The 144,179-nt window shown below is 38.2% G+C and overlaps 1 protein-coding gene and 1 non-coding gene across 2 annotated transcripts; both read left to right on the forward strand.

The window, feature by feature from the left end:
* The first annotated feature begins 54,640 nt into the window (after positions 1–54,640).
* Positions 54,641–112,020, forward strand: LNPEP (leucyl and cystinyl aminopeptidase). The gene is made up of 17 exons (XM_065874044.1): positions 54,641–55,458; positions 59,942–60,080; positions 61,408–61,539; positions 71,219–71,339; positions 72,027–72,181; positions 73,819–73,932; positions 75,761–75,895; positions 87,574–87,705; positions 89,928–90,088; positions 90,320–90,408; positions 99,889–100,072; positions 101,291–101,444; positions 106,728–106,912; positions 108,417–108,578; positions 110,347–110,487; positions 111,161–111,242; positions 111,895–112,020. The coding sequence occupies exons 1-17, from the start codon at positions 54,641–54,643 to the stop codon at positions 112,018–112,020; spliced, it is 3,030 nt and encodes a 1,009-aa protein (XP_065730116.1).
* LOC136121779 (small nucleolar RNA SNORA18) lies at positions 97,054–97,190 on the forward strand. The gene has a single exon (XR_010655790.1). It is a non-coding gene; the product is annotated as a small nucleolar RNA SNORA18 (small nucleolar RNA).
* Positions 112,021–144,179: the final 32,159 nt, after the last annotated feature.

Genomic DNA, 144,179 nt, shown 5'->3' on the forward strand with positions numbered 1-144,179 from the left:
TGGATTAAATTATGGTTTAATGTAACTATTTAAATGTATAATTATATTTTCTAACCCAGTTTTGGCATTTCTTCATATTTTAAGGGAAACTCTTGATCTCTAAAATGCTTTTCTAGATGCTTCCCTTAATTGTTTGACTAAGGTATTAGGAATAAATAAAGAAAACACCACTCTAAATACAGGCAGTAAATTTAATAAAGTAATGATCCACATATAAACTATAAATAAGTTCTAGAAAGATTTGAATCAATACACAGATGATTGGCTTATCTGGGTTATGGAAGGAGGCTGGGATTATCTGGGTGGGAGTGGGGTGGCAGGGTGTTTTCCAATCCATTTTAAAGTGATATCATGAAGGTCTATAGCCCTTTCTCTGTTGCCATAGAGTCAGGATACAGTTTGGATGGACCATGGGCATGACTCAATACATGTTTAGTTAAGTTTGTTTTAAAATCATTTCTTGGAGTCTTTGAAGCACCTTTGACTCTAGATTTGACCTGTTCATGGCCCTACCAAGGTTTGTATAACACCTAAATGATATCACTCTAGAATTATATGTACTGTAGCATAAGGAAACTGAAAGAGTAAAGAATACTATTTTTCCACCAAGATAGTATGTAAATTAAGCAGTAAATATGTATGAGTTTCAGTAGAATTGTGCCATCAACATTTCCATGAATAAGAAAAGTACCTTCTCTTGTGTAGTAATTTATCTACCATAAATTTCCAAGTTTTTAATTCTCTTCCTTTTAGTTCTTTATTTAAATACATTTTTAATCTCTCAGATTAAGAATTGAGTACAGAAAGTGGAAATTTTATTATTTGATGAGAATGAACATGAGAAGTACTGTGCCAATAATGTTTTAATGAATAAAGAGTTTTTTTAAAAGAAATGTATTGTACTTATTAGTGTGGTATTTCTAAACCTTTATGGTGGATGCCAGACCCCCAAGACAAACTAGCATTTGGCTAAAGTTAGTTTTACTTTCTTTTACCTTGAATGAATAAACAAGTTGTAAAAACGTTATATACAATATCATGAATAATGATGGAATGTGAGTTGATACAACTTCTCCATGCTTCCCTGATTCCCCACAGAGGCACAGGGAAAATTTTGTGGTTTCCAGAGCCCACTTAGAAGGAGAAACCTTCCAGATCAGGGGAGCCCAGAGCAATGACTTGCTCCCTTTTTAGGGTTTGTGTCAGGGAGACTAGGCCCTTCAGCCCTCAAGAGTCCAACTTACTACCGTGACAGGAATTTCTTGTGCTACTTCATGTTCATACTTCTGCATTTCATTCTTTGCTATGTCATTGGGTCTTTTTGAGGTTCCAGAGAAGCAAGCCTGGCCAGGACCTACTAGGAGAGATCCTAATTTTCTGAGGGAAGATCCTAGGGTTTTTCTTGGTTTTGTTTTTCGGAAATTTTTTTGGGGGGGAGGAGGGGTTTATTCCATTCCAAAATGCAAGGAAGGCCTCCAAATAGTCACGGGATCTAGTTTTCTACTTAAACATTAATGTCTGCCAAACACAAGGTTGTTTATAATGGCCACATTTTTACTCTGCAACAAATACCTCTTTACCTAAATTCACTATGACCTTATTTCCATTCAACTATGTCACTATTTTTCATTCAACACATAATTATATTTTCAGACTTTAAATCAACAATTTATTATATTGTCTGCTTCCTAAAACCTTAATCTCATTAAAGTCATGTTTCCAAATCATAAGGAAGAAAGGGTGAAAAGGATTATGAAAGAAGTGGATTTCCTGGGTTGAAGCGTATGTGTATTTTACATAATCTAATATTTTAATAGTTAGTGCCAGATTATTTTTCTGAAAAGCGGTGTTAATTCACTTTCTTCTTACCCCTGTATTCTTACTTGTCAGTATCAAATATTAATCTCTTGTACCTAGTAACCCTTTTTCATAGTAAGGTACAATTTCTCCAGATACTTACAAAGCTATGTCACTGCTTTCTTTTGATTCAGTATTTGCTTGGTACATCTTTTTGTACCCTGTTACTTTGAATTTTTCTGTATCCTTTAGTTTCATATGAGTCGTTTATAAACAGACTATACCTGAATTTTGTTTTCTATTATGTTCCCCACCTCAGGCAGGCCCAGACTTTGTCCTCTGTCCCCTCTGCTCTCAAAGGCTTAAAAACTGAAGCTTCAGATGCCGTCAAGGAGAACATTGACTTCAGCCTTCTGCTGACCCCTCAGGTTTCCTGCTTTCACTTAGTTTTTTATCCATGACTATTCCTTACTAACTTTTCAGGTCACGAATGCATTAAAATAATTTAAAAATATATTTCATTCTACATTTTTAGTTATTTTTAGCAAGAAGGTTAGTCAGGGTACCTACTCTAGCATATTCCCAGAAACCATAGTAATTTATTTTCCAATATGCAAATGCAGAACACTTTTACATAGAGGCTCCTTAGGATGGAAACTGGTTGGTGGTATTGACTGTGTAGTATTGATTTCTCAGAAATAAAGTTATGGGTGCCTAATACTGTATCATACTTAAGAAGTTAGCAGTATAAACAGACCATTTGTTCAGGATTTAAATCAGGAAAATTTTTCCAATATTCATAAAGAGAAATGGTTAGAAAGTCTGAGAAATGCAGACTTAACAAGATAGAAAAACCTTTCTATATCTCAATCACTTCTTCAAACTTAACTTCAACCATAACTTCAAGATCTTTTGCTAATTTGTTCTCCTTTCCCCCGAAGCCCTCAGCTTCTACCATACTCCCAGATAAGGTCGAGTAACCAGTTTTCTATTCTCAGTCTATGACTCATTAATTCTCATCTTGAGGTATTTACACACATGATTTCCCACACTTCAAAGTTCATGCCTTCCGCTGTTGAATTATACCATATTTCTTTCTTTCAATACAATATTTCAGGTTCCTGCCTCTGTAAGGAGTTCCCATGTTAATACCACCCAGCATGTTCCTCTAGTCATCCAAACAATACCTCTGTTATAATTACAAACCTCATTTTAAAGTAGGCAGAGCAAATTGTCTGTGAAAAGACTTAAAAGATACAAAGAACATTATTTTTCAGTTTTAGAACTGTACTCGCCTTTAAAAACTGTTTTCTAATAAACTAGTAAGTTTGGAAATCCTAACTCACTTCTAATATTTTGAGTTGGAGTTGGAATAAGGATAAATAGAACATTCTAAAAACTTAAATATGGAAAGAGGTGGGGAAGGGGATGGGGGAACTTTTTCTAAAAGAGAAACAGTTGTCTCCATGGTATAAGGCTGCTGATAGGTAATTTTATTTTCTTGCTTTTATTTTTTTTTAATTTTATTTATTTGTTTATTTATTTACATTTTGGTTGCATTGGGTCTTCGTTACTGAGCGTGGGCTTTCTGTAGTGGCCCCAAGCGGGGGCTACTCTTCTTTTGCGGTGCACGGGTTTCTCATTGCAGTGGTTTCTCTTGCTGAGGAGCTCGGGCTCTAGGTGCGCGGGCTTCTGAGTTGTGGCACGTGGGCTCAGTAGTTGTAGCTCGTGAGCTCTAGAGCGCAGGCTCAGTAGTTGTGGGCATGAGCTTAGTTGCTGCGCAGCACATGGAATCTTCCCGGACCAGGGCTCAAACCCGTGTCCCCTGCATTGGTAGGTGGATTCTTAACCACTGCACCACCAGGGAAGCCCTTATTTTCTTTCTATTCATACCTCCAGATGTAGAATCAAAGAGTAGTAGCAGAAATCTTAGAAGGACAGAGTATTTTAGCTGGTGAGGGGGTAAACAGGTAGAGATATGTCAGCTGATAAGGATTAAAGAAAAGATCTGTCTGAAATAAGTATGCACAACCTATGTGATCCAGACAGAATCCACAGGAGTCAGACCCTATGTCCTGAGTGAGTTAATTTAACTCACACTCGGGGGGCTGAATTAGGTCACTTAAGAAACAATGAATAGGACTTCCTTGGTGGCACAGTGGCTAAGAATCCTCCTGCCACTTCAGGGGACATGGGTTCGAGCCCTAGTCCAGAAAGATCCCACATGCCACGGAGCAACTAAGCCCGTGCACCACAGCTACTGAGCCAGTGCTCTAGAGCCCACGAGCCACAACTACTGAAGCCCACATGCCTAGAGCCCATGCTCTGCAACAAGAGAAGCCACGACAATGAGAAGCCCGCACAACGCGCCCAAGAGTAGACCCCGCTCCCCGCCACTAGAGAAAGCGTGCGTGCAGCAACGAAGACCCAATGCAGTCAAAAATAAATAAAATGAAAAATAAAAAAGAAACAATAAGTTGTTGGTTAATGAGAGAGGCTGGGTAGCATTTACAGTTTTGTATTTTTTAATTCTAAGTTGTGCCTTATTTATAGATAATAGTTTTGACACTACTGATCAAAGCACTGTTTTAAAAATAATGTTCTGGGCTTCCCTGGTGGTGCAGTGGTTAAGAATCCACCTGCCAATGCAGGGGACACGGGTTCGAGCCCTGGTCCAGGAAGATCCCACATGCAATGGAGCAACTAAGCCTGCGTACCACAACTACTGAGCCTGCGCTCTAGAGCTCACGAGCCACAACTACTGAAACCCATGCGCCTAGAGCTCGGGCTCTGCAACAAGAGAAGCCACCACAATGAGAAGCCCTCACACTGCTATGAAGACCCAACACAGCCAAAAATAAATAAATAAAATAAATAAATTTATAAAAATAATGTTCTGGGCTTCCCTGGTGGCGCAGTGGTTGAGAGTCTGCCTGCCAATGCAGGGGACACAGGTTCGTGCCCCAGTCCGGTAAGATCCCACATGCCGCAGAGCGGCTGGGCCTGTGAGCCATGGCCGCTGAGCCTGCACGTCCAGAGCCTGTGCTCCACAACGGGAGAGGCCACAACAGTGAGAGGCCCGCGTACCGCAAAAAAAAAAATAGATAAATAATAATAATGTTCTATATTGTAGAAATGTCATTACCAGGTAGGAAAAGCTTATTATTCTCCTACTTTCAGTTAACTATTTCTTTGGGAAGCCTAGGTGTTTAGAGTTGAAGTCCAAGGGAGTATACCAACTGTGGGCTACCAGGTCTCACTGAGAATCCAGAAAGAAATAACACCTGCACTGTTGGCCTTGCAAAGCCAAATCTAAAAAGTGCTGCCTAAAAAAGGAAATTCATGGATTTTTTCCCAAAATACATCTCCCTTATCCAGCAGCCTTTTCGTCTGTAATTCCACCATTACAGATTCATTCCTTTGGGTTAATAAAAGTTAAAATATTAAGCTTTAACTCATGCTTTAGTGTGACTTTTTTTTTCTTTTTTTTTTTTTTTTGCGGTACGCAGGCCTCTCACTGTCGTGGCCTCTCCCGTTGCGGAGCATAGGCTCCGGACGCGCAGGTTCAGCGGCCATGGCCCACAGGCCCAGCCTCTCCACGGCATGTGGAATCTTCCCAGACAGGGGCACGAACCCGTGTCCCCTGCATCCGCAGGTGGACTCCCAACCACTGCGCCACCAGGGAAGACCGACTTTGTTTTTTTTAATTAATATTTCTTTATAGCTAGCTGACAAAAGGGCCTTAAGGAGAGAAGACCCTGAAGCTGGAAGAGAGGACTGGGGGAGTGGATTCTGGAATGAAGGCAATACCCCAGAAAGGACTGGTTGGGTAGGAGGCTCTGTAGGGCAGTATCTCTTATTTATGGGTATTGTATACAGATGGCATTTGATAAATATGTATTGACTGTGTGAAGCAGCACCTTGAAGTGAGGAAGGAAAATAGAAAATGGGACATCGGAGAACTCAGAGACAAGCCTACTTGGCAATTTTGCATCAGATGGTCCTGCTAGACCATGATTGTATAGTTCGGCGTCATGTATTATGCATTATGTATATATCCTGTGTGCTGGTCTTAACTGGCCCTGTGTATTGTAAAGCCTTAAAAGCAAAACTTTAGTTCCTGTTTTGTTTTCAGTTCTCTTTGGTCTCTGGGTACCATGGGCACTCCACAACCGTTGCTGACTGACTGACAGCCTGTGCTGGCAGCTATCAGCCAGAGGGAGGAAGAAAGCATCTGAGCCAGACTAGAGTCAGTCAAGAATTACAGTCAAGTGTAATTTTCTGCATAAACATTACAGGACCTTCTCATGCTCAAAAACAAACAAAAATCTGAAGGACACATTTTATAGGAATGAAGCTTAACCACGCTCTATTTCAGCATAGCTGTAAGAAATAAAGGAAAATGAAAACTGAATCAGTATCTTCAGGAGTGTAAACATCTCCCTAGAAAGAATAAGTCAATCAAAAATTCCAGCTAGAGATCATTTCCAAAAATAGTTTTTATATCCTCTGACTTTTATTAAAGAGGGTCTGTGGTTGGTTTTCACAGCTGGATCAGGGCCGACCACCCCTGCCATTTGCTGGCCTAGCGAGGCCCCTTCTGATGCAGGACTTAGATATAAACTCGATACCAAAAACTTGGTTTCCTCAGGACCCCATTATTTTAAATTATCAGGTTAAAATAAGTCAGCATTATACAAATTTGTTTGCTCTCTCATTATACTTTGTGTGTCTAATCTTTTTTTGCATGCAATCTACATGGAATTAAAGGTTTACAATTCACATTTAATAGTAATAGCAAATACCTCTTTAGTGCTTATTTTGTGCCAGTCTCTGCTGAAATCATTTTTGGTGTGTTAGTTCATCTTATCCTCACAATAATCTTAAGAGGGAGGTAGCTGTCCTTAGTTTGCAAAGGAGAAAAGGAAACCCAGGGAGGTTAAGCAACTTGCCCCAGTCAGAGACAATGGTTTTTAGTATATTTACAAAGCTGTGCACCTATCAACATGGTCAATTTTAGAACATTTTCATCTCCTCACAAGGAATCTGTACCCATTAGCAATCACTTCCCATTCCTCCCTCCCTTCATTCTTAGGCAACCACTAATCTACTTTCTGTTTCTATAGATTTGCCTAGTCTGGACATTTCGAAAATATCAAATAATACAATATATGATCTTCTGTAACTGACTTCTTTGTTGAACATTTGGATTGTTTATATTTTTTGGCTATTTTGAATAATGCTCCTATGACCATTCATGTACCAGTTTTTGTGTGAACATAAATTTTCAATTCTTTTGGGTACACACCTAGAAGTGAAATTGGTGGAATCATATGGCAACTCTATATTTAATCTTTGGAGGAAATGCCAGACTATTTTTCAACACAGCTGCCTCATCTCCACCAGCAGTGTGTGAAGGTTCCAATTTCTCTACATCTTTGTCAACATTTATTATTATCTGGCTCTTTGATTCTAGCCATACTATGCCTATGTCTAGCCAGACCATGAAGTGGTCTCTTAACTGTGGTTTTGATTTGCATTTGTTTCATGGCTAGTAATATTGAATATATTTTCATGTGTTTATTGGCCACTTGTATATCTTCTTTGGAGAAATGTTTATTCATATCTTTTGCCCATTTTTAATTGAATTATTTGTCTTTTATTACTGAGTCGTAAGAGTTGTTTATATATTCTAGATACAAGTCCCTTGTGAGGTATATGATTTGCAAATATTTTCTCCCATTCTTTGGGTTGTCTTTTCACTTCTTGATGCTGTCCTTGGAAACCAAAGTTTTCTTCAACTTTGTCTTCTTTGTTTCCATTATATAGATGCTGTTATGATGAGCTGAATTGTGTCCCCTCAAAATTCATATGTTGAAATCATAACCCCCAGTACCTCAGAATGTGATGTTATTTGGAAATACAGTTGGAAATGTAATTAGTTAAGATGAGGTCATATTGGAGCAGGATGGACCCCTGCTTCAATCTGACTAGTATCCTTATTAAAAGGGGAAATATGGACACAGACATGCACACAGGGAGAATGCCTTGTGAAGACTGGAGTTATGCTGTCACAAGTCAAGGAACAACCAGAAACTAGAAGAGAGGGCTGCCTGGAACATATCTTTCCCTGGTGCCTTCAGAGGGAACATGACCCCACTGACACCTTGATCTTGGGCTTCCAACTTCCAGAACTATGAGACAACAGCTTTCTATTTTTTAAGTCACTCAGATTATGGTATTTTTTTATAGTAACCCTAGCAAACTAATACAAATGCCTAAGATATTTTTTCCATTTTGGTAGTTACTTTCAGTTCAAAATTCAAGGTTGAATAATATATCATTTCTAGGTGTGTAATCCTAGTTATATTGATCAATCATATGAAAAATTACATTGAATTGGGCTCTGTCTTTACATTTCCTGTACAGGTGTCTTAGGGTTTTGAAAAAATTATCAAAATATTATTAAAATATATCAGTATTCATAACATTAAGTGGACCTACCTAACATTTTGGTTACTTAACCCCTTTTCCTTTCTGAATAATAAAAATGATTTTGTCCAAGTGCTCCCTTGTTCACCCAGATGAAATAAGGGAAGTGATCCTAGACTCTGCTTTGTCTAAGACACCAATCACAGGAACCCCATTTTCATTTCCAGGGACTGGCTTACAGTTTTGGCCAGTGAAACCTAAGAAGAGTTCTAGTAGGGTGTTTCTGAGAAAAGTTTCCTTGCTCTTAAGAAAGAGACATCAAAGAAAATGTTCTTTCTTCTTCCCTGACACAGCCACCTTGTTTACTACATGGTCCTCAGACTTTCAGAAAACTGCTCAGAGAGAACACAGAGGGAGAAGCTGGATTTTTATGAGGTTGGGGAGCTCTGACTGGGGACGGCCTTACCTCTGCACTTGTTATGTGAGATGGTAAATTTGCATATTGTTCCAACTAGTTTAATTCAGCATTTTGGTTTTGTAGTCCAAAGCATCTGAGCTAGTATATAACTGCTGCTTCCTGATAACCTTTCACTTCATTTGGCTGAATCTTTTTGCTAAAGTCTAAGCTATACCAGAACTCTGTTGGAGAATTATTCTGCTTTCTCCTGTGCTCTAAGCATTTCTTAATTTGATACAATTTCAAGCATCATAATTGATGCAGAGCATGTGTGCTGCAAATAATATTACAGGAGTGATGAGATACTGACCCCTCCAGTCCTTGAAGTGGCTGGAAACCCCATGGTGGTCATCTGTGTCCTGGCAGCAAGCTGCATCCACCATTTATTCAAGAGTGTTGAACAAATATCATTTTCAAACGTGTACACCGAATCAATGTATTTTTAATTATTTATTTCAAAATAATTAGAAAGCATATTTAATAATGCTACACCTAAATGTGACATGGAACTCAGTAAATTATATTGGAATATCAATTGAACGATGAAATAGCAGTCCAGTAGCCTGAAGTTAGCTATATTTCTCTATTTCATATCCCTCCCATGGATTATTGTCATTGACCTTAATTTCCCTGTGGGAATAGGGAAGAAACAGGAAACTCCAGAGCTCTGGTTTAGAACACAGACCACCTGAGTTCTAGTTTGTCTGCCACTGGACTGTGAGTAAATCTTCTAACCTCTTAGACTTCTATTCCCTTCTCTGTTAAATGAAGTCTGGGTTAGCTGATCCATAGTATAGGAAGTGCTTTATTTTGATGAAAAAAAAGTTCCTGTTTTCACTGATTAGCATGTTTGTTGCTCCTTTATAAATAAATGCTGTTCGTTATTCAAGGAGCTCATATCTTCCTTTCATGCTATTTATTATATATGATAATTAGCCCTCCAAATTTTTGGTTTTCAAATGGTAAATGGTAGACATCAAAGATTCTGAAAATAGTAAATGAATATAGTAGATAATGTCACACTATCTCCTCTGATAGTAAATAGTTATTTCATAATAATTTAAAGTATTATGCCCTTAACTAAAAAGGAAGTTCTGTGTGGGAGGGTAGGAGGAGGTTAAAGACTGAAACATAATGGGTTTCGGTAGTGAATTCGTGAAATTGTGTTCCCTCAAAAAGGCTTTATGAAGTGAAATGTAAAATGGTATCCAAAAATAAAAACCCAGAATCAAACAAAACAAAATTCACTTTCACTCTTTTGAGGGTAGGTAGGATTCTGAAACATTTTGATTTTCTTTCCTCTTTTTACCCCCAGTACCAACCCACAAGCCTTTAAATGGTCCTTAATGTATTTGTGTGTGTGTGTGTGTGTGTGTGTGTGTGTGTGTGTGTAGAGGAACAGGAGGGATGGGAGGCAAGAGGTGGGCAAAGGGAGGATAAAGAAGTTATTTGTCTCTATGCCATAGAAATCTCAAAAGACATGATGATCCACCTATATACGCTAGTGCAATGGTGAAGCCTTTTTACAAGTCTCTGTAGAACTGAAGTATTTAAGACCAAACACAAGGTAACGTGTTTCACACTTAAAAGGATGATAGACTATAGCTTACAGGTGAGGTGAGGTGAGGTGAGGGAATTTAACAAGCTGTGGAGTTTTAAATATCTCTGATACTAAGTGCTTTGATTGCAAAAATAACTCCAAAGGAACATGACATGACCTAAAATATAGGTAAGAGCCTCTTATCTAAGCAATACAATGTGTGGGGTCCTTTTAACAAAATCCAGCACTGCATATACTATATAATATTTGAACACTTATGTACCAGCCCCTGTGGTTCACTTCCTATTTTTGGTTCTGAAGTTGGGAGGGGGGCATTGAGGAGGCAGCCTAAAGGCTCTGATTATCTTTAACACAATGGGAAGAGAGCAGCTTTGAGGTATCATATGATATAGACACCTTCTCTGTACTGATCACAAACACACCACTCAATACAGAAATGTTCTCTGGAAGGGTTTTCAACGTTGCACGTCAACTGGAACTTAAAATACCATTGCATCCATTCACAAATTATTTATTGCATACTTATCTAGGGATTAGGATACAGCCCTTTATGAAGATAATGACCCTGACTTCCTGGAGCTTGCATTCTTGAGAGGGAGATTGATAATAATGAAAGAACAAACAAAAACATTATTTTAGACAGCGATGACTGTTGTGAAGGTATTAAAGCAGGGCTCAGTCTTTTTAGAGTAGACCATGTGTGGACCTATTTTTGATTGTGTGGTCAGGGAAGAGCTCTCTGCAGAGATGACATTTGAGTTGAGACCTTAAAGACAAGAAGGAACTGGCAGGTAAGGTACCAGGCAGAAGGAACAGTTCTTGCACGAGGAACATGCAACAGGAATGATTGGATGTAACTTGGTGACTAACAGCCAGAAGGCCTCTGTAGACAAAGTATCGTGAGCACGTGTAGGAGATAAGGTCCCAGAGTTAAGTTTCGCTTTTATTCTAAGTGATCGGTATCCACTGGAGGTTTTAAAGCGGAAGTGGGTGACTTAATACAATCGACACTTAAAAATACAACATTGCAAAATACAATATTACACTTCGATTTTACTTCTTTGAAACCTAATTTCTAATTCCCACGCGGGTCAAACAGCACCGCGGGCATCCCTGTTTGCCTGGGCAGTTTGCGCTCGCCTCCACGTGTTTGCACCCGACGCCCTGCCGTTGACAGCCTCGGAGGAGCGCCTGACAGTTGGCAGGCGCAGTGAGGCATCGCGGGAGCCAAGTTGCTGCTGGGGCCAGGGTTGTGCTAGGGGAGGAGGGAAGAGGGACATTTGGCGGTGGCAGCACTCTGGGAGGGCTGCGAACTCCGCAGCGTGGCGGCGATGCGCACGCTGAGCAAGGGATGAAGAAGCGGGGCCCCGACGAGCCTCCCGGGACTCACGGGGCCCCTGGTTATTTCATCCCGAAGGTTCGCTGTGCCTGCCCGGGTTTGCCACTATAAACAATTGGGGCTGGGGGCTGGAAGCTAGAGCGCGAGTGCTGTGCGGCGGGGGCGACCAAGAGAGTTTCCGCTTCTCCGGTCTAGCTCTGCCTGGCCTGGCCGCGGGCCGCTGCGGCGGCACCCCGGGGAGCCGCAGGTGTTGATTTAAGGCTCGGCTGGGCTGCCTTCTGCCCACATCCTGCGGCGCCCGCGGCCCCGGCGGATCCAGTGCCGGGTTTTGTGATCCGCCTGCACGTAGAGGCCGCGCCCCGAACTGCTAGCCCGAGGACAGGACCGCGGGTGCCCTCTGTTCCGCTGGGGTCCCCGCCTCCCTTCAGTCTCCAGGCCACCGAACGCTTGGGACCACTGTGCTGTGAGCGCGCAGCCCTACAGACACGACCCACAGTATCTGCTCCCTCGAGCCTTGGCGGAGTGAGCTTCCCGGAGTCGGACTCCCCAGGGAAAGCGAAGCTTCGCTGTCAGGGGAGCGACCTTCGCCCGCAGCCTCCTACTCTGCCTTCAGATCTCGGCTACAGTGGCACCTCCCAGCCAGGCTTCTCCTCACCAAGACATCCGAATTAGCGACCCACTCGTTCTCCATCACATCACCCTAATTTAATGCTCAACGCGGCATTTATTTCAGCCTCGTGTGTCTTGTGTTAGTTTATTGTTTGTCTCTGGAATGTCTGCTCCACGGGGCGTTGACTGTGTTTTACCGGCGCGGTGCCGGGTTCCTGGCGTCTAGGGCCCGGCCCGGCCGGACGCAACTGGCCATCACGTTTGTTTGATGACTGACCGCTGTTCTGAGCACTGGACGAGACAGAGCCACCGGCCTTTCTGCCAGGGGCGAGGCTTGCTCCGGCCACGCCCATGGACCCGCCCCCAGATCTAACCCGCTCCTCCAGCTCCTCTCCCAGGAGTCAGCCAAGGCCTGTGTGGTGCTTTTTCCTCTAGTTTCCCTCGCTCTTTCTGCAGCTGTAGCGAAAACCCGGAGCGGCGGATCTCAGAGTGGGCGGAGCGGCGCCGCCCCTCGCGGCACCTCCCCGACAGCCCTCGGCGCCGCGCTGGGCATGCTCAGTCGGCAGGGCCGCTTCAGCTCTTGGAGTAGGAAGCTTGGGCTCTCCGGCTGAAAGGAGCCGCGGCGGGGGGAAAATGGATCCCTTCACGGATGGTGAGTGGGCGGCCAGAGGAGCCAGGGCCGGGACCGGTGCTCTCTGGGGCCCAGAGGGTCGTGGGCAGTCGTGACACGCGAGGTCGAGCTGCAGTCGCCCCCGCCGCGGTTTTCCCGCGAGCGTTTGGGGGCGGTGGAAGGGGACCGCAGGAGGCAGTTCGAGGCTCGGGGGAGGGGGCGGGCGGCAGCGGTCGCTGGCTGGGGGCTGGCGTGAAGGTCAGCGCCGCCGCCTGCCCGGGGTGGGGGCGGTGTCGGGTGCGGCCAGACCCCACGCTCCGCTGCGCGCCCAGGTGGACGAACAGCAAAGTTTGGGCTGCTGTGCGCAGAGGAGGGGGCAGCGGGAAAGTTGGCAGCCTGGGTTTGCCCCGGGTGAAGGGGGTATCGGCCATGGCTCTGGGGCAGGAAGGGTTAAACCGCGACCAAACCCAACTTCTGTGGCGCGCTGGGAGCTGTGCCCCCCGTCCTTCAGCGAGTTGCTGGTGTGACTTTTCCTAATAGGACGGGGTGGGGGCTTGGCAGGTTAATTTAGTGGAAGGAAGAGAAACTTGTGGAAAGACTTGATCACCCCTGCTGAGTGCCGAGGATGTTTCTGCCGGCATTGCCACCCTCCCGTCTCTTTCGGACGCACTCCGCAGGGTGTTCAAGCCTCGTTTCCCTGGCTCCCGAGAATGTCAGTTTTTCAGTCGAAGACTCATTAAATATCAAGGGTCCGTCACGGTGATTGCACAGTGTGACTTGAGGCAAGTGTCAAAGCAGGAGCCTGCAGGATGTTCTGCTAACAGCCACAGCCCTTTACTGAATGGAGCGAACAAATCCCACCCTACTTAAAAAGATGGCTTTTGTTTGGACCAGAAGTGCCAGAGTCACAGTGTTGGGGTGAGATGTCTTACAGTTTGCGGCGTTGAGTATATGGATTCCCTTTTGGGATAGAAAGTAGGAAAAGTGCCAGTAAGGGAGAATTCACACTCAAATGAGAGTCATCTTTCTAGTTGACATGTGTTTTCCTGCGGGTGGTTGGTTACTTAAGATAGATATCAGTAGTTTGTCGCATTAATAGAAGACAAAATCTATCCCTGTTTGGGTGGGTCCGTTGCCACCCAGGAGACAGAAACGTTGTCCAGTATGTCCTAAACCCTAGCCAGACTTTGTTGTATGCGGTGTTTCATTCATGGGACTGCGAACTACTCGTAATTCTCCCTGTCCCTAATTCAGAATGCTTTATTCTACTGCCATCTTCCTGCCTGTTTAATTAGGCTTAATGATGACAACTTTAATTCTGAATTTTCTTTCTCATTCAGGTTCTATTTGTAATTACTAAGGCTCTAAGGATAGTCTGGTAAAGTTACTAAGAAAAATAAGGAAGATTTGAGCTGAAAGGAAGCATAGAGACCATCTAGTACTTTGGTATAGAATATGTTTAATACAAATCCTTAAATCCCTTCCAATGAGTATTCCAAGGCTTTTTCTTTGTTCTAGGTATAAAGCTTGGAGATTCCATGTTTGTGGGGTTTTAAACGAGAAGTTTCCAATAAATTAAAATTAAAAAAACCTCACAGCAAGGCTGAGTCACCCAGTTGGTCAAGATTTTTGCTAGCTGATTTGGTGAACCTGTGCCTACAGAATTAAAGTACATTCTCAAGTCTTAAAATTGGGGTCTTTTCTCCCGTCTTAGAATAGTTTTAGCATATGCTTCTCTAGATGTGAATATTTGCAAATTGTCACATTTGGGAGGGCAGTGGAAAAGCCCCAGAGAGGAGAGCAAAAAAGAAGCAATGCTTCAACTTTCATGTAGGAAATTGGATTTCTAATCCTTTCCTGTCTATCTTCCAGATTTTTCAGAATCTGTGCTGGAGACAGTTTAGCAATGCATCATTTTAGTTAATGTATTAATCACTCATTATCTAGCGTCCTTTAACAAGGAGAATAGAAATTAGGTCCTAGCAATTTAGGTGCTTTTCAGGTTTAAGGTGGACTCATTATTTATTTCAGAACTTTTGAAGAATAACTGTAGAATTTTCTAGTGTCTTCAAACAGGACAGGGTATAGTGTAAAGTATGTTTATCTTTGTACGTAATCCTTTTGAGTACAAAGAATAGGTACATCTAATTCTCCCATAGGTCTGTGTGTTCTGGTGCAGGGTATTCCATTACCCATAGAATTTATTATTGCAGGGCTTATCAAGTTTGGTGTGGGCTTCTGTTACACATTTATTCTCTTTCAATAAAATCGTCACCACTTACATTTTCTCATATATCCCTGTATATGGAGAGAGGTGTGAGAGCTTAACAAAAAAGTTTCAGTAATTTGGGACCCACGTATCTTTCAGTTAAAATCTTGTCAATGATTTCACCTCCTGAAAAGGTAAATTTGTAAAGGAGGCAAATTCAGTTTGTTTTGCTAATTTGGTTTTCAGTACTCATCTGTTCCAGTAAGGCTTTTTCTACTTTCCGTGTTTTCTGTCAAAAGTTGCTTCAGGTATGGCTCATTTTTCTTGGACCCTGCTCTCTGCCTGCTGATAATGGATTTATTTGATGACTGTCCTATGTTAACCTGTCGAGGTAACACACTGCTGTAATCCATTTAATATGCACATCTCCAGAAAGGGCTTACCAGGAGGCACCTTATTGCCAAGAATTTCCATTTGCCTCAGGAGATATTTTTGGTCTTGCCCTTGGTGGGGACTCGTGACTATTATGCTGAAGACTAGATATCCAGTCTGGCTTTGGATCTTTGGTGCTTTTTTTATGGGGAGAGAAATGTGCTGGACTAGTACTCAAGATTGGTTTGGTAGTAACTATTATGTTCTGTTAGGCAGGTAGAAGTGAAACTGTTACGGAGCAGTGATTGATATATTACCAAAAACCAAACAAAAAATAGATAGCAACTCTAGAGGTCTTTTGATAGATGTACTAGATTAGGGCAAGTAATTATTTGATGACCACCTAGTTTTATTTGTTCTCATTTGCATGCAGGGTTGGGGTATTTTAGAATAATTTAAATTTATGTTAAGGAATGGAAATACAGAGCTCACCCTCAGAGTCTGATTGAGGAGGTCTGAGGTTGGGTCTAGGAATCTGCACTTCATTTTGAGCATACTAGGAGTATTCACCAGAAGGGAGCTTTTGAGAAGTTTACTAGATAAGCAAATTCCATATGTATATATTTATGTGTATATGTGTGTGTGTATTTTTAAATGCTTTCTAGTTTGTGGTATGGCCCAAAGTAAATCTTCAGAGGGTGGAAAAGGATGACATTTTGAAGCTCCAGCACTGAAAACATAATTTAAACAGTTTTTTTTCCCCAAAGCCCCCAGTAATCACTTTAGTACTACAGCCTGGTACATAATCAAACAAGGGGGACTTTCCTGTCTTATAAAACTATTTTTTTTTGTTTTCAGATTGGCATCCAAGTGCAAGTATTTCCCAACTTCCAAAATGGGAAGTCTGGACAACTAATTAGATATTCATGGATTGTAAGGCAGTATAAAATTGTGATTTCACCTTTTTAATCTTACAAATAACATTTATCCTATAGATATGCATTTGTTTAAAAATTTTTTTTTAGCAACTGTCAAAAATGTGAGCTTACCACATTCTGTTCATATACAGTTTTCTTTTGTTCTGTGATAACTTACCATATTGAGAAAAAAAACCTTAAAAATGGAAGATAATAGTTCCTCTATATGATGGGATATAAGTTAAATTCTGCTTTTATCCTTCTGTCTTAAATATTTATTTCAGTTAAGGGAAATAGGAGTGTACTGGATTTGAATGTTAACAACATTTAATAGTATAAGGTTGAGGCTGTAACTAGAAACCAATCCAGTTTTTAACTGGAAAGCAGAGGTGGAAAAGTTCTTCACTTTACATAACAACTTCCCCAAAAAAGTATCTTGAGACAAGATAAATAGACAGCATATCTTAGAAACAGTTAAAACCAGTGATTATCATTTATCTGTAAATGATTCTTGAGAACTCAGCTTGAAAGAGATAGAACCATAAAGATTGGTTATAAGGAAATTATCATATAGAAAATAAGCAAGGGTTGATTTCCTCCTCAGTAATTCAGTCAGACACCATTTTTGAAATGCCTGTTTACAAGTAGATTTTCTGCTAGGCACAGTTACAAAAAGCCCCACGAACCTGCTATCAGTTAATGCTAACCTCAATAAGAGAAATGAAATGGAATAATCTAGTTTTATTTTCATGCTAATGTGAAAATAATAGAATACAGAAGAAGAAAATATAGAAGATTTCTAATTATGAAATAAATGTACAGGATTGTCTTTATAACCTGTTCATATAACATCTGTCAACAATAAGTTTACATTTCTACTGATTAAGTGTAACACTCCTGTTAGAAAACAGCCTCGTTTTGACTCTCTCTGTGAAAATGTTAGGAGATTGAGATATAGAGGAGTTTAGCCGGAGTTACCCCAGAAGTTGGGATGGAGCTGAATCAGGCCTGTGGTTCTTGGCCCTTGAGGTGAGGAGGACAGTGCAGCCACATTCTGTTAATTAGCTACCACATGTCTTAAAAACTGTAGGAGGTTGGAGTTGGAGCTAATACCACTACACTTTTCCGTAACATCATTGGAGCAAGCTGAGAAACAGGTTTTGTTTTGTTTTTTTAATTTGAATTCCTAGATATGTATCTTTTAAGAGTGTTCACTGGAAACTAGGAATGGGAATGAGGGAAATTTTGGAGCCCTTCGTGGTACAGCTCCTTTTTTATCCAGTGGGCTTTGTAGAGAAGGCTGCTCATTGCCCTGGTGTTTCTGTACAGTGTGACAGTAAGAGTTTCTGTGTCTATGAAAGAGCGGTCAGGATTCCCCTGTAACCTGATTCATTGTTGTAATCCATTTGTGATTATCCTGGGAGTGCCTGTAGGACTCTGAATCCAAAGATCTTTGGGGAAAACTGGGACTTAAAGAGAATTAGTGATGAAGGTGAGAGCTATGTAGAGATTTAAGGTAAGGAGGAAGCTGATAGGCAGAGATTTTCAAAATGGTCATACATTGAGCCTTGCAAGTCTTTGGCTTGGAAATGAGTCCGTTTTGGAGAGTAGGACACTGTTGTGTGAGATTGAAAGATAAGAGTCAGTGTTGGAAAGGGGAAGTAGGTGGGTCTGGTTGGACAAAAGAAATGGAGGGGTGAGGGGATGAATGAGTTAAGACTGGCATTTGGAGGCCCTAGAAGGAGATAGAAAACATTTGCCGTGAGTTTAATCATACTGTGTGCTTCTCTTTCCTAGTCAGAAAAGTCACAGTTACTTGTAAGTTAGTACTGTTCACTTTCCTGAATGTTTCAGATTTCAAGAAAAAAAAAAAATACAGAGTACTGTTGAGCCGTTGACCTTGTGGGACCATGGTGGTGGCAGTCACTGTTCTTTATTGCCTGGTTTTGTTTCACCTTTCTACTGATGCTTATGGTTGAACAATGAACCAGTTTTTTAAAAATTCCAGCCTTGCATCTAAACTAGAAATCAGTTCATTTTCCAAATAAAGAAAATTCAGGCTTCCAAGGGCGTTTGAAAAAACAGTGGAGAATCAAGTTCCAATGTAGAAGACCCGTTGAAGCTCTTTTCCTTAATGAAGGTCCTCCTGGGAATTCCTCCCACTTAGTTAAAGAATGAAGTCACCAAAACAAAACTCCAGCCAATTGTCTGGACTTCTGTAGATTGGGGGATTGGATGGTCCAGAGTCTTCTCCAGACCTCTGGTGCTATTGGGGGAGGCCAAGCCAGAGATCTGGGAGGAGGGGTGTTTAAGGAGGTTTTCTGATGTTCTACAGGGAGAGCTTCATAAGCTGAGAGAACAGGAGAATGGGAAGTGCATTGAGAGAACTGGTACCTCTGTGGGTTGGATGTGCTCCTTTCCTTCCTGGATCTCACAGCAAATGATGACCAGGACTGTGTGGTAGTGTCTCCCAGACAACTGCCTCAGGTGTCATTTGGTGTCATAGAGGAACTTTCCGGCGGTTAAGGAGGCTTTGGGTCACAGCTGAAATTGTTATTTTATAAGATTTAAAACAGTTGTTAGAATATTCATCACCTCAACATTACACCATTCCAGAGTTTTGTTTAGAGGAAAAATGGAGTTTAGTGGGAGTGATTAAGGAGGGCTAAATGTTTAAAAGATCTTTCTTTAAGTTGGTGTTAGTAGTGTGATTTGAAGACAGAAGTAGTATAATATTTGTCTAGTTTCTTCTTGTCCCATAATTGTCAAAAGGGCCTCAATGGCTAAGTAAGCCCCTTGGGGCTTGGTGGGAGGAACTAGCGTGTCCTAGATATATTAAGATCGTGCCTGTAAGTTTGGGCTGGTTTCCCCTTATACTTTTAGCAGTAGTTTCTTTGCTCTTTAAACTAAATGCTTAGTCCCTAAACCTTTTGGGGCACTGCACTGGCCTTTCAGTATCTAGATTGGACACCTAGATTAAGAAAACAGCTCAAACTGAGGGTAGAGTGTTGGGTGTTTGTGGGAATAAGAAATGCATTGCTGTTTAAAACAGCAGCCTCACTTCCATCTGCATCCATACAAGCTACCGAGACGCTTAGTAATTTTCCATTTGAAGGAAGCACACAGAAAAATAATTCAATGTAGGAAGGAGGGTCTAGTCTGACTTGGAGATTAGATAAAAATGATAGTGTGCTGAGTTGGATAGAAATAAATGCACGTTCACTAAAGTGTGGCTAGCCTAGAGTGCAGTTGTTCATTGCAGTTGGGTACATAGTTCTGTTGTAATTAATTGCCAATTTGGGAAATGCTTTTGAGATAAAGACTTGAAGAATTCATACATAGAAGCTTTTCTTGGCAAATAATCAAGTGACAATAACTATTGGTAGAAAAAATGTGGTTACAATCCCAGACTTATGGATAATCACTATTTAAAAAAAAATAGGTTCATGATAATCAAACTGGCTCTCAGTAAGTTGTATATTGACAGCATTTGCTATAGATTTGGTACTATCATTTACTTTGTGTTTTATCATTCTGATGGAGAAATATTTCAGAATTATTAATAAAATAGTTATTTGTTCAAATCCATCTGAGATCAAGTTTAGCAAATTTATTCACCAACTGAAGTATTATCTAACTCATAAGCATTCTGTATATTGAAGAGTTCTTAGAAACTTCTTCTGCAGATCTCATGCAGTGATATGCACTCTCTGTTAAATCACTCATAATAAGCACTCATAATAAAACTCATAATTTATTATGCTGAATGCCGTTTTTCATGTTAACTAAGGAATTATGCAGTTAAGATTTTTTATTTTTTTTTTGTGGTACCCGGGCCTCTCAGTGTTGTCGCCTCTCCCGTTGCGGAGCCCAGGCTCAACGGCCATGGCTTACGGGCCCAGCCGCTCCACGGCATGTGGGATCCTCCTGGACTGGGGCACGAACCCGTGTCCCCTGCATTGGCAGGCAGACTCTCAACCACTGCGCCACCAGGAAAGCCCCAGAAATTTTTTTTTTTTTTTTTTTTTTTTTGCGGTTGCAGTTAAGATTTTTTTGAAACAATATCCAGGTAGTTGATGGAATTAAAGATAAACTTTTTAGCTTTAGATTTTACAAAGGTATGTAGCTTTGCCCAAGAGATTAATGAGCATAAATATTTAGTCGTCAATGACATTTTCATAGCTAAATCTTTCTAAGAGGTACCCTGAGGATTGTCAAGGACTGTGGAACCTATGTTATGAGGAAAGATTTTTAGAAATATTTTGTAAGATAAAGATTATAAGTTTGACTGGAGGACATATTTGATATAAATATAAACATTAGGATAAAATAACTAGCCTAGAAAAGGAAAAGAAAATTGAAAATTAAGCTAAAATAATTTTATTTTGCCCACAAGGATATTGGCTAACTTTTAAGTGACTAAAATGGCATATCTTTATGTGAATTCTGATCATTGTCATAATAATAAATATAAGGATAAAGGAACTAAATGCTCTCAGTATTCTGAACTGGTCTGTTTTTAGTCCATGTACTATTGCACTGTTGCACTGTTAACCTGATGCTTTTTGGTGTCTTCTAGCCAGAATTGTTTAACTAGATTATTTCCTCTGTGGAATTGACACTGTTTTTGAGTGCTATTCAGTAGAATTAAATGGTTATTGTTAGAACCTTGTACATTATTGTAAATTTTATATTTTCTCTTGGTTCTATATTAATTCCACTGTGGATAACAACCAGAGAAGATAAATGCAGAAATATATAGTACAAAAAATTTTGTAGAAGATGAGTGCTTTGGGCTTAATTCTTTTTCACTGAAACCAGGTAGTGCTGGGGTTCAAATCTAGTTATTTTCTTCTCTTTTTGATTGTTGTTATTTTCCCTTTTTTTTTTGCATTTTGAATTTCTTCCTGTTTACATCATGCTAATAATTTTTCTTCACCTCTTATTTTTATCACCAAGATTAAAAGTATAACAAACCAAAATTAGTTTTCCATGTCTCCTTGCTGCATTCTTCTGCATTGGGGAGTCAGGAGTGGGGGTCAGAGAAGAAGCATACTGTGAATGTTTTAATGCAAATTTTCTTGCATACCATTTTAAACTAGCTCAGTTAACAGATTTTTTTTTTAATTTGTCTTTGACATATCCCCACTTAACTCTTTTTTAAAAGATACCCCCTCAAATAAATACCTTCACTGTATGCTAACTTAGTCCAAGCTTTATTCTTAAAGCTGGAGTACAATATGAATGAAGAATGGTCTCTGCCCTTGAGGAGCTTACATTCCAGTAGAATTAATTTTTTTTAAAGGTATACGGATGCACAAGTCAGTACACTCTCTTCAAAGACTATCAGACTTTGAGAAGGACAGGTCCCATCCCACACCATTCTCCTTGGGTACATTTGGTTTTTTACTTATATTTCTTTTTTTTTTAATTTAATTTAATTTTTTATATAGCAGGTTCTTATTTGTTATCTATTTTATACATAGTAGTGTATATATGTCAATCAGTACTTTTATTTCTTCATTTTGGAGATCTGTCCATGAATCTACCTCATTTCATAAGACTACTGCATAGTGTAGCATAATAGTGAAGAGCAGGTCAGACTGCTGCATTCAAATCCTAGCTCCTCACTCACTAGCTCTGTGATTCTTATTTAAGGATATTACCGAGATGTTTTAATATCTTTAGTTAAAAAACTAAAATATGCACAGAAACTCAAAAATTTTTCTGATATTCACTGAAGTTTAAGGTACATGATAGTTTGGCATATTCCAGCCATGGTGAGATTTTGAAATGATGAACATACGGTATTTCTTGTATCTTGTTTACTAAAGGCTTGAGGCTAGTATAAGGGAGGATTCTTTCCATTTTATATTTATTAACCATTATTATGCATTTGTAACACTTTCAGGGAAGTGTTGCCAAACTAGAGGAACTACTCATTTCTACATCCAATTTAATTCTGGCTTACGTGTGTTTTTCCTGTTCCTTCAAGCAAATGTAATATGCAACACCTCATTATTCACACAAGTAGAACTTATTTCAGTCTTAGGTATTATGTATATTTTGTCTGTTAGGTGGGGTTGAAATGGTGAGGAATTAAAGACCAAAAAGGGGTAGTGTTAACGTGAGGATATAGAATAAACATACTTCGTTTACTGGTAACAAGGCCTACAAATATCATAGGCGTCACGAATGCAAACAAACATGTCTATAATATAATGTGTATTTAAATTCATACCTATTTTGTTATGTTTCCTCACAGGAAGCTTACTAAGAAGCTAGTTTTACTAGTGAATTTGTATTTCTGTTAGTGACAGTGACACCCTTATTTTATTATTATTATTGCTGAATAAATGTAACTTGGCAGCAGCTTTTGGCTCTAAGAATCTATTATGAATTATGGCAGTTTACCTCCTTACTTCAACCCTGCCAGGAGGCTCTGGATCTGGGTTTTGTTTGTTTTCCTCACAAAGATAACATTTTGAACTTCTGAAACATACAAGGTAGTGATTTTGATCAAACATCAAGGTAAAGGATGTAAGGAATAATCCTTCAAGTGTTTGGTGGCTATATGGATGGATTGCATGGCAACGAGTAGAGGTATTCCTCATCTGGGGCTATAATTGCCCCTGGGATACCTCAGGGTTAAGAAGATAGTGTTTTCCCACAGGAATAAGTTACTGGAGTCCACATTTATTCCCAGGGATGCTCAAAGAAGGATAAAGTATGTTATGAAAGCAGAGGTACCACTAGTTTAGGATTCATGTTCTCAGTGGTTAAAAACCACATTTCAAATTCTGTGTAAAGAACATGCATGCTTGTTCAGCCAGGGACTGTCAGTTACATTTAACAGATTAAAAACACAGTTCTCTTGTATTTGGTTGCCACTAGAGTTGGCATCTAATATAGTGTTTCATACATACTGGATATTCAGTAAATGTTATCTAAGACTAATATTACATCAAACAACTCTAAAACATTTAAATAGCAATTTTGTTTTGTTTGTGCTCTTTTAATTTGGAGGTTTTTTTCTTTTATTTTTTGCAAGTAAAGTAGAATTTCAGTGCTCTTCCTTTTTCTATAAATATGTCTATAACAAATAGAGTAATTTCAAGGTGCTTTTTTTGAATATTCTTATCAATGTTCATTCAGCTTCCCTTTCCATTGAAATGCATTTTGAGCACTTGCTGTGTTTCAGACCCTGTGCTTTGTACCGGCAAGATAGTGCTAAATAAGACATGGTCCCTGTGTTTGAGGGGAGGGAAGATGATGCTTAGAGAGAGGGTGTCTCTTACTCTGAAGCATTTTCAAAATCAAAATTAAAGAATGACCCAACATTTTCCTCCCTTGTCCTTTAATCTTCTGTGCCTTTTTCATAGCTAGAGAGCCACTGTGCATTTGAGACCAAAGTGGTACAGTTAAATCAGTTTCTTTTCCTGCAGTGCTGTAGGGCCTTCTGGCTGACCTGCCATTGGGTTATTTTGCCCTTCATTAGAGAGCCACAAAAACAATTCCCAAGCCAATTAGATTTGACTTTTAGAAAGGAATTTCCTAATATCCCAGAATTGGTAAGAGGCATGAATTGGTTATGCATAAGCATTCAGCTGGCCTTACGGAAAGAGTAAAGGAGGTGAAGCTGTGTCATGGCTGTCAAGTAGGTAAAGCCATTGACAGGCAAGGCTCCCTTGACAAAATAGAATAACTAATGGTATGAGTTAATTATAGTACGAACTGAAATATGAAAGCATGAATTTTAGACCTGACACTAACCAGTAGGAAAAAATGTGGATGTTTCTGTCCTGATATTAATCAAAGGTAAAAAATAGGTGACATTTTGAGAAGAACAACACTTAAACATCTGCTTAGTGGCCACGTGACATAAATAATGGTGTGTGAACTGTAAAGACATTTATTCAACATCTCCTTCCCACTTAAAAAGTCTCCTTTTCCCCCTCTTACTCAGTATATTTATGGAGTGCTTACATGGAAACAGAGTATAGGCAGGGTACCACAGACTGGGTAGCTTAACAAAAGTTTTCCTACAGTGTGAAGGTTAGGAGTTCAAGATTAAGATGCAGGCATGGTTGGTTTCTGGTGATAGTCCTCTTCCTGGCTTGCAGATGGCTGCCTTCTTGCTGTGTCCTCACATGGCCTTTCTTCTGTGTGTATAGAGAGCCCTGGTGTCTCTTCCTCTGCTCAGAACACCAGTTCTGTCAGCCTGCTCTTACGACCTCATTTCACCTTAATCACTTCCTTAAAGGCCCTGTCTCCCAGAACAGTCACAATGGGGATTAGTCCTTCAATATATGAAGCTGGGGGCGGGGGAGAAACAATTCAGTCCATAACAGGCAGCCTTCGCTTTGGACAATTTTGTTTACCTGAAGGTAAAGAAGGTTGTGTTTTTTCATAGGGACAAATTATTGAAGTCCACGTTCCTGCCTGAGGATGCTCAAAGGGGCATATATGGTTAAATTCAAGTAGTTTTTTCTGGACCCAGGAATCCAGGATGATCCAAAATCCCTTGTCCCTTCCGGCCCTACTATAGAGTGATTCAGACCTTCTATATTTACTTTCCTTACTCTATGTGTTTACTCTATATACATTTTCTAACAATATACTGAGACGTCCATGCTTGAATCAAGATCTCTGGAGAGTTTGGGGATTTTTTTCTTTATCTTTGAAGGCACAGTTAATGCTTCTCAAACTTTTTCGTCTCAGGACCCCTTTTATATACTCTTAAAAATTATTGTGGACCCCTAAGAGCTTTTGTTTGTGTGGGTTGTCTCTAGATACTTACCATATCTGGATACTTAGAACACTGAGAGATATTTTAAATGTTTATTAACATATTTCATAATAATAATAAAAAGCCTTTTACATGTTAACATAAATAACATTTTAAATAAAATAACTATTTCCAAAACAAAAATATTAGTGAGAGACATTATTTTACATTGTTGCAGTTGTTTTTAATGTCTGGCATAACAGAAGACAACTGGATTTTCATATTTGCTTCTGTGTTCAGTCTGTTATATAAAGCATCATGTAGCCTATGGAAAACTCCACTGTACACTCATGAGAGAATGGGCATGAAAACAGCAAATAACATCTGATTATGAAAATAGTTTTGACCTTGAAGACTGGCTGAAAGAGTATCAGAAATTCCCAGGGGTACCCATACCACATCTTGAGAACTGTTACTCTAAACGTTAAACCTGTCTTTTACAGAGACTGGGGTGGAATACCTTAGGAATTCACAGCAGGTAGAAAGTGGGGCTGTTGGAATTGGGCAGCAAGTTTCTTAAGACAGATCTAGGTCACAGGAGAAGGAAATGTTCTAGCCAGGCATATCTGACAAACCACACATCAGATGCCTTTGTTATTTGAGTATTCTACAGTCATTTATTTCATCCCTGGATGGTTCTGAACTAGGGAGGACACAGAATTATTTAAAATTTTTAAATTAGCTTTAAAAAATAAAAATTGATTTTTATCTATTTTCTGTTTATATCTGAAGGGTTTTCTTCTTTTTTATTATTAAAAAAAAAAAAACCAAACAACTTTATTGTTATTTTTTGGTGGTTGCCAAGCCATGATGTTCCATTTGGATCAATCATTTTACATTTATTAGTTCCTATCAGACCTATCCATTTATTGAAGTATAGTTGATTTACAATATTATGTTAGTCTCAGGTGTGCAACAAAGCGATTCAATTTGTTTTACATATATTATATTTCAGATTCTTTTCCGTTATAGGTTATTACAAGGTACTGAATATAGTTCCCTGTGCCGTACAGTAAATCCTTGTAATTAATCTATTTTATGTATAGTAGTGTGTATCTGTTAATCTCATATTCCTAATTTATCCCTCTCCCCGTCCCCCCTTTTCCCTTTTGGTGACTGTAAACTTGTTTCCTATGTCTGTGAGCCTGTTTCTGTTTTGTAAATAGATTCATTAGTATTCTTTTTTAGATTCCACATGTAAGTGATATTATATAATAATTGCCTTTGTCTGTCTGACTTACTTCACTAGTATGATTTTCTTTAGATCCATTCATGTTGCTGCAGGTGGCAATATTTCATTCTTTTTTATGACTGAGTAATATATATACCCATATATATATATATATATATCCACCACATCTTCTTAAACCAGTTGTCTGTTGCTGGGCACTTGGCTTTTCAACAAGCTGCCCCTCTTTCCCAAAACCTACTCCTTCCAACATACACATAATATGGAAATATCATTTAACTTCTCAGTCCTTTGGTGACTTCTTAGACTTATCTTAATTTTGATGAATTAAAGTCCTACAAGGTTAAGTTTAATTATTTTTTTCTACTTGTCCTGATCTGCTGAGTCCAAAATGATAGAAAATCCTTTGTCCCATGCCTGTCCCACCATAGAATGATTTAGACCTTTAAGAGAACTAGAATCAACTCTCTTTTTTTCTGTGGGTTCTTTGGGACCATGAATGACTAGGATTGATCTACTTAAACTATCTTCCCCTTCAAAAAATATCTGTGCCCCCCATGTTCATAGCAGCATTATTTTCTGTAGCCAAGACATGGAAACAACCTAAATGTTCATCTATGGATGAATGGATAAAGAAGTTGTGGGGTGTGTGTGTGTGTGTGTGTGTGTGTGTGTGTGTGTGTACGTATATGTATATATGTGTGTGTATATATACACACATGCAGTGGAATATTATTCAGCCATAAAAAGAGGAAATCCTACAATTTGCAACAACATGAATGGACCTAGAGGCTAAGTGAAATAAGTCAGGGAAAGACGTATACTGTATGATCTCACTTATATATGGAATCCAAGGAAAAAAAAAAAAAACCCACACATCAAACTCATAGGAAAAGAAATCAGATTTGTGGTTACCAAAGGTGCAGGGGAGAGGGAGGGGAAGTTGGAGGAAAGTGGACAAAAGGTACAAACTTACAGTTATAAGGTAGATAAGTACTAGGGATTTAATGTGCAACATGATGACTGTAGTTAAGACTGCTTTGTGATATATAGGAAAGTTGTTAAGACAGTAGATCGTAAGAGTTCTCATCATGAGGAGAAATTTTTTTTTTTATTAGATCTATATGAGGTGATGGATGTTAAATAAACCTATTGTGGTAATCGTTTCACAATATGTGTAAATCAAACCATCATACTGTATACCTTAAATTTACACAGTGATGTATGTCAATTATTTCTCAATAAAACTGGGGGAAAAAACTGTCTTCTCTTTCTCTACCCCCCAAATAAGACATATGGTGAACTGTGATGAAATGCAGACATGGACATCCTGGCATGTGCATGTATGTTAAGCCAACTGAACTTAAAAGTTCTGTAAAACTTCTGTAAAAGTATATGATATACCCACCCATCCTAACCCATCTATTTAAAGTACCTTGAAATATTTGTATACTTACTAACATTATAGAGAATTACCCCTTCACTGTGTTTGTGTTTATAGTGTCAGGAATATTTTTTAACAGAAGACCTTTTATGGTTCCTTTGGGTTAATGGACAAAAAATAATTGTGGAACAAAGGCCTGGAGTGTGGCATGTGAATGTGCAGTAATTGTTCAAATGAATAAGCCTCTCAGATTGGTCTTTGTATAATTAAAATCAGAGTACCGAAATGTTCGATATTCCTGATTCTTGGTGTTACATTTTTTAAAGTCAAAGAAAATAAAATCCCTCCCTCTTTCCCCATTCCTAGGCAACCACTGATCTGTTTTCTCTCACTATAGATTAGCTTACATTTTCTGGAATTTTACGTAAATGGAATTATATAGATTTTACATAAATGGAGTCATACACTATTGTTTTTGGCCTGGCTTCTTTCACTCAGCATAATTATTTTATTTTGGGACTCATCCAAATAATATCAGTAGTTCCCCCCCTTTTTTGTTTTGCTTTTTTTTATTGCTGAATAGTATTCCATTATATGGATAGATCATAATTTGTTTATCCATTCACCTCTTAATGGACATTTGTTTCCAGTTTTGGGTTATTATAAATCTCCTGTGATCATTCAAGTACAAGTCTTTGTGTAGACATTTGTTTTTATTTCTCTTGGGTAAATACCGAGGATATGATCGGTTGGGTCATCTAGTAGCTATATGTTTCAACTTTTTAAGAAACTGCCAACTGTATTCCAAAATGGTTTTACCACTTCACGTTTCCATCAGCAATGTATGACAATACTTATTCTTCACATCCCTGCCAAAATTTGGTATGATTAGTCTTTTTAATTTTAGCCAATCCAAATGGGTGTGTAATGGTATCTCTTTGGTTTTACTTGGCATTTCCCTGATGACTGCTGGTGTTAAGCATGTTTTCATGTGTTTTTTTGGCCATTAGTTCATTTTCTTTTGTGAAGTGGCTGTTCAAATCTTCTGCCCACTATTTTGAGTTGTAAGAGTTCTTTGTGTATTCTGGATACTAGTTTAGGCAAAGATATAAATATATTTGTGTAATATATATGTATCATATGTATTGTACAAACATATATAATAGTTCCATATATATAAAAACACTAAAGACTCTATCATTTTCTGGTCTCCATAGTTTTTTGTTAAGAAATCCATGGTATTTGAATTATTGTTATCCTATATGTAATATGTCACTTTTTTTTTCCTAGCTGGTTTCAAGTCTTCCTTTGCTTTTTTTTTTTTTTAACATCTTTATTGGAGTATAATTGCTTTACAATGGTGTGTTAGTTTCTGCTTTATAACAAAGTGAATCAGTTATACATATACATATGTTCCCATATCTCTTCCCTCTTGCATCTCCCTCCCTCCCGCCCTCCCTATCCCACCCCTCTAGGTGGTCACAAAGCACCGAGCTGATCTCCCTGTGCTATGCGGCTGCTTCCCACTAGTTGTCTGTTTTATATTTGGCAGTGTATATATGTCCATGCCACTCTCTCACTTTGTCACAGCTTACCCTTCCCCATCCCCATATCCTCAAGTCCATTCTCTAGTAGGTCTGTGTCTTTATTCCTGTCTTACCCCTAGGTTCTTCACAACATTTTTTTTTTCTTAAATTCCATATATATGTGTTAGCATACGGTATTTGTCTTTCTCCTTCTGACTTACTTCACTCTGTATGACAGACTCTAGGTCCCTCCACCTCATTACAAATAGCTCAATTTCTTTTCTTTTTATGGCTGAGTAATATTCCATTGCATACATGTGCCACATCTTCTTTATCCATTCATCCGATGATGGACACTTAGGTTGTTTCCATCTCCTGGCTATTGTAAATAGAGCTGCAATGAACATTTTGGTACATGACTCTTTTTGAATTATGGTTTTCTCAGGCTATATGCCCAGTAGTGGGATTGCTGGATCATATGGTAGTTCTATTTGTAGTTTTTTAAGGAGCCGCCATACTGTTCTCTATAGTGGATGTACCAATTCACATTCCCACCAGCAGTGCAAGAGGGTTCCCTTTTCTCTACACCCTCTCCAGCATTTATTGTTTCTAGATTTTTTGATGATGGCCATTCTGACTGGTGTGAGATGATATCTCATTGTAGTTTTGATTTGCATTTCTCTAATGATTAGTGATGTTGAGTATTCTTTCATGTGTTTGTTGGCAGTCTGTATATCTTCTTTGGAGAAATGTCTCTTTAGGTCTTCTGCCCATTTTTGGATTGGGTTGTTTGTTTTTTTGTTATTGAGCTGCACTGAGTTGCTTGTAAATTTTGCAGATTAATCCTTTGTCAGTTGCTTCATTTGCAAATATTTTCTCCCATTCTGATGGTTGTCTTTTGGTCTTGTTTATGGTTTCCTTTGCTGTGCAAAAGCTTTGAACTTTCATTAGGTTCCATTTGTTTATTTTTGTTTTTATTTCCATTTCTCTAGGAGGTGGGTCAAAAAGGATCTTGCTGTGATTTATGTCATAGAATGTTCTGCCTGTGTTTTCTTCTAAGAGTTTGATAGTTTCTGGCCTTACATTTAGGTCTTTAATCCATTTTGAGCTTATTTTTGTGTATGGTGTTAGGGAGTGTTCTAATCTCATACTTTTACATGTACCTGTCCAGTTTTCCCAGCACCATTTATTGAAGAGGCTGTCCTTTCTCCACTGTACATTCCTGCCTCCTTTATCAAAGATAAGGTGACCATATGTGTGTGGGTTTATCTCTGGGCTTTCTATCCTGTTCCATTGATCTATATTTCTGTTTTTGTGCCAGTACCATACTGTCTTGATTAGTGTAGCTTTGTAGTATAGTCTGAAGTCAGAGAGCCTGATTTCTCCAGCTCCGTTTTTTGTTCTCAAGATTGCTTTGGCTATTCAGGGTCTTTTGTGTTTCCATACGTAGATTGTGAAATTTTTTGTTCTAGTTCTGTGAAAAATGCCAGTGGTAGTTTGATAGGGATTGCATTGAATCTGTAGATTGCTTTGAGTAGTAGAGTCATTTTCACAATGTTGATTCTTCCAATCCAAGAACATGGTATATCTCTCCATCTATTTGTATCATCTTTAATTTCTTTCATCAGTGTCTTATAATTTTCTGCATACAGGTCTTTTGTCTCCTTAGGTAGGTTTATTCCTAGATATTTTATTCTTTTTGTTGCAATGGTAAATGGGAGTGTTTTCCTGATTTCACTTTCAGATTTTCATCATTAGTGTATAGGAATGCCAGAGATTTCTGTGCATTAATTTTGTATCCTGCTACTTTACCAAATTCATTGATTAGCTCTAGTAGTTTTCTTGTAGCATCTTTAGGATTCTCTATGTATAGTATCATGTCATCTGCAAACAGTGACAGCTTTATTTCTTTCAAGTTTTCCTTTGCTTTTGATTCTTAGGAGTTCGATTGTGTCTTGGCTTGGTTTTCTTTGGACTTAGTTTTTTTTGATGTTCATTGAACTTCTTGAATCTGTAAATTCGTGTCTTTCACCATATTTACAAAGTTTTGGGCCATTGTTTCTTTGGATAATATTTTTGCCCGAGTATTTTATTTTTTTTCCTGTATTTGTGGGACTCCAATTACATATGTGTTTTTAGTTCTTTTGATATTTCCTAACGGTATTTGAGGCACTGCTTATTTTTTCTCAATCATTCTCTCTCTGTTCTTCAAACTGAATGATTTCTGTTTTTCTTTAGGAAATGTTTACTGTCTGCTATGAGAATCATAATTAAAATTGACCTTCAGTTGAGCTTCTAATCCCCTGAAAAATAGCTGGAGTTAACAGCTGCAGTGAAACTTGGTTCAATGAATAAATCTAAATTATAACTTTTAAAAAATCCTATGCAGTATGATTTGTTGTAAACTTTGTTGTGAATTGAAATGCATTTTTAAGCAAGTTGGCCAAATTATGAGGTACAGTGGTGTCATTTCCTATATTGGTACTCTTATCATCCAGCACACTGAGTTCTATGTCCCAACAAGCTTCAGTGCAGTTATTTTTTCCCAATGATGACCATATGTTACGTCTAGTCTTTGTAAGAAGGTGGGAAAGTAGTAAAATGTGTTAGAAATATTTGCATCCAAAAACAAAGTTTAAAAATTAGTAAAGTTTCATCACTTAGCCAGAAAATGCCTATATTAGTAATTATACAGATTCTCTCATCTCAGTGATCATGTTTTACTGTACCAGGATTCAACTAGTACTACAGGGAAAAAAGGAGACACACACAGATACATTTTCTCAAAAAATCAACTACAAGGATGACATGAGAAATTTCTCTGAAAATACAATTTTTCAATACATATCTGATCTCTGTTTTGTCTGAGATCCGGATGAAACCATGCTGCTCAGTCTTGAACTGTCAGCTTGTCTTTTCCTTTCAATGACTTTTATTCTTCTGGTTTGGTCATAAAGTCTTGAGAATTCATTTTATTGTAAATTGTAAAAACTGATTAAAAAATTATTCTCTTTGTTCTTTTTAAAGGAAAGAAGGATATCTAGATTAGCGTAATAACTTGTAGCATCTTGTAGACCTGTTATTTTAGTTGATGAGTGCTTGGACAATGTTAAGATGTTGTATTACCTAAAAAGGACTCAGTTTTTTAAAAAAAAATGTCTCCCACAGTGCAAGAACACATGACTTCTCTGAGGTTGCTTAACCATTTCCTTTAAGTCTGAGAAAGTGGTTATTTTCAAAATCACCCAGCTGAAATTTGGGTCGAACTAAACTTAGCTGAACAGTTCTGTGGGTTAAACTCACTTACTGTTTCACTTCCTTCTTCCTGTAGAAAAGTTTTTAAAAATTAAAAAAAGAAATCTCCTTGGTTCCAGTCATTTTTGCTAATCAGTTGAATGACTTTGGACAAAAGTTTATTGTTTTATCTATAAAACATAATAGGTTCAGAGGGTCTCTAAAAAAGCTTCTGTTTTTCTGAAATAGCAAACAATAAAGTTTCAGTAAAATGAGCACGCATTGTTTTATATTTGGATAATTTCATAATCGTAATGAGCCGGGAGAGGGAGGGAGTTTAACGTACTGCCCATAATGGAATAGTAATACAGTGAATGCAGTTAGACTAAATCAAACAGCACTCTTTGAGTACCTACTAAGTGCTGGCTCAGAGAATTGTGGAAACCACAGTGCCATTGTCTGACACATTGCTGTGTTAATCTCTGAGGCCATCCTGAACCTCAGCTCTTCAGCTCTGATCTAGAGGTGGCTCTGTGATCACCCTTGCCCAACTCCAGAGGCTGTGAAGACATGGAACATGTCCTGGGCGCAAGGAGTCTGGTTTGACACTCCTCGGCTACTTTAAGTTATGTCACGTGGTTTAGGGTTTAGCTACCGCAGTTCAGAAAAATGTGAGTTTGGAACTCAGTGCCACTTCCTAGCAAGCCCTTCACCTCCCTGACACTTCTTCATCCATAGAATGTTGTGGGGATTAAATTAAATGAGATGACACATGTAAAATGTTGATTACATAATACAGAAAACTAATAATTATTGAGCACTTACTCTGTGCTAGGCTCTGTTCTAAATGTTTTACACGTATCTCATTTACTTCTCACAACTCAGATAGATACTGTTATTATCTCCATTTTACAAATAAGCAGACTGAGCTTGGAAAGATGAAGTAACTTGCTCAGGGTTACACAGGAAATGGCAGAGCAGTGTGGATCCAGAGACATTCTTAACTACTACGCTGTGTTCAGCTCATTGCTAGCATGTGCTAAACCTCTCAGTGAATGTTGAGTTTTATCATCTTCATTATTGGTGGTGGTGTTAGAATGGTGGGTGGTGATTATGAACTTGGTTTTACTTTTTTCAATGTCTAACCTGGTCCTGTTTCTGAGACACCAGGCAGAGCAGCCTCACATCCACTGATGAGGGAGTGAGAAACTATAAAGTCAAGTACATCAAGGCTCTTGGGCTTTGGGAGAAAAGCCCACAGCTGCACACAGGATTTTTGTGTAAAGAATGTGAAGTGTTCTGAATTCCCAGTGTTCCATTCTCTCCTTATGTGTCTGAGTTGGAATCTAAAATAACCATGAGGCCCTGCATATGTTCCATTTCAAAGATGCCAGAGAATCATAGAACTAGTATGTACAGTATAATCTTAATTTTGTTTTAGGAGGATAAATTAGTCTATAAGAATAGTACATCCAAAACATGAATAGTTTACTATGTGGATGGGAAAATTCGTCATCTTTTGCTGCATAATAGATCACAGAACTTAATGGCTTAAAACAGCAACCATTTATTTGCTCATGGTTTTGTATGTCAGTAATTCGTGCTGGGCTCAGCGGATGTTTCTTCCACCGTTCTTGCCTGAGGTCACTTGTAGAAGCCATCATCTGGAGCTTAATTTGGAGCTGGAAGATTCACTCCCATATCTGGCAGTTAGCACTGTCTGTTGGCTGGGCTTGTTTTTCCATGTGGTTCCTCACCCACAAGGAGGCTAGCTCAGATTTCTTCTCACGGGGCTCCCAGGTCAGCAAAAGAGAAATAGTGAAAGCTACAAGACCTCTTAAAACCTGGGATTGGAAATTTTACAGTGTTGCTTCTGCTGCATTCCATTGCTTAAAGCAAGTTACAAGGCCAGTACAGATTTAAGGGTTGGAGATACAGACTCCAATTTCTAATAGGAGGTCCCATGAGAGATTAATAGCAAATTCTATCCTGGTATCCAGGTTTGTTGATTTCACTATCTAGGGCCATTTCTAAGACACCTCAACAGTGTTAACAATTTTTCATTAATTTAATAAATTAAATTGACAGATTAAAACATGACCTGTACATGTTGGAAGGCGTTTCCTTTTTTCTACATATGAAAAGTAGAAAATATAAATAATAAAAACACTCAAAATACCTATAACTCCACCTTTCGGAAATAACCACTAACATTTTTATTTACAGTGTATCCAGCAAGATGAATGTTCATTTAAAATTCTATAACCTGCCTCTTAATACTATATTTTGAACACCTTTTCAAAGGTGTTCAAAGATGTAAAATCGATGTAAATAATTTTTATGTATGCATAATACTTTATTGGGTGTGAATACACCTATCCCCTGATGTTTTGCTATGTTAACAAAACTACTGTAAGCACTCTTATACATGTGTCTGTGCAGTTACTCTTAGGAGAAATTCCTCGTGGAGTTACTTGTTCAAAGAACGTATTTTAGGCTTTTGACGTGTATTGATGAGACATGATTTTTAAAATTACCTAGTTTCAACTCGCTAATGAGTATAACATTGCAGAGCTAGGTTCTTAAGTGTTATAGTAAAATTGTTCTTTAGACGTTCACAAGTAAATGCATACATTATAATTTGTGTTTGGGGAAACAGATGTGTGCTCTTGACTGTCAGGATGAACTCCTAGGTGTGAGCCTTAGACTTATATCAACGTCCCTTTAACATGATCTCAAACATAATAAATAATTTTAAAAGCTTGTTAAAAATGGAAACCATAAAGAAAACTACATTCCTTTAGCATTTCAAGTCAAAATGTGTAAACTTAGTTGCTAATAACATCTTATTGGCTAAAGCTTTTATTTTGCGTGTGGGTCCACTGATTAGAGTTCTACTTCCATCTTCTTCCATATGTATGTGCTACCCGTGATACATCTGTCATTTCCAGGTCCTTTTTTTTCTTTTTTTTTTTTTTTTTTTCAAGTGGTTTGAGAACTTTGGAGCTTGGGGTAAACATTTTTCGAGAACACCCTCTCGCCCAATCTTTTTTGTTTTTCTTGCTAATACTTAATTTGGCAGCAGTGTTAATTTTGGGGACTCGCCTTTGTAGGGTCTTTCTGGTGCATAGCTCAGTTTTCATAGGAACAATTTTCTTTTTGTATTTTTTTCATTTAATGCAATACTTAATTATTGCATAACTGTAATTATAATGTTAACTAGCATAAACTGATTTGCGAGCAGAAACTAATTCTTGGTGTCTGCTTTGGTGGGGGAATAAGTGCTTGAACCTTCTAGAGAGTAGCCCTTTAGTTGGAGACATTCAGTGGGCACTTGGCATCAGAAAATGTTGCACAGAGAGAATGGGGAACGTTGCTTAATTCGGAGTTTTGTTAAGTGGGCATAGGTTAAAAGAACATATACCTTGTTTGTTGAGGTAGAAAATGTCCTTCCTTTACTAAAGGAAATGACTCCTTCCTCATTTTTTAATTCTTGTTTTACAGTTAAGGTTTGTACTAAACTTCAGGTGTTTATTTGTTCCTCTTGTTGATCCTTTACATTAAATTCTATATCTGAAGCATTTCACGGTGGGATTCTTTATGTGCTATGGCTCTTGTTTCTGTTTGGTACTCTCCTTGGTCATTGGCATTCTCTGGCGAAACACCTCCTTTTCATCTTAAATGTTCTCCTTGATATTTAAAATAATGTACTTCATAGCTGCAACGTTAAACTAGCAAGTAGTTCATCTTCTTTACTCCTTCCCTCTAGCAATGAAATGTTGATTTTTGCTCAAAGGACCACAAAACTGCACAGAAAAATAGCAGCTCTGATTAGACTCAGTAAATATAATGCAGTGTAGAATTTGAAAATGGTAGAAAATTTATCGACTGAATGTTTTAGTTTGGTAAAGTAAAATGAGTGTCTGTGTAATGCTGCCTTTTAGGTTATTTCAGCCAGAAAATGTTGAGCATTATATAAGTTTAAATTGCCTTCTTACAAATTGTAGCTGTCATTGGATATCTGAGCTTTATTGTGTAAGTGCAATTATAGCAAATGAGTGTGGCCTTTAGATATGCTTAATCCCTAGGGATATTTTGGGAAGAGTTGTAGTGTCTTTACAATCAAAGAAACCATTTGACAAATGTCTTAGGAGTCAGATGGCTTAAAATGTAAGACCTGTGTATTAAAATCTCTGAGAATCAGATACAATTATCTGAAGTTATCCTGTTCCACACTGGCTGACGTCCTCTATGGACATTGCTGTTGCTGAGCGTAAAAGACATCAAGAGGTCAGAGTTGTTGCTTATGCTGTCATTTGATATTTATGGTATAGAAGACAAAATGAGGTTTCCAGACTCTTCTTATTTTATGAATTTATTTACTGATATGTGCCGGGCGTGACATTTAAGCATCATATTTCATAATAAAAGATGTGAGGGGGGAAATTATACTAATGGCTCTTAAAGAGAAATACTAGTGTGCTTGGCTGAAAAGTAGAAGATACATTTATTTGCTTATGATTTTGAAATTCCTACCCTAATTATGTAATATGTTAGCAATAAACTATTAACGTAACACTAAATAATTTGCATAGTGTTATGACCCACTTACCTTATTTGACCCTTATGATAAAGCAGACAGGGAAGTTGTTATTCCCATTTTAACAAGGAGGAGAGTGAGGTTCCAGCACACACTAAGTGGTGGAGCCAGAGCTAGAACCCCCCAGCTTCTCTTCACTATACTTTATGCCTCCTAAACCATAATTGATTTAAATTATATGCTGGCTTTGAGGAGTGAAGAGGAAATGTAGTCTGTAGAATCAATGTCCAGTAAAAATGAAGTGCAGTGACTCAGAGCTCATAATCACTGAAGTACTACTAAACCTAGCCTCATAACAGGTGTTAGAGAAGGACTTCCTTAACCTCATAGCTGGCATATTAATCCTGTCTTATTCCAAGCTTCAGTAAACCTGGGTTTAGCTCTCAAAGAGTTTATGAATGGACATGGATGTAATTTTCTTTAATTAATACTTCATTTTAATGTGTTGGGTATTGCTGCTTTGATTTCAACGTTTATTGCAGCCTTCTTCCCTACTAGGCACCAGGCATACAAAGATGAATGAGATAAGAGCCCCTCCCTGGAGCAATTATCTAAGTGTGAAGCAAAAATTTAAATTATAGTTCACTTATGCAGGAATTCTCCTCTCTGTAGGATAAACCAGACCTTGAAAATTTTCTAAACTGTCTCTTCCTCAACCTGTAATTCTTTGCTAAGCAAAAATTTACCAGGATTAAAATGTATTTTAGAAAGTATATGGAACAGGTTTTGGAACTTAGTATTTCATCCTAAATGTGAGAGGCTGTATAAGCATGTAGTGTACACAACTTCCATTTTCCAGGTTTGAGAGGCTGCCAGTGGTGTGTAGTGTGGAGAGGCTGCAGTGACTCATAACTAGGGGATGATTGTTTTGATCTCTTGCTGTAGTCTCTGTAGAACATTGGCAGAGCAGCCAGCATAATTAACACTACACAGTCTAATAATAAATAAAACGTTATGGACAATGGCTACCAAGAAGCAAGCCTGCCCTGGATAATCTTCCAAGTTGGCAGGATTACTTTAGAGAGATGACCAGATAATGTCAGGTTTACTATAAATCAAGCTGCTTTTCCTAGATTGCCCATGGAGTTACTGTTGTGGGGGTAAAGAATATCATCTGTGGAAGTCTTACTGGGTTAATTTTTTCAGGACTCATTTAAGCATTTTATTATTGCAGCCCTTCTAACCTTTTCACCCTAAGACAACAGTTAGGCATCTTAGTTTTTTTTTTTTTTTTTTTTGGTGGTACACGGGCCTCTCACTGTTGTGGCCTCTCCCGTTGCGGAGCGCAGGCTCTGGACGCGCAGGCTCAGCAGCCATGGCTCACGGGCCCAGCTGCTCCGCGGCATGTGGGATCTTCCCTGACCGGGGCACAAACCCATGTCCCCTGCATCGGCAGGCGGACTGTCAACCACTGCGCCACCAGGGAAGCCCCATCTTAGTTTTTTACTATTTTAGGGAGGGTAGTGGAGCAGGTCAGAGTAGGACATTTGTTGAATTGATTTTAAAAAGCTAAAAGAAACTAGGGATTTGAAAAGATTACATTGGACTAATATATTAAAGAGGGAGAAAAGAGAGGCCTTTAAGCTGAGGAGAGTGGAGAGGTTGGGATGCGGGTACAAAGATGAAGTGGCCACACCAGCCATGCGTGTTTGAGAGAAACTGAGATGTTTGCAACATGTGATGGTCTCACATATGGGTCAGAGGCAGAGCAGGCGCAGGCACTGTGCGTGGTGGCTGTGTGTCCTTTCAGGATTTGAGGAAGCGTGGCTTAGAGCCAAGGACGGACTTAGTTTATATATAGGTTTGGCCATTGGGTCACTGAGATTCAGAACAAAGGTGCTAGCTATGAAGATTCCTTTCACATAACTGTAACCTGAACTACTGCAGGATGGTTATATTTCGGCATAATGAGACCCAGAGTTGTGATTACCCTAAATGAAGTGAGTACTTTAAATCAAATGCTTAAAAATGAGGGCACTTTTTTTTTCTTTTGCATTTTCCTACTGAGAAGCACTCAATTAAAATTTTAAATGGAAACTTAAAATAAAAAGGGATTTCCCTTTTTAAGAAAAAATGTACAAAAATCTAAATACAGAAATAGTTAAGTATAGTTTTTTGCTTAAGAATACTTTTGAAGAGATCATAAGAGGTTTCCTTTAAATAGCAGCTCTCTAATCCATTTTAAATACTAGGATTTACCACTGTGCGCCCCCTCAAAGAAAAAAAATTCCCTAGTTTTTTATTTAAGAGGAAGGGTAGAACATATGTTTTTTCTAAATTTGGGTATAGCTAGCATTATCACTGGCTAAATGGTTTTGTGTTTGCCAGGTCTTCTTGAAAGAGGGACAGAGATGTAAGACTGTTGGGCTCTCTGCCTCTAGCTTAGGAGCTAGTTCTGATCTGTCTCTGTAATGCAACTAGACTTTTGAGGAATAGTAGAAATTCGTCTTGGAGATCCACCAGGACTTGATATATGTGGATTTTTAGGCACGTTTCTGGGAGAATATGAATTAGAGCCAATAACACTGATTTCTTGCCCTCCACCAGCATGTTTTGCTTAATTTTCTATTGTTTCTCTGTTTTCTATTTCATTGATTTCTGCCCTTTATTATTTCTCCTTCTTACGTACGTTTAATTTGCTATTCTTTTCTAACTTCTTAGGGTGGAAACTTAGATCATTGATTTTAAGCCTTTTTCTTTTTTTTTTTTAACATCTTTATTGGAGTATAATTGCTTTACAATGGTGTGTTAGTTTCTGCTGTATAACAAAGTGAATCAACTATACATATACTTATATCCCAATATCCCCTCCCTCTTGCGTCTCCCTCCCACCCTCACTATCCCACCCCTCTAGGTGGTCAAAAGGCACCCACCTGATCTCCCTGTGCTATGCGGCTGCTTTGCACTAGCTATCTGTTTTATATTTGGCAGTGTATATATGTCCATGCCACTCTCTCGCTTTGTCACAGCTTACCCTTCCCCATCCCCATATCCTCAAGTCCATTCTCTAGTAGGTCTGTGTCTTTATTCCTGTCTTACCCCTAGGTTCTTCACGACATTTTTTTTTCTTAAATTCCATATATATGTGTTAGCATACGGTATTTGTCTCTCTCCTTCTGACTTACTTCACTCTGTATGACAGACTCTAGGTCCATCCACCTCATTACAAATAACTCAATTTCTTTTCTTTTTATGGCTGAGTAGTATTCCATTGCATATATGTGCCACATCTTCTTTATCCATTCATCCGATGATGGACACTTAGGTTGTTTCCATCTCCTGGCTATTGTAAATAGAGCTGCAATGAACATTTTGGTACATGACTCTTTTTGAATTATCGTTTTCTCAGGGTATATGCCCAGTAGTGGGATTGCTGGATCATATGGTAGTTCTATTTGTAGTTTTTTAAGGAGCCGCCATACTGTTCTCCACAGTGGCTGTATCAATTTACATTCCCACCAGCAGTGCAAGAGGGTTCCCTTTTCTCTACACCCTCTCCAGCATTTATTGTTTCTAGATTTTCTGATGATGGCCATTCTGACCGGTGTGAGGTGATACCTCATTTTACTTTTGATTTGCATTTCTCTGATGATTAGTGTTGTTGAACATACTTTGATGTGTTTGTTGGCAATCTGTATATCTTCTATGGAGAAATGTCTATTTAGGTCTTCTGCCCATTTTTGGATTGGGTTGTTTGATTTTTTAATATTGAGCGGCATGAGCTGCTTGGGTATTTTGGAGATTAATCCTTTGTCAGTTGCTTCATTTGCAAGTATTTTCTCCCATTCTGAGGGCTGTCTTTTGGTCTTGTTTATGGTTTCACTTGCTGTGCAAAAGATTTTAAGTTTCATTAGGTCCCATTTGTTTTTTTTTGTCTTTATTTCCATTTTTCTAGGAAGTGGGTCAGAAAGGATCTTGCTGTGATTTATATCATAGAGTGTTCTGCCTATATTTTCCTCTAAGAGTTTTATAGTGCCTGGCCTTACATTTAGGTATTTAATCCATTTTGAGTTTATTTTTGTGTATGGTGTTAGGGAGCGTTCTAATTTCATTCTTTTACATGTAGCTGTCCAGTTTGCCCAGCACCACTTATAGAAGAGGCTGTCGTTTCTCCATTGTATATTCTTGTCTCCTTTATCAAAGATAAGGTGACCATATGTGCATGGGTTTACCTCTGGGCTTTCTATCCTGTTCCATTGATCTATATTTCTGTTTTTGTGCCAGTAACATACTGTCTTGATTAGTGTAGCTATGTGGTATAGTCTGAAGTCCGGGAGCCTGATTCCTCTACCTCCGTTTTTCTTTCTCAAGATTGCTTTGGCTTTTCTGGGTCTTCTGTGTTTCCATACAAATTGTGAAATTTTTTGTTCTAGCTCTGTGAAAAATACCATTGGTAGTTTGATAGGGATTGCACTGAATCTGCAGATTGCTTTGGGTAGTATAGTCATTTTCACAATGTTGATTCTTCCAGTCCAAGAACATGGTATATCTCTTGATCTGTTGGTATCATCTTTAATTTCTTTCATCAGTGTCTCATAGTTTTCTGCGTAGAGGTCTTTTGTCTCCCTAGGTAGGTTTATTCCTAGGTATTTTATTTTTTTTGTTGCAGTGGTAAATGGGAGTGTTTCCTTAATTTCTCTTTCAGATTTTTCATCATCAGTATTTAGGAATGCAAGAGATTTCTGACCATTAATTTTGTATCCTGCAACTCTACCAAATTCATTGATTAGCTCTAGTAGTTTTCTGGTAACATCTTTAGGATTCTCTGTGCATAGTATCATGTTGTCTGCAAACAGTGACAGCTTTACTTCTTCTTTTCCGATTTGGATTCCTTGTATTTATTTTTCTTCTCTGATTGCTGTAGCTGAAACTTCCAAAACAGTGTTGAATAATAATGGTGAGAGTGGGCAACCTTGTCTTCTTCCTGATCCAAGTGGAAATGGTTTCAGTTTTTCACCATTGAGGACGATGTTGGCTGTGGGTTTGTCATATATGGCGTTTATTATGTTGAGGTAAGTTCCCTCTATGCCTACTTTCTGGAGGGTTTTTATCATAAATGGATGTTGAATTTTGTCAAAAGCTTTTTCTGCATCTATTGAGATGACGTATGGTTTTTATTCTTCAGTTTGTTAATATGGTGTATCACATTGATTGATTTGTGTTTATTGAAGAATCCTTGCATTCCTGGAATAAACCCCACTTGATCATGGTGTATGATCCTTTTAATGTGCTGTTGGGTTCTTTTTGCTAGTATTTTGTTGAGGATTTTTTCATCTATGTTCATCAGTGATACTGGCCTGTAGTTTTCTTTCTTTGTGACATCTTTGTCTGGTTTTGGTATCAGAGTGATGGTGGCCTCGTAGAATGAGTTTGGGAGTGTTCCTCCCTCTGCTCTATTTTGGAAGAGTTTGAGAAGGATAGGTGTTTGCTCTTCTCTAAATGTTTGATAGAATTCACCTGTGAAGCCATCTGGTCATGGGCTTTTGTTTGTTCGGAGATTTTTAATCACAGTCTCAATTTCAGTGCTTGTGATTGGTCTGTTTATATTTTCTATTTCTTCCTGGTTGAGTCTCAGAAGATTGTGCTTTTCTAAGAATTTGTCCCATTTCTTCCCAGTTGTCCATTTTATTGGGATATACTTGCTTGTAGTAATCTCTCATGATCCTTTGTATTTCTGCAGTGTCAGTTGTTACTTCTTTTTGATTTCTCATTCTATTGATTTGAGTCTTGTCCCGTACTTCTTGATGAGTCTGGCTAATGATTTGTCAATTTTGTTTATCTTCTCAAAGAACCAGCTTTTAGTTTTATTGATCTTTGCTATCGTTTCCTTCATTTCTTTTTCATTTATTTCTGATCTGATCTTTATGATTTCTTTCCTTCTGCTAACTTTGGGGTTTTTTTGTTTTTCTTTCTCTAATTGCTTTAGATGAAAGATTAGGTTTATTTGAGATGTTTGTTTTTTCTTGAGGTAGGATTGTATTGCTATAAACTTCCCTCTTAAAGCTGCTTTTGCTGCATCCCATAGGTTTTGGGTTGTAGTGTTTTCATTGTCATTTGTTTCTAGGTACTTTTTGCTTTCCTCTTTGCTTTCTTCAGTGATCTCTTGGTTTTAAGTAGTACATTGTTTAGCCTCTGTGTGTTTGTATTTTTTACAGATTTTTTCCTGTAATTGATATCTAGTCTCACAGCATTGTGGTTGGAAAAGATACTTCATACAATTTCAATTTTCTTAAATTTACCAAGACTTGATTTGTGACCCAAGATACAAACTATCCTGGAGAATGTTCCATGAGCACTTGAGAAGAAAGTGTATTCTGTTGTGTTTGGATGGAATGCCCTTATCAGTTAAGTCCATCTTGTTTAATGTATCATTTAAAGCTTGTGTTTCCTTATTTATTTTCATTTTGGATGATCAGCCCATTGGTGCAAGCAGGGTGTTAAAGTCCCCTACTATGACTGTGTTACTGTCGATTTCCCCTTTTATGGCTGTTAGCATTTGCCTTATGTATTGAGGTGCTCCTATGCTGGGTGCATAAGTATTTACAATTGTTATATCTTCTTGGATCGATCCCTTGACCATTATGTAGTGTCCTTCTTTGTCTCTTCTAATAGTCTTTATTTTAAAGTCTGTTTTGTCTGATATGAGAATGGCTACTCCAGCTTTCTTTTGATTTCCAGTTGCATGGAATATGTTTTTCCATCCCCTCACTTTCAGCCTGTATGTGTCTCTAGGTTTGAAGTGGGTCTCTTTGTAGACAGCATATGTACGGGTCTTGTTTTTGTATCCATTCAGCCAGTCTGTGTCTTTTGGTGGGAACATTTAATGCATTTCCATTTATGGTAATTATCAATGTGTATGTTCCTATTACCATTTTTTAAATTGTTATTGTAGGTCTTTTCTTTCTCTTGTGTTTCCCACCTAGAGAAGTTCCTTTAGCATTTGTTGTAAAGCTGGTTTGGTGGTGCTGAATTCTCTTAACTTTTCCTTGTCTGTAAATGTTTTAATTTCTCCATCGAATCCGAATGAGATCCTTGCTGGGTAGAGTAATCTTGGTTGTAGGTTTTTCCTTTTCATCACTTTAAATATGTCCTGCCACTCCCTTCTGGCTTGCAGAGTTTCTGCTGAAAGACCAGCTGTTAACCTTATGGGGATTGTATGTTGTTTGTTGTTTTTCCCTTGCTACTTTTAATATTTTTTCTTTGTATTTAATTTTTGATAGTTTGATTAATATGTGTCTTGGCATGTTTCTCCTTGAATTTATACTGTATGGGGCTCTCTGCGCTTCCGGGACTTGATTAACTATTTCCTTTCCCATATTAGGGAAGTTTTCAACTATTATCTCTTCAAATATTTTCTCAGTCCCTTTCTTTTTCTCTTCTTCTTCTGGGACCCCTATAATTCGAATGTTGGTGCATTGAATGTTGTTCCAGAGGTCTCTAAGACTGTCCTCAATTCTTTTCATTCTTTTTTCTTTATTCTGCTCTGCAGTATTTATTTCCACTCTTTTCTCTTCCAGGTCACTTATCCATTCTTCTGTCTCAGTTATTCTGCTATTGATTCCGTGTAGAGAATTTTTTATTTCATTTATTGTGTTGCTCATCATTGTTTGTTTGCTCTTTAGTTCTTCTAGGTCCTTGTTAAATGTTTCTTGTATTTTCTCCATTCTATTTCCAAGATTTTAGATCATCTTTACTATCATTACTTTGAATTCTTTTTCAGGTAGACTGCCATTTCTTCTTCATTTGTTTGGTCTGGTGGGTTTTTACCTTCCTCCTTCATCTGCTATGTTTCTCTGTCTTCTCATTTTGCTTAAGTTACTGTGTTTGGGGTCTCCTTTTCACAGACTGCAGGTTCATAGTTCCCATTGTTTTTGGTGTCTGCCCCCGGTGGCTAAGTTTGGTTCCGTGGCTTGTGTAGGCTTCCTGGTGGAGGGGACTAGTGCCTGTGTTCTGGTGCATGAGCCTAGATCTTGTCGTTCTGGTGGGTAGGACTGCAACCTGTGGTGTGTTTTGGGGTGTCTGCGACCTTACTATGATTTTAGGCAGCCTCTATGCTAATGGGTGGGGTTGTGTTCCTGTCTTGCTAGTTGTTTGTCATAGGGTGTCCTGCACTGTAGCTTGATGGCTCTTGAATGGAGCTTTGTCTTAGAATTGAGATGGAGATCTCTGGGAGACAGTCTCTGCCCTTTAGTTGGAATGTTTAATCCACTTACAGTTCATGAAATTATTTATGTGGTTGGGTTTAAGTCTACCATTTTACCATTGTTTTCATTTGTCCCTTTTGTTTTTGTTTCTTTCTCTTCTAATACCTTCTTTTTGGGTTGAGTATTTTTTTAATATTTCCTTTTATTTACACTATTGGTTTCACACCTATGCATGTATTAAACTACTTTTTCATTGATTATTCTAGGGCTAATAATATGCAACCTTAACTTTTTAAAGTCTTTTTATAGTCAGAATTGTACCACTTCACATTTTACACCTGACCTTTCTCACTTCCTGCTTCACAGCTCCTACTCCTCAGTTGACACGTCCATTTCTCCTTCTCAATTCACAAATATAATTTAATTCTTATTCACTGTCTCCATTTTTCATGCTCTCGTTATCATACCTTTTATTTCTATATATGTTCAAAACCGCTCACATGTTATTCTTGTTTTATGCAGATAGTTTTAAAACATAGTCTTTAAAAGAAATTTAAGAAGAATAAAAAATATAAACTTTTATTTTTTAATAACTTATTCATCATTTTTTGGTATCTTTCTTTTCTTCCTGAAGATCTGAGTTTCCATATGGTATCATTTCCCTCCAGCTTGAAGAACCTTTTTTATAATTTCTTGTAGTGCACATCTGCTTGAGAAGAACTTTGTCAGCTTTCATTTTATTTGAAAGTACGTTTATCTTGTTTTTGAAGGATTTTTCACTAGATATAGTATTCTGAATGGACAATTTTTTTTCTTCAAGCCCCTTAAAAATGTTGTTCTATCATCTTCTGATCTCCATTGTTGTGATGAGGAGTTAGCATTCTTTGAATTATTTTTCTCCTGTATGTAACATATTGTTTTGGGGCTCCTTTAAAGATTTTCTCTTTCTCTTTAATTTTCAGTAGTTTAACCATGATGAAGCTAGATATGATTTTCTTTGTATTTATTGTCTTGGAGTTTGATCAGATTTTAAGTTTGGGATCTGGTAAATAGTGTTTTCATCAAACAATAAAATTTTAACTATTATTTCTTCAGATATTTTGTCTACTTTATTCTCATGGTCTTCTTCTGGGGCTCCTATTACATATGTGTTAGACCATCTGATATTGTCCCACAAATCTCTGATGCTGTGTTCATTTTTCTTCGACTCTTTTTTTTCTCTTTATTCCTCAAATTGGTAATTGATAGTGATCTGTCAAGTTCATAGACTCTTTCTTCTGCTATGTCCAATCCAGTATTAAGTCTCTTCAATGACTTGTTCATCTTAGTTATTGAACCTTTCAGTCCTAGAAGTTCCATTTTTTTCTCCCATTTGGTTCTTTTAACTAGTTTTGATTTTTCTGCTGAGATTCCCATCTGTTCATATATTCTCCTCTGTCATTGTTTATAAACACATTTTCCTTTACTTTTTGAGACATGTTTATAATAGCTGCTTTAAAGTCTTTACCTACTTTAGATACTGTATTTTTAAAAAATTGCTCTGTAGAATGTTGATTTTTGTTTTAGTAGGCAGTTTAGTTCCTGGCTGATCATCTTGTATAGGCTTGGCTTTATATTTTGCTATGGCAGATCTGTGGAAAGCTCAAGGTTTCTTCTCAGGCTCCTTTAACCTAGCAAGACTCATCATCCATAGTCTGTTTCTACTGTGGATTTTTATTAGGGCTTGGTTTTAGACTTTGTTAATGTGGATCTAGAGTAGGCCTTACTCTGGGTGTGTCTTTACTCCTAAAGCGAAGCCTTTCTAGTGTCTCACGCTCAGAGTGTTAATGAGTTCTCTTTGTTCGGACTGGGTTAGACTGCCAGTGTTTCCCTTAAGCTGCTTGACCTCTCGTATTTCTATTCCATATTAACCTTAATACAGCCACTCTTTTGTAAGCCTTATGTAATTATGTGTCCTGCATTGGTTAAGGACTCTCAGGAAACCCTTATACAAACTTCTGTGGTCCCCGCTCTGTACAGCTCCCTCCTCTGCAGTGCCCTGTCTCTGCCTCCCAGCCCTGCTCTGCTTGGACTCCAGCTCACTGTACTACAGTTAGGAATATGTCCCAAGGCAGAGAACGAAGCAAATGTGGGCTCACACTTTCCTTCTCTCAGAGGTCACAATCTTGTTCTGTCTGTTGGTGGGTACCTGAAAATAGTTGCATCATTTTGTCTAGTTTAATAGTTGTTTATGAGAGGAGGGAATGTCTGGTACCAATTACTCTGTCATATTGGAAGTGGAAGTCTCCCACAGCATTTTTATATGTATTGAAGTGAACTTTAGGGTAGCTTGAAAGGGAAAAATAAATCTTAGTCTCTCTTAGAGCCAAATAGGTAAAAGTGAGCTTATGGTGCTCATGAACTGAATCATTTCTCTCTGATCTTTCCACCTCCCACCCCCAACTGTCCATTCATTTCTCTTCTCTCTTCACAAGGGAGACAAGGGGGGTGAGGGGAATGGAAGAGAGAGGGACCTTACTTGGATCCTGCATCCTGGGCTATGACCTTGGGCCTGTCAACTGGAAAATTAAATGAGGTTTGTGAAAATGCACTGTTATTAGTGGCAAAAGTAAGAATGTATGCAGGACTTTCTGTGTTTGTATTTTATGACACTGCTTATACTTTGAGGTGTAAGCAAACAGGATGTGTCAGAGAAAGGAACTACAGTACTTAAAACTTCTTCCAAAGTTATTCAGCGTTAATGACTGCCCTTCAGATTCTGGTGAGAAAATGATATATCTAAACTTGTAACTTATTAAAGTGGGCATTGTCGTTAATAGGAAGAGGTTTTCTTTGATTGTGGTCTGGGGGTTGGGTAAGGTTTTGCCAGATAAGACTTGTATAGAAAAATCACTTTTTTGTTATAAATTCTAGTCTTTTTCTTTTCTTTTTCAGTTTAAACTTCTTTAAAATAAAGCCTCTTTTTGATGGAAAAGGATTGCTCGTTAGAGAAATAGTTACTTTATTTGATAATTAGCCATCCCTTTAGAAATTTAATGAAGTTTCCATTTGGAAATGGTCTAGAAGATATAAATGCTGTCTCACACATAGAGCTTTTCGTTGTATTCAAATATGTCTTAAGGGCCTCAGAAGAAGAGTAATCCTTTATTGTTAGGGCCTAGTTTGAATATAGCAAGTTGCTATAGTATACCTAATTGAATATACCAATTCTTGTATCTGCCCAAGAAGCCTTATTTAGATTAGGCTTATTCTTTAAAGTTGTTTTGGTTTGTTGATTTGAAAATACATCCCATTTCATTTCATTTTCTCAGAAAATGTGATAGCAGTTTAAAGGGACTAATGTCTGTGGGAAGTTTGCTCTTTTTATTCGAATCGTTCACTATGTTGTTTGCCATAGCTTTACTTTTTGTCCCCTTTTCTAAACTGAACCCCTCATTTAAGCACTTACTCTCTTGCCATCACCCTCTGTGCATTTTCCCTTTAGTTTCTCATCACGTCCTCCCTACATGTTTAACCCTGGATTAACCATCTGCTTTCTCTCTCTTTTTAAATTTTCATTTTAAAAAAATTTTTAATTATGGTAAATTACTACATATAATACGCTTTCTCTTCTTTTAGTCCTGGGCTGGTAAGCACTCTAAAGACATTTATAGAGACTGGAGGTATGACAAATTCCGGTGGGCTTACTGAACTTCCAGGCATGCTTTGTCCCTGGGTCACCCCTGCCTGGTCCTCTCCCATAGCATCTGTTTTTCATTTTTCTCCTCAGGCCTCCTATGCCTTCTCCACAACTGCCTTGGCTCTGGGCAGATGGCCTTGCCACCTCTGTCACAGAGAACGTGGAGGCTCTCTGCTGTTCACACCCTCAGCTTTGCGTGCTCCTGTGTATCCACACTTCTTCCCTAAACTCCACCCTCTGTCCTCCAGGCCTGGAGGAGGAGAGTGCCAAGCAACCATCGAAGTTAAGTCTCTCTTACTGGAGTTCTTGGTGTCTTCCTAGCCCTCTGGAATATTCCTCCAGCATTTCCTCTTGTCTGCTCCACCTTCACATTTTGTTGTTCTTTGCTTTTCCATCCTCACAAAAATACACCTTAAGTTATTTCCATCTTAGACACAAAAACAAAAGTATTTAACACTTCCCTATGCCGTATTTTCCTTTAGTTTGACCCTATGTTTTCTCATGGTACACAGCTGTGTACCGTGGAAGAATTTTCTGTAGCACTTGCCTTGCCTTGTTAACTTCCCATTCTTTCTTTGGGCCACCGAAGTCAGGCTTCTGCTTTCACTGCTCCACTGAAAGTGCCTCATAAAAGTCACTGATTCTCTGGTTGCCAAATCTAGTGGCCTCGCTCAGCTTCATTGTACTTGACCTTTCTTTCTTTCTTTTTTTTTTTTTGGCCACACCCCATGGCATGCAAGACCTTAGTTCCCCAACCAGGGATCGAACCCGTGCCCCCTGCACCGGAAGCGTGGAGTCTTAACCCCACTGGACCACCGGGGAAGTCCCCTGTACTTGACCTTTCTAAGACATTTAACACCAACCACTTCCTTCTTCATGAAACTCTTCCTTTGCTTTCTACTGTCCTGATTTTCCTGCCTCTGGTACATTCTTCTTCTCCTTTGCTGCCCCTCTTAAATGGTGATATTCTCTGACTTACTTCCCTTTCAGTAGTCTCATCTATCTGCATGATTTTAATTATCACGTATACACAGCTGATTCTGAAATCAGAATTTTCCACCCAGATGCCTCTTTTGAGTCCAGGCCCACATAACATAATCCTTATAACAGTCCTACAAAATAGTATTGTTTTCCATACGTATAGGTGAGGAAATTGAAGCTAAGGGATGTTTGTTAACCAGTTTGAGATCAAGCAGTCAGTGGAAGAGCCAGGATTTGAACCTCTGTCTAAAGTTAGGCTTTTAACTCTAAAGTATGCTATTAATCAAACATCTCCATCTGGCTCTCTGACAGATAAATATGTCATGTCCCATATCAAATGCCATCTCACAACTCCATTCTCAGTCCCCCACCACCATACACACACACACACACAAAACCAAGAGGGAGAATATGAAACCTGTGTTCTCATCTCAGTGAGTGGCATTCCTCCTTCCAGTTATCCAAGCCAGAATATCATAGGGAATTGAATAGACTTCCCTCTGTCTCCATCCTACAGGCCTGTCCAGCCCAACAGAGCATCATCAGTTCCTGTGTATTCTCACTCTTTAACATAACTTGTACTCATTCCCTCCTTTTCACTTCCACTGCTACTGTAGTAGTTGTTAACTTTATATCCACCTGGATTGCCGTAATAGTGACAATCCAGCCCATTGCTTCTCATGTTATCTGAGCTGAAGAATCAAGGTTCCTTGTTTTTTTGTTGCAGAAATTTTGTAGCATATAAAAAAATGAATCATTGGAAAACTGAAATGAATAAACACATGTAAAATATAAGCTCCATTTTTTAAATTACTAAATTCGATAGACATAACATTACCGTCAATTAGCTATAAAAGTTTTTAAATACCAATTTTCTGTGTGTATCCTGTAGCAGACGGGTAACAAAGTTTGTGGATTGGCACTGGTCCACAGACAACACCGAGGAGCACCCGTTCACGGTATCTGATGAAAAGAAATATCTTCAGTTTTCTTAGATTATAACCACATGGGCCTACGTTATTGAAAACCGAAATATTTCAACTAGGACGTCCTTTGTTTTGGGCTTATAGATAGCTTGTATATGTGGAATTAAGAGGTTTTAGAAAATTTCCTGTCTCTTTAGGATCCCTTCTTTCAATACAAATAAATCCCTTTAGAACAAGGGGTAGTCCTGTGTTACATTAAAATTTTAATGCTGAGATCAAAGTGTACTCACTTAGGAATCCAAAGCAAGATTTCTTGAATAGACTTGAAGTACAGTCTTCACGGGCTACCTGTAACAAAGGTGTTTTCCCTGGGTTTGATGTATTTAACTTGATACGATTGTACACACATACAAAAGTTTGCTTCTAATATGCAGTAAAAATACAGCAGATGGGTTGATGTGTTCCATTTATGAAAGATTAAAATTCTACATAGGTATTAACCTGATTGGGTGATAAATAATTAAAGTAAGTTATCTGGGTGTTGCCAGGCATCTGACTAAGCCCTGGTCAAAAGCTTTGGAAGTTGATGAAGTGCAGACAGGAGATGCTAAAATGGTCAGACTGCAGAATACCCCTTGGCTTTAAACAGGGCATGGCTGAGAAATCAAAGACAGAAAAGCCAAGTTCTAAGCGGGTGGAATTCAGGTATGGGAATGCTGTAAATATTAAGCTGAGATTATATCTACAGTTAGTTTAGAAATTTATTAAATAAAACCGCTCAGACCCCATAGTTGTCTACTTCAGGCATCAGGTCTGATAAAGAACAGAACGCATGGGCAAATACCTAAGAGAACATAATCTTCCCATATGAGGTAAAAAAGTCAGAAAGGCCTTTTAGACATTGTAAAGTGAAAAAGCAAATTAAGTAACCTAATCTGCATTACTGTGCCAGGTACCTAAAACTACCACAGAAAATTTCTAACCGCTGAGAGTTCATTAATAATTTAAGAAATTTTTTGAGTTCGATTACAGCAGTATTTGCTCTGTTAATGAAATGAATGAGTCTCAAACACAATTAACTATCAAAACAAAACAAAATTATGTCACAAGAAGTTGGGGCACTATAGGAAGTTTAGGAGATCAAATTCCCAAAGCAGAATGTTATAACTGTCACCCTTCTTACATTTCTAGACAAGTCACAGGAGATGGGTAGATGGCAGATTGCTGAACCCACACACCTGGAAAGTGATTAAAAGTTTTATTCAGGGCTTCCCTGGTGGCGCAGTGGGTGAGAGTCCGCCTGCTAATGCAGGGGACACGGGTTCGTGCCCTGGTCCGGGAAGATCCCACATGCCGCGGAGCGGCTAGGCCCGTGAGCCATGGCCCCTGAGCCTGCACGTCCGGAGCCTGTGCTCCGTAACGGGAGAGGCCACAACAGTGAGAGGCCCGCGTACCGCAAAAAAAAAAAAAAAGTTTTATTCAAAGAAAACTTTTAAAGCAGCATAGCTTTTATAAATTTGGGGATGGAGAGGAGGTAGGAAAAGGCAACCTCATTGGAGTCTCTATGCTCCCCAAAGCTAAAAGGAGTGAGATGAAGTGAAAAGAAAATGTATTTTTGAAAGGCAATGAAGAGAAAGGAAGAAACAAAAAGAAAATAACTTTTTAAATTTACACTGTAGCAAGTTAAGATGAGTTATGGGATAACAAGTGTTCACTAGGTGGACTGGGGTGGGAGAAATGATGACATTGCAGGCAAAAGGGAACAGACAGGAAAACAGAAGTGGAGCATGGCATAGAAGAGCAGCCTGTCTTGTCTCAGATGAGCAAGCAGTTGGGATGGCCAGAGCACACGCAAGGATGCAAAGTCCAATGCTGCCCGGGATCTGACCATGGAGAAGGCTTAGATCAGTGCTTCTCAAACTTATGTGCACATAAATCTCCTGAGGATTTGTTAAAATTCAGATTAAGGGAAGGGACTTGAGAGTCTGCTCTTCTAAATAGTTGCTGTGTGATGTAGATGCTTCGGTTCCCAGACCACACTTGTAGTAGTAAGACACTAAATTTTATCCTGATGTTTATTGGTACTTGGTTTCATGTATTATTAGTTGCCACTCTTTAGTTAGTACTTACTGAGTAGCACTAAACACATGGCATTTATGTCAAGCTAGATATTAAGGAATTTTATGTAAGTTTTGCCTTGCTGATGGTTAAATAATACTCTAAGCAACTTCATTGCCAAATACAAAAGAAATAAATAGGCACAAGCTCTCATCCTTTGAGCTAGTTGAGTAGGGAGATGCAATATAATAATGGAAAGAATCTAAAATTTGGGTTCAGAGTTTTAGACCTGAGTTCTAGTATCAGTTTTGTGACTAAATAACTGTGACTTTGTGAAGGTAAATTAACTCCTATTTCTGTTTTTGGCTTGTTTGTTTTCTTGTGTCTGAAATAGTGTAATACTTGCCATTTTATAGAATTATTGTGAGGATTAGAAATGATCTGTATAAAGTACCTTGTAGGGAAAGCTTAATGCGGGTTTCACTTGTCAAACTTTCAATCTAGCCCTAGGAATTATTGATCTGTATGCTATTATTTACTCCTCTACTTTTTGAGTCTTTTTTTTTTTCTTAGTGATTCTTGGCAAGTTGGAGAGTGCAGCTTTTTTGTGTGGTTTTAAAAGTTCCCACCACTACCCCACCTCAGGATCCACTTACACTTATGGTGTATTATGTGGTTGTTACAGAGGGGAATCTCTTGTACTTCTAAATGCTCTGGAAGCATGAAAAGACAGGTTGGATTGTAGTTTTATCTGATTTTTATAGTTGTTTTGTCTTTTTAAAAATTTCCTTTTTTTAAAATAAATTTATTTATTTATTTTCGGCTAAATTGGGTCTTCTGTTGCTGTGTGTAGGCTTTCTTTTGTTGCGGCAAGCGGGGGCTACTCTTTGTTGCAGTGCCCGGGCTTCTCATTGCAGTGGCTTCTCCTGTTGCGGAGCACAGGCTCTAGGCGCGTGGGCTGCAGTAGTTGTGGCACACGGGCTCAGAAGTTGTGGCTCGCGGGCTCTAGAGCACAGGCTCAGTAGTTGTGGCGCACGGGCTTGGTCGCTCCGCGGCATGTGGGATCTTCCCAAACCAGGGCTCGAACCCATGTCCCCTACATTGGCAGGTGGATTCTTAACCACTGTGCCACCAGGGAAGTCCTAAAAATTATTTCTTGATTATGGAAATTTCCTATATAATTTGACCCTTGCAGTTTGCTGTGGAACAGAAACATCCCTCTTCCAAGGGGAAATAAGTAATCCAGCCTGTTGCTTACCCATCATTCAAGCTATGAATGGGCATTCCAGCTGTAGTCCTCCCTAGGGAGAATGGGACTCAGAGAGGAGACCCACAAAGGCCGTAGAAAGCAGGTTTGAGCCTTTTAGGCAGGAATTCTGGGGATTCTGGTACCTAGACTGCAGAAGAGGGACATGGACTATGGATGGGCATTCTTTGATCTTACTGACTCCTCACCCTGTTGCGGACATGCACAGCTAGAGGCAGGCAAAAGCAGGGCCCTCTAAAGCTCAGGACAAGGGCCCAGGTTGTTGGGCAGGAGTGTATTAAGGAAATCAGTATTTAATCTCAGCTGCCTTTTTACTAGCCTGTTTGTTTAGCTTTCTTATTTTAAGACTGTGATATGCTCTTATCTAAGCTTGAGTTTTTAATGGATGACACAAGAATATTATAAACATTTAATTCAGCACCTCTGAGATGGAAATAAGTCTTAGTGATTAAAAAAAAATCCTTAGATTAAACGTGGTATTATGAGCTTTTTTTTTTTTCTAACTCTGTGCCTGGTCCTTATGTTTTGGTTTTTTTAGATCGGCTTCAGCTCCCCAGGAATATGATTGAAAACAGCATGTTTGAGGAAGAACCAGATGTGGTGGATTTAGCCAAAGAACCTTGTTTACATCCTCTAGAGCCTGATGAGGTGGAATATGAGCCCCGGGGTTCACGACTGCTGGTGCGGGGTCTTGGTGAGCATGAGATGGATGAGGACGAAGAGGATTATGAGTCGTCCGCAAAGCTGCTGGGCATGTCCTTCATGAACAGGAGCTCAGGCCTTCGAAACAGTGCAGCCGGCTACAGGCAGAGCTCAGATGGGACTTGTTCAGTACCGTCTGCGAGGACCATGGTGGTCTGTGCTTTTGTCATTGTGGTTGCTGTTTCTGTAATCATGGTGATTTATCTACTGCCCAGATGTACCTTTACTAAAGAAGGCTGCCATAAAAAAAACCAATCAATGGGATTAATTCAGCCAATTGCAACTAATGGGAAGTTGTTTCCATGGGCACAAATCAGGCTTCCCACTGCCATTATGCCAGTACGCTATGAACTTAACCTACACCCAAACCTAACCTCGATGACATTCAGGGGCTCTGTGACGATTTCACTTCAGGCTCTTCAGGCCACATGGAACATAGTTCTTCACAGCACAGGCCATAATATTTCAAGAGTGACCTTTATGTCAGCAGTTTCAAGCCAAGAAAAACAAGTTGATGTCCTGGAATATCCATTTCATGAACAAATCGCCATTGTTGCCCCCGAGGCCCTTCTTGAAGGGCACAATTATACCTTGAAGATAGAGTATTCAGCAAATATATCTAGTTCTTACTATGGGTTTTATGGCATCTCCTACACAGATGAAAGTAATGAGAAAAAGTATGTAGCCCTCTTAAATGATTCTGCTTCTTTGCTCTCTGATGACTTCTGCAATATGGATCCCGTTGCCCACACTAGAGACATTAACTGCAATTTTTTTTTTTTTTTAATTTAAGAGGTTAGGTGAAAAATAGTAGAATGGTGATTTGGAAGAGTATACTCTTTCTCTCTTAGTCAAAGCCTTGAGTATGTATCATATATATGATATGTCACGGTGGGGCTGGGGGCATGCTGATGGAAGGAAATGGACAAGGATTATGTCAGTTACATTCTCTATCACAAACACTTAAGTTATCTTGAGCTTTTCATATCTTATAAGATGAATGTAGTTTTCTATCACCTTCAAGGTCTCCATGTGAACCAGATATAGAAGAACACAGGTTATTCTTTCAGTCTTAGTTTCCTATTGTGTGGCACTTTTAGGAGGTGCTTGCTGAGATGGAGAAAGAAAGCATGAAGAAGTGTTGTATACTTGTATATGTAATTTTTAGTATCCTTAATCTTTGCTGGTTTTTGTTTTTTTAATGCCATTCTATTTTGGATTTCTGATGGAAAAGTAAAAAAAAAGAAATCTTGGAGAGATTCATTTTAAAAAAGCTACTTAAAACATAAAATTATTCAGCTCCCCATTTAAACCATATATTTTGTTCTTTAATCTTAATATTCATAGATGTAGTTTGAATTTCTGGAAAGATGCAGTGCACAGTTGCATATGGACTATTCTTAAGTAGCAGTAATGTCACTTCTCTTACGTGTGCAAAGTCCTTGTCAGATCTGCTTAGTGCATTGGAGCATTCTCTCATGTTCCTTTGCAAACCAGTATGTGAATTACCATTGAGGGCCATTTGGCTAATGTATGTTGGTATACTGAGAAAAATAGAAATGAATATTTTAAATCTGTCTTAAGTTTTTTGATCCTTCTTAACTAGAGAAAGAGACAAAGCAATATCTATAGTCCTATTCAGATAAGTAATTTTTCTCTTTCCCCTTAACGTAATACTTTTAAAATAAATGGCATGCTGGCTCTTGCCATGAGATCTGACATGAAAAGCAAATTTATAATTGCAGGGGTAGCTTGGGGCTTCTAGGCTTTACTTCTCCTTCTATAATCTCCATCATCTCTAGGAATTATAGGATATACATAAAAACAGTGTTCTTACTATGCAATCAGACCTTTACGACAAACACCCTAGTCATCTCTTCCAATCAGATTATTGCCCTCGGATCCTCTTGGGCCTGCCTGTATATAATGGGAAGAGTCAATGTTGTGTGGCAGAGTGAGGTGGTTTTGGATAGGGTCACTTGTTGACCCTTTTGTTGTGGGCTGGATTGAGTTGTGGAAAATGCTAGAAAAATGGAAGACATTCTTTTTTTTTTTTTTTTCTCACACACACACACTGTATTTTATTTTTACGGGAGATAAATAAACTGACACCAAACATTGTAAATGGATGACCACAACAAAAGCAACAATGATTGCAATTACCAAACACGAAACACACTCATACTATGGGAAGACATTCTTAAAATTACGAAATAGAGTATTTTTTTTTAAATAGTACTTTAAAATTTGTGAAACTCTGCTATTACAAAAAATATATAAATCCATTAACCTACCTGGTTCCGTAAAATGGATGCCCCGCATGATTGTATATCTTGATGCAAGATAGAAGTTTAAAAGATTATTTATACCTTTCAAGAGGTCTGAAAACTAATTCAAAACAAGTAGATAAAGTAATTAAGTATTTATACCTTTCAAGAGGTCTGAAAACTGTAATTCAAAACAAGTAGATAAAGTAATTAAGGGATATATTTCCTATTGATTTGAAAATCAAAGTAAGTGTAAATGTCAAACATACTGACACTGCTTGTGGTAAAGGAACTTTACCTGTGTCATCTAAGAAGTGGAGATGGTCAGTAACCTTGCAGTTAAATCTAGAAGTTGTTGACCATAGATTTAAGGTTCTAGATAACAAACTAATACTAAAAAACCAGCAAAGGAATTTAGGCTGGAGATGTGTTTTATTTCTTTGTTCTTCAATCTCTCAGTGTCTTTTTCTCGAACTCTTGAGTCATCTTCTTAACTGGACCCCTGACCTCTAATCTTACTACAGCTTTCCCCCTCCTCTTTCCCCCATCTTCCACACTGCTGCCAGACTATTTCTAGAAGTACAGGTCTGACCATGTTGGTCTTTGGTTTATGATCCTTCAGCAGTTCCTCATTTTTAATAAGATTTAGTTCAATTTCTTTCAAGATCTGGGCCTTTTTTTTTTTTTTTCTCTCACAGCCCTCACCTGCCTTAATGAACTTCATGTGCACTTTCCTGAGTTCCAGTAATAATGGCAGCCCATATTTACTTGAGAACTGAAGTGCTAGAAACTGTTGCAAGCATTTTATATGTTTAGTCTTTTATCTTGTCAAACTCACTAAGAGGTGGAAATTATATTTTATTCACTTTACAGATGAGGAAGCAGAGCCACATGAAGTAATTCATTCAGCATCTTATGGCTAGCAAGTAGCAGAGGGGAACTCAAACCCAAAGTCATTTTAACTACAAAGACCACACTCTTAACCACTATGGTGCACCGCTTCCTTAGTTTTCACCTCTTTACCCATTGTTATCACCAGTGCTTAGAATTCCCTTACTGACCCTCAGCTAATTCATAACTGTCTTCAGTGCTCCTGGAGGTGGTGCTCAAACTGCAACTAGTATTTCTGAAGGCAAATGCAGTCACTAATGAAAGAACAAACTTTGAGGTGTTCAGCTTAGATAGAATAGCTTATAAGTATCATCAAGCAGCAGCCTTTTCAAAGGGGCTTCTATGTAAGATAGTTCTTATTGCATCTCTTTTCATAATAATTTAAGATCTTATTTGTCTTAGAACATTATAATCCAGTTTTTATCCAAAATGATGGTCCAAGTAGACTCTCATATGAATCGTATGGATGTCATCAAACTTTATCCCTTGGTCCCCTGTGGCCCTCCTCCAAAATCTTCAGTTAACTGGGTAAGAATTTGGGAGTTGGGTGAAGAAATGGAATGTTCGAAACATATTTTTAAATTGTTTCACATATGTTGATTGCTGTCGTTCTTGCAGTTTACCCTAACAAACAGTTATTTGGGCAAATCCTTACTAGGATAGAAGCACAGTAATTCTAAGCGTGAAGGAAGAGTTATGACTATCCAGCATTTATAATAGACATCTGTGTAGGAATTTATGGCATACAAGTGGTTGTTACTATGAATAGACTTATTCGATTCTAGCAAAAACCCTAAATGTTTGGTAGGGGATCCTACCTTGACCCTCGTTTAACAAATAAGGAAATGAGATGTAGATCACTGATTTGCTGAAGTCATATGGCTGGTAAATTGCAGAGTTTGGGTCTTCTGACTCTAAATCTTACACTCTTTTCTACTTTTTTTTTTTTTAACATCTTTATTGGAGTATAATTGCTTTACATTGTTGTGTTAGTTGCTGCTGTATAACAAAGTGGATCAGCTCTACGTATACAAACATCCCCATATCCCCTCCCTCTTGCGTCTCCCTCCCACCCTCCCTACCCCACCCCTCTAGGTGGACTAAGTCCTAAGCAAGCGAGGCAATCATGTCCACAGTGGTGGTTATCTAAGTACCATATTGACTGGTAGCTGATATGTGCACACCAGGGCCACACTTGTCCTGATTCCTTATGACCATGTTTGTATGATTTCCCAAATGCAGATCTATTTCATTCCTCTGCTTAACTAAAAATCTGCATTTCTCCTCTTCTTATGCTTTTCTCCCAACCTTTAATTGAGGACTTATAGTTAAATTCTCAAGTGTTGTTGCTGTAGGAGAGGAGGAAAATTTTTTATTCGTTTTTGAAGAGAGTACAGAACGCCAGCATACTATAGGACACCTAGTTTTTTCAGTCCTCGTGAAAGTGCAGGTTGTGAGTTTGAGGTTTAGTGTTATGAAGCCATCATCTGTACAGAGAATAATGGCAATGGATGACAATCTTTTATAGTGATCTTTCATCAGAAACCTTTTTAAGACCTCAGTGGCCAGCTGTAGCCTATCTTTGTGGCTTCATCTCCAGCCACATTGGACACCCACCCCCAGTCCCTGAATATGCACTGCTCAGTCCTTCCTTGTGCTTCCTACTCTTTCTAGGCTGCACTGTCTTCCTTTCTCTACCTTTTCAAATATTCCTCATTTTTAAAGGCCCTCTTCATATTTTGTCACCAGTTTCCTTACAGTGTCTCTGCCGCTAGGCAGACTTTGTTTCCTACCCTTTGTTTCCACTGCTTTATTTGCACTATTAGGATGTGATTCGCAGCCTGATAACTTTCTACTGTATTACCTCTGCCTCTGCCAGTTGATTGAGGATCCTTTAATGTCTGGGCTTGTATGATATTTATCTTAGTATCCCTAGAACTTGGCAAGGTGCCTTGAATAGTAGGTACTCAATAACTATTGGATGGATTTGCATTTGTTTTAGGTACTTCGCAGCAACTCAGTTTGAACCCTTGGCAGCAAGATCTGCTTTTCCTTGTTTTGATGAACCAGCATTTAAAGCCACATTTATCATCAGGATCATAAGAGATGAGCAATACACTGCTTTATCAAATATGCCTAAGGTACTGTTCTGTTCCTTGAATGTAAAATCTTTGAGTGGGTCTCTTTGTTTTGAATACTTGAATTCTTCTTTGCCATACTGTTGAGAATGATTAAAATCATATACATTCTTATTCTTTCTTAAAATGCTTAAATAAAAGTAAAATATGTATTGGAATCAATTGGAAAGTCAGCCTGAGAAGCACTTGAGGAAAGAGAAAGACTGGATGTGGAAGGTATGGGCAGGAAATGTGAAGTCTGTGCTATTGTACTAAAATTCTGCAAATATTAATACTGTGAACTGCTACTAAAGAGCACAGTGATATTTTCAAAGACGTGGTGAATTTGCTATTCTAAACAGTGATATTTGGTAGTGTTGAATCACGATTGGCCTTGGTGTTTTACTGGTTACTGAGAAATCGAGAAGGTAACATGGAGGTTGAACAACAAGAACATGGACATCTTTCTTGCCTGTGGGCTCTGCATGGAAGTAGTGGGGGTGAAATCAGGCAGAACTGTTTTTATGCTAAACAGAACTTGGTGGGGGGGGGTCCTTTTGTTACACCTGAGAGCTGTGTGCAGCTGATAGGAACCTCTCAGAAGCCATGTGACTGGCGGGGAGGAGCAGCCACATCTCACAGACTATGAGTCAGCCCTTGAGTCAAGGAGAGGACATGGTCTGTCCTTCAAGAAGGACATCACTTCAGCAGCTCTACTCCTAGCTGTACTCTTCACCTTAATCTTTCTCTAAGAGAGGTCAAATGCTTACTTGCCTAGTAACCCAAAATATATTTTAAATTCCTGGTTGGAAAATCCTGGAAGGTTACCCACCTTCCCTCATCTTGTGTCTACTGCAGACTTTTCTAGTGACTTATCACCTTTAATCCCACTAAGCCTTCTTGTGGTCATCAACACGGTCCTTTACGAAGCCATTTCAGATCACTTGGCGGGATTAACCAGCTGTAGCTCATTCTTGTGTGAATGTGTTTGTAGCAGTAGAATGGAGTACTCCTAGGTCATAAGGAAGGATTTTTGGTTTTGATGGTGTTTTAAAGGGGAGAAACAGAGCCACTGCTACTTACTGTTTCTAACTTACATTTATTTAAAGCCATTGTTTGAGACTAGGAACTTCTTAAGGATTTTTACTGTACTCAGTATGTCCTCATGATGAAGGATGATAGAACAGACTGAGACTGAGGGCCGTGTTGTTTGGAAACTTGTGCTGAGAGATTAAAGTATGCCAGCATCTTCACTACTTATTTCCTATTTGAGTCTTCAGTTTCCCAGTTTATATGTCACTGTCATTTATTCTCATAGTTACAGAACTGTCATTTTCCCCATTGCTTGTAGAAGTCATCAGTCATTATGGAAGATGGACTTGTTCAGGATGAGTTTTCTGAGAGTGTGAAGATGAGCACTTACCTGGTTGCTTTCGTTGTGGGGGAGTTGAAGAATCTGAGTCAGGACATAAATGGAACCCTGGTATGTATGTTGTTGTGGTAATTGTCTTGAAAACCTGTATTCACAGGAGGTTGAGAGGAATCCTTTCATGATATCTGGTAACTGCTTTATGAAGGAAAAGAATCTTTTGGTTCACAACTCTGACATTTTATACCAGCAGTGTTACTTTTTACTTAGTTGTTATTTACTGTTATTATTTGAATACCAAAAAAAAATCAATAATTTTTAAGTTCCTTTAAATTTTACTTTTATCAGAGAATTTCAGTAAGACAATATATGTATAAGAAAGCCTCTATCGGGGCTTTGTGACGGCCTGGAGGGGTGGGATGGGGAGGGTGGGAGGGAGGGAGACGCAGGAGGGAGGACATATGGGAACGTGTGTGTATGTGTGGCTGATTCACTTTGTTGTAGGGCAGAAACTAACACACGATTGTAAAGCAATTATACCCCAATAAAGATGTTTAAAAAAAAAAAAAAAAAAAAAAAAAGAAAGCCTCTAGAACTGTGCTGTATAATATGAAAATACAGAAAGACAATTTAATTAAATCAAGAAACAGTACATGAATAAAATGAGATGTTTAACGGAGACATAGAAATCATAAAAAAAAAAAGAACCAAACAGAAATTCTGGGTCTGAAAAATACAGTGAATGAAATGAAAAATGCAATACAGACCATCAGCAGCAGAATGGATCAAGCAAGAAAAAGAATTTGCGAGTTAGAAGACAGGAATTTTTATATTATCTGGTCAGGGAAGAACAAAGGAAAAAAGGATGAAAAAGAAGTGACGAAAGCCTACATGATTTGTGGGACACCACCAGAAGAAACAATTTGTGAATTATTGGAGTTTCAGAAGGAGAACATAGGGAACAGGGGGCAGAAAGCTTACTTAAAAAAATAATTGCTGAGAACTTAGCAAATCTGGGGAGAAATTTGGATATCCAAGCTCATAAAGCTCATAGGTTACCAAACACACTCAGCTTAAAGAGGTCTTCTCCAAGACACGTTATAATAAAATGGTCAGAAGTCAAAGAGAATCTTAAAAGCAGCAAAAGAAAAGAAGCTTATAACTTACAAGGGAACTACCATAAATCTATCAGTGGATTTCTGAGAAGAAGCCTTAGAACGCAAGAGAGAAGCAAATGATATATTCAGAGTGCTGAAAGGAAAAAACTGCCAACCAAAAATACTCTATCCAGCAAAGTTATCCTCAGAAATGAGGGAGTGAGAAAGACTTCTCCATACAAGAAAAAAAAGCTGAGAGATCCCCTTACCCCTAGACCTGCCTTACAAGAATTGCTGAAAGGAGTGCTTCCAGCTGAATTGAAAGGACACTAGCTAGTAACATGAAAATGTACAACACACTGGAAAAGGTATTTATATAGTAAAATTCAGAATGTTCTAATAGTATAATGTGGTATATGCATTCTATGGGATGTATCAAAAGCAGTTGTAGGAGGGAACTTTAGAGTGATAAATGCCTACATTAAGAAAGAGCTCAAATAAACAACCTAACTTTACACCTCAAAGAACTAGAAGAAGAATAACAAACTGAGTCCGAACTTAGCAGAAGGAAGGAACTAAGCAAAGATCAGAGCAGATAACTGAAATAGATACCAGAAAGAGAGTAGAAAAGATCAACAAAACAAAGAGCTGGATTTTTAGAAAGGTAAATGAAATTGACAAACCTTTAGCTAGACTAACTAGTGAAAAAAGAAGACTCAAAATCAGAAATGAAAGGAGACATTACAGCTGTACAGAGGTACAAAGAATCATAAGAGCCTACTGTGAATAACTATAGGCCAAGAAATTGGATAACCTAGAAGAAATGTATAAACTCCTAGGAACATACAATCTACCAAGACTAAATCATGAAGACATAAAAAAATCTGAACAGATCAGTAATATAAAGAGAGATTGAATTAATAATCAAAAACATCCCAACAAAGAAAAGCCCAGGATCAGATCAGTTTCTCTGGTGAATTCTACCAAGCGTTAAAAAAAAAAAATCTATAGATTCAATGCAACAGAATTCTAATGGCATTTTTCACAGAAATAGTAAAAAATAATCCTAAAATTTGTATGGAACCGCAGAGACCTCGAATAGCTAGAGCAATCTTGAGAAAAAAGAACAAAGTTGGAGGTATCACACTTCCTTGATTTCAAACTATACTACAGAGATAAAGTAATCAAAATCATATGCATAGTAATCAAAGAGTGTGGTACTGGCATAAAAGTAGACACAGACCAATAGAAAACAATCAAGACCCCAAAAATAAACTCTGCAAAAATGGTCAACTAATATATGACAAGGGAGCCAAGAATACTCAGTGGGGAAAGGGGAGTCTCTTCAATAAATGGTGCTGGGAAAACTGGATCATCACATGCAGAAGAATGAAATTGGACCCTTATCTTTCACCACTCACAAAAATTAACTGGAAATGGATTAAAGACTTAAATGTAGGATTTGAAAGTATAAAACTCCCAGAAGAAAACATAGAGAAAAAGCTCTTTGACATGGGTCTTGGCAACAATTTTTTGTATATGACACCAAAGCACATGCAACAAAAGCCAAAATCAACAAGTAGGAGAACCTCAAACTAAAAATTTCTGCACTGCAAAAGAAACAGTCAACAAAATTAAAAGGTAATCTGTGGAATGGAAGAACATATCAAATATCTGATAAGAGATTAATATTCAAAATATATAAGGAACTCATACAACTCAGTGGCAAAAAACCAAACAATCTGGTTAAAAAAGGGCAGAGGAACTGAATAGACATTTTCCCAAAGAAGACATGCAGATGACCAACAGATACATCAAAAGGTGCTCAATATCACTAATCAGAAGGAAAATGCAAATCAAAACCTCAGTGAGATACCACCTCACACCTGTTAGAATGACTGCCATCAAAAAGACATAACAAGTAACAAGTGTTGGTGAGAATGTGGAGAAAAGGGAACCTTTGTGCGCTATTAGTGGGAATGTAAATTGGTGTAGCCACTGTGGAAAACAATATGAGGGTTCCTCAAAAAATTAAAAATAGTACCATCATATGATCCAGCAATCCCACTTCTGGGTATATATCCACAGGATATATATCAAATCAGGATCTTAAAGAGGTCTGCACTTCCGTGTTTGTTGCAGCATTGCTAACAATAATAATATTATTATTCATAATAATAACTTAAGTGTGGATGAATGGATAAAGAAGATGTCGTCTGTGTATGTGTGTATTCAGCCATGAGAAAGAAAGAAGGAAATCTTGCCATTTGGGACAACATATATGGACCTTGAGGGCATTATGCTAAGTGAAATAAGTCAGAAAGACAAAGACTATATGACCTCACTTATGTGTGGAATCTAAAACTGAACTCATGGAAACAGTGGACTCGTGGTTGCCAGGGCCTGAGGGGTGGGGGAGATGGGGAGATGTTGGTCAAAGGGTCCAAACTTCCAGTTATAAATAAGTTCTGGGGAGCTAATGTACAGCATGGTGATTACAGTTAACACTGTATTTTATATTTGAAAGTTGCAAAGAGAGTTGCTTAAATGTTCTCACCATGCAAAAGAAATGGTAGTTATGTGAAGTGATGGAAGTGTTAACTCGTGCTACTGTGGTAAGCATTTCACAATATATAAGTGTATCTAATGAACATGTTGTATACCTTAAACTTACATAATATATGTTAATTATATCATTAAAGCTGCAAAAATTAATTAAATTTAAAATTCACTTCCTTAGTCTCAGTGGCCACATTTCTAGCATTCTTGTGGCTAGTGGCTACCTTATTGGATATCAAAGATATTGAATATTTCCATCAATGCAGAAAATTTTATTGGACAGCAGCAAATCTAGAACATTGTGCAGACTTAAAAGATAGCATAAAAATTTAGTTAGAAAAAAAACTCCAAGTTGTAAAAGTCAGTTGAATACACCTTTTGAAAAAGCACGTCCTGATTGAATTTTCTTCATCTTAAAGAGAGAAGATTGTTTAAATGTCTGCTATGTCTGTAATTTGTCAAGATTGACCCTTTGTTCTAATTAGGCTCCTCTGCTTTTCTTCGTCGTTTGAATCTTCTGTAAATGATTGTTTGATTGGATTTTATGCCTTAATTTCACTGTAAAGACCTTAAAAAGCTAATATCTTCACATACTAACAACATAGGAGAAAAGGATCTTTTAAAGCTAAAAATGATTTTTCATGATAGAAATATGATGGAATTCTTTAATTTTTTTTTTTTCATATTTTTGATCCCCACCAGGGTATGTTTTCTACCCTTTGAACACATTCACTTGGATTTGGGCTTCCTTTCCAGACCAAAGAACTTTATTTTAATCACATTGTATTTGGATCTTACTATTTGCTAACTAAGAGGGGCATACTCCTTCTGTTAGAAAAGATTATCATGTCTACTCCATTAACTCTTAGAGAGAAGGGGTGAGGTAAGGATTATCTGGCTCTTCATCAGCAATAACACTGCCATATGACTTCATGCTCAAAAGATGGAGACCTGTTCGTGTTCAAGGGTAATGTGGACTACATTGAGTAAGTGCTGAATATCATTTACTCACCTTTGGGTTTAAAAGAGTTTTGGGCAAGTCTAAACCAAAGAGTTTTTCGGAGTCCTTTCGAAAGGATATTAAGACTGGTTTAATTCTGAAAAAAATTCAATTAATCTCTCTTCAAGTTTTGCACCCCAAATTTAGCCCTTGATGCAGATGTTGCAGCCTTGATAAAACCTAAAAGGTTCAATCTTAAGTCAGGTTGCTTCTTTAAGAGCCAGCTGAGTACCACCCTCTCCTTGAAACTTTTCATTCTTTCCCCAGCTGGGATTAATCATTCCCTCTCTGATATTTCATAGCACTTTAGTTACATCTCTGTTGTAGTTCTTATCACACTCTTTGATATAAAATCCCCAGCACTTTTTATTGTATCTCAAAATGTATGTAGTCTTGGCTTTTTATTTTCCCTCTCTTTCTCTCCCCCTCCCTACCTCTCTCTCTCTTTCTTTCAACAGCTATGCTGGCTTCTTACTGCCTGTAGGATTACATTCAAACTCATAATTCTGTGATATTCAAGGCCCTCATAAATTCGGTTATATTTCCAGTTGCTCCAATGGAATTCTTTCATCTAGTCAGGCTGAATTATTCACTGCTCAGATATATACCTCATATATTTTATATATATATCTTATATATAACATATATATAACATATAACATATATGTATAACATATACATATATATATTTTTTGTCCACAACAGTTGACCCTTGAAGAACACGAGTTTGAACTGCACAAGTCCACTTATTGCAGATTTTTTTCAATAGTAAATACTGCAGTACTACACAATCCATAGTTTGAGTCCTTAGATGCAGAAGACTGACTATAAGTTATACTCAGATTTTCAACTGCTCCAAGGGTTGTTGCCCCTAACCCCGTCACTGTTCAAGGGTCAACTGGAAAGAGAGAGAGAGTGAAAGAGAGAGAGGAGTTTCAAGTGACTTTTTTTGCTTTTTATTTACATGTATTAGGAAGCCACATGGTTAAACATGGACTCTGGCATCTACCTCAGTTCAGATCTCTCCTATACAGCTTTCTACCTATGTGCCCTTGGACAGACTGCTCTGTAATTCTCTAAACCTCACCTTCCACAACTCTAATACTATATTGTCTATATTAGCCTGCTCTCTCAAGGATTAAGTTTTTAAAATTCCTGTAAAATCTTCGGTACCTGGCAGATAGTAATACACACACAGAGAAACTCCCTTGTATGTATGTAAACTCCCTTGTATATATAAATATAAATATAAATAACCTTTATCATTTTAATGCTACCCAGTAGTAAATGTGTTTTGAAAAAATTACAAATAAACAACTGTTTTATTAGCTTTCTCTTTTTATTAGGAAATGGGGGAGACTCTAGCATGTGTGGAGTTGTACTCTGTGCAGGCAGTTGTCTTGAGCTCTCATTTATAAACATCTTTTTATTTTATAAACCAAATGAAGGGAAGGCATTAACCTCATATTGCTGATGAAGAAACAGTGTACCAGAGAGGTTAAGTAATTGACCTAGATTACATAGCCAGTAAATGATAGTCAGAATTCACTGTCTACCACAATATACTGCTTCTTACAACAAATGACGTGATTTCTGTAGGTATGGTGATCAGAAATTCAGACTTAGAGTCTAATAAAGGATTTTTGTTCCACTAAAATGTTGTAATCTCTAGGATATGTTCTATTTTGTAACATTTGACATTAGGCCTATTTCACAAGATTCAGGAATAAGGCAGTAGGGCTTTACTTATTAATGTCAGTCATAGTAAACAACTGAAAATGTCAAAGTTGACTGTGGATTATTAAACGTGGCCTGTTCAGTGATAAAGATTACTATGTTGTCAAAGACCTAAAGAAAGAGAGAACATTTGTTTTATCATTTCTGTCCATTATTCAATGTTCCTTAAACCTCTCTCTGCCTTCAGGAATGCCAGAATTACCTAGAAAATTCTAGGCTAGTTTTGAAATACACTTTATCAGTTTGTCTTGAGGTTTTTATTTTGTTGTTGCCATTACCTGATTTCATTTTTACCATAGACAGGTCTAATTTATAGAATCAGAATCCATTGGTGGTTAGTCAGATGTGGACATCATGTCTGTTTAACATCCAAACAGAACCTTCAACACTATTATCCATGTGAAGTTATAATTTTAATTTATTCTTATTTAGTTAGGAACATGACTTAGCTCCACAAACAACATTTCCTCAAGTATCCTTCCACCAACTAGGGACATTATACGTAATTTATATCATTCTCCTAAAGTCTCAAGTCCCATGTAATCAATTATTCTGGATAGACTTCATTCTGGTGAGGTTTTTTTGTTTTGGGGTTGTTGTTTTTTTTTAAGGAATTTATGCTTTTTGTGTGTTCAGCTGTCTGTTTAGGAAAGCTGGTGTTTTTCAGGAAACTTAGTATTGGAAGATTCCAATATTTTCTGTCTTCATAAATCTTGCAGGCTGTATTGTTGTTCTTTGGGGGGGATGAGGTTTGGTTCTGGTTTTGCTTTTATCTAGTTTTTGCTTCTTATTAAATTAAGGAGCAGAGTAAGTTAAACCTAACAAATCTGTTCCTCAGTCTTAACTCTTTTCTCTGAGAGCTGACTAGGAGACTTTTTTGTGTCTTTTATAAATCTCTCAGTCTTAGCAAGAGATGTTGTAGGAAAAGTTTTAAGTTGTAAGCCTTAAGGCCTGAGCACCAGTTGACTTGCATTTAACTGTGTTTAGAGTGCTCTTACCAAGGGCAGGGTGCTGGTCAAAACTTCTTTGTTGAACTAGATTGCTTTCTTTCTTTATTTCTTACTGCTTCTGTTGCTCTTAAAACAAGCATGATAATAATGTAATGACCTGACAATTCATCTCTAGTGAGAATTCACAGGACATATTTTAAAAGAAGAGAAGTAGAAGGAAAGAAAAAATGCCAAACTACCTTTCTTCCTAGCCATTGTATTCCAGAAATGGGACTCAGTGGATCCTTTGGTCAGATTTCAGTTCCATGTGAACTTCTTTTTTCTCCCTTTACTTTTCATCTAATGAAAGATGCTTTCACACATAGTGATGGGAGTGGCCAAATGGTGTGTTTGGGAGAAGGATGTTTGAGGAGGAACCTGGAGTATATGGATGGTGTTTCTATTAGGACAGCATCTTCTAGATGGTTACATTGACTGGAACATAAAATATATATGTGTGGAAAGGGCAGGCAGAAATAATAAAGACTGATCTCAAATTCCAAGTGATCTTGGTACAGTCATTTATAATGGTAGTTAGATTTAAGAAGAATATGTCAGACTTTGTTGTGTGTGCTTGTGTGCTAACACTTTCACAGGGGGAATGATGCAGGAAGTGTGCATGGTCCTTTGGCAGGTGGTGACTGAATTCAGTAAGCTGTGGTCACAGTCCTGTACCAAGGGCTGCAGATGTTCGAGTGCTGGGCTGGTGAAGTACACTTGGCCACATGATGTGATATTAAATTTCTTCCATAGTTACTTTAGAAAGTAACATATTGTATATGGGCTAACTGAACTCCTAACACTTCATTGTTCCTGTCACTGTTGCCACAAATGCTCTGCTCATACATATTTTACCCCATTTCTGATGGGATTCTATTTGTAGTAATGATAATAACTATTTATTGAACACTTCTTTTGTGTCAGGCACTATTCTAAGTTCTATACATATTAGTTCATTTAATCCTGACAGCAACCCTGTGAGGATAGGAGCTACTTTTATCACCATTTTATAGATAAGGAGATTGAGGCTAACTAAGTTCACACAACTAGCAGAGATTTGAACCTGGCAGTCTAACTACAGAGCTTGTGCATTTAATTTTGTTGTTTGTTTACTTAAAATTTTTTCTTTATATTTAATTTTTAATGCCATGTTACCTCCATGTTTTTGTGATTAATGCATATGTTCTATAGACTAAGGCCCCACATAAAGACAATTAAAGCTGAAATTATGACCTCTGAGAAATTGTTGACTGTTTGTCAGTGCTTTAATGAAAGACCAAAAATAATTTGGGGTTAGAGTTCACCAATGTATTTTTTCAAATGGTGAATTATTCAATAGGTCTCTATTTCCCACCTGTTGGGATCTTTATTTTGAGGTTTTTATCTTCTGCTGTGTCTTGTCCATATCCTACTTTCCCAAGTTGAGTACAGAGGGATTTTTTTCTTTCAGTCAATTGAAAAACAATAAATATTGCTTTTTAAAACCTGTTGCTTTTAATGTAATTGCTTAAATTTTGCCTTTGATACTTACTGATAAGACATGTATAGTTGGTTACATCATATGTGTTTAACTTATGCACTTAATCAGAAGAAGAGAGAAACAATAACAATTTAAGTAATGTGGGCAACTGCATCTTCCCTGGAGCATGCGCCCTGAAGTGATTGGGCAGTGTGGGCATGAATCCCAGTATCCGCTTACCTGGTTTTAGTTACCGTGTGCCACTCACTGAGTGTTTCACTCTGCTGGGTATGGTTATTTTTGATACAACATGTTCGTTAAAAACAAGCCAACAACTGCAGGAAAAAAAAAAAAAGGAAGCAGTTCCACGGCTTCCAAGAAAGACTGGCTGTGCCACACTTGCTGAAAGAGAATGTGTTGGTCTCTAATAGGTTTTCCCAGGGTAATTTCAACATTTCTGTCTTAGGTGTTTATGTTAGAACTAACTCCCTTGTAAGCTGTGACTTCTCTGTATTGAATGTCTGCTCGATGCCAGGCACTGTGATAGGTGCTAAAAAGATGAAAACTTAGTTTTGGCCTTCAAATAATTTACAGTTTGATAGCTCATAGACAGGGAAGGGCCATTGTAGGTAATGGAGAGGAAGAGAAGAGTATCATAAAATTAAACAGGCAGATGCTTATAAATTGCTATATGATATAAAATAGTTTATTTTGGATATCATGTTAACTTTAAACTTACTGATTGCTTTTTTTCTTTTTAACATTGTTGTATGTATGGAAATGACTTGCTAAATCCCATAGGAGTTGAAAGAACTATAAGCGAGAGTTGCTGTCCTGAAAAATCTCATATATCTTTATGTAGTTCTCAGGTATGCTAATCTTGACAGTGTTCACCTGAATATCATGCCATTTTAATTGTACCTGTCTTTACATCATACCTGTTACCTTTTAGGTTTCTGTATATGCTGTCCCAGAAAAGATTGGTCAAGTTCACCATGCCTTGGAAACAACTGTGAAGCTTCTTGAGTTTTATCAAAACTACTTTGAAATTCAATACCCACTAAAGAAACTGGGTAAGAATCAAACAGTGCCTGTGATTTTCATTATCATTATAACCTAGATTTATGTTGCAAATGTTTTTTTCGGAAGAACTTTTGCCGAAGTTACTTTAAAGGAAAACCAAGAAACACTGTTAATTGTTTGCCTTCAAAATTTTTGTATTTGTTAAGATTATTTAGATTCCATGGATGTATCTGAAAGTGGAGCTTAAAACACTTAGAAGTTTATGGGACTATTTCAGAGGTGCTGTGTAAGTGGGGATTTGCTTAGGGCTTAGTCTGGAGTTTGACTAGTTCTAATTTTCTAAGAAATTCCTAATTCAAATAATAATAGGAGTAATGAGAGCTCAGGAAAGCAAGAGCGTTTCGGTGCTGTTCAACATGGAGCTGGTTTTAGCTAGAAGAACGTTGGCCCTGCATCTTGTCCTCCTTGCTCTGGGAACTTCTTCACTGTGAAGGAATTAGGTATCTTCTCTTGCTCAGGGACGGAGCAACAGTGACTCTACAGGGGGTTGGTCAGGTCTTCCTCAGCTGACAGGTAGGTGAGGAGCATACAGGGCTAGGAAGGTTCATTTCCTTAGGAGTATAAATGAATTCACTGCCTTCTGATTCAGTGATAGACCAATGGGTAAAATATTTTGATTTAATTAGGGAGTGCCTTAGATGGGGTAAAGTTGATAACTTCTTTCTTGTTATGTCCAGATTTGGTGGCTATTCCTGACTTTGAAGCAGGAGCAATGGAAAATTGGGGTTTGCTCACCTTCCGAGAAGAGACACTTCTGTATGATAATAATACTTCTTCAGTGGTGGATAAAAAACTGGTTACTAAAATCATCGCTCATGAGCTGGCCCATCAGGTATCAGCAACCAAGGCTGTTATATCTCACACCTGTGGTCTGTTTCATATCCTAGAGTTTTAGAATACATTTAGATGCTAATAACAATTCAGCTTTTTTTTATAGTATTGCCTTCTTTCATAATAATATGATGCTTTTCAAACAAACTTAATTTTCAGATAAAAATGCTATTTAATGTTTTGTATAGGGTTTTACAGTTTATAAAGCATTTTCACCTCCATTATCTCTCTTACTTTTCATAACTTGGTGGGGAAGAAACCTTTTCCCTGAGTTGTACTCTTCTTCTTACAACTCTTGGACTGTAGTTGTCAGGATTAGATTTATTGTTTTGTCTCCTGCTAAAACTGGGTTCTTAGTTAATTCGGGAGAGGGAAGGTACTCTGTATGACATAGAGAAAAAGAAAGAAAATTATATGAGTACGTGAACTTCCCTCTTTCTTCCCCAACACCTTGTCTCTCTTGTGCCCTCGATGAGGTGTTTATCAGGGTAGGGTATGGTATGGGGGTGTTGTGATGGTGGGAGCATGTGGAGGAAGAGTGGGACATGCTCTGGCAGTGGACAGCCTACCTCAGACAGAGTCTGTAGCCCGCCCTGCAGCCCTCGTGAGGGCTTCATGACATGCTGGCATATGAAGCATATGCTTATTTACTGTTACAGTTTTAGGCAGGTAGACAAGTTGTTTTGGGGGGGATCTGCTCTAGGTCTGTTATTTCTGGGTCCGGCCATCACCCCTGGGGGAGTGTGTCTCATTTACTTCTTTAGGACTTACAAGTCATCTTCCTCTGAAACAGGTTTTAAGATAATATCTTTGAAAAATATGCTTTTGTAATTCTCAAAGTTGTTTTGTTTCAGTACCTAGTAACCCTGTCATTTTGCTGATGGTTCAAGACAAGCCCTTGGCCACACTGACTAAGTTGCACACCCTTTATTACCACTCTTTATTTCAGGGATTTTGAGATGCATTTTTTTTTAAGGGAGTCTCATATCGTTTTTTTTCCTTCTTCTTACCACCTCATGGAAAAAGCCATTTAAAGTTCTTTCTGATTTCATTTATTTGTATGCATGCCAAATTTCTTACGAAATGTTATTTGAATTCTGTTTTGAATCATATAAATACTGCCCTCAACTTGGGTGACTGAGGAGAAACCTGCAGTCCAGGCTCTGTGACTATAGGAACATCCCTCACATAGAAATTTATTTTTTAGTTGTCATGATGATTGTAAATACAATGGAAAATAATATTACTAACTTGACATTAGAAAGTAGAATTTCATTATCTAGGAAATCTTACTTTTAATGAGGTGACTCCTTTTTGTTTACCTAGTATATAACGTGTGTTAAATTGATAAATATGCTAATTGTCTTTCTCGCCTGTTTCATTTAAGGTAAAATGTTAAATTTTTTATTTTACTTTTAAAGTGAATTTATACAATTTATGCAATTCTACTTTTAAAGTAAATTTATATTACAAATATCATTTATTTGCAAGTCTTTAATTTGAATATAGTTTGTGTTAACTGTAATAAGTATATTTTTCAGTAATTGTAATCTGGTTATAGGTGATTAATCTGACAATTCAATTATTAGAAAATTCTTGAGAGTGTAAAGTTGGTTAGTAGTTTGTTTTTTCCCACAGTGGTTTGGTAATCTGGTAACAATGCAGTGGTGGAACGATGTATGGCTAAATGAAGGTTTTGCTACTTTCATGGAGTATTTCTCTTTGGAAAAAATATTCGGAGAGCTCTCCAGTGTAAGTACACTATTTGTTAGGCCTACTATGAATGCCAGAGGGAAAAATAGCCAAATCATATTCAACATGTATTTTCCATTCATTTGGAGTAATGAAAATGTTTCTAGAAAGATATGATAAAATTGACCCTTGTTATTGATCTCTATACTTGAGATTTGACAGTGAAAATTGTGCTTTTATTTACTGATGTATTTCAGAAAGCTGAAATTTTGTGAAATTATTTTACACTTTGTCATTAAGGTGAACATTTTAAATTGCTTTGCTACATTTTATTTTAATAGATGTGGCCCTTCTGCTTGAAGGAATTTAGATAGAGTTGAAAAGCCTCTTTTTGCAAAACAAAACTTTTTAACCTATGTATAAAGAGAAAAAAAATAAGACATTTTGTAGCAATGCTGTCTCTCTGTTATCACTGTGATCATTCTTACAACAGTGATACATACGTTGATACAGACAAATAATTTGCTCTTTTTAGGTACAAACCATATTTTGTGCCCTTTGCAAAGACATGGAACACCATTCTGTTACAGGGAGCATGATAATATTGTTACTATGTTCTTAGACTCTCTGGAGATGTTTCTTATCATTAGAGATATTTTGACACACTAGGTCATATATGACAGATATTGCCAAATAATTCAAGCAGTAGGTGGAAAAGTATAAAGACCCCTTTCAACTCTAAAGTTCTGTGACTTTCTATTAAACTTCCTGAATATATGATCCAAGATTGCTTCAAAAAAGGAATACTCTCTGTAATGGCCTATGTGGGAAAAGAATTAAAAAAAAAAAAAAAGAGTGGATATATGTATATGTGTAACTGATTCACTTTACTATACACCTGAAACTAATACAGTATTGTAAATCAACTATACTCCATTAAAAATCAAAAAAAAAGAGAGTACTGTTAGAGCTTTCAATTTGAAATTTTTATGTAGGGCCTGTTCAAAAATTTCAGGTGGTAAAATGAACTCATTTTAAGCTAGAATATTAATAAGCAAAGTATTCTAAATCTGTGTATGCTACTTAATTAAGCAAGGAGATAGGGCTTCCCTGGTGGCGCAGTGGTTGAGAGTCCGCCTGCCAATGCAGGGGACGCGGGTTCATGCCCCGGTACGGGAGGATCCCACGTGCCGCGCAGCGGCTGGGCCCGTGAGCCGTGGCTGCTGGGTCTGCGCGTCCGGAGCCTGTGCTCCGCAGTGGGAGGGGCCACAACAGTGAGAGGCCCACGTACCGCAAAAAAAAAAAAAAAAAAAAAGCAAGGAGATATACAGTTTCACCACTTGGTGGTGCCCAGAATGTTAAAAAACTTCTAATATACATTCTAGAGGAGCTCATCTACTGAGCTCTCAGACTTCTTGCTGTTTAAGAGTTATATTTTACTTCGAATGAACCTTAGTTAAGGGAAATGTATATTATCTTAACAGAAAAGCTGGATTATGTATGAGAAATCAGCTTAAGGAACAGTTCCTATTTTTTTTATTTCAGATTTTATTTTACAAATATACACTAGCCATTTTTAAATATTCATTTTGAATATCTGGATTTAGCATTTGGTTGCTTTAGTAATAAATTCTCAGCTTATACTGTTGTTTAGGAAACACTGTTTTCCATGGGGCCAGGAGGTTATAATTCTACTTTCAAATTTAAGGAATATGCATAAATGTCACATTCTTCTTACATTTTCAAAAGCTTATTTCTGACGTTTAGTGAAGCTAGTTAATTTTTTATAATGACCTTAAACAGTAATTAGTCTAATTCATATAAATAATTACTATACTTGCCTCTGTCTTTAATACATGGTTTCTTAATCTGTTTCATTTTTTGCTAGTATGAAGATTTCCTAGATGCTCGATTTAAAACCCTGAAGAAAGATTCCTTGAATTCATCTCATCCAATATCATCATTATCTGTTCAGTCTTCAGAACAGATTGAAGAAATGTTTGATTCTCTTTCCTACTTTAAGGTATTGCTATACACAAAAAGTACCTGGAGTAGGTTACAAATTAATTTCATATGTGAGCAAGCTGCTTGATTTAGATTATTTTAAAGATTAAATAGGTGTTATTTTCAGGTACCTTGTTAAACTTTAAGATGTTTGCTTCTATTTAAATCTTGGTCTTAACTTTATATGGGTTTTTCTTTCTTTCTCTGTCTCTTGTTTTAAGTTCTCTAACTAGTATTTTGGGTAGTTAACCAGAACTTATAGTAATGTATTTTTTGAAGTCGGATCACTGTCCAGATTTGCAGGTAGAATATGTCCAGGGAAGGTTCTAAGCCCTTGGCTGTGTTATTCAGGATTGAGGTGTGTTCCAAAGTCAGAATTGCCAAAACAAGTAAGTAAAAGGGGATTTTTAAGAATTGAAGATTTGTTGTAGAATTAGAAACATAGACTCCAGGTTTGAGGGTGAAGCAAAAACAGAAACAGAGAAACCTGATTAGGATCATCGTAAGAGAACAGGATAGGGATATCAGTGCCACTCACATTTGTGTAGGGAGGGAGGGCTAAATGTTATAGCTTGTTGACCTCCTTAGTCTGGCTATCAGATTAAGATCAATAAATTGAATTCTTGTCCTGGACAGAGAGGAATATACACAGATACGTATGAGTTCATGTCATCAAGAAACTCAAAGTTTAGGTGGTAAGTACTTGTGAAGCAGTAAGAGGTAGTACGTGCTAATTGAAAGGAACAGAGCATTTTTGCCTGGGATTATGGAGAGAAATTTTTTGGAGGAAAATGGAAATTGAGATGAATTAAATAATAGGAAGAATATAGGTAAAGAGGAATGGGAACAATAGAATAGGGCGAGAGTGGGATGATGAGGTCTGCAAAGAAAAAGGAATACTAATGGGCAGGGAAATTTTGTTTAGGTATCAAATGTTTGCAGTGGAAGCCACATGTAGAGTAGGGGAAAGATGAGAAAGGTAGGTTGGGGCTCAGTTGTAGAAGATCCTGAATGCCATCAGGAATCTGGACTTTTTCTGTAATCAGTGGGAAGCTTTAAAAGATTTTTCAATAGAGGAATGGCTTGATCAAGTGACTGTTTAGGAAAATTAATTTGTTTCAGTTTATAAAGTAGATTTAAGTGGAGAGAGACCTAAAATCAGGAAATTGCTGCTGAAGTACAAGCATGAAATGGTAAAAGTTTAAAATTAGAAGTGGTAGTGAGAGTAGAAGGGAAATGATGGATGTGAAAAAACCCTGAGTGTAGGGAAGTACTTAAAGGACTTAGCGACGGGGTAAAGCAGGTAAAGAAGGAGGCAGAGGGCTTCCCTGGTGGCGCAGTGGTTGGGAGTCTGCCTGCCGTTGCAGGGGCCGCGGGTTCGTGCCCCGGTCTGAGAGGATCCCACGTGCTGTGGAGTGGCTGGGCCCGTGAGCCATGGCCCCTGGGCCTGGGTGTCTGGAGCCTGTGCTCCGCGGCGGGAGAGGCCGCAGCAGTGAGAGGCCCACGTACCGCAAAAAAAAAAAGAAGGAGGCAGAAATGTGTTCCAGGTTCAAGCCTGACTGGCAGGGAGAATGGTAGTACTGTTAATAAATAAGGAAATCAGGAGTTCAATTAGCTATATTAAATGTATTCCAATTAGAGCTACTGCTATGTGTTGTGATTTTTAAAGCCCATACTGGACCTGCCAATAAAGAAAATTTTACGACCTGCAATTCTTTTCTTATATAGAACAGTTATTTCAGGATCTCTTGCTACAGAGCTCTTCCAAACCCAGAATTCAGTGTCTTCTGAGCATGTTTTCTCCACAGCATACCTTATCCCTGTCAGCATGGGAACTACTTATTTCAGAATTGGGAATCTGGCAAATATCCCACATAACAGAGAAAAATAGGACACTGGGTAATTTACCATTATTGTGTGCAAGAAGTAGTAAGTGTCACTAGGGAAATGTGTTTGACAGACATGTTCTATTTGATCTTCATGATCTGCAAGCCTAATTCTGATGTGGGTTGCCTTGTGAGGATTCAGTCATTTAGCAAATCATACAGGTACCAACCATCTACCTAACATTGTCCTAGGTGCTGGGGATACATCAGGAAATAAGGCGACCTATGTCACTTTTACCATGGAGCTTCTATTTCAGGGGTCAGAGATAGGCACAGACACAATACAAATGAATAAATAAATAGATATTTTGTTTGGTGATTAGTGCTAACATGAAAATAAAGCGTGGTAAGGGAAATGAGAATGACAAAGGAAATGCTATTTTATATAAGATGGTTGGGGAAGACCACTGATAAGGTGATATTTGAATACCATCTGGAGGATGTGAGGGAACAAGGCATGTGGACTTCTGGGGGAAAAATGTTCCAGGCAGAGGAAATAACCAGTGCATAGGGCTTGTGTGCAGAAATGAGTTGACGTAGTAGGCCTGAGACTGCTATCATTAGAAAGGTGTAATTGTAAGGCTGGCTCTTGGCTGGTATCTGGCACCTTGGATTTGGGGAGAGTTTCCACCATTCCCTGATAGGAATGATTCACTGTGCCCACACTGTTTGTACAGACAATGTGGTTTATGCTAAACATCTGTTTTCCTTCTGGGCATCTGGAGTTTTGGTACTTGCTAGGCAGAGGACACTTCCATGACTAGCCCCCAATAAAAATCCCAGGTACTGAGTCTCTGATGAACTTCCCTGATAGACAACATTTTATACATGTTGTCACAACTTGTTCCTGGGAGAATTAAGTGCATCCTGTCTTACTCCACTGCAGAGGACTCCTGGAAGCTTGTACTTGTTCACCCCATGAACTTTTTCCCTTAGCTGATTTAGCTTCATGTCATTTCACTGTAATAAATCATAGTGGTGAATATGACTACTGAGTCCTGTGAGTCCTCCTAACACGTCATCATACCTGGGACTTGTCTTGGGGACCCACACAGCTTGAGATGAAGATTGGTTGGCAGGTTCAAGCACCAGCAAGGAGCCAACGTGTCTGGAGTGGAATAAACACAGGGGAAAGTAGTAGATGAAGTGAGAAGGATTATAAGGGGCCACATCATTGTAGATCATCTTATTGGACATAGTAAGGACCTTGATTTTTTGCAAAGTGGAATGAAAAGCCATTTGATGAGGGAACTACCATAGTATGATTTTTTTTTTTTAAATCAGCCTTCAACATCATATGGAATCAAGATGACTAGTTGGGAGGTTGTTGTAATAGACCAGTGGCAAGATATTGGTGGCATGGACAAGGGTGATAGTACTGAAAGTAATGAGCAATGGTTGTTTTTAGAATATATGGTAAACGTTAATCCAGTAGAATTTACTAATGGATTAGATGTGGAATTAAGAGAGGAGTCAAGGATGACTTTAAGATTTTTGCCTGAACAGTTGGAAAAATGGAGTTGTTATTTGCTGAAATGAGAAGATTATTGGAAGAGTAGATTTGGGGCAAGAAGAAAAAAAAGTTCAATTTTTGAGTAAGTTTGAGGTACGTAAGTGGAGATAATAGGCATGTAGTTGGATATGAGTCTGGAATTGAGGGGAAGTCTGGTTAGATATATAAATTTGCAGGTCATTTAAAACCCCTGGCATTGAGAAGATCATCTAGGAAGAAATTTAGAGAAGAAAAGAAGTCTGAAGATTAAATGCCAGGGACACCAAAATTTAGTCCTTGAGAAAATAAGGAGGATCCTACAAAAGAGACAGAAAGGGATGGTTAGTTAGGGGAGGAATCAAGAGTGGTATGCCAAGGCCAAGTGCAGAAAGACTTTCAAGGAGGAGTGGGTGATCACTCATATCAAATGCTACTAGTAGGTTGATAAAGGTGAGCCTGAGAATTGACATTGGTTTGACACCATGAGATTCACCAGTGACCTTGATAAAACCACTTTCAGTGGAGTGATGGTCAGAAGATGGCTCAAGAGAAAATGGAAACAGAGCAAATGAAGGTGGCAAATGCAGACAACTCTTTTGAGGAGTTTACTTCAAAGGAGGAACAAGAAATAGGGTGATAATTGGAGGAGGCACAGTGTTAAGGAAAGGAAGGGGATCTTATTTGTTTAAACTGAGGACTGATACATAGTTTTTGTTAATGGAATATTACAGTAGAGGGGGAAAGTTAATGATGCAGGAGAGAACAGGATCTATTGAGAACAAGAATGAGCATTTAGAGGACATGCCCAGAAAGGGAGAGACAGCACATCCAGAGGAGAACCTCTGGAGTGTGGAGTTCCACTGTTTGGAATTCTGGAGGCTGAAAGTCCAAAATCAAGGTGCTGGCCAATTTGGTTCTTAGTGAGAGTTCTCTTCCTGGATTGTAGACAGCTGTCTTCTTGCTGTGTCCTCACATGCTGTGTGGCTGACAGGGTCTTGGTGTTCTGGCGTGGTGTCAGGCCTGAGCTTCTGAGGTGGGAGAAGGGAGTTCAGGACATTGGACCACCAGAGACATCCCAGCCCCATGTAATATCAATAGGTGAGAGTTCTCCCAGAGATCTCTGTCTCAACGCTAAGACCCAGCCCCACCCAACTGTCAGTGGACTCCAGTGCTGGACGCCCCATGCCAAACAACTAGCAAGACAGGAACACAACCCCACCCATTAGCAGAAAGGCTGCCTAAAATCATACTAAGTTCACAACACCCCAGAACACACCACCATACACGACCCTGCCCACCAGAAAGACAAGATCCAGCCCCACCCACCAGAACACAGGCACCAGTCCTCACCACGAGGAACCTTACACAAGCCACTGAACCAACCTCACCCACTGGGGGCAGACACTAAAAACAACAGGAACTACAAACCTGCAGCCTACAAAAAGGAGACCCCAAACACAGTAAGTTAAACGAAATGAGAACACAGAGAAATATGCAGCAGATGAAGGAGCAAGGTAAAAACCCACCAGACCTAACAAATGAAGAGGAAATAGGCAGTCTACCTGAAAAAGAATTCAGAGTAATGATAGTTAAAGATGAGCCAAAATCTTGGAAATAGAATGGAGAAAATACAAGAAATGTTTAACAAGGACCTAGAAGAATGAAAGAGAAAACACGATGATGAACAACAAAAAAAATTGAAAATTCTCTAGAAGGAATCAAGAGCAGAATAGTTGAGGCAGAATACCGGATAAGTGACCTGGAAGATAAAATAGGGGAAATAACTACCACAGAGCAGAATAAAGAAAAAAGAATGAAAAGAATTGAGGACAGTCTCAGAGACCTCTGGGACAACAGTAAATGCACTAACATTTGACTTACAGGGGTCCTGGGAGAAGAACAGAAAAAGAAAGAGTCTGAGAAAATATTTAAAGAGATTATAGTTGAAAACTTCCCTAAGATGAGAAAGGAAATAATCAAGTCCAGGAAGGGCAGAGTCCCATACAGGATAAATCCAAGGAGAAACACGCCAAGAAACATATTACTCAATCTATCACTAAATACACTAAATACAAAGAAAAAATATTAAAAGCAGCAAGGGAAAAGCAACAAATTACATACAAGGGAATGCCCATAAGGTTAACAGCTGACCTTTCAGCAGAAACTCTGCAAGCCAGAAGGGAGTGGCAGGACATATTTAAAGTGATGAAAGGGAAAAACCTACAACAAAGCTTACCCAGCAAGGATCTCATTCAGATTTGACAGAGAAATTAAAACCTTTACAGACAAGCAAAAGTTAAGAGAATTCAGCACCACCAAACCAGCTTTACACCAAATGCTAAAGGAACTTCTCTAGGCAGGAAACAAAACAGAAGGAAAAGACCTACAAAAACAAACCCAAAACAATTAAGGAAATGGGAATAGGAACATACATATTGATAATTACCTTAAATGTAAATGGATTAAATGCTCCCACCAAAAAACATAGACTGGCTGAATGGATACAAAAACAAGACCCGTATATATGCTGTCTACAAGAGACCCACTTCAGACCTAGGGACACATACAGACTGAAAGGGAGGGGATGGAAAAAGATATTCCATGCAAATGGAAATTGAAAGCTGGAGTAGCCATTCTCATATCAGACAAAATAGACTTTAAAATAAAGACTATTAGAAGAGACAAAGAAGGACATTACATAATGATCAAGGGATCGATCCAAGAAGAAGATATAACAGTTGTAAATATTTATGCACCCAACATAGGAGCACCTCAATACATAAGGCAAATGCTAACAGCCGTAAAAGGGGAAATCGACAGTAACACAGTCATAGTAGGGGACTTTAACACCCTGCTTGCACCAATGGACAGATCATCCAAAATGAAAATAAATAAGGAAACAAGCTTTAAATGACTCATTAAACAAGATGGACTTAATTGATATTTATAGGACATTCCATCCAAAAACAACAGAATACACTTTCTTCTCAAGTGCTCATGGAACATTCTCCAGGATAGATCATATCTTGGGTCACAAATCAAGCCTTGGTAAATTTAAGAAAACTGAAATCGTATCAAGTATCTTTTCTGACCACAACACTATGAGACTAGATATCTATTACAGGAAAAAAGCTGTAAAAAAACACAAACACATGGAGGCTAAACAATACACTACTAAAAAACCAAGAGATCACTGAAGGAATCAAAGAGGAAATCAAAAAATACCTGGAAAAAATGACAATCAAAACACAACAACCCAAAACCTATGGGATGCAGCACAAGCAATTCTAAGAGGGAAGTTTATAGCAATAAAATCCTACCTCAAGAAACAAGAAAAATCTCAAGTAAACAACCTAACCTTACACCTAAAGCAATTAGAGAAAGAAGAACAAAGAAAACCCAAAGTTAGCAGAAGGAAAGAAATCATAAAGATCAGATCAGAAATACATGAAAAAGAAATGAAGGAAACAATTGCAAAGATCAATAAAACTAAAAGCTGGTTCTCTGAGAATATAAAATTGACAAACCATTAGCCAGACTCATCAAGAAAAAAAGGGAGAAGACGGAAATCAACAGAATTAGAAATGGAAAAGGGGAAGTAACAGCTGACACTGCAGAAATACAAAGGATCATGAGAGTTTACTACAAGCAACTCTATCACAATAAAATGGACAACCTGAAAGAAATGGACAAATTCTTAGAAAAGCACAACCTTCCAAGACTGAACCAGGAAGAAATAGAAAATATAAACAGACCAGTCACAAGCACTGAAATTCAAACTGTGATTAAAAATCTTCCAACAAACGAAAGGCCAGGACCAGATGGCTTCACAGGTGAATTCTATCAGACATTTAGAGAAGAGCTAACACCTATCGTTCTCAAACTGTTCCAAAATAGAGCAGAGGGAGGAGCACTCCCAACCTCATTCTACGAGACCACTATCACCCTGATACCAAAACCAGACAAAGATGTCACAAAGAAAGAAAACTACAGGCCAATATCACTGACGAACATAGATGCAAAAATCCTCAACAAAATACTAGCAAACAGAATCCAACAGCACATTAAAAGGATCATACACCATGATCAGGTGGGGTTTATCCCAGGAATGCAAGGTTTCTTCAGTATATGCAAATCAATCAATGTGATAAATCATATTAACAAACTGAAGGAGAAACCATATGATCATCTCAATAGATGCAGAAAAAGCTTTTGACAGTATTCAACACACATTTATGATAAAACCCCTCTAGAAGTAGGCATAGAGGGAACTTACCTCAACATAATAAAGGCCATATATGACAGACCCACAGCCAACATTGTTCTCAATGGTGAAAAACTCAAACCATTTCCACTAAGATCAGGAACAAGACAAGGTTGCCCACTTTCACCACTGTTATTCAACATAGTTTTGGAAGTTTTAGCCACATCAATCAGAGAAGAAAAAGAAATAAAAGGAATCCAAATCACAAAAGAAGTAAAACTGTCACTGTTTGCAGATGACATGATACTATACATAGAGAATCCTAAAGATGCTACCAGAAAACTACTAGAGCTAATCAATGAATTTGGTAGAGTTGCAGGATACAAAATTAATGCACATAAATTTCTTGCATTCCTATACACTAATGATGAAGTATCTGAAAGAGAAATTAAGCAAACACTCCCATTTACCATTGCAACCAAAAAATAAAATGCCTAGGAATAAACCAACCTAAGGAGACAAAAGACCTGTATGCAGAAAACTATAAGACACTGATGAAAGAAATTAAAGATGATACAAACAGATGAAGAGATATACCATGTTCTTGGATTGGAAGAATCAACATTGTGAAAATGACTATACTACCCAAAGCAATCTACAGATTCAGTGCAATCCCTATCAAACTACCAATGGCATTTTTCACAGAACTAGCGCAAACAGTTTCACAATTTGTATGGAAACACAGAAGACCCAAAATAGCTAAAGCAACTTGAGAACAAAGAATGGAGCTGGAGGAATCAGGCTCCCTGACTTCAGACAATACTACAAAGCTACAGTAATCAAGACAGTATGGTACTGGCACAAAAATAGAAATATAGATCCGTGGAACAGTATAAAGAGCCCAGAGTTAAACACACGCACATATGGTCACCTTATCTTTGATAAAGGAATCAAGAATATACAATGGAGAAAAGACAGCCTCTTCAATAAGTGGTGCTGGGAAACCTAGACAGCTACATGTAAAAGAATGAAATTAGAACACTCCCTAACACCTATAAAAAATAAACCTAAACTGGATTAAAGACCTAAATGAAAGGCCAGATACTATAAAACTCTTAGAGGAAAACATAGGCAGAACACTCTATGACATAAATCACTTCAAGATCCTTTTTGACCCACCTCCTAGAGAAATGGAAATAAAAATAAACAAATGGGTCCTAATGAAACTTCAAAGCTTTTGCACAGCAAAGGAAACCATAAACAAGACCAAAAGACAACCCTCAGAATGGGAGAAAATATTTGCAAACGAAGCAACTGACAAAGGATTAATCTCCAAAATATACAAGCAGCTCAATATCAAAAAAAGAAACAGCCCAATCCAAAAATGGGCAGAAGGCCTAAACAGACATTTCTCCAAAGAAGATATAGATTACAAACAAACACATGAAAGGATGCTCAACATCACTAATCATTAGAGAAATGCAAATCAAAACTACAATGAGGTATCACCTCACACCGGTAAGAATGGCCATCATCCAAAAATCTACAAACAGAATATGCTGGAGAGGGTGTGGAGAAAAGGGAACCCTCTTTTACTGTTGGTGGCAATGTAAATTGATACAGCCACTATGGAGAACAGTATGGAGGTTCCTTAAAAAAATAAAAATAGAACTACCATATGACCCAGCAATCCCACTACTGGGCATATACCCTGAGAAAACCATAATTCAAAAGGAGTCATGTACCACAGTGTTCACTGCAGTGCTATTTACAATAGCCAGGATATGGAAGCAGCCTAAGTGTCCATCGACAGATGAATGGATAAAGAAGATGTGGCACCTATATACAATGGAATATTAGTCAGCCATAAAAAGAAACAAAATTGAGTTATTTGTAGTGAGGTGGATTGACCTAGAGTCTGTCATACAGAGTGAAGTAAGTCAGAAAGAAAGAAACAAATACCGTATGCTAACACATATATATGGAATCTTAGGGGGAAAAAAATGGTTCTGAGGAAGCTGGGGCAGGACAGGAATAAAGGCACAGACGTAGAGAATGGACTTGAGGACATGCGGAGCGGAAAGGGTAAGCTGGGACGATGTGAGAGAGTAGCATTGACATATATACACTACCAAATGTAAAATAGATAGCTAGTGGGAAGTAGCTGCATAGCACAGGGAGATCAGCTTGGTGCTGTGTGACCACCTAGAGGGGTGGGATTGGGGTGGGGGAGACGCAAGAGGGAGTGGATATGGGGATATATGTATACGTATAGCTGATTCACTTTGTTATACAGCAGAAACTAACAACACTGTAAAGCATTTATACTGCAATAAAGATTAAAAACAACAACAAAAAAGAATGAGCATTTAAATTTATAGTAGCACTGAAGTGTGTTACAGAAATAAGAGAGTAATAGGTATTAAGTAGTAGATATTAAGTTCAGTTATGTGTATCTGATAATCTTGATGACTTAACATTGCTACATTTTTATCAGAAGTGAAATTCATTCAAAAAGTATTTGAGTGCCTCCTCTGTACCAGGCATTATTTTAGTCATAGGAATTGAGCTTTTCAGTTTTTCCCTAAATTAACTTACAGTCTAGAAGAGGAAATAAAAATATATCTATAGCAGATGCAGGAAGTATGGTATAAATTGCTTTTGAATATGGAGAAATACGATTTGTGTCTCAAATCGGGGAAGGCTTCACAGAGGAGGCGGTTATTTTAAGACTGGAGAAGATGACGTGCATCAGTGAGTATAGTGTGCCCTTTAGCAGTTGCATGTCTGACTCTGAATTTTTGGTGTATGCTTACTACCCTGTACGTACATTCATATATTCCAAACATATTTGAAGTGAGTCTGCAGGAAGAAGAGAGATCTTGAAAACAACTTCAGCATCATGACATACTAAAATTTGAAATTAATGTACTCCCTAGCAAAGAGACCTTTGAGAGTTCAGCTACTTTATTGTCTCCAGCAGTGTGCTTTAAGCATTGGAGATAAGGGTGGGGAATGCCACAGAAAATTTGGCATTTTTTAAATTAAAAATATATTTATACTTGTCCTACAGATAGGTTCATCTGTACCATTTTTCCAGAGTCCACATATATGCGTTAATATACAGTATTTGTTTTTCTCTTTCTGACTTACTTCACTCTGTATGGCAGACTCTAGGTCCATTCATGTCTCTACAAATGACCCAATTTTGTTCCTTTTTAAGCTGAGTAATATTCCATTTTATATATGTACCACATTTTCTTCATTCATCTCGGTGCTCTGTGGTGATCTAGATGGGTGGGATGGGGTGGGTGGGAGGGAGGTCCAAGAGGGAGGAGATATATGTATACATATAGCTGATTCACTTCATTGTACAGCAGAAACTAACACAACATTATAAAGCAACTATACCCCAATTTAAAAACATATATGTATATAAAAACAGTTAACTTTTTCTTTTAAATTTATTTATTTTATTCATCTTTGGCTTCGTTGGGTCTTCATTGCTGCACACGGGCTTTCTGTTGTTGCAGTGAGCGGGGGCTACTCTTCATTTCAGTGCACAGGCTTCTCATCATGGTGGCTTCTCATTGCGGAGAACGGGCTGTAGGCACACGGGCTTCAGTAGGTGTGCCACGCAGTCTCAGTGGTTGTGGCTCGCAGGCTCTAGAGCGCAGGCTCAGTAGTTGTGGTGCCCAGGCTTAGTTGCTCCACGGTATGTGGGATCTTCCCGGACCAGGGCTCGTACCCGTGTCCCCTGCATTGGCAGGTGGGTTCTTAACCACTGCGCCACCAGAGAAGCCCAAAACACTTAACTTTTTAACACTAACACTGAAACAGTGAGTAACTGAGAGACCACACAAAATGGCTTATAGAAGAATTAGTGCAAATAAGAATTTACTCCATTAATTCTTTTTCAAACCTCTTAAAATACTTTTTAAGACAATTTCAACATAGTACACAACTGGTTATGTGAGACTAAATAACAGTGTATTATCACTGGGTTATGAAAGTATTTGCTTACAGTGATTGTATTTTGAATCTTAGATTCTTATCTCTATAAACCTATTGTATTCTATTATTTTCTTCCCCTTTTTGCTTTTTTTTTTGAATAGGGAGCTTCTCTGTTGTTGATGCTGAAAACTTACCTTAGTGAAGATGTATTTCAACATGCTATTGTTCTTTACCTGCATAATCATAGCTATGCATCCATTCACAGTGATGATCTGTGGGATAGTTTTAATGAGGTAAGTGACCTGGATATTTTATTTAGCTCTTAAACTAAGAAGAGAGGAGTTCTTATATTTATGTTTTTATCAAGTATGTAAATAAGCTATGGTACCAAGGATAGTTATTTAAAAGAGAGGGGAATGGAGCTTAGTATATAAATATTTATGAATAAGAGCACAGAATTAAAGGTCATGAAATGGAAGTCCTGGTCTTAATTGTTGAAAAAATTGCATGAGGCCTTGTGTAAGCATCTTTAGTCTATATCTTAATCTCCATTCCTACTTTGTAAGAAAGTTCTCTTTTCTGAATTAGTGTATATTATTATGTTTTCATTATTTGATTTTTTTTTCAAAAATCTCTTTTCCTTTCCTTATGTTTTTGCAGTCTTTCTACCTTACATTCATGATTTTTTGCTCTCTACTCTGCCTTATGAATCCTCCTATCTTTTGTGGCCATGTTCCTCTAACTTAGATGATGTATCATAGTCTGGCTGCCATGGCTCCATACTGCCCTTGGATCCTTTTGCTGCTTGGATTTTGTTGTGCCTAGAATTCTAACAAGCAGTGTAATCGGTTACAAGTTATGCTTCCTAACAGTGTGTGAACCCAGCCTGCATCGTGCACATATGCTGATGGCATAGCCCTTGTAAGCATTTGAATTTGTTACCCTGATCTAGATCAATGGTTTTTAACATTTTGGAAGATCACAGACATATTTGAAAATTTGATGAAAGTTCTGGACATATTCCCCCAATAAACCACAGATAGGCAAAATATCACACACAGATTCAACGTTTTGTGGATCCTGGGTTAAGAACCCCTGCTCTGGATCTTTTCCATGTGCTCTCTTTGCTCCCTTGCCTTCTCTGAAATTTGGTAGCTTCTAATTGTTAACCCTTTTCCCAGAAGATATATCTTCCCTACTGTCTGAGTTCTTTTTCAGAAGAACGATCAGTCCTTATTACCTAAGAGTTGCTTCTAAATCATTGTTTTTCCTCTTATCAGGTAGTAGCATTTCAAATGAAAGCCACATTATGTACTTTATACTCATTGTATTATCTCCTGACGTTTAGAATATATTTCTGCCTTCCTCACTGACTTCAACTTTTGCATCACAGTGTTTTCCTATCCAGATCTAGCCCCTTAACGTTATCCTTAGGTTCTCCAGCATCCACATCAAATTATGCACTGGACTTTTCATTTCAGTTCTGTTTCAGAGACTCAAAAGTGCCTTGCTTTGGGGCAAGCTTGTTTTCTTCCCAACCTCTTGTCCAGAAATAAATAGGTCAGAGCCACGAGAAACATAAGGTTAATCTCACAAAGCATTTGGGAAGATTTTCTCCATCCTTTTCAGCTTTAAATAAATAGGCGTATGTCGACTGAGGTGTAAGGCCTGCCATAGTGGTGTGATACTACAAAACATTTTAAGCACTTGATGATTTGAGTTGCTTGCAAATCCATAGGTAATCTAGAAAAATAATTTGTATCGTAAATTTAGCTCACCTGCTTCAAAGAGATAGTTCAAAAATTGCTTCTTAATCATTGATACCAGATGTCTTAGGGACAGGGAGCTTTAGACGGTCTGTGAACCTCTGGCACTGGATTCTAGATCTTGTAGATAAATTCATGTATTTTATAGGAAAAAGGGGTATGTGACCATGAAAAACATTCACTGCTGTTCTCTAGAGAGACCTAAAGTCCAGGCAGCCGACCTGTTTGTATCTCACTCCTCTGCTGCTGCTCCCAGGCACTCCCACAGGATGAGCTCTTTAAAAGATGAACTTTAACATTTGTGAAAGCAGAGGGTCTGGGGAATAAAGAGAAATCTGGACCGAGAAATGTGGACCTAGCTGATTCACAGGAGTGAGTAGCAGTGCTTCTGATTCTAGACTGCATATCATTATCCATACCTTCTAAATGTTAGTATTGTGACCTGAAGGAGTGCTTATATCTTCTTAGGGATTTTAATGAACACTCAGTTGGTTGATAGCATATGTGCTGCTTTTTCAACATAGTTCCTCTCTCACTCTCTTTAGTTATCACTTAGCTGTATTCCAAGTTACTTTCCTTTTAGCACTTGCTCAATTACCTAGAGTAAAAATGTAAATTCAACTCAGCATTTGTGCTTCTTTTTTATATTACCATTAAAATGTAGTCTCCATAGAATGTGGTAGGGAAAGAGGGAAAGGTACTATAAAATTTTTAGACTGTTAAAGCAAAAATAATTTATTTTTCTATAGGTCTCAAACAAAACACTAGACGTAAGGAAAATGATGAAAACCTGGACCCTGCAGAAAGGATTTCCTTTAGTGACTGTTCAAAGAAAAGGAAAGGAACTTCTGGTGCAACAAGAAAGATTTTCTTTAAATATGAAGCCTGAAATTCAGCCTTCAGATGCAAGGTGAGTGCCCTCTCTCTCTCCCCGCTATCTCTTTTGCACCCTCAGGTTAAAGTATTTTTGAATGTTTTATAATCATAAGTTCTTAAGAAACCTAACAAGATTATCCCTTTCCGGGAATAGCTTGAAAAATATCACCTTCCTGCCAAAATATATATATATACCCAACAGATTATGTGTAACTGACTGAAATATTGGAAAGAGTGATAATCTTCCAGTATTTTCTTTTTACAGCTCTCTGTGGCATATTCCACTATCCTATGTCACTGATGAAGGAAATTATTCAAAGTATCGATCAGTATCATTACTGGACAAGAAATCAGGTTTGGCTATATTTAACACTTTTCTGAAATGAAATTAGAAACAGCATATTTTCTAAAAATTGACCAAGCAGCAGAAAGGAGATTACACTTTCCATTACACTTTCCAATGTACACAGCTCTCTGAGCTGGTTCTGTGAGACACCTGTACAAAATGTGACTAAGGTGAGATTGATTCTATGTATCATGCATAAAACTGGTCTTTCTTAGTCATGTGAAATAAGGTATAAAAAATTGCGCTGAATATGCTAGCAGTTGTGGTAGAAAATAGCGAATACTGTGTTTTTGTATCCTAGATAAATATTTTGTTAGAAGTAGTAGATCAGTTTCTTAAAGTATACTCTGCTGTCTACTCTCTAGGGGTGGGCTGAGGCGACTGCATTTTAATAAGCACCCTAGATGATTCTTATGCATGACAAAACGTTGATTCATGAGACAGATTTGTAGTAAATAATTATTACAAAATGTCCTGTAGACACAGTATACATTTTTTGATAATGAGAAAATAGGGCAAGAAATTATGATTGTGGGGGGATAATAAAATGTAAAGATTGTATATGCTGACCCACAAGGAGTCTATAAAAAGAAATTGAAATGTAGTTTCTAACCATCTGTTAAATACCACTGAATGCTACACCACGTATCCTCTTAATTTACATCCTGAAAACATGAGGCTCTTGGGTTCTGCAGGAACCATTAGTGATACTTTAGATTTACGAAAAGGGAAAATTTCTTGTTTGAATTGGATCTTTTGTTCAATCCTATATCTTTGAGAGGGGAGTGTAGCTTAGTAACAGTCTGACTTTGGAGCCACATTGCCTGGTTCAGTTGTATGATTTTAGGTGAGTTATGTGACCTCTCTGAGCCTCTTTCCCTGAGCTATAGAATGGAGAGAGTAATTATACTTGCGTTATAGTGTTATGTGAGGATTAATTGAGCTCATTTATATGAAGCACCTAGAATAATGACTGGCACATGTTATGTGCTATATAAGTGTTAGTTATCATTATTAATGTTACTATTGAAAAACATAATTTTTAAGCATAACATATGCACATTACATAAAATCCAGAAGATGGAGAACAAATCTTATTACCCTATTGTAACTACTCTCATGATTATTTCTTTCCAGTCATTTTTTAAAATAATTTTTTACTTGGTTGATATTGTGTACCTGTGATTTTTATATCTTACTTTTTTTTTTTACATCTTTATTGGAGTATAATTGCTTTACAATGGTGTGTTAGTTTCTGCTTTATAACAAAGTGAATCAGTTATACATATACATATGTTCCCATATCTCTTCCCTCTTGCGTCTCCCTCCCTCCTATCCTCCCTATCCCACCCCTCCAGGCGGTCACAAAGCACGGAGCTGATCTCCCTGTGCTATGCGGCTGCTTTCCACTAGCTATCTACCTTATGTTTGGTAGTGTATATATGTCCATGCCTCTCTCTCGCTTTGTCACAGCTTACCCTTCCCCCTCCCCATATCCTCAAGTCCATTCTTTAATAGGTCTGTGTCTTTATTCCTGTCTTACCCCTAGGTTCTTCATGACATTTTTTATTCTTAAATTCCATAGGTATGTGTTAGCATATGGTATTTGTCTTTCTCTTTCTGACTTACTTCACTCTGTATGACAGACTCTAGGTCCCTCCACCTCATTACAAATAGCTCAATTTTGTTTCTTTTTATGGCTGACTAATATTCCATTGTATATATGTGCCACATCTTCTTTATCCATTCATCTGATGATGGACACTTAGGTTGTTTCCATCTCCGGGCTATTGTAAATAGAGCTGCAATGAACATTTTGATACATGACTCTTTTTGAATTATGGTTTTCTCAGGCTATATGCCCAGTAGTGGGATTGCTGGGTTGTATGGTAGTTCTATTTTTAGTTTTTTAAGGAACCTCCATACTGTTCTCCTTGCTGGGTTGTATGGTAGTTCTATTTTTAGTTTTTTAAGGAACCTCCATACTGTTCTCCATAGTGGCTGTATCAATTTACATTCCCACCAACAGTGCAAGAGGGTTCCCTTTTCTCCACACCATCTCCAGCATTTGTCATTTGTAGATTTTCTGATGATGCCCATTCTAACTGGTGTGAGGTGATACCTCACTGTACTTTTGATTTGCATTTCTCTAATAATTAGTGATGTTGAGCAGCTTTTCATGTGCTTCTTGCCCATCTGTCTGTCTTCTTTGGAGAAATATCTGTTTAGATCTTCTGCCCATTTTTTGATTGGGTTGTTTGTTTTTTTAATATTGAGCTGCATGAGCTGTTTATATATTTTGGAGATTAATCCTTTGTGTATTGATTCATTTGCAGATATTTTCTCCTGCTTGTCTTTTCACCTTATTTATAGTTTCCTTTACTTTGCAAAAGTTTTTAAGTTTCCTTAGGTCCCATTTGTTTATTTTTGTTTTTATTTCCATTACTCTAAGAGGTGGGTCAAAAAAATTTTGCTGTGATTTATGTCAAAGAGTGTTCTTCCAGGCTTCCCTGGTGGCGCAGTGGTTGACAGTCCACCTGTCCATGCAGGGGACACAGGTTCATGCCCCGGTCCGGGAAGATCCCACATGCCACGGAGCGGCTAGGCCCATGAGCCATGGCCACTGAGCCTGCGCGTCCGGAGCCTGTGCTCCGCAATGGGAGAGGCCACAACAGTGAGAGGCCCACGTACCGCAAAAAAAAAAAAAAAAAAAAAGAGTGTTTTCCTCCAAGAATTTTATAGTGTCTGGTCTTACATTTAGGTCTTTAATCCATTTTCAGTTTATTTTTGTGTATAATGTTAGGGAGTGTTCTAATTTCATTTTTTTACATGTAGCAGTCCAGTTTTCCCAGCACCACTTATTGAAGAGACTGTCTTTTCTCCATCATATATCCTTGCCTCCTTTGTCATAGATTAGTTGACTATGGGTGCGTGGGTTTACCTCTGAGCTTTCTATCCTGTTCCATTGATCTATATTTCTGTTTTTATGCCAGTACCATATTGTCTTGATTACTTTAGCTTTGTAGTATAGTCTGAAGTCGGGGAGTCTGATTCCTCCAGCTCCGTTTTTTTCCCTCAAGGTTGCTTTGGCTATTCGGGGTCTTTTGTGTCTCCATACAAATTTTAAGATTTTTTTGTTCTAGTTCTGTAAAAAGTGTCATTGGTAGGGCTTCCCTGGTGGCGCAGTGGTTGAGAATCCGCCTGCCGATGCAGGGGACACGGGTTCGTGCCCCCGTCCGGGAAGATCCCACATGCCGCAGAGCGGCTGGGCCCGTGAGCCATGGCTGCTGAGCCTGCGCGTCTGGAGCCTGTGCACCACAACAGGAGAGGCCACAACAGTGAGAGGCCCGCGTACCGCAAAAAAAAAAAAAAAAAAAAATGTCATTGGTAATTTGATAGGGATTGCATTCTATCTGTAGATTGCTTTACTCATCTCCCTATTTTCAAAAGGGATCAATAAGGAAATTTTGCAAACCTCCCAAAAACAATACCATAAGTTTTTGGTGGTATTAGAAATAATTGGACAATAAGAAATCTGCTTTTATTAGCCCTCTACTTTTTTAGCTTAGTTCATATGCCAGTTTCTTAAGCTCTTTCTGAGATTCACACACCCCAAAGTCTTGCTCATATTTTCCTGCTATTGCCGTTTCCTTCTAAGTCCTTACCTGGCACTCTGCTTCCACTGCACAAAAATTGTTTCAGCAACTCAAACATGCCGCACTGCCTCTTGTCTCTGGGCCTTTACGTATGCTGTTTTCTCTTCTGGAAGAACACTCCTGCCTCCTGATTCCTTGGTTTTACTCCTATGCACTCTTCAGATCTCAACTCATCCATTGCTTGCTCTAAGGAGCCCTCCCTCACCCCAAGACAGGTTAGATGCCCTACTTATGTGTTTTAATGATATTCTCTACTTTTTATATACTATAAGTACTGTTTTGTTTATATTTATCCCACATTAGATGTATCCCCTATTGAGGGTGGAGATCTTGGTTACACAGATCACTTTTGCAACCTTAGCACCCTATAGGTACACAAAAATTTATTGAATAAATAAATTTAGTCTATAACAATGTGACTCAATTTCAAATCTCACTGTAAAAATTTCTAGGAAAAGAGCATTCCAACCTTGATGAAATGATACCTTCTGTTTCTCTTCATTTGAAAATATTCGTAGTAAAGGGAGATATATGAAATGCACTATAATATGATTGGTTTATCTAGAGGTGGAACTGAGCCAATATGTGCTGAAAGCAGTGTCTGCTAATTCCTCTTCTCAACTGTGTTATTTACCTTGCTGCTGCAGTTTTAATTCCTGGCAGTTCAGGTTTTGAAAGTCCACACTGAAAATGTCTGTCCTCATGAAAAGTGTTTGAGGACAGTTGGGTCTTCTTGGTTCCTGATGCTGCTGTGAGAACGAATTTTGGTTTAATTGAATTTTAATTTTTTCTTTTCTCAAAAGAAATATAGCACAGACAGTGACTACAGAGGCTTATTTTATGCCATATGACTTTAGTACAATGTGTTATCTTGGTGGTTTGTTAAATCTATAGCATATTTTCGTGCATTCTAATGTCAGGGTTGCTGGGTTAGTCCATTAGTTCAATCAAATATAGAAGTTATATGTGGTCAATGCTTTTGTCACTTTTCCCCAGGTACATGGATTTTGAATGGTTAATAGTTTTTTTTGCATAAGAAGGGCTGAATGGGACCATTTTTCTAAACTACCTATTGAGGAAATTACACTAAAATGTCTCCCTCTCCCTTCTCTTCCTTCCTTTCCCCCCTCCTCTTTCCTCTCTCTCTGTCTTCCACATTTTATTCAAACCTGATCTCTTTCACTATAGGAAATTTTTATATTAACTCTAACTTGGAACATTCATGTTTCTAAAAGGATATCGCTGTGCCAGAAATATTTCTCTGAAACTAAAGGACGTGGCATTGAAATGAAAGGCAGTTGAAAACAAGAGGAAGGAGGAAGGGCATGTAGTTAGGATTGGATATTTATCATGTGCCATTCTCTGCTCTTGCCTTTTCCCCCTAATAAAATAAAGGGGAAGAGAACAGAATGCTTTTGAACAGAAGGGGATGCATGCAGTTCAGCTGCATGTATCATGCTAGCCCTCTGGAGCAAGCTACACAGGAAATTTTGCAGCTTTATAGTGAAAACATATTTTTTGTTTCTGTGCTTTAATGTTTCTTTATAAAACAGTAGTTGATTTTCATAACTCATTGACAAATGTTTTTTTAAAATCCCTATTAGATTACTTAATCTGGGCTTCTGCCATTTAACATTGGAGTTGCTCACTCTTGTTTTACTACTCAGTGGACTGTGAAAATTGAACTGTTAATCTGTTAATGATTATAATAAATTAAAAACATATGAGGATAGCCTCATCCACATTTGAGCTGCAGGATGTAGTTACCTCCCTTGTGTGCAAAGCTATTATTTTTTGATACCTGTGGTTTTAAGGTCCTCCATTCTGGATCACTCAGAAGACCTGAAAGAGACTAATATGTTGATTCTTTAAACGATAAATTTCCTCTCTATGCTGTCGCTGCACTGCTTTATATTCTGTCATCAAAATGACAGTAATAATTTCAAGCACAATCCCAGCTTTGTTCCTCCTCTCTACCATCTGGACTTGGCTAGGTTTACAACATGGCAAGTTGCTTATCAGCGAAGATACTCTGTATTTCAATATTTTCCTGTATCTATCCAATGAGAAACTTGCCATACTTATCATTCCTTGCCTCCTTTGTTGGGAAAGGGAGATTTGAAGCTCTTTAGTTCTTCTTCCCAAGGTCCTTTCTTCATAAAAGTTCTGTAGGAAATTGTGTTTGGTGACCCGGAGAGTGTTGATATTTTTGCGTTAGCTAATGATAAAGTTAATTTCATTAGTCATAGATTTGTTAAAAGTATCTCCAACTTGGAGCAGCTACTGTTGCCATCACAAATAAACCTTAGAACTGCATTCTGCTCTAGAAAAGGAATAAACCCTATTGATGTAACTAATCTTTCCCATCTGTTGCTATAGCAGCAATAAAACAAATTAGTATGGAGTTCTTTTTAATGAAAAAGACTGATTATCTGATATGTCATGTTAAGACATGATCAGAATGTAAGTCTTTCCATCTTAAAAATCTTTTACAGTTTCAGTAGAATTAGAGTAACTAAGGCATTAAGAAAATCTGATAAATTTAAATAATTCATGCTTTTGAAGTTGATCAACCCTAAGACTTCAGGTACTAAAGGGTTTAAATGTGTTTCCAAAGCATTTTATGTGTAAAAACCTTTATATATAATTATTGTGATAGTGAATATTTTAAAACAGCCTAAATATTTCCAAATAGGAGATTGGTTAAGCTGTGGTAGGTCTCGAAATAAAATATTCTGAAGATACTTGAATACTGCATATGAAGACAGTGGGAAAATGGCAGGAGGTGAAATCTGATAGGTGAAAACGCAGTATAAAATAAATGTATATAGATCCAGTGTATTACATATTAATTCAGTTAAAATGTTTATAGGAAAAATCTTGGCAGGAAATATGCCCCATAATGCTTTTATCATCTGAGTTTAGATTATTTTTCTTATCTCTACTCTTTCTCCTATAATTTAAAAAATTGTATTCTCTACTTTAAAATGGGGAAGAGTTGAGGTCTATCCCGATGGGGCTTTTTCTGTAAACCTCATAGATTAACTGTGGAAACGCCTCATAGATTAACTGTGTGGTTTCCTTTACTCATAGAACTACCTGTTAGATCTGTGGGAAAGAACTACAAGACAGAGCTGCCAAGTAAACTATGAAAAACCTAACGAACTTTTTATCTTAGGTATTGGCATATCCCAATGATCTGTACTGTTCTAGGGTGTGATGGCTTAGGAGTGAATATGATTTGAACCTAATACATTTTTAGAGGGTATCAAATTCAGAACCAGGCAGATCCATCTCCTGACCCTAAACATGGTCCTAAAGTAAATCACTTGAGGAAATTGGATCCTAAAGATTACAGGTGAAGAATTTTGAAGTGTGTCCATATTTGATTGGAGATCAAAGAAGTCTAACTAAAAGAATTGTGGGCTGACTCACATGATAACTTCTTTTTGAAAGGGCTATTTTATCTTGAAGATTTATGCGTTTGGAGGAACTAAGGTGATTGGCAGTGGAAAGAATCAGAATGTGTGAAATTCCTTAAAAATTTATTGACTTAAATAACTTTGTGTTACACATAATAAAAAAAACCCTTTACTTTAAAAAAAAAAATGGGGAAGAAAACTTACATCATAAACATCTACAAACTTTATTTAGATTTGTTTGAAACAACTTACCATGACATAAATGTTTTGTTCATTCGTTAATTCACTGAGTATTTTTTGAGTACTTGCTAGGAATATTGTTCCAGTGCTGAGGGATTAGCAGTACACAAACTAAAGCTCATGGGGTTTATAGTCTAATAAATATTAAACCTTAAGATGCTTAGAAGCATACCCTTAACTATTGTTTTAAATTCACATCCTCACTGCCAACTTTGAAGGACATTTCTTGATTGGTAATTTTAAACATTTTGAAAATTCCTATATATATTTTGTAGCCCAGCTTTTGTAGTAATATTTTTTATAGTCACATATTTTTAGCTTCTTGTTAATTGTACGTTAATTGAAATCATTCCATATAAATTTCTAACAATTCTCTCAGCATTTATATTTAATGGTAGGGGCCAAAAAATGCATTATCAATTTTCTATTATTTTAACTCAGTAATTTCTTATTTGTACTTAATGAGACCTTAGTCCTTCCCTAATGTTTATTTTGCTGTCTTTGAATTATGTGACTTTTTTTTTTTAACATCTTTATTGGGGTATAATTGCTTTACAATGGTGTGTTTCTGCTTTATAACAAAGTGAATCAGTTATACATATACATATGTTCCCATATCTCTTCCCTCTTGCGTCTCCCTCCCTCCCACCCTCCCTATCCCACCCCTCCAGGCGGTCACAGAGCACGGAGCTGATCTCCCTGTGCTATGCGGCTGCTTCCCACTAGCTATCTACCTTACGTTTGGTAGTGTATATATGTCCATGACTCTCTCTCGCCCTGTCACAGCTCACCCTTCCCCCTCTCCATATCCTCAAGTCCGTTCTCCAGTAGGTGTGTGTCTTTATTCCTGTCTTACCCCTAGGTTCTTCATGACATTTTTTTTTCTTAAGTTCCATATATATGTGTTAGCATACGGTATTTGTCTTTCTCTTTGTGACTTACTTCACTCTGTATGACAGACTCTAGGTCTATCCACCTCATTACAAATAGCTCAATTTCGTTTCTTTTTATGGCTGAGAAAAGGGAACACTCTTGCACTGCTGGTGGGAATGTGAATTGGTTCAGCCACTATGGAGAACAGTATGGAGGTTCCTTAAAAAACTACAAATAGAACTACCATATGACCCAGCAATCCCACTACTGGGCATATACCCTGAGAAAACCTAAATTTAAAAAGAGTCATGTACCAAAATGTTCATTGCAGCTCTATTTACAATAGCCCGGAGATGGAAACAACCTAAGTGCCCATCATCAGATGAATGGATAAAGAAGATGTGGCACATATATACAATGGAATTTTTTGTGTGTGTGTGTGGTACGCGGGCCTCTCACTGTTGTGGCCTCTCCTGTTGCGGAGCACAGGCTCCAGACGCGCAGGCTCAGCGGCCATGGCTCACGGGCCCAGCCGCTCCGCGGCATGTGGGATGTGGGATCTTCCCGGACCGGGGCACGAACCCGTGTCCCCTGCATCGGCAGGCGGACTCTCAACCACTGCACCACCAGGGAAGCCCGAATTATGTGTCGTTTTAAATGGCTTTGTTTGTCCTTTCTTTGCTAACATAAACAAAGGCTGAGATGGAACACATTTTCTATAGTTCTCTCACTGTCTTCCCCTGTGACTCATCCTGCACACACTGCCCCTCTCCCTGCGTCTCTCCTCTAGCCACAGTGAACTTGGGAGCCGGTTCAGTGCATGGACTCCTTGTACACTTTCGCTCTGGGCCTTGAATATTCAGAGTCCCTCTTACTTGGCTAACAACACCTATATATATCCTGAAGTCTCAACTTTGATGTCATTTCTTCCAAGAAATTTCTCCTAACCTTCCCTAGGAGGTGAAGCATTTCTACTCTGTGCTTCTACAGAATGCCATGTTTTCTTTTTCCATAGACAACATTTATATGATATTCTATTCGCCTGGTTACATTAGATTGTAAGATCTATGAGAGAAGGCACATGTCTACCTTGTTTACCATTAAATAAATAATTGTTAAGTGAATGAGTGGTGATCTTTGTTAACATGAAAATAACTGCCCTGGGAGGCAGCCGTTTAGTTTCTTAGTGGAATATTACATAATAATACCATATTAACTTTGAAACAAACAAGGTATCTGTTTAATATTTTTCTTTCCCTATTACCTTCTCTCTCTCTCATTTTTTGGTCTGTATTAGTTGTCATCAATCTCACAGAAGAAGTGAAGTGGATCAAGGTCAATACAGACATGACTGGCTATTATATTGTACATTATGCAGACAACAACTGGGAAGCACTGATCAAACAGTTGAAAATAGATCCTTATGTCCTGAGTGACAAAGATCGAGCCAGCCTCATCAACAACATCTTTGAACTTGCAGGGTAGAGTATGCTTGTCTTGGGTCTTATTTTGTTTTGTTTTTAAGTAAGTATTCTCGAGGAAAAGGACATTATGGAAAAGCAATTCAAAAGAACTAGCATGTATTGCCTGTTAGGTATAATTCATTTTGGAGGATTGGGAAGATATAAGACATATTCCTTGCCTTCAGGGGCTTTATAGTCTATCTAGAAACATCAGCTACAAACATATTGAACAGTTGTATAATAAGATTTAAAGAATATTTCAAGACTGTAGATACCAACAAGCAGGACACATATTTGCTGAATAAATTGAGGTAAAAGTTCCGCGTTTGCCTTATTTCATGAGAGAATTCTTGTCAAGCGGCAGGTGGTTTCAGTATAAAGCTTGGCGCTCCCTCAGTAGTTTGAGGGACACCTCTGAGAGCTGGAGCACCACTTAGCTCCCCAGCCATCCCACAAGTCACTGCAATGACTTACCTCTCCAGCCAGTCACTGCAATGGCAGTGACCCCGTGTATGAATATCCTCTGAAGAGCAAGATTACTGGTTCAGGTTGTGAATGGGTCAGACACACAAGGAATATTCAAATGTGTTCCTTCTGACTGCTCTTGACTGTCCTATTTTGGTTCATATTTTATGAAGTGACCTTACATCATCTCAGCCACCATTGTTGTGATTTCTGTAAAGTGGTTAATTTTTTAAATGTGTTCACCATAAATTCACAGCAGACCTTGCCTTAGCAAGTTTGACAAATTCCCATACAAATAACAAATAGAAAAGTTCTTTCTGATTCAAATCCTCTTTCTGCCACTTGCTCTCACAAGTGGTGAGAGCAAGTGGCAGAAATAAAAGTAATTAATACATAAATAAAAGTAATTAAAATAAATAAAATAAAATAAATAAAAGTAATTAATACATAAATAAAATTAGCACTCTTCATCTTTTCTCACCTAAAATATTATAATACTTTTCCTGAATCAGTAGTAATTTACAGGTGACTTATATAACACAAGCTGAGCTATTGTTTATTTTTCCTGCGATGTGTCTTCAACCTTGAGTCACACACACGAACTAATCAAAGATAATAATATTTAGTCTAACTTTACAGAATACCACCCAAAGCTTAAAATTTAGGTCTTCAGGATCCCCCCACCCGCTATCTAGCCATTTGTCTCTCAGCATACATACAGTTCATCTGCCTGTCTTGGCATATTTACTTTTTTGTTCTTTTACCCTTTAGCCTAGGCAAGGTGCCTCTTCAGAGAGCTTTTGATTTGATTGATTATCTTAGAAATGAGACCTGTACTGCACCCATCACTGAAGCCCTGTTCCAGACAGAACTCATCTATAACCTTGAAGAACTGGGGCACATGGATCTGGCCTCAAAACTGGTGGTAAATCTGCCTTTTTGCCAAGTTCTCTTTGTTGCTTGCCTTTCCTGGTGTTATGCATGTTCTGTTCAGCACTAATAGACTGAAAAAGCAACCAGTTGAATTCCATTTTCTTCACTTAGTTATGAAATCTTTACTTTGAATCAAAATGTCATTTCTTACCTTGATGAGTTGATGAAGGGTTAACATGACATGATCTTGTCTGAATATCAAAATACAGACTTCTGAGAAAATGGGGCCACATGAAAAGAAAACGTCTCTATTCATATCTTGGTTTATTTTTATATAATAAATGCTTGAAATAGGCCCTTTTGCAAAGTAGTGCTCCCCATTCATTTCCTAGTGGTCATTATAAAATGACAGTTATGTTTGTACTGAGAATATTCTGTTTTGGGAGTCCTCACTGATAACTGTCTTATGGATCGTGATGCTGGTGAACGTAAGTTTCTCTGCAAAGCACTAAAGGAGCCTTGGTATTGGAGACTGTTTTAGCTTTTTTAAAACCAACTGCCTGATCTTAACAGTTGTTATTTTCGACACTTTCAGTATTAAATTGTTGACAGTGTCTTTAAAAGTTTGGGAAGGAGTGATGAATTCTTTGTCTTATCTAATTCTCTGAATCACATTCTGACAACAAGGTTTGCTTTATAAACTAGTCAGGTTTTCCAAGGACCAGGCAAAAGGCAGCTTTCAGGAAAAAGAAGAAGGTGATGGGCCAGGAATTAGATTAAGTCTTTTAAGATTTTGGTGTCCTCACTGTTAAAAAGAAGGTGTTGGATTGCTTTTTTTTTTTTTAATCCTCTTTTCTGCTGCTCTTTCTATTACGCCGCACAACCCCTGTGATGACTTCTCTCATCACGTGCGAGATTCTCAGTGCGGGGAGGGAGCGCAGGACAGGGGGCCATATGGAGTTTGAAAAGCACCTTTCCTACAAGTTTCTGATCTGAACCCAAAGGAGCCACACACCCCCGTCCCTACCCGTAAGTGAGATGCTTCAGTTAGGTGATTTCTGAGGCATCTTCTAATTACTAAGATTTTTATCATTCTTCTATTTCATAAGGCTTTCAACTACCAGCCTTAATAAAAACCAGCACCTGCAATGTGACCTGGCCCATAGTGACACTCAATAAATGTTGAATGAATAAGTGAGTGAAACATACCAGAAACAAGTACATTTCGGTGCTTATTATATTCTGCACACCCTGCTTAGTGCTTAATGCAGATTACCTCATTTAATCCTCACACAATGCCAAATAGCTATTTCTACCCCCATTACATAGATGAGAAACTAAATAAATTCCCCAGAGTCACTTACCTAGTAAATGATAAAGCTGAGATTCAAACCCAGATTACTTTCATTCCAGACTGCTCTTTGTGTTATATGGCTGTATTTTGTGTTTTAGCAATGTCATCTTTCAGAGAGGATACCCTTTTATTGGAAAAATCAAAGCCGTTTCTTGCTATCTTTTTTTCCCCTTTTTTAAACTGATATTTTAAATCAAAATAGTTTGAAGGCTTGTTAAAGTTCATGATGGCAGAAGCCACTCTTCTGCCTGCCTCTCTCCATTAACTCTGTTGAGGGCCTGGTGTCAGGAAGCACTTGATACTCAGGCTGTCCCTGTGCTGAGAACACAGGTGCTGAACTCAGTTCAAGGAGTTAGATCTTTTGAATATTTTCCTACTGTGACACTCAGCTAACTCTGCATCTTCATCCCAAATGATGATTTCCAGTTTCCTGGGCAGGTATGTGTTTATTCAGAACATAGCAGAATATACATAACCCCAGTCCATGGGATTAGTGGTTAGAGGGCAAGGGCAGGAGGCTTAGTATGTGTTTGTAAGACCCTTACTGCTGGAGGTCTTCGTGCACTTGATTGTTAGTTAAAAGTCATGTTAGCTTTAATTCAAGAGGGAGAAACTGTATCTTTAAAATTCTTATTCTAATCTTAGGGCATTCTAGTAGCATTAAAATTCTTAAAATATGAAATCTGACACACCATAGATGAGATTAGAATGGCAGACCTTTCTGAGACCTTAGATCCAATCTTCAAATCGTATTTGTAAGTAAGACTGATGTCTAATTAATTTTTTAAGTCAGTGTCACCAGAGCATTGTGTACATTTATTGGTCACTGTGTTATTTAGGCTGCACAGACCCACGTAACATATATTACCCATATATAACATTTTGTGATGTCTTCTGTGGTGTGTGGTGAGTCTGGAAGCACATTTGAGTTGTGTTAAATTGTTCACATCTGATGCTAAAATCTGATCTCAGTCATATTCCCGTTTCATCACTTATAACTCTATCATTCTTTTACATATGAGGGCTTGGTGGGATAATCCTTTTGCAATAAAAGCTGACACTTCACTTTTAAGAAGCTCAGTTGACCCATAAAAGAACTCCCTGGGAACATCAGTGTAAAATTAAAGTAGTAAATCAAAACGTAATATATAACGTAAGTGTCAGCATCTTGCCCTGTGTTTTATTTTTAAAACCATTTTGTGTTATTGTTGTTGCATATTATTGCATGTACATAGCTTATATCACTCATCAATTTATTCCCTCTCCCTACCATCTTCACTTTATGAAATCAGAGGATTGAATTCCATTGTTTAATGAGGTTAAATTTCAAAAAATTAATGCAGAACCAGGGAAAAACAGGTTTAATTTTATTTCTAAAAAGGAAAGATAATTTGAAGCACTTGCTGTGATTTATTAATATTAAAAATATAGGGCTTCCCTGGTGGCGCAGTGGTTGAGAGTCCGCCTGCCGATGCAGGCGACATGGGTTCGTGCCCCAGTCTGGGAGGATCCCACATGCCACGGAGCGGCTGGGCCTGTAAGCCATGGCTGCTGAGCCTGCGTGTCCGGAGCCTGTGCTCCTCAACGGGAGTGGCCACAGCAGTGAGAGGCCCACGTACCGCAAAAAAAAAAAAAAAAAATTAAAAATATAACCTGAATCACTTACAAAAAGATTTTATAATCCAAATTTTCTAAAAACAGAATTATTCTTTTTTTAAATACAATCTTTTACTCTTTTATGTTATCATTTGAAATATTTTTTTCAAATGATAAAAATGATCCAGCTTGCAGGACATTAGTTCCCTGACCAGGAATTGAACCAGGGCCGCCGTGGCAGTGAAAACGCCAAGTCCTAACCACTGGACCGCCAGGGAATTCCCCTGAGATATATTTAAAATCAGCTGTTTGGGGACTTCCTCTTGACTCTTTGGTACAGAGTATAAGTAGTAAAGTTATACCCCGTAATTCCAATGGAGTAACTGCTCAGGAATTTAGCATCTTCAAGTGTCAGGTTTCCCATACTTCCAGTACTTTAAAGTTCTGTTTTTCCCCACTGGCTTCTTTGTTTTAGTAAACTCTTAAGGATCATTGCCATCTTTCTCCACTGAATTTTTTTTAATGGTATTGTAAGTATGGAACTTTTTTCTCTCTCTCTCTCTCTCATTCTTCCTTTGTTTCTTTTTGACAGTTATGAGTAGCTTTTAAATTTCTTTTCTGCATCATAATGCTATCATGAAGCCATTGAGAAAGTCAGGACAGTGGAAGACAACATGTGCCAGTGCAGTCATGTGTATCCAGCAGGATCTCCTGCATTGCTTTTATGTTCCTTGCACTATCAGTCAGCATGGCAAGTATTTTTCCACTTCACATCTTCCCAATGACTGGCAAGCTTTGTTACTCACACGTTCCACAAGGTGTCTTTTCTCTATTTCATTGCTTTTGAAGCAAACAAACAAAAGGGAGTTTGAGTCCGTCTTCTTGTACAGATTCCTTTTTCCATTCTCACAGTCAGATCCACAAGAGACTTATTCAGAGAAGGTCTGGTGAGAAAATGGCCTCAGCAGTTTAAAACTCTCCAACTAGGATTCATTTTAACTATTGACAGAGGCACTCTAGAAGAATATGCTCTGTGAGGAGCCTGAACTAATGTGGGGGTGTTAAGAGGTGTTGTATGTGGTCATCTGTGGCACTTGACTACTTGAGATGAGACATGGCAGTGATGGTGTTAGAGTACCAGTGGGAGGAGACCCTCCTGTGCCGAGAACCCTGTGGGCCGGGATGCCTCTAAATTTTCGTTTTGAGTCTCCTTATTTGTAGCCATGAAGGTTTTCTAAAAAAATACCTATCAGCATTTTTATATTAGAATTTTTGTTCCTTTTAGTGACATTCATAAATGCATATTTTATATGGTGATTTTTTTTTAATCCCCTGTGTCCTCACTCCTCCCCCCTGCACCACAGCTTGGAATATGGAGATAGTTCCATATACTATGAACAGCTTCCACACTTTTGTTCTGAGAAGAGATGAAAAAGAAATAAGATACCTGTTGATTTCTTAATACCACAAGTATATATTTAAGAATGATATCTCATTCAGAAGTAATTATAACAATGGACTTAATAGTAGATGATTCCATTGAATAACTGTTAATTTTCTTAAGTGTGATAAGGTATTATGGTTACATAGGGGAATTGCATGCTGAAGTATTTATAAATGAAATATCATGATATCTATAACTTACTTTCATATAGTTGAGCTAAAACCAGAAAAATATGTGTGTATGTGTTGCTATACACAAATGTAAGAGTGTTAAAAAAAAACAGTGAATCTAACATATGGGTATGTATTTTACTATTCTTGGGGCTTTCCTGTAGGTTTGAAATTTTTTTAAATAAAAAGTTGGGGAAGGAGAAAAATAACTATAAACAACTATTCTTCCCTGCAGGCCTCATTTTCTTGCTAATTTGATTAGATTAATTTGTTATAGCATCAAACTAGATGATATTTTAAATATTCCTTTAACACTGGATTCAGAAACATTTAAGCGTCTACCCATCAGTAAAGAAGTATATTTTTCTCTCACTGCTGAATGGATTTATGGATTCTGAAGTCACGAGGTCAGGAAGTTCCAGCTTCCTTCCAGCAGTGGTGATAGGTGATACTTTTTGGCAGGAAAATAACTTCTAGCTGAGTATACACAGAAGAAAGGTTCCCTACTGCACGGAAGTCATTAATTCTCTCTGTCTTATGTCATTAAGTCCACCTTGGCTATAGCAACCTTATTTATGGCCTTAGTTATTGAAGGGTTCTATCCCAGCTCTATGTGGACTTCATATGTCAGTTGATATTTAGTGAGTAATGCCTGTGTCCCCCTTTTTTTTCTCTTTGGGTGAGTGTTGGGAAAAAAGAGAACTAGTTGTCCTGATTTTTCTGGTTGTCCTAATTATGATCACTCTGTTACAATCTATTCTGTCTCTCTAGACCAAGGTATTTAAATTGCTTCAAAGGCAAATCCAGCAGCAGACGTGGACTGATGAGGGCAGCCCATCTGCTCGGGAACTGCGATCAGCCTTGCTAGACTTTGCTTGCACCCACAGCCTGGAGAACTGCAGCACTGCCGCCATGAAGCTGTTTAACGACTGGGTGGCATCCAATGGAACTCAGAGGTGATGTGCGCATCCACTCAAATGACCTCGCTTTCTCTTCTGTGCCCTACATCGTATACTGAAACCAGGACCTCTGCGTCCTGGGTCATAAATGTTATACATCAGTGCTGATGTAGGTGAACTCTATGTACCTGATTCTCAAGCACGACTGTTTGTGTGTGTGTGTGTGCGTGTGTGTGTGTGTGGTAAAGTACATATAAAGTTTAACATCTTAACAATTTTTAAGTGTACGGTTCAGTAGTGCAAGTATATTCACACTGTTGTGCAACAGGTCTCCAGAATTCTTTCATCTTGCAAAACTGAAACTCTTTACCCAAACAGCAGCTCCCCATTTTCCCCCCACTCTGGCCCTTGACAGCCGCCATTCTACCGTCTGTTTTAGGAGTTTTACTGCTCTAAATACCTCATATAAGTGAAATCATACAGTATGTGTCTTTTTGTGACTGGTTTATTTCACTTAACATAATATCCTTAAGACTCATCCATGTTGTAGCATATGTCAGAATTTCCTTTCTTTTTAAGGCTGAATAATCCATTGTATGTATGTACCACATTTTGTTCATCCATTCATCCATTGATAGACATTTGGGTTGCTTCCACCTTCTGGCTCTTGTGAATAATGCTGCTATGAACATAGGTGTACAAATACCTCTTTGAGACCCTGCTTCAGTTCTTTCATATATTGTATATACCTAGAAGTGGTATTGCTGGATCATATGGTAGTTTCATTTTTAATTTTATAAGAACCCCCATAATGTGTTCCATAGGGACTGCGCTATTTTACATTCCTACCAACAGTGCACAAGGGTTCCAGTTTCTCCACATCCTCACAGATACTTATTCTCTGGGTTCTTGATGGCAGCTCTCCTAATGGGTGTGAGGCGTCAAATCTCTTTTAGGAGTAAAACACAGCAGGTGGAGTTAGCAGTTAGTAGAAATGTTTTTGATGATGATTGGTTCTCTCCAGGTTCCTTACTGGGCATTATGGGAAAAGATTCAAGCATCAGGTGGGGTATTTGGGTAACCTGTTGAAGCCCTCTTCAGCTCTGAGATCTTGATAAGGCAGCAAACTGTGCTTCTACCCCTCTTCTCACCCCTCCTGCTACATTTGCTGCTGTATTTCGACCATGGGACTTACCACACTGTATTATGATGTATATATTTACTGTTCTGTACTTGGTGATAGCCTGTGAGTTCCTGAGGGCAGAGACTGTGTCTCATTCTTCTTCCCCTCCACAATGTCCAGCCAGTTGCTTGCCTGGTTCTTTGTGGGTACACAGTGAATAATTATTGTATTAAATTGAATTGATATTCTTTTAGTCACACCACTAAGAAAGTAGCAACCACTGAATTAATCATTTTCTTGACAATTAATTGTACAGTAAAGACTGTTATTATTACCTGCTCTGTACCCCAGAACACTACCACTAGTCAATTCCTTGCCTTTGTATTCAGGTTTTTTTTTTTTTCTTGTTCTTCTCATACTTGACCACCTCTCTTACAGCCTACCCACTGATGTCATGACGACTGTGTTCAAGGTTGGAGCGAAAACTGAGAGAGGCTGGTCATTCCTCTTAAGCAAATATGCCTCTGTAGGCTCTGAAGCAGAGAAGAATAAAATACTTGAAGCTCTTGCCAGCTCAGAGGATGTACGGAAACTTTACTGGTATGAAACCACCAAAGGAATATGATCTATAGAAACCAAAAGCATAAAAGCACCATGCTCCTCCGGTGGGGATCCCCCTTTTCCTCCCTTTGCTCACAGGCCGGACCTGACTTGGACAGTATGGTGAGGAGCCTGCATGTGCAGGGCTTCGTCTCAGGGATCGGACCTGTACCCATAAGAGGCAGTGCTTTGCCCAGAAGAGACTGGAGATGCCAAGAGTCACAGCCCTGCTTTCTCCTTAAAAACGTCTTCATCCCCTTGGCGTGTTGTCTTTAATTCCACAGTTAGTGCTTCGTTCTTTTTGGTCAAGGCATTGTTCTGTCGCAGCTGTCATTTTGAAAATGCAGACACTTCAGAAAAAGGTACCATGTAAAAGCTGATAGGTTACACCTTCATGCGAGTTTGTCAGGCTTTTCCTTTTTAATTACTCAGCTGATAAAGACCTGAAAATGGAAGCTTCACATGGGGAAAAAAGGGCAGTGAGTAGGGCCTCCCAACAGGAAGAACAGTCAGTGGCAGGGGAGAGGAGCTCTGAGTAGCCTAGAGAAATAGGAAGTATCTCGAAAGAAAGTCAGTGCCAGAAAGGGGTGGAGGGAGGCACTTGGGTCTCGTTGCTTCTCTTGTATAATTTTGCTCATATAAATCATAATAGTGTCCCAGAGATGTCTTCAGCACCTGCCCAGATCCACTTTCCAAAGGATACACTGTAAATGGTCATTTTCTTTAAAGTAGTAGCCAGCCTCTGACCCAAACAAATAGAGAAAAGGTTTTGTTTTTAAATTAGTTATAATTTTGTTTTAGACTATTAATACACTGATAAATTTCCACGAGAAAGTATTTAAACAGTACCTAAGAAAATGGTGTAAAACGTGAAAGTATCTCTTGTTTGATCCTTTACTTCTGTTCTTATCCTCTCCTCTGTTAACAGTGTCAGTCCTGGTCTGAGTATTTATAGGTTTATACTATACCCAGTGTTTTATGATGTTCTTTTTAGTGAATGATCAGTCTTTGAAATCTACCATAAAGCCTACTTCATTTTTTTATAGCTGTGTATTATTCCATAACATGGCTCTATCATAGTTTATTAATCCATCACATCTCAGTGAGCATTTGGGTTTTTTCCCCTATTAAAAATACTGCTGCATTCTTTTTGTGTTTTCTCACTATAAGCAGATATTATCACATAGTAAATGCTTACATTCAAATGCCCAGCTTTAATATTTATTAGCTGTGTAACTGGGGCAATTACATAACCTCAGCTTCTTAAACTGTAAAATGTGGATAGGTAGTAATGACCTATTTCAAGCATTGTTATTCAATAATTTAGAACATTATCTAGTACACATGAAGTATCAGTAAATTTATTGAGTGTATTCTGAAATGTATCTTCATTTTCATATGACAGCCCAGTTTTTTAAGAGTAATAAGATACCTCCCTATTCAAATCAAATCGTTTTTTAACGGAAAAAAATGTAGTCTTCAGAATTATAATAAATTCTACTAGAATTTATTTCCTAAATGTCCTTATTACATCAAGAACTATTTATTACTATGTGACAGTACATTAAACCGCTTATCTCATTGGTGAGTTTTTCCTCCATTTAAAAAAAATGACAAGTTTTCACTCTATTAATGAATCTTAGACTAACCCCAAGCTTATATCCCTTGAATTGCCACAGAGCTTTAATTAGGAGACCAGTATTAATTTAAATTCAGTCATCACTTCATCATGAATAATTCTGGAAGCTAAATCTGCTTTGCTCTTCAGGTTAATGAAAAGTAGCCTCGATGGAGATACCATCCGAACACAAAAGTTGTCATTTATCATTAGAACAGTGGGCCGGCATTTTCCTGGACACTTACTGGCGTGGGATTTTGTCAAAGAGAACTGGAGTAAGCTTGTACAGAAGTAAGTTTCTCAAAGAATCCCTAATTTTTAGTGTTCGCGGGCTCTGCATTTGAAAACAGTTCCCAGGGTTGTACTGGTTCGCAAGAGTTACATGTTGCTGTGAGACGAAAAATGCTTCAGTTCTAGTTTAACTAAACACCCAGAAATCCGTAAACATAATTCCGTAGTTCCATGGCAGGAGTCATGTAACAGTGGTGTTCCATGGAAGTTCCACTGGTGCTAATCAAGCCCAACCTTGCTCCCCGCTGGCTCACATGGCTTGGCCTGGCCACGCCACGGACTCTTTCAGAATAGCTGTTTAGTTACATGTGTTGAAAATACCTCCTCACTACCAGGGGATTGGTTAGGAGCTCACACCCAGCTCAATAGCACATGTAGCTCATTTTTTCCTTTAAATCAATAATGACACCTTCTGGGTGTCTGATGTGATTTTTGAGGAGAAAATGGGCCAAGAATTTCTCTGGAACTCCTTCTGCCCACTCTTTCCTCCCACTGGCAGAGGTGTGTATGGGATGACTCCGGATGTACCGAGCTGCCGTTCCCAGGGGCAGGACTCCTCTCTGCCTTGGGCATGTGTAGCTTACATTAAACATTTCCTTTGCACTCAGGAACTTTGCTTACCAGCAGCTGACTCATTTTTTTGCTTTTCACCCTTATGTTTGTGTTGCTTCAGGTTCCATCTGGGTTCCTATACCATACAAAGTATTGTTGCTGGATCAACTCACCTGTTTTCAACAAAGGCACATTTATCTGAGGTTGGTTGTATAAAATGCTACTGGGGAGGTTGGGTATCCCTTTGCCCTCAGGGTGCTCAGTTTAAGTCAGATGGTGGCTTCTCATGCCAAATCCTGTCCCTTCTCTCTGTCTGCCTTCATCAATGCTAATGATTCTGCATCTGGATTATTTCTAAAGGGTAGATATACAGCAATGAGGAAAAATCCTGATTCCATTCTCAACAATATTCCTTTGTCTCCCTAATACAAATGAGTTTTTTGAATTAAAATCAACATATGCCAAGTTTCTTTGTAGGTGGTGATTAAATTGTTTTTGAAGAATTCCATTCCAAGGGTAAAATTGGGCACCAGGCCTAACTTTAGACTCTACCTTATTTACTGTTACTTGCCCTTTTTTTTTTTTTTTTTTTCCCCTACTTTAGATTTGAAAAATTCATCCTTGTGGGAGTAAGGGGAATTCATTTTTAAAAATTACTTCACATTTCACCATACTTGATCAGGAACTCGATGTAAATACCTCAAATATTAAAATACAATATTTCTCATCTCTACTTCTCTTAAGACATCAGCACGGCCATCACTAACTTAAAGCTTATTTGAAAAGGATATTCAGAGTTACCTGAGAAATACCATCCTTTTCTTGTTTTGAAATACTTCTGTGTGCAACTTACAGGTCCAGGCATTCTTTGAAAATCAGTCAGAGGCAACCTTTCGACTTCGTTGTGTCCAGGAGGCTTTGGAAGTCATTCAGCTGAACATCCAGTGGGTGGAAAAGAACCTTAAAACTCTGACGTTTTAGCTGTAGCATGCATACCTGCACCTCATTCGGTCACCCATTCAGACAGCTTGTTAACTTGGGCTCTGCTGCTTTTGCAAAAGCCAGGGTGAAACCAGGATCGCTGCTGAGTTGTTTGCACTCTTAGGAGTTATAGTTTGCTCAGGGCCCGTCTGTGTTTTTCATCTGTCTTTTCTAAAATGTCTTTGGGCAGTGTGTAGTTATTTATTACCAAATTATATTCATCTACATGCCAACCATCTACAAAAACAATGGGTAATTTTCTACTTTGAAGATATTCAAATGGAGAAAAAATATCTGTTTTGGAATTCTGTTCTATCTCTCAGTATCTGGAAAGTGCTGACACCGTGAAATAAGGAAAGAGCTACCATAGGAGCCACCATCTTTGCAGGCTGCTGGTTTATTAGCCACTTGTTGCTTCTTGTTGAGAGATGTTATTTGAATGTGGTTCAAAGTTAGCTTCAAAAAGTATGGTAATGAAGTCGACGAAGCATGCAGCTATACAGAACTGACCTCAAGTGTGCAGATCTACTTTGACTGGCGGTTTTGAATAATCCTTTATTTTCTGGAAGAAGTTTATAACTATTATATTTTTTTTCTGAAGAATAGCCAGGTGCTACAGAATTTTTAATTTTTTGTTGTATTGTAAAGCTAAATAACAAGGCCAAAAGATTAAATTTTCCAAATATTTAACACTTCATTTTTCATCTTTCAGGAAAATATTTCAAACCGAGTTAACGTTAATTACAATTATTTTACTTATGAATTCCAGTATTCTCCAAACCTCCGTACACGTTTATCACTCCCTGCCATAGATACACCTTATGTTATAAATAAGTATTTCTACATTTATGGCAAGCATTTTTTTAATACTGTTGTCTCTTATCCTGACTTTATTACTAAGAATACAATTTGTTTAAGTTGCTTTTTGGCATAATCAGACACTTTCTCTGAATCATACCCGTTGGGTGGATTTTCATTTTATATGATAGAGTTGCATATTAGAAGCATATTTTAAAATAGGGCCTTTGAGAAATTGAACATTTTTATTTAAAGTTCACCACAGTACCTTAAAGGAATAAAGAGAATGTGGGTAGGAGTAACTTGATTTAGGTTTAATATGGTGGGCTTTGAATTTTTTCTACTGTCAGAACCAGTACTTTTCTTGAGTTGAAAAATCAAAGTTTTCTTTTGTAATGGCCAAACGAACAGATTACAAGGAATTGCCATGGAAGGAAAGAAAGAAGGAAAGAAGAAAGAGAGAGAGGAAAGCTTCCAAAACTGTATGGCAGTCTTACTCCTTCTAAAGGAGGAATACCGTACTTGAATTTTTTGAGTTATGCAGACTTATACCTAGATTGTTGTGTTTCTTTGATTCTTAGGAGAAAAGCTTTCTTCGTAATAATTCTTGTACTTTATATTTTGCTTGAAAACATATACATATATAAAGAGGATATTTACCCATTTTTCACCTAAGATTTTCCCATGGAATTCCATCCTTTTTAATGTTATGCTGTCCCATCTATATGGGGCTTCCAAAAACTAACTCTAAGTCAGGAATATAAGGTTAAATAATAGGTAGAACATGTAGTATAATAAGTATTATTGGAGCTTTTGGAGGTTTTTTTCCCCCAGAATTTTATTTCACCACTGTATTTCTGAGAACTCAAATAGATTGAAGCACAGAAGAATAGGATTCTGTCTTACATGAGCACATAGATCCATGACACAGTTAAGTACTGTTTGACAAGTGTTATATTCATTGCAGAGAGACGGTCTACTTGAATTAATAAAAAGACACATCATACTAGATTACTATTATGATGTGCCTTCTTATGGTAGAAGAAAACAATGTATGCTTTGGAGGTCTGAAAGGCTATGAAAGTAGAAATCTAAGGAGTCCACTTTGTTTATATCTAATCACTTGTTAATACCAAGTGATTAGACATAATTAAACTGAAGTCGTGTCAGCTGCCACCATAAGTTTGTGCCTTCCTCCATCTTGTCTTATATAAATCTCTTTAAGTGAAACTGTGTTGTTTGCCATTGTTTTGGTGTTCATGAACTTTCTTACTGTCACTGGTTCTACTTAATGCTAATGTCCTTTGCCTTTCGTGTTTTCATTTTACTGTACTTTAGCCACTGTAGGAACAAAGAGCTGTCAGAAGAGTTCTGGGTATATAGAGGATATTGAGCCGCGTCAGTCTTACTGGGTACAGAACAGAATCCTTTCTGAATATTGGAAAGAAAGAAATGAAAGTTAAGTGATGAGTTTGTTGGATTACCGATAGCCTGTTATTGAGTTGGATTTTAAAAGAGTCTACTCCATCTAAAGCACCTGGAATGATAATCTGCGGTCAGATTGCTGAACATTCACATAGTCCCCATGTATTTCATGGGGCTGCAGGGAAGGTGTATGCATCTCAGGAGATGTGTCATCAGCAGGAACAGCAGTTCCTGGGCCGAGTTTGCAAAACAAGACCTGAATTTCGTAGGTATGATGTAGCTCTTCTTCTCTCTTTTGCCTTTGTTTTTTTTTTTTTTGAATTGGAATTAACTCTCTTTTTAAAGAGCTTTCTTCCTCCTTCTGCCCTCACACCCCCATTTGTACTTTAAAAAGCTTATGTAAATATATATATATATATTTATTTTTTTGCTGGGTTTTACTTTCTTTTATTTTGTGCTTCATTCTCCACATTGACAAGTAAGTACCAAATGAAAAGTGGAAGTCCAAAAGTATGATAAACCTCCTCTTCTCCCTTTCCCTTATTGCCTGCATGGGCAATAGCTAATAGAATAGTGGATTGATTTCTTTGAGTGGCTCTTTGGGGGTATATACTTTTTAAATGTATGTATGTGTTTTGAAATGTTTTTATATTCTTTCATTTTAATATAGTTAGTCCTGATGAAAAGTAAAATATTGTCCTGTGAAAATCTCTTCTACCCTTCCTATTTTTCCTGTATGGACAACAGCTACAGAGTAATTACTTGATTTCCCTTTTTGGAAGGAGATGGTAATAGTGGGAGAAGGGCAGAGTATGTTCTTTTTAAAATGTGTACAAATGTGTTTGCTGCTATTTTGTGGGTGTTTGATTTTGTATTTCCTTCTTCCTTCTCATGGATAAGTAGATATCTAATGGACTGTGAAGGTCCAAAACTATGACAAATGTCCCATTTTCCCCTCTTCTTATTGCCTGTGTGGACATACTAACAGAGTAGTTGTAGTTTCTGTTGCTTTGATCTAATCTGTTCTTGAGGGCAGGGAGAGGGGAGGGTTGTATATTCTTCTTTCAAGTGTACGTAAATGTTATGCTACTTTTTATATATTTTTAAAATTTATTTTATTTATTTTTGGCTGCGTTGGGTCTTTGTTGCTGCACGCGGGCTTTCTCTAGCTGCGGTGAGTGGGGGCTACTCTTTGTTGCAGTGCACGGGCTTCTCATTGCGGTGGCTTCTCTTGTTGCAGAGCATGGGCTCTAGGCGCATGGGCTTCAGTAGTTGCAGCAGGCAGGCTTAGTAGTTGTGGCACAAGGGCTCAGTAGTTGTGGCTCACGGGCTCTAGAGCACAGGCTCAGTAGTTGTGGCACATGGGCTTAGCTGCTCCAAGGCATGTGGGATCTTCCCGGACCAGGGCTCGAACCCGTGTCCCCAGCATCAGCAGGCAGATTCTTAACCACTGCGCCACCCGGGAAGCCCTATGCTACTTTTTAATATTTCATTTTTATATGTGTTCCTCTGCATGAATGCATATATATTTAATGAAAACGGAGGTTCAGAGTATGACAAATCTCTTTTCCCTTTTCCTTATTGCCTCCTTGAGCAATAGCTAGAGTAGTAGTTTTTGTTTTGTGGGGTGGGAGAGAGTGGGGTATGTACTTAATGTATATAAATAAATCTACTACTTTGTATTATAACTAATTCATTTTGTACTACCTCCTTCTCATAGGACATGAAAGTACCTAATGAGACGTGGAGGTCCACATGTTTGACAGTCTTCTCTTGTCCCCTTCCCTTGTTGCTCATGTGGGCAGTGGCTAGTAGTTGATTAGTTTTAGAGGCTCTTTTGTGGGTATTGGGGTACTTTTTAAATATATATTCATGTTTTTACTTCCTTATTATAGTATTTCGTTGGGTACCCAGTCTTTCTCTTGGACCCGTAGGTTGCTAATGAACCACAGAGTTCTGGATGTATAGCAGTCTTCTCCCTTTCCCTTTTTATCTGTGTAGGCAATAATTTTAAAGTAGTTTGGGCTTTTTGAAGTTTTGGGGGGTGGGAAGGGACTAAGGCCAAGATATATACTTTTGAAAATTGTATATGTACAGTGCTAGTTACTATATTGTGTTATTCCATTTTGTACCTGTCCCTTGCTTGGACGTGCAGGTACCTAACGAGATGTGGAGGTCCGGATGTATGAAAATCTCCCCTCTTCCCCTTTCCTTGTTGCCTCTGTGGGCAATAGTTTTAGAGTAGTGTAGATTATTATTTCTACCTCTATCACTCCCTCTCCTGGGAGCGTAGGGATATGTACTTTTTAAAATGTATATAAATGGTTTTTGCTCCTTTTTTCTCTTACTTCATTTTGTACCTAAACCTTTCCATGGATACTTAGGTACATGATGAAAATTAAGGTTCATGCTATGAAAAAAATCTCCTCCCCTTCCCTTGTTACCTGTCTAGGCAATGACTAGTAGCATAGTTGTTTGGAGTTTTGGGGTTTTTTTTTTGGCAGGGTAGTGGGGGATTTCTGGGTTTGCATTTTGTTTTTGTGTCTATAAATGTTTGCTGCATTTTTTTGTTCTTTCACTTCAAACCTAGTGTATTGTTTGGACTTGTAAATATCAAATGTAATGCAGAGGCCCAGATCCAGAGATGTAATAAATCTTTTCCCCTTCCCCTATAACCTGTGTATACCTACAGTAGTATGAGTACTTGAGGATTTGGTTTTCTGTTCTTTGTTTTGAGGTTTTTAATGGGGAATGAGCTTGTTGGGCAAGATATGTAAATTTTTTAATGTATATAAACGTTTCTGCCTCTTTCGGTGTTTATTTCATTTTGAATCCAGGTTTTTGCATAACTATTTAGGAACTTAATGAAAGTTGAGATTGATTCAATGAAAAATCTCCCTGCTCCCCTTCCCTCATTGCCTGGTGGGCAATGGTAGAAGAATAGATGTTTGGCTTCTGTTTTTGGAGAGGCAGGGATGGGAGAGGTCTGGGTGTGTGTGTGTGTACACACTTTTTTAATATATACAAATGTTTGCTACATTTTGTGTGTTATTTCACTTAGTACCCAGTCCTTTGCTGGGATCTGTAGGTACATAATGAAACATGGAGGTCCAGATGTATGATAAATCTCCTCTACTCCCTTCCCTCACTGCCAACATGGGCAATAGTTTAACAATTTGGGGTTCTTTTTGGTTTTTCTTGTTTTTTTTTTTTTTTTTTAAGAGGGAGGAATTATTGGGTTGAGTAGTAGTTAGTGGGAAAGGACAGGGTATGAACTTTTAAAAAATGTGTAAAAATGTTTCCATGTTATTGATTTTATACCTAGTCCTTTGGGTAGATGTCAAGGTACCAGATGCAAATTGAGGAGAAGTGTATGACAGCCTCCCCTTCTCCCCTTCCCCTTGTTGCCTGTGTGGGTAACAGCAAGTAGAAGAGTTGGGCATTGTTTGCTTACTTGTTTCATAGAGATTTATATTTTTGGCAGGGGAATGTTCTTAATACATATGAATGTTTTCATTTGTTATTTTCTTTTGTATTTAGTCCTTTACATGGCTATGTAAGGACTAATGAAAATTGAGTTTCATAGATTAAGTTACTTCTTCCTTTCCCACATATTTGCTCCTTCAGCTGGAGCTAGTATAGTTATTGTTTTGTGGTTTTGTTTTGTTCCCTCGGATATATGCCTTTAAAGATGTAAATATATACATGAATATATATGATTTGCTTTTCTTCCCCCATTATTTTCCTTTAATACTTAGTCCCTTGCAGGGCTCTGAATGTATCTAACTAAAAATGTCCCACCAGATCCCTGCCATCTGACCTAAAGGTGTAGCGTTGTGGTGGTGTAGCTAATGGCAACAGGCATGCCGCAGATAGGATGCAAGAAGACACTTGGATATGGTTGAGTTGTGAAAGCTAATCAGATCCAGCATTTCTTAGGTTGATTCAAACTGAATGAAATGATGAGAAGGGACGTGTACTTTGGAAATCCCAAAAAGTCAAAAAAGACGATACTTCAAGTGTGTTTAAATTTTTTTGCTGATTCATCCCTTAGTGGTAAGCCAGTTGACATACTGCCTAGAACTCACTTGAAGACCCTTGAGAGTAGCTTTTTTTTTTTTTTTTTTTTGCGGTACGCGGGCCTCTCACTGTTGTGGCCTCTCCCGTTGCGGAGCACAGGCTCTGGACGCGCAGGCTCAGGGGCCATGGCTCACGGGCCCAGCCGCTCCGCGGCATGTGGGATCCTCCCGGACCGGGGCACGAACCCCTGTCCCCTGCATCGGCAGGCGGACTCTCAACCACTGTGCCGCCAGGGAAGCCCAGAGTAGCTTCTTTATGAGGCCTGGATTCTGACCCAGTTTGTTGCAGTTCCATCAGTAGCATATTCTTGTGTACTCAGTATAAATTATTTTGGTTTCTGGAATGAATCTTTTGAGTTATTGCCATCATTCTAGTAAATGACAACATGGGCCCCAAAAACTAATCCAAGAAGAATTTGGGTGGCAAACCCTGTCTGTCTTCAGCACCTTACACACGGTAGGGCGAGTTGGCCCTTTCCTACCCAGAGCTTTTCTGCGTGGCTGCACCTGTCTCTCCTCACTTCTCCACTAGCTGAACCATTCCTGTTCATTCTTCCTTTTTGTCTTCAGTGCTTGCACTGTTTGATGTTATCTTATGGTTTTGCATGCATTTCATACATCCAGACCTGTTAGCTTTCAGCATTCTTGAATCATTATTTCACGTTGACTCTTCATCCACCACATGGTAAATGTTATGACTCCACATTTGTCTGTATCTAAGAAAATGCATGTGTAAAATCCATCCATCCCTCTCTCCCTCCCTCCAAGCTTCTGAGCACTATTTGTTTTGTAATTTATAATGAATATAATGCTGAAGAGTTGCCATATTGTTATTTTTAGAAACACTGAGAGATAGGACTCCTAGAAAGTTTGCAAAGAGATGTTATTTACCATATCAAACTCTCAGGTTCTAGTGATGAAAAATTTGCTTATACTTGGCTGTTACTTATACCTGCTGCTGTAGGAAAAATAAAAGTTTATTCATGCCACACTTAACTTTGATCATAAAGAAAAGGGGGCACCTTTTTGGAGTTAGTCATGGTCATCTTTCTTTAGCGGTATTTCTCAACAGTTCTTAATCTGAAATAGTTCAAAGGAAGTAAAGGCCAGGGCTGAGCTGAATGAAATGCTCCAGAACTTGAACTGTGTAAAGCATCAGTTCAGTAATACACTCATGTGTATAAAATGAGAATTATAGCATAATTGGAATATTTGCATTAATCAACAAACTCACATTGAGACACACCATCTTACAGCTAGCTATCTTGATTAAAGCCAAGTGTTCCATATTGCTGTGAAGAATAGTCTGTCAGATGCTTTGGAAAGTAATTACTTCAAAACTTGTAAAAGGTATCACATTTTTGTATTTAAACACTTCTTATAGAGATCTCCAATTCCTTCAATCTGAGCTTGTGGGTAGAATTCTAAATTTGTATCATAATCTTGTCTTTTGTGAAAGATTTTGAAAATAGTATGTATATATAATATTATATATGCAAATTGTGTTTTGTCACTGGTGAAGGGAAAGGCTTATTTTTCTTTATACTTCTGATAACTTGTTTTGCATATGACCAGCACTGACTGAAAGGCATGTGTACCTGCAAACACTGTTGCTTTTTTTGTGAAATGAAAATAAAATTATTTAAATATAAATATTGTGTAGACTATTTGGATAACAAAATTACATATAAAGTGGTTTATCATCTCAGCCCTACCAGGACAGCAACCATATTCATTGTATTTCATAGCTTGCCTCCTACCTCACCAGTGCTCCAGTATCCTTACTGCATGGAACTCAAGGGTTCTTAAACTCATTATCGCCATGTTGGGCTGTCCTGGGCATTGTATGATTATTAACAGCATCCCTGGTCTCTAATGCAAATAGCAACTCCGCTACTCGCACTCTGACCACCAAAAATGTCTCCAGACATTGCTATTAAAGTTTTCAGTGGATGCGTGAGACTCACTCAGCTACATGTACTCCACACAGGGCAATTATTTTTTAGAATGAAATGGTTCTTGTAAATACACAGATCACTTGAGTAGCCATTTGACACAGTAACAGTGCAGTACCTAAATCAGTATGAGATATGTAACTTGTTATGCCAGTGAAAACAAGGAACTCTTATCTTGAAGGTGAAAGACATTGGATGCTAGCGGAGAATACCTCTTGCCTTGATTCACACATAAGTGGAGTATGAGTGCACAGCTTTTTTTGAGGGGCTCTACCAGAGTTAACAGTTCTGGTCAGGTCTAAAATAAGAGCTTCCTTGTTTGATTCCCATGAGTGGTCTTGGAGGAGAATTGGGAATGTCTTAGGCTCTCAGATGTGGGAACTAGAACCAGTATTCTTATGTATTAATTGTTAGCACTTAAAGTTGGGCATTGTAGGGCAAATACATAGGGTTTTAGGTAAGGGAGACACTATTTCTGGGCAAACAAAAACACCTTGAAGCAATAATACCCTTTTAAAATATTACCATTAATAATATATTGGGGAAAGGTTCTTAGGAATTAAAGATTTTGATCAAAAGTTGCTAGTTCAATTCTGATACTTTGTTTACAGATAATGTACAGTAAAAATTGAACTAAAACCCATTATAAATGTAGAAAAAACATTCTGATTCCAGTGGACTTTTTGGATGTTAACTGACAAAAGTGCTCAACCTGTAAGTTGAGAATTGTTTTATTTGAAGACATTTCTGAGGACTGCAGTCCGGGAAGGCAACCTCTCAGCACTGACAAGCTGTTCCAAAGAGGTAAGGGAGGGGCCAGGATATACAGGAGTTTTTCCTGAAAAAAATGTAGTTCAATATCAAAAGATTATTGCTAATCACCAAAAAAAAAAAAAAAAGACATCAAGGTAGTGATTTTAGTGCCTTTCTATTTATGAGAAGAGGCAAGAGTCTGGGCTCATTGAAGTTACTGCTTCGAAATGTATCTTACCTAGGGCCAGTATCCTGTTCTTCTCCATTCTGAATTACCCTCAGAGTACACCACTGGGGGCAGCTGCGGTGGCTGAGGGCTTGACAGTGGGCCAAATTCACTGATTACTGAAATGGCAGGCAACTTTTTTTGTTTGTTTTAAATCTTTTGGCTGCACAGCATGTGGGATCTTAGCTCCCCGACCAGGGATCAAACCCACGTCCCCTGCATTGGAAGCATGGAGTCTTAACCACTGACCTCCAGGGAAGTCCTGGCAGACAACTTTTTTGTCCACAGCAACTCCTTGTGGTCATAAATTCAACCAAGGTTTGAGAGGCATTTCATGCCAAATTTTCCTACAGCACTAGGAAATATGATCCAGGAAATGTTTTCTCTTGCTGCTTCTCCCCATTCCTACAGTTCACTATTACAGTTATTCTGTGTAGAGTTACACATGATCAACGGCCTCAAGACGTTCAGCCATCATTAGTTTTGTCAGAGGCTGGTTACATGTTGGATAGTGCAAGAGACAACTATCTTATATCAAGTGGACAGGATGTAAGGAGGACAGCTAGTATCATTAATAAAATCATAGTACAGCAGGTAGAGGCAAGGCAAAAATAATTTGAGAAACGAGAAAAGATTAAAATGATGATTAGTATAACTAGATGTAATTTGGTCACAATAAGCCATCAAGTCTACAAGGGAGCCAGATGGAGAAGGCAAATTCTGGAGGGATCAAGTAGAGAGAAAAAAATAAAGTATACCTTTCGTATGAAGATTAAAAACATCTATCAACTTGTAGGTCATAGTTAGCACAAGAGGAAAGGCGTTCTGGAAAACAAAGATTAAAAGCCAGTATTTCAGAAAAGTCAAAATTATAAGTCATTTATTGTTCATTCAGTCCCATATAATTAATTCCTGTTGATCTGGATGAAGCCAGGTTTTCCATTAGAGTTTTGTAATTTCTTACCCAGTCTAGTGGTATGATCTAAAAGTCATCAGAAACATGTTTGTCAAAAAGTCCTTCTTGTGAGTCTTCTTGAAGATCTTCATTTTCTAAAAGCATCTGAGTAAAATAATGATTGTCTATAAATGAATACTTAAAATGGCATGGTTAAAGATCTGATTACAATGCAGCTGACAAGAAACTCGGATATTTCTGTGACATCCAGCAATTTAAGATAACTAGAATTATGACTGATAACATACCAGGACATACCAGATTTTTAGGTTTTGGAACATCTGTATTAATGACATCTACCCATACAATATAAGAAAATTGTACCACCACTTATTTGACCATGTTTCCCATGTAATATACCAAATAAATCTATTTAGTATCTGTCTTTGGGATGTCTCAGGGGCCCTTTGAAGCTTCCCAAAGCTAGCTACAGGTCAGAAGAACTTTGGTTAGAATTTGACTTAGGGAAGTGTGTCAGAGATATCAAAAAGTTTTAAAGCACTCTATCAAATAGGATCATAGGTCACTGTGAAACAATACTTATTCAACCAAAGTGATGAAAGATTTTTAAGGTAAATGCAGATCATTTAGAAGACAAAGAAACTCATATCTAGTATCAAAAGTAGCTCAACATGTCAAGAAAACTTTTTTCTCTTAACAGAAAACAAAACTCCAATACTGAACCAGCTCACCTTCAATAACTAACTTCATTTACCTAATTAAATTTAATCCAATCTCAGCCTGATCATGCACAAAACTGTTCTCAGTCCTCCCTTCCCACAAGCCCTCCACAACTTTCTGTACCTATATTTGTTTATCCCTTATTTTTTTTCTTTCACATTTAGAATTAATCAGCTTTAGGACAAAAATCATTTTCCCCTTAACACAATGCATTTCCATTCCTCGTACCTTCTTTTGCTGAAAACACACATCCTACTGTCCTTGCATACTAGAATATTTCCCTTATTTCTAGTAGCTTTACTTACATATTTTAATTAGAATTCTCAACTCTGAAAAACAGTTTCTAGTGAAAACTAAGAAGCAATTACGAACACACCAGTATTTCTTGATTGGCAAACTTACGAACATATTCTATAACCTCTAGAAACATACGCTTTCACGGAGAGTACTATGTCAATGTGGTACAAGACGTCTCTAATAGAACCAAACGTCGTTAGTTTTCCTCTTATAAAGACAAATGTAGGTAAACTTAGACCTGTTTAGCAATTAATGTTCCAGAATTTTATCTCATTTGAAAGAATCTGGATATTCAGTGAATTCTACCATCTAACTTAGCACAACTCTAAAGTTTCAAGTTACCAAAAATCTGGGGAAACTATTTTAGATAGACATACTCAAAACATTATTCCTAAAATGTCCCTTTATATTTTATAACTTATGAAAATAATATACCAAGTTAATTCTTGCTGACAAACTCTGCAACAGAAATAATGAATTTATTGACCTTCAGAAAACCTAGGTACAATAAAAATAAGGCATGTCTATTGATTAAACAAACAAGCTTAAGCTAGCTTTAATACCAGATATTAATATTTCCTAGATCACATGAACCTGAAATTCTTTCTGGCCAATTTTCTTTATACTTAGAAATATTTAATTTGCAAGCACTTTTAAGTCAATTAAATAAAGCTCTTTTATAATTTAATTTTGGTAATACTATCTGCAGGTAGAGACATACGTATAATTTGCACAGACATAAACAGACATAACTAGAGATCTCAGAGCTTTACTTTAAAACCTTGGTTATGAATCAGGTATTACAATATAAACTTACTAGTTTATAACAACTGAAATAAGTTTATTTGCTCAGATGACTAAGGCTTTACTCTTTGTGGAAAAGACTTAAGATTTGTGTTTGTCTATGATAAATCCTTACGGAAGCTGTGAATTTGATTTTGGTGAGGGAGACTTTTCAGAGGTTTGAGTTTAAAAAGATCTCCTCCCCCTCCCCCTTTTTTCCCTTTGGTTTCAGATTCTACCTGATTGAGCTAATTAGGCTCAGTCTCAGGTCACTGTGGACTGAAACTTCTGATTTGTAGAGAATTGCAAGACAGTTGCTTTTAATTCTCCTAAGAACTGGTTTGCCACATAGATGATATTAAAAAATTGATTTGCCCAACTACATTTAGTGTTTTTTTTTTAAATCAGTAAGAATATTTCCAACTACACTGAGAATCAAAAGTTCTATGTTCTAGAACTTCAGGGTTCAGTTTATTAGGGCTTCAAAAGTTTGCACAAGGCATTCAACGAAGACCCTCTTTCTGAGGGTACAAGTTAAACCCAGAGCAAAAAAAAAAAAACCTATTATTGTTTTTATTAACCCCTGAATATTAGCCCCCAGTTTTCATTTAATATTTTGTGGGCTCAGGTAACCCTATTGGTTTCCTTTAGTATGTTTAATTAACATGGCCTGATGGACAGATTTATATGCCCCATCTTAAAGTACCAGTCAGGGGAAGCATTCCCCAGTGAGACATAATGTCTATCCCACAATATAATTAGGCAAAAAAGATGTAACCGTGTTATATAAAGTCCATTTAAGTATACCAATTTTTATAAACTTTCACTCAAACTATCCACTTTTATACCTTTAGTTTCCAGTAGGACCCTATCAACAAGTCTTGGTCTTATAAGGAGTCCCAGAAGCTTTCCTTTTTATCCTCCAGCCATTTTATCTATTTTTGTATAAAGGCTTTGGGGTCTCCAGTGAGTTGAGCCAAGGGACTCAGGCCCTTTTGTTAATCTTTTAACTTGATTAGTTGCCACAAGCAATTACTGGTCAGGTATCTCAGTGTTAATTTTTTTTCCAGCCTTTTGAATATATATGTATTTTTTAAACTGGGGTAAATACAGCAGACTTGTTTGGGGCCCTTCAAGGTTAAATGGGACAAAGGGAGCCCCTATTGGTCCCCAGCATTAAGTAGTATTGTATCAAACCTTTGTTTTAATCCTATTAACATCTGTTTTATTTACCGCATTTCTTAATAACCACCTGAAGATTTTTTCATCTTTTTGGAACAAGTCCCTTTAAAATGTCCACTTTGTTGGCAAGAAGTCTGTAGACTTTCCGTTAGCTTCTTACTTCCCTGTTAATCAACCTAATTAACAATCTAATGTTATATTAGCATCTGTAAGACCCATTGAGGAGAAGCCTAGACCACAAACAAGGTTTATTTTAAACCCAGGGAGTTTCTAGGTTAGCCATTTTATATATATTTAAAACCTTCTAATTTGTTTTTTTTTTTTCCCCATAGGTATCAATAAAACAGCTGTTTAAAATGAGAGCTCTCTAAATATTTACCAATTTAAAAGCGTCTCCAGTTTAAATGGTCCATCATCTGGGCATTGACAAGTAGTATCTTAATAGCAACTCAAACCAATAAGATGCAAGAAGTGTCCCCACAAGGGAGTGCTAAGCATGTAGCCTTCACAATATCTACAAAGGTTACTCCCCACAACAGTCTAAGAATGTAAGGGGCCATCACTGTATAGGCAGACACAACAGAGGTTAAGATGACAAAGGCCCTTTATGGGCTGGGACCCCTTATGACAAATTTCCCTGAGAGTTGGCACAGCTAGACAAAAAGACTACTAAACATCCCAGTCTATTCAACTGGCTGCCAAATGTACACCGCATGTGTACCTTCTGGATGACAGAGACCAAGCTTTCAAAACAGAGTGGGGGGTTTGTGGGGGAGATGCCTAAGATCAGGTAGAATATTTACATCTCAAACACACAGGGAGAGAAATGTAAGTTCCTCCTAGAAGGGCTTTTGTTCCTTTAAGGACAGAATTCTGAAAAGATGTTTTATCAAGCTGGATTTTCTCTAGCTGTGCACACACACAAAAAAATTAATTTTGTAATGTCAAAAGGACCCCAGTTTGGCCAGCTTTAGGGAAAGATTTTCTTTAACTACCAGTTAAGTACTGGAAGCATAAGTTCTATATGTACATAATAAAATCTTCCCAGTGTCTTTCAACTGAGGATAACCCAGGTACATCTTCTTGCAAGTAAGCTTCAGAGAAAACCTTCTCCTCCAGAGAGGAGTTTAACACCACCAAGTAAAACTTAGGATCATCAGCTAATAAACGGATATCTGAGACCTAGGAAGAGACTCACCCAAACTCATCTGGACTTTGAGAGGAGGGGCAGACAGGAACAAGGGGGCTTCTGCTGATACCAAAGCTCCAGTTCCTTGTACAGTTAAGTGGAGGGAGAGAAGTCTGCTCTAGGTCCTTTTGTTGGTTGCCAAAACTGTCGACTAAAAACAAAAACAAGAACACACAACCTAAAATTTTAGAACTATATTTTATTCAAGGACATTCCTGAGGAATGGAGCCTGGGAATGCAGCCTCTCAGATAGCTCGGAGGGACTATTCCCTCAGAGGTAAGGGAGGGGCCAGGATATACAGGAGTTTTTGCTGGAAAAAGAAAAAAATGTAGTCAAACATTAAAAGATTACTGCCAATCACACACATAGATCCACAAAGACATCTTCAAGTTAATGACTTTAGTGCCTTTCTGTGAATGGGAAGATGGAGGATTCTGGGCTTACTGAAATTATTTCTTGATATGCATCTTAAAATACCTAGGGCCAGTATCCTGTTTTTCTCCAGTCTGAATTCCCCTCAGGGTGCACCAGCAGGGGCAGCTGTGGTGGCTGATGGCTTGATGGTAAACGTAGTTCGTTGTTTCCTGAAATGCAGGCAATACTTTTTGGTCTACATGTTCTATTTTTCAGACTTTTTAGAATTAATGGCACAGAAGAGTTGGATTTGGCGTATTTTCTTTTATGCTTTACTTCTTCAATTCTTACCACACACGCTCCCCACAACACACACAAACGCATCCAGCACTTACTGAAACCTGTGTGCGAAGTGAACATTTGACTCACACGGTATACAGGGATGTCATTACCAGAGAACAAAAACACACATTACAGCCCACACTCTAGACCCAACAACTGGTGATCCGTTTCCAAAGCTTTGTGTTTATTCTTCACTTTTATTATTTTTCATCATGGATGGACATCCAATCATACAGCCAAAGTCCAGTTGACATAAATGTACTTTGGGGACCCCAGTGATTTCTGTTGTTGGCTGAGCTGAATTATAATCAGGACTTTTGCTTACACGTATAACAACCTTCATTCTTGTTTCCCACTCATTTTTCTAAAGGGAAAACATAATAACATAATAATAGTTACCAAAGTTGGTGGTGCTGCCAAAGTAGAACCATTGATGAGCAGGTGACACCAGGAGGCAAGAGTGCCCAGATCAGCTTAAGAAAGGCTACTGAGTGGTGTCAGTAGCTTATTGACACCATTGGAATGGTGTCATAATAAGCATTGGCTTATTCCAATGCCATTTGTATACAAGCCAAGTATGGGAAACTGGAAGCCTTTCTGTTCTATGTTTTTTGATGCTGTTGCTCTTCTATGTGAATGTAGCTGGTCTTTGGATGTTTCGTGCAAGACTGCACATTGGCTGGCTTTTGAGTTTAGTGGCTGTTTTTATCTTCATTTTCTTTGCCTCCCAGGCCTTCGAAAATTTTAATTTGAACAAAATTATTTGAATATTATTACAATAATAACAAAAGGTAATGATTTCTAGAAATTTAAACTACTTGAAAGGCTATGGAGCATAGACTGGCATCAATTAAGACTGGAACTGATTCTTGGTTCAGTCATTTCCCACTTGTTACTTAATTAGCCTCTACCTTCTCCATTAATAAAACAGGCATACTATCTACTTTTCAGGCTTGTTCGCATTAAATAAAATACCTATAAAGTACTTAGCACAGTACCTATGAATATCACAGTGACATAGTAAATATCACCTGTTATTGTTAAAACTGCCAGCTGCCTTCTGAGTTATATGGATGTTAAAATCATCAGTTACAGATGGAAATGAGGTTTTTTTTTAATTGAATAAGGTTATTTAACTTGCCAGTTAGGAAGTTAGGAAAGTAATTTTAGTCGAATCCTCTTTTTTATAAATTTAAGCATTAAATTTGCAAATATATTTTTGTTTAAGAGGTACTATATATTAGAAAAAGCATGCTGATATAAAACTAGAAATCAATTACAGAAAGAAAAATGGGAAAAACACAAACACTAGGAGAATAAACAACACACTACTAAAAAAAAAAAAAAAAAAGAAACCCAGTGGGTCAATGAAAGAATCAAAGAGGAAAGCAGAAAATACCTCTAGACAAATGAAAATGAAAACCACAACTTTCCAAACATTTATAGGATGCAGCAAAAGTAGTTCTAAAGAGGGAAGTTTATAGCAATACAGGCCTACCTCAAGAAAACAAGAAAAATCTCAATCAAACTAATCTTCAAAAGAATAAACAAAGCCCAAAGTCAGCAGAAGGAAGGAAATAAAGATGAGAGAGGAAATAAATAAAACAGAGGCCAAAAAGAAAATAGAAAAGATTAATGAGGAAGGCTGAGCTGCAGCTGGAAACTCTGCTGACTCAGTGGTGCCGGAGTCCAGATGGGCCCCCACACAAAGACTGATGTAGACCAGGTCTTTCCCACTGAAGCATGGCCTCAGCCAGAAGAGGCAGAGCAGAAGGAAAGGAGAAGGAATATCAGGGATGTTGGTCATCTCTAGGTACTGGTGTTCTGGCTTTATTAAAAAGAAGTCATCCAGACAACATGGTGGAGTAGAAAGACTTGAGCTCACCTCCTCTCATGAAAACACCAAAATCAAAACTAACTGCTGAACAACCACTGAAAAAAGACTCAAACCTACCAAAAAAGATATTCTATATCCAAAGGCAAAGAAAAAGTCACAACAAGACAGTAGCAGGGGCACTTTCATGATATAATTAAATCCCATACCCACCAAGTGGGTGACCCACGAACTGGAAAATAATTACATCACAGAGGTTCTCCCAGAGAAGTGACAGTTCTGAGCCCCACATCAGGCTACCCAGCCTGGGGGTCTGGCATTGGGAGGAGGAGCCCTCAGAGCATTTGGCTTTGGAGGCCAGTGGGGCTTGAGCGCAGGAGATCCACAGGAATGGGAGAAACAGAGACTCTACTCTTGGAGGAGGCACACAAGGTTTCATGTACACTGGGACCCAGACCAAAGCAGTGACTCCATAGGAGCCTGGGCCAGACCTTCCTGCGGGTCTTAGAGCATCTCCTGGGGAGGTGGGAGTCAGCTGTGGCTCACTGTGGGGGAAAAGACACTGGTGGCAGACCCCCCAGGGAATACTGATTGGCATGAGCTGTCCCAGAGGTCACCATTTTGCCAATGAGACCTGGCCCTAAGCAACAGCCTTCAGGCTCCAGTGCTGGGATGCTTCAGGCAAAAAACAAACAGGGTAGGAACACAGCCCCACCCATTAGCAGACAGGCTGCTTAAAGTCATCATGAGCCAACAGCCACATATAAACATACCCCTTGACACAGCCCTGCCCACCAGAAGGAAAAGACCCAGCTCCACCCACCAGTGGGCAGGTGCCAGTAGCTCCCACCAGGAAGCCTGCACAAGCCCCTGGACGAACCTCACCCACCAGGAGGCAGACAGCAGAACCAAGAAGAATTACAATCCTACAGCCTGGGGAACGGAGACCACAACACAGAAAGTTAGACAAAATGAAATGGCACAGAAACATGTTCCAGATGAAGGAACAAGATAGAACCCCAGAAGAACAGCTAAGTGAAGTGGAGATAGGCAATTTACCTGAAAAAGAATTCAGAGTAATGATAAGAAGGATGATCCAAGATCTCAAAAAGAATGGAGGCACAGACCAAGAGGATACAAGAAATGTTTAATAAAGAGCTAGAAGCTTTAAAGAACAAACAAACTGAGATGAACAATACAATAACTGAAATGAAAAATATACTAGAAGGAGTCAATAGCAGAATAAATGAGGCAGAAAAACAGATAAGTGAGCTGGAAGACAGACTGGTGGCAACCACAGCTGTGGAAGAGAATAAAGAAAGTAGAATGCAAAGAAATGACAGTTTTAAGAAACCTCTAGGACATTAAAAGCACCAACATTCACATTATAGGGTTCCCAGAAGGAAAAGAGAGAAAGAAAGGGCCTGAGAAAATATTTGAAGAGATAATAGCCAAAAACTTCCCTAACATGGGAAAGGAAACACTCAAGTCCAGGAAGCGCAGAGTTCCATACACGATAAACACAAGGAGGAACACACCAAGACACATATTAATCAAATTGTCAAAAATTAAAGAGAAAATATTAAAAGCAACAAGGTAAAAGCAACAAATAACGTACAAGGGAATCCCCCATAATGTTATGAGCTGATTTTTCAGCAGAAACTCTGCAGGCCAGAAGGGAGTGGCACAATATATTTAAAATGATGAAAGAGAAGAACCTACAATCAAGAATTCTCTACCCAGCAAGGCTCTCATTCAGTTTTGGTTTTTTTTGGTTGCACTGGGTCTTCGTTTCTGCACACAGGCTTTCTCTAGTTGCAGCGATCAGGGGCTACTCTTCATTGCGGTGCACAGGCTTCTCATAGCAGTGGCTTCTCCTGTTGCAGAGCAAGGCTCTAGGTGTACAGGCTTCAGTAGTTGTGGCACACAGGCTCACTAGTTGTGGCTCGTGGGCTCTAGAGCGCAGGCTCAGTAGTTGTGGCACACGGTCTTAGTTGCTCCGTGGCATGTGGGAATCTTCCTGGACCAGGTCTCGAACCAGTGTCCCCTGCATTGGCAGGTGGATTCTTAACCATATCGCCACCAGGGAAGTCACTCTCATTCAGATTTGATGGAGAAATCAAAAGCTTTACAGACAAGCAAAAGCTAACAGAATCCAGCAACACCATACCAGATTTACAACAAAAGCTAAAGGAACTTCTCTAGGCAGAAGAGAAAAGCCCACAACTAGAAATGAGAAAATTATGAATGGAAAAGCTCACCAGTAAAGGCAAACACACAGTAAAGGTAGGGAAATGATCCACACATGAAGATAATATAAAAACCAGCAATCACGAGAAGAGAATATAAATGCAGGATACTGGAAATGCACTGGAAATTAAGAGACCAGCAACTTAAAACAATCTTGTATATATATATAGATATAGATAGACAACTAAATCAAAACCCCACAGTAGGGACTTCCCTGGTGGTGCTGTGGTGAAAAATTCACCTGCCAATGTAGGGGACACAGGTTCGATCCCTGGTCTGGGAAGATCCCACATGCTGCATAGCAACTAAGCCCGTGCACCACAACTACTGAGTCCATGTGCCACAACTACTGAATCCCATGCACCTAGAGCCTGTGCTTCGCAACAAGAGTAGCCACTGCAATGAGAAGCCTGTGCACTGCAGAGTAGCCCCCGCTCTCGCAGCTAGTGAAAGCCCACACACAGCAATGAAGACCCAATGCAGCCAAAAAAATTTAAATAAATAAAAATTAAAGGAAAAGAAAAAAAATAAAATAAAACCCCACAGTAACCACAAACCAAAAATCTACAATAGGTATACATACAAAAATGAAAAAGCAATCCAAACACAACACTAAAGACAGTCATCAAATCACAAGAGAACAAAAGAGGAAGAGAAGAAAAAAGGCCTACAAAAACAAATCCAAAACAACAAGATGACAGTAAGAACATACATATTGATAATTACCTTAAATGTAAATGGATTAAATGCCCCAACCAAAAGACAAAGAGTGGCTGAATGGGTACAAAAACAAGACCTGTTTGTATGCTGTTTACAACAGATTCCCTTCAGATCTACAGACACATACAGACTGAAAGTGAGGGGATGGAAAAAGGTATTCCATGCAAATGGAATCAAAAGAAAGCTGGAGTAGCAATGCTTATATCAGACAAAATAAAGTGACTTTAAAATAAAGACTGTTACAAGAGACAAAGAAGAACACTACATAATGATCAAGGGATCAATCCAAGAAAAAGATATAACAATTGTAAATATATATGCATCCAGCATAGGAGCACCTCAATATATAAGGCAAATGCTAACAGCCATAAAAGGAAAAATCAACAGTGACACAATAATAGTAGGGGACTTTAACACCCCACTTACATCAATGGACAGATCATCCAGACAGAAAATCAGTAAGGAAACACAGGCCTTAAATGACACATTAGACCAGATGGAGACAATCGATATTTATAGAACATTCCATCCTAAAGCAGAATACACACTCTTCTCAAGTGCACATGGAACATTCTCCAGGGTTGACTGCACGGTAGGCCACAAAGCAAGCCTCGGTAAATTTAAGAAAACTGAAATCATATCAAGCATCTTCTCTGACAAAAACACTATGAAATTATAAATCAACTACAAGAAAAAAACTAAAAAACACAAATATGTGGAGGCTAAACAATATGTCACTAAACAACCAATGGATTACCGAAGAAATCAAAGAGGAAATCAAAAAATACCTAGAGACAGATGAAAACAAAAACACAATGATCAAAACCTATGGGATGCAGCAAAAGCAGTTCTAAGAGGGAAGTTTATAGCAATACAATCTTAACTCAGGAAACAAGAAAAATCTCAAATAAACAACCTAAACTTACACATAAAGCAACTAGAGAAAGCAGAACAAAACCCAAAGTTAGTAGAAGGAAAGAAATCATAAAGATCAGAGCAGAAATAAATGAAACGGAGACAAAACAACAGATCAGTGAAACCAAAAGCTGGTTCTTTGAAAAGATAAACAAGATTGATAAACCTTTAGCCACAATAATCAAGAAAAAAAGGGAGAGGGCTCAAATCAATAAAATTAGAAATGAAAAAGAAGTTACAACAGACACCATACAAAAGGACCATAAGAGACTACTACAGGCAACAATATGCCAATAAAATGGACAACCTAGAAGAAATGGGCAAATTCTTAGAATGGTACAATCTCCCAGGACTGAACCAGGAAGAAACAGAAAACATGAACAGACCCATTACCAGTACTGAAATTGAATCAGTAATTTTAAAATTCCCAACAAACAAAAGTCCAGGATCAGATGATTTCACAGGTGAATTCTACCAAACCTTTAGAGAAGTGTTAACGCCTATCCTTCTGAAACTATTCCAAAACATTGCAGAGGAAGGAGCATTCCCAAACTCATTCTATGAGGCCACAATCACCCTGATACCAAAACCAGACAAAGATACCACAAAAAAGAACATTACAGGCCAATATCACTGAGCACATAGATGCAAAAATCCTCAACAAAATACTAGCAAACCAATTCCAACAATAATTAAAAGGATAATATACCATGATCAACTGGGATTTATTTCAGGGATGCAAGGATTTTTCAATATCCACAAATCAATCAGTGTGATACACCAAATTAACAAAGTGAATAATAAAAACCGTATGATCAGAGAGCTTCCAGGAAATTGTGAAACATTGTGAATATTTAAACATTTGCAAACTGTATCTTAAATGTTATAATATTTGAATTAAACAACTCAAGCATTTGACCATTTCAAATTAGATTACAATATCTAAAGGTGACTATATAGTTTTTTTTTTTTACATACATATGTTTTATTTTTAGGTCTCCTTATAGAATAGAATAAGAGAAAATGAAAACATATTTCTTCTATAAATTTTTGGGCTATTCTAATAAATTCAGGGAACAGAAATAATATGGAAATGATCTACATGAAAAAGCAATGAAGATAATAATTAGAAGATTATAAATTGCAACCTGGTCAACTGTCAAATATATCCATTTTATGTCTATAATTACAAGCTGCAAAACAGAAATAATATTTATCAGATATTGCTTTTTCTGACCTTTGTAAAGTGAAATACAAAATATCTTCCATATAACAACATCATATTTAAAGGCACCTTACTATCATTTCAATTAAAGGATTTCCAAGTGTATAAGTTTTAGAAGCAAGGTAATGGTGGAAGAGTAAGATGCAGAGATCACCTTCCTCTCCACAGATACACCAGAAATACATCTACATGTGGAACAATTCCTACAGAACACCTACTAAACGCTGGCAGAAGACCTCAGACCTCCCAAAAGGCAAGAACCCCCCCCCCCCCCACATACCTGGGTAGGACAAAAGAAAAAACAGAGACAAAAGAATAGGGACGGGACCTGCACTAGTGGGAGGGAGCTGTGAAGGAGGAAAGGTTTCCACACACTAGAAGCCCCTTCGCGGGCGGAGACTGCAGGTGGCGGAGGGGGGAAGCTTTGGAGCCGCGGAGGAGAGCACAGCAACAGGGGTGCGGAGGGCAAAGCAGAGAGATTCCCGCACAGAGGATCAAGGCTGACCGGCACTCACCAGCCCGAGAGGCTTGTATGCTCACCCGCTGGGGTGGGCGGGGCTGGGAGTTGACGCTCGGGCTTCGATCGGAGCGCCGGGAAAGGACTGGGGTTGGCAGCGTGAACACAGCCTGTAGGGGGTTAGTGTGCCACGGCTAGCAGGGAGGGAGTCCAGGGAAAAGTGTGGACCTGCTGAAGAGGCAAGAAACTATTTCTTCCCTCTTTGTTTCCTGGTGCGCGAGGAGAGGGGATTAAGAGCACTGCTTAAAGGAGCTCCAGAGATGGGCGCGAGCCACGGCTAAAAGCGCGGACCCCAGATATGGGCAGGAGACGCTAAGGCTGCTGCTGCCGCCACCAAGAAGCCTGTGTGTGAGCACAGGTCACTATCCACAGCCCACTTCCGGGGAGGCTGTGCAGCCCGCCACTGCCAGGGTCCTGGGATCCAGGGACAACTTACCCGGGAGAAGGCACACCTCAGGCTGGTGTGACGTCACACTGGTCTCTGCCGCCACAGGCTCGCCCCACACTCCATGCCCCTCCCTCCCCCCGGCCTGAGTGAGCCAGAGCCCCCGAATCAGCGGCTTCTTTAACGCCATCCTGTCTGAGCGAAGAACAGACGCCCTCTGGCGACCTACACGCAGAAGCGGGGCCAAATCCAAGGCTGAGGCCCTGGGAGCTGTGAGAACAAAGAAGAGAAAGGGAAATCTCTCCCAGCAGCCTCAGAAGCAGCAGATTAAAGCTCCACAATCAACTTGATGTACGCTGCATCTGTGGAATACATGAATAGACAACAAATCATCCCAAATTAAGGAGGTGGACTTTGAGAGCAAGATTTATGATTTTTTTCCCCTTTTCCTCTTTCTGTGTGTATGTGTATGCTTCTCTGTGGGATTTTGTCTGTAGAGCTTTGCTTCCACCATTTGTCCTAGGTTTCTATGCATCTTTTTTAATTTTTTTAAAATTTTTTTCTCTTAATAATTATTTTTTATTTTAATAACTTTATTATATTTTATCTTACTTTATTTAATTTTACTTTATCTTCTTTCTTTCTCTTTTTCCTTCCCTCCCTCCTTCCTTCCTCCCTTCTTTCTTTCTTCCTACTTCTACTTCTACTAATTCTTTCTTTCTACTTTTTCTCCCTTTTATTCTGAGCCGTGTGGATGAAAGACTCTTGGTGCTTCAGCCAGGAGTCAGTGCTGTGCCTCTGAGGTAGGAGAACCAACTTCAGAAGACAGGTCCACAAGAGACCTACCAGCTCCTGATATCATCAAACGGTGAAAATCTCCCAGAGATCTCCATCTCAACACCAGCACCCAGCTTCACTCAACGACCAGCAAGCTACAGTGCTGGACATCCTATGCCAAACAACGAGGAAGACAGGAACACAACCCCACCCATTAGCAGACAGGCTGCCTAAAATCATATAAGGCCACAGACACCCCAAAACACACCACCAGACATGGACCTGCCCACCAGAAAGACAAGATCCAGCCTCATCACCAGAACACAGGCACTAGTCCCCTCCATCAGGAAGCCTACACAACCCACTGAACCAACCTTAGCCACTGGGAACGGACACAAAAAACAAGGGGAACTACGAACCTGCAGCCTGCAAAAAGGAGACCCCAAACACAGTAAGATAAGCAAAATGAGAAGACAGAAAAACACACCACAGGTGAAGGAGCAAGATAAAAACCCACCAGACTTAATAAATGAAGAGGAAACAGGCAGTCTACCTGAAAAAGAATTCAGAATAATGATAGTAAAGATGATTCAAAATCTTGGAAATAGAATAGACAAAATGCAAGGAACATTTAACAAGGACCTAGAAGAACTAAAGAGGAAACAAACAACAATGAACAACACAATAAATGAAATGAAAAATACTCTAGCTGGGATCAATAGCAGAATAACTGAGGCAGAAGAATGGATAAGTGACCTGGAAGATAAAAGAGTGGAAATAAATATTGCAGAGCAGAATAAAGAAAAAAGAATGAAAACAACTGAGGACAGTCTCAGGGACCTCTGGGACAACATTAAACCCACCAACATTCGAATAATAGGGGTTCCAGAAGAAGAAGAGAAAGAGAAAGGGACTGAGAAAATATTTGAAGAGATTATAGTTGAAGACTTCCCTAATATGGGAAAGGAAATAGTTAATCAAGTCCAGGAGGCACAGAGAGTCCCATACAGGATAAATCCAAGGAGAAATACACCAAGACCCATATTAATCAAACTGTCAAAAATTAAATACAAAGAAAACATATTAAAAGCAGCAAGGGAAAAACAACAAATAACACACAAGGGAATCCCCATAAGGTTAACAGGTGACCTTTCAGCAGAAACTCTGCAAGCCTGAAGGGACTGGCAGGACATATTTAAAGTGATGAAGGAGAAAAACCTGCAACTAAGATTACTGTAACCAGCAAGGACCTCATTCAGATTTGATGGAGAAATTAAAACCTTTACAGACAAACAAAAGCTGAGAGAGTTCAGCACCACCAAACCAGCTTTACAACAACTGCTAAAGGAACTTGTCTAGGCAAGAGACACAAGAGAAGGAAAAGACCTACAATAACGAACCCCAAACAATTAAGAAAATGGGATAGGAACATACATATCGATAATTACCTTAAATGTAAATGGACTAAATGCTACCACCAAAAGACACAGATTGGCTGAATGGATACAAAAACAAGACCCATATATTTGCTGTCTACAAGAGACCGACTTCAGACCTAGAGACACATAGACACTGAAAGTAAAGGGATGGAAAAATATTTCATGCAAATGGAAACAAAAAGCTGGAGTAGCAATTCTCATATCAGACAAAATAGACTTTAAAATAAAGACTGTTAGAAGAGACAAAGAAGGACATTACATAATGATCAAGGGATCAATCCAAGAAGAAAATATAACAATTGTAAATATTTATGCACCCAACATAGGAGCACCTCAATACATAAGGCAAATACTAACAGCCATAAAAGGGGAAATTGACAGTAACACATTCATAGTAGGGGACTTTAACACCCCACTTTCACCAATGGACAGATCATCCAAAAAGAAAATAAATAAGGAGACACAAGCTTTAAATGATACATTAAACAAGATGGACTTAATTGATATTTATAGGACATTCCATCCAAAACCAACAGAATACACTTTCTTCTCAAGTGCTCATGGAACATTCTCCAGGATAGTTCATATCTTGGGTCACAAATCAAGCCTTAGTAAATTTAAGAAAATTGAAATTGTATCAAGTATCTTTTCCGACTACAATGCTATGAAACTAGATATCAATTACAGGAAAACATCTGTAAAAATTACAAACACATGGAGGCTAAACAATACACTACTTAATAACCAAGTGATCCCTGAAGAAATCAACGAGGAAATCAAAAAATACCTAGAAACAAATGACAATGGAGACACGACGACCCAAAGTCTATGGGATGCAGCAAAAGCAGTTCTAAGAGGGAAGCTTATAGCAAGACAATCCTACCTTAAGAAACAGGAATCATCTAGAATAAGCAACCTAACCTTGCACCTAAAGAAATTAGAGAAAGAAAAACAAAAAAACCCCAAAGTTAGCAGAAGGAAAGAAATCATAAAGATCAGATCAGAAATAAAAAGAAATGAAGGAAACGATAGCAAAGATCAATAAAACTAAAAGCTGGTTCTTTGAGAAGATAAACAAAATTGATAAACCATTAGCCAGACTCATCAAGACAAAAAGGGAGAAGACTCAAATCAATAGAATTAGAAATGAAAAAGGAGAAGTAACAACTGACACTGCAGAAATACCAAAGATCATGAGAGATTACTACAAGCAACTCTGTGCCAATAAAATGGACAACCTGGAAGAAATGGACCAATTCTTAGAAATGCACAACCTGCCAAGACTGAATCAGGAAGAAATAGAAAATATGAACAGACCAATCACAAGAACTGAAATTGAAACTGTGATTAAAAATCTTCCAACAAGCAAAAGCCCAGGGCCAGATGGCTTCACAGGCGAATTCTATCAAATATTTAGAGAAGAGCTAACACCTATCATTCTCAAACTCTTCCAAAATATAGCAGAGGGAGGAACACTCCCAAACTCATTCTACGAAGCCACCATCACCCTGATACCAAAACCAAAGATGTCACAAAGATATGTATAACTGATTCATCTTGTTATAAAGTAGAAACTAACACAACATTGTAAAGAAATTATACCCCAATAAAGATGTTAAAAAAGAAAAGATGTCACAAAGAAAGAAAACTACAGGCCAATATTACTGATGAATTTAGATGCAAAAATCCTCAACAAAATACTTGCAAACAGAATCCAACAGCACATTAAACGGATCATACACCATGATCAAGTGGTGTTTATTCCAGGAATGCAAGTATTCTTCAAATCAATCAACGTGATACACCATATTAACAAATTGAAGGAGAAAAACCATATGATCATCTCAATAGATGCAGAAAAAGTTTTCAACAAAATTTAACACCCATTTATGATAAAAAAAAAAAAAAACCCTGCAGAAAGTAGGCATAGATGGAACTTTCCTCAACATAATAAAGGCCATATATGACAAACCCACAGCCAACATCGTCCTCAATGGTGAAAAACTGAAACCATTTCCACTTGGATCAGGAACAAGACAAGGTTGCCCACTCTCACCATTATTATTCAACATAGTTTTGGAAGCTTTAGCCACAGCAATCAGAGAAGAAAAGGAAATAAAAGGAATCCAAATGGGAAAAGAAGAAGTAAAGGTGTCACTGTTTGCAGATGACATGATACTATACATAGAGAATCCTAAAGATGCTACCAGAAAACTACTAGAGCTGATCAATGAATTTGGAAAAGTAGCAGGATACAAAATTAATGCACAGAAATCTCTGGCATTCCTATACACTAATGATGAAAAATCTGAAACAAATCAAGAAAACACTCCCATTTACCATTGCAACAAAAAGAATAAAATAGGGCTTCCCTGGTGGCACAGTGTTTGAGAGTCCGCCTGCCAATGCAGGGGACACGGGTTCGTGCCCCGGTCTGGGAATATCCCACATGCCATGGAGCGGCTGGGCCCGTGAGCCATGGCCGCTGAGCCTGCGCGTCCAGAGCCTGTGCTCTGCAACGGGAGAAGCCACAACAGTGAGAGGCCCGCATACCGCAAAAAAAAAAAAAAAAAAAAAAAAAAAAGAATAAAATACCTAGGAATAAACCTACCTAAGGAGACAAAAGACCTGTATGTAGAAAATTATAAGACACTGATGAAAGAAATTAAAGATGATACTAATAGATGGAGAGATATACCATGTTCTTGGATTGGGAGAATCAATACTGTGAAAATGACTCTACTACCCAAAGCAATCTACAGACTCAATGCAATCCCTATCAAACTACCACTGGCATTTTTCACAGAACTAGAACAAAAAATTTCACAATTTGTATGGAAACACAAAAGACCCCAAATAGCCAATAATCTTGAGAAAGAAAAACGGAGCTGGAGGAATCAGGCTTCCTGACTTCAGACTATTCTACAAAGCTACAGTAATCAAGACAGTATGGTACTGGCACAAAAACAGAAAGATAGATCAATGGAACAGGATAGAAAGCCCAGAGATAAACCCAGGCAAATATGGTCACCTTATCTTTGATAAAGGAGGCAGGAATGTACAGTGGAGAAAGGACAGCCTCTTCAATAAGTGGTGCTGGGAAAACTGGACACGTACATGTAAAAGTATGAGATTAGATCACTCCCTAACACCATACACAAAAATAAGCTCAAAATGGATTAAAGACATAAATGTAAGGCCAGAAACTATCAAACTCTTAGAGGAAAACATAGGCAGGACACTCTATGACATAAATCACAGCAAGATCCTTTTTGACCCACCTCCTAGAGAACTGGAAATAAAAACAAAAATAAACAAATGGGACCTAATGAAACTTCAAAGCTTTTGAACAGCAAAGGAAACCATAAAGAAGACGAAAAGACAACCCTCAGAATGGGAGAAAGTGTTTGCAATGAGGCAACTGACAAAGGATTTATCTCTAAAATTTATAAGCGGCTCATGCAGCTCAATAACAAAAAAACAAACAACCCAATCCAAAAATGGGCAGAAGACCTAAACAGACATTTCTCCAAAGAAGATATACAGAGTGCCAACAAACACATGAAAGAATGCTCAACATCATTAATCATTAGAGAAATGCAAATCAAAACTACAATGAGATATCATCTCACACCAGTCAGAATGGCCATCATCAAAAAGCTAGAAACAATAAATGCTGGAGACAGTGTGGAGAAAAGGGAACCCTCTTGCACTGTTGGTGGGAATGTAAATTGATACAGCCACTGTGGAGAACAGTATGGAGGTTCCTTAAAAAACTACAAATAGGGCTTCCCTGGTGGCGCAGTGGTTGAGAGTCCACCTGCTGGTGCAGGGGACACGGGTTCGTGCCCCGGTCCGGGAAGATCCCACATGCCGCAGAGCGGCTGGGCCCGTGAGCCATGGCCGCTGAGCCTGAGCGTCCGGAGCCTGTGCTGCACAATGGGAGAGGCCACAACAGTGAGAGGCCCACATACTGCAAAAAAAAAAAAAAAAAAAAAAACTACAAATAGAACTACCATATGACCCAGCAATCCCACTACTGGGCATGTACCCTGAGACAACCATAATTCAAAAAGTGTCATGTACCAAAATGTTCATTGCAGCTCTATTTACAATAACCCGGAGATGGAAGCAACCTAAGTGTCCATCATCGGATGAATGGATAAAGAAGATGTGGCATATATATACAATGGAATATTACTCAGCCATAAAAAGAAAAGAAATTGAGCTATTTGTAATGAGGTGGATGGACCTAGAGTCTGTCATACAGAGTGAAGTAAGTCAGAAAGAGAAAGACAAATACCGTATGCTAACACATATATATGGAATTTAAGGGAAAAAAATGTCATGAAGAACCTAGGCATAAGACAGGAATAAAGACACAGACCTACTAGAGAATAGACTTGAGGATATGGGGAGGGGGAAGGTTAAGCTGTGACAAAGCGAGAGAGAGGCATGGACATATATACACTACCAAACGTAAGGTAGATAGCTAGTGGGAAGCAGCTGCATCGCACACGGAGATCAGCTCGGTGCTTTGTGACTGCCTTGAGGGGTGGGATAGGGAGGGTGGGAGGGAGGGAGATGCAAGAGGGAAGAGATGTGGCAACATACGTATATGTATAACTGATTCACTTTGTTATAAAGCAGAAACTAACACACCATTGTAAAGCAGTTATACTCCAATAAAGATGTAAAAAAAACATATGATCATCTCAAGAGATGCAGAAAAAGCTTTTGATAATATTCAACATCCATTTATGATAAATACTCTCCAAAAAGTGGGCATAGAGGGAACATACCTCAACATAATAAAGACCATATATGACAAACCTACAACTAACATCTTACTCAATGGTGAAAAGCTGAAAGCATTTCCTCTAAGGTCCAGAACAAGACAAGGATGTCCACTCTCACCACTTTTATTCAACATAATTTTGGAAGTCCTAGCCATAGCAATTAGAGAAGAAAAAGAAATAAAAGGAATCCAAATTATAAAAGGAGTAGTAAAACTGTCACTGTCTGCAGATGACATGATACTACACATAGAAAATCCTAAAGATGCTACTAGAATGCTACTAGAGCTCATCAATGAGTTCAGTAAAGTTGCAGGCTACAAAATTAATACACAGAAATCTGTTGCATTTTTATACACTAACAACAAAAGATCAGAAAGAAAAATTAAGCAAACAATCCCATTTACCATTGCAACAAAAAAATAAAATACCTAGGAATAAACCTACCTAAGGAGACAAAAGACCTATTCTCTGAAAACTGTAAGATGTTGATGAAAGAAGCCAAAGATGACACAAACTGATGGAAAGATATACCATGTTCTTGGATTGCAAGCATCAATATTGTCAAAGTGACTATACTACAAGGCAGTCTACCTATTCAGTGCAATCCCTATCAAGTTACCAATGACATTTTTCACAGAACTAGAGGAAGTTTTTTAAAAATTTGTATAGAGACACAAAAGATCCTTAATAGCCAAAGAAATCTTGAGAAAGAAAAACGGAGCTGGAGGATTCAAGCTCCCTGACTTCAGACTATACTACAGAGCTACAGTCATCAAAACGGTATGGTTCTGGCACAAAAAAAGAAATCTAGATCAATGGAACAGGATATAAATCCCAAACCCATGTACCTATGTTCAACTAATCTATGACAAAGGAGGCAGTAATATAAAATTGAGAAAAGACAATCTCTTCAATAAGTGGTGCTGGGAAAACTGGACAGCTCCATGTAAAATAATGAGATTAGATCATTTCCTCACACCATACAAAAAATAAACTCAAAATGGAATAAAGACCTAAATGTAAGACCAGATACTATGAAATAATGTCATTTGCAGCAACATGGATTGACCTAAAGATTATCATACTAAGTAAGCCAGACAGAAAGACAAATCAGATGATATCGCTTATATGTGGGTTTTAAAAGAAAGATACAAATGAACTTACATACAAAACAGAAATAGACCCACAGACATAGAAAACAAACTCGTGGTTACCAAAGTAAAAGGGGTTGGGTAGGGATAAATTAGGAGTTTGGGATTAACATATACACACTACTATATAAAATAGATATATATAAAATATAAACTATATATAAAATAGATAGCCAACAAGGACCTACTGTATAGTACAGGGAACTATACTCAATATTGTATAATAACCTATAAGGGAAAAGAATCTGAAAAAAAAATGTATATAAAGATCAATGTATCCAAGAGCAGGTTCTTTGAAAAGATACACAAAACTGATAAACTTTTAGCCAGACTTATCAAGAAGGAAAACTGAGAGGATCCAAGTGAACAAAATAAGAAATAAAAAAGGAAAAATAACCAATACCACAGAAATCAAAAAAATATATATGACAACTATGAACACTTATATGCCAAGCAAACATACAACCTGAAAGAAATGGACAAATTTCTAGAAACATACAACCTGTCACGACTGAATCAGCAAGAAATAAACAATCTGAACAGAGCATTCACTAGTGAAATTGAATTTGTAGTTAAAAAGAAAACTGCCAGCAAACAGATGTCCAGGACCAGACAGCTTCACAGGGGAATTCTGCCAAACATATAAATAAGAGCTAATACCTATCCTTGGCAAATGATTACAAAAATTGAAGAGGCCAAAACACTCCCAAATTCAGTCCATGATACCACCATAACCCTGATACCAAAGCCAGTAAAAGACACTACAGGAGAAAAAGGAGATACAAACCACCATCTCTGATGAATACAGATGCAAAAATCCTTAACAAATTAGCAAACCAAATACAAGAATATATAAAAAGAAACATACACCCTGATCAAGTGGGATTTATCCCAGGGATACAAGAATTTATGGATAGCTAACTCAGTATCAAAAATAAACAAATGGGACCTAATTAAACTTAAAATCTATTGCACAACAAAGGAAACCATAAACAAAATAAAAAGACAACCTACAAAATGGGAGAAAATACGTGCAAATGATGCAACTAACAAGGGATTAATCACCGAAATATACAAGCAGCTCATACAGCTCAAAACGAAAAAACAAACAACCCAATCAAAAAATG

Source organism: Phocoena phocoena, chromosome 3 (assembly GCF_963924675.1).
Source record: "Phocoena phocoena chromosome 3, mPhoPho1.1, whole genome shotgun sequence".
Taxonomy (NCBI): Eukaryota; Metazoa; Chordata; class Mammalia; order Artiodactyla; family Phocoenidae; genus Phocoena; species Phocoena phocoena.

Coding starts and splice junctions, on each gene's coding strand:
- LNPEP (XM_065874044.1), top strand. CDS start 54,641: ATGATTGAAAACAGCATGTTTGAGGAAGAACCAGATGTGGTGGATTTA. Junction 75,896..87,573: donor ATTCTCTTTCCTACTTTAAG/GTATTGCTATAC, acceptor TTTTTTGAATAG/GGAGCTTCTCTGTTGTTGAT. Junction 110,488..111,160: donor TGGAGTAAGCTTGTACAGAA/GTAAGTTTCTCA, acceptor GTGTTGCTTCAG/GTTCCATCTGGGTTCCTATA.